The sequence below is a fragment of the Nipponia nippon genome, unplaced genomic scaffold (assembly GCF_047370975.1).
Source record: "Nipponia nippon isolate SJK-2023a ecotype South Korea unplaced genomic scaffold, ASM4737097v1 scaffold_5, whole genome shotgun sequence".
Taxonomy (NCBI): Eukaryota; Metazoa; Chordata; class Aves; order Pelecaniformes; family Threskiornithidae; genus Nipponia; species Nipponia nippon.
Genome location: NW_028262369.1, coordinates 63158560 through 63298572, shown reverse-complemented (window position 1 = coordinate 63298572; position 140013 = coordinate 63158560). Strand labels below are relative to the sequence as shown.

Genomic DNA, 140013 nt, shown 5'->3' with positions numbered 1-140013 from the left:
TCTCCTTAACTCATCACTTCTGGCTCTTGGAGCTAAATTTGTGTAACTTACTCAGAAATGGAGTAAAAGAGAACATAGAAGAAGCATCTGCTGCAAGGGATTTAAGCCTCTGTAGAGCTCTACAACTTCTCTTGATTCCTCAGTATGCATTTTTTTAACATCACAGCCTCTCTGAAGTTTTGACAAACTGGTGGGCACATTTTAAGAGAATCACAGAAAGAAAACTAATCCATATCGTCTTTGCACTGCTCTCTTACCAAGATTTTTCTGTTACTATGATTTCTGCTAATTGTGTGTATAGACACACACACACACATATATATAGAGGCAGGGATTTTTTCATTTGTTTGGGGGTTTTTGAGTGAGAGTTGTAAAGAGACCCGTGATGTGATCAACTCTGTTCATAACCAGAAGTGATATCTCAGGCTATTCTGGAGAAAGTTGGTCAACAGCATTTTGGCCTGCCATTTCCAGCACCAAATTAACCCTGCTGAAGGGCAGCATCAAGAACAAATAGGCAGACCATTTATCTATCTGTGCAAAAAGCAGTCTTCTAATCAATTGCAATTAATTAAGTGGAAATATAGAGATGTCTTGTCTGGCACTGATTATTAACATCAGAAAATTACTGTTTGGGGTAGAAAGTAACTGGTTTTAAACCACCAACTGGTTTTAAACTGCAGACATACTATACTAGGAACTGACTTACTCTCCGATGGACACAGCTTTAAGAAACTCTTGTTTCTTCTTTCAGGAGGCAAATGTGCTAAACGCCACTTTGTCAGATGCTGTGATAGTCATGGGTGACAAAGACTGCACTTCTTCATTTACAGGGATTAAGCAAAGTCATGGCTTCCCTAAAAATTCAGTTCTGTTTTCAGAAGTGTTTGTAAGGACAGGGAAGGTATTACAGAAATGCGTATCAAATTCAACTGATTTCTTTAGCAAAAAAAAAAAAAATACAGAACCTGTATATTCTTATTTCTAAAATTGAATTTTTTTAAAATGTTAGCTTCAGATCAGAGCATATAGAATTACTTCATTTCATTTCAACCCAAAGGAAACTAAGCATTTCTGTAGCTAAAAAAAGCACATTGCACCATCTGCTGGACACTTTTTAAACCAAGTTCTGAAAAAGAAACCACTGTCCACAGGTACAGGCTGCTTATTTTACACCCTGAACCCAGGCAGAAGCACCATGTCAAAATGCAGTAATTGCAAGCATGTAAAATCATTCTGAGATTCAAGATTTCTGCTAAAAGTGAAGCTGGAGTTTACCAACATGAAGTGTAACACTTCTCAGCACTTTCTGTTTTGATATGACAGCCTGGTAAAAAGAAGGATGAGCAAGCTCTCCAAACCACATTCAGCCATGCATCTGCAAAGCAGAAGACTGGAAGACTGGCTTGCAGCAGGCTTTTTTTTTTTTTTTCCTTTCTTTTTTTTGGGGGGAAAAGGCAATTGCCATACTTCCCACTGCTGCAAACATTTCCCCACCTCTGAGAGGTTTGTATATGCAGCTCGTACCAACTGGCACTGTATCTAGTAGATGGCAGATGTAAACAATTTTTGCATAGGTTTTAAAATTGGAAATTGTTAAAATCTAGAGGCTTAGGAAATCAATTTTACAAGTTCACCGGAAGGTCTAGAAGAATTTACATAAACTTTTAGAATGATTGTGTCAAAAAATCCTGGCTCCTAAAAAAAAAAATACCCTCAAGCCTTGCAGATAACGTGAATCCTGACTGTGAATCCTGAACAGGTTATTTGACTGTACAGCCTAACTCCAGGATTAAAACCACAACTGTCGTGGAGATTATTTTGATTTTGCCAGATAAAAATTCAGCTGATTTCTAGTCCATATTTTGATGTTGGTTTTAATCAGAAAAACCCTACATGGCTTGAAACTCCCAGTCCTGGCAGTGATACACTACATCAAACCATCCAAAATGCCCAAACATCTTATTTTAAAAAGGACAGAAGAGAAGAAGGGGAGGAGAAGTAGTTCTATACTTTTACATTTGAATTTATCTGGCTGTTCCATTTTGGTTAGCAGTTTATTTCAGACACAACTTTTCAGCTGACAGAAGCAATGAACGCACTTTGAATTCCATAAAAATGTGCCTATCACCTGCTTGTTCATTTTATGCCTTTTCTGTCCCTGAATGCTTTCTCAGCAAGCCTGAAAAGACATGAAGAAAGTTTAGTTACTATATCCACAGGTTTTACATTTAAATTTGGACTTCTGAGAAGCAGGTATTAAAAGTTAACACAATTAATGAGCATGAGGAGCAGAAAAACCTGCTTAAGAACTCCCAAAGACCACAGAATAAAGACTGAATTTCCCTGTAAAACAGTTTAGGCATCACAGAGGTTGATGTTACAGATAAAGCAGAGATAGTTGGCATATTTGGAATTTCACAGAATCATAGAATCATTTAGGTTGGAAAAGACCCTTAAGATCATTGAGTCCAACCATTAACCTAGCACTGCCAAGTCCACACTAAACCATGTCCCTAAGCACCACATCTACCCATCTTTTAAATACCTCCAGGGACGGAGACTCAATCACTTCCCTGGGCAGCCTGTTTCAGTGCCTGACTACCCTTTCGGTGAAGAAGTTTTTCCTAATATCCAACCTAAACCTCCCTGGCGCAGCTTGAGGCCATTTCCTCTCGTCCTATCGCTTGTTACTTGGGAGAAGAGACCAACCCCCACCTCGCTACAACCTCCTTTCAGGTAGTTGTAGAGAGCAATAAGGTCTCTCCTCAGCCTCCTCTTCTCCAGACTAAACAACCCCACCTCCCTCTGCTGCTCCTCATAAGACTTGTGCTCCAGACTCTTCACCAGCTTCATTGCCCTTCTTTAGACACGCTCCAGCATCTCAATGTCCTTCTTGTAGTGAGGGGCCCAAAACTGAACACAGTACTCGAGGTGTGGCCTCACCAGTGCTGAGTACAGGGGGACGATCAACTTCCCTAGCCCTGCTGGCCACACTATTCCTGATACAAGCCAGGATGCTATTGGCCTTCTTGGCCACCTGAGCACACTGCTGGCTCATAGTCAGCCAGCTGTCGAACCAACACCCCCAGGTCCTTTTCTCCCAGGCAGCTCTCCAGCCACTCTTCCCTAAGCCTGTAGCATTGCATGGAGTTGTTGTGACCCAAGTGCAGGACCCAGCACTGAGCCTTGTTGAACCTCATACAATTGGCCTCGGCCCATGGATCCAGCCTGTCCAGATCCCGCTGTAGGGCCTTCCTACCCTCCAGCAGATCAACACTCCCATCCAACTTGGTGTCGTCTGCAAACTTATTGAGGGTGCACTCGATCCCCTCATCCAGACCACTGGTAAAGTGGTTAAACAGAACTGGCCCCAGTGCTGAGCCCTGGGGGACTCCACTTGTGACCGGCCACCAGCTGGATTTAACTCCATTCACCACAACTCTCTGGGCCCAGCCATCCAGCCAGTCTTTTAACCAGCGAAGAGTACACCCCTCCAAGCCATCAGCAGCCAGTTTCTCCAGGAGAATGCTGTGGGAAATGGTGCCAAAGGCTTTACTAAAGTCCAGATAGACAACGTCCACAGCCTTTCCCTCATCCACTAAGCGGGTCACCTCCTTGTCATAGAAGGAGATCAGGTTAGTCAAGCAGGACCTGCTGCCTTTCATAAACCCATGCTGACTGGGCCTGATCCCCTGGTTGTCCCGTACATGCCATGTGATGGCACTCAGATTGATCTGCTCCATAATCTTCCCCAGCACCAAGGTCAGGCTGACAGGCCTGTAGTTCCCCGGATCCTCCTTCCGGCCCTTCCTGTAACATTTCTTCCTGCAACATTTCTTCCTTGTATTTGTCTTTCTTGTCCCTAACCTGGTGGTGAGGGACTCAAAGTCAGTTTCTGCTCAAGCACCCTGTTTTTTTCCTTCTAGACTATGTAGAAGTCACATTTTCATCAAAACTACAGGCATAAAACTCAATAGCTCTGTATACTACTGGCCAAATAAATAATTGAACAGTGCTAAGTAATACCTTACACCGTTTTTCAGTGACAGTAGTACCCAAAAGTTACATATGCTTTGTTCTTGGCGAGAGGGGCTCTGAATGGGGAGAAGAGCATCCTCCCTGGCAATCCCAGGCTATTCTAGAAGATATCACTGAAAATATCTTCCAGCACCAGCCTGCAATTTTACTCACCTACAATTCAGCTGACACCATTGCCCTGGATTGCTCCTCCTTGTTAGAGATTAAAATGGTTGAAGTCAAACATGACATACTATGCTATTTCAAAAATCTGTTTGGGAATTCAAAACCCAGGGACAACTGGACTCTGCAATAGCTCTTATGCCCTACTGACACTTTAAAATCCTTTCCTCCCTCCAGTCTCAGCAGTAACACCAGCTTTAAAACATTTCTGTATTTTTAATGTAGTTGACTGATTTCTGCTGAGTGTCTTTGCCCTCTCCTCCTCCAGTCGCAGCAAGTTCACAGACAGAGAAAGAAGTTAAAGCAAGAAACATCCAGGAAAAACTGAAATCCTAGCTCACTCTGCCTCATGCAGACAAGGCAGGCATGAAAATCATCCTGAAAATTCAGATTTCCATAATTTTTCAAGTGCCCCCTTGAGAAACTCCCTAGTAATCAAATTGTTCCTAGATCTGCTGGAGCTTATTAAGAAACACCTCTGTAAGCAGAAACAAGACCTCTCTGCCAACTGTTTTATCTCAGTGGAGAATTTGTTGGGTACGGGTCCTAATTGGCTTCTCCATAATCTAGTCCTGACACCGGCTGCATATATGGAGAGGTCTTCAGAGGCTGAAAAACTCTACTGCTGTTGCAAGCACAAAACAGCTTCCAGGGTTTGCAAGGCTGAGGGCACTCAGAAGGGATTTAGACATCCAACCGAAATTGTACAGCAATGAATCAGCAGTAAGTGCAGGACCTCTAGAAAATTAACTGGATAGAAATATGAATGATTATCATTTCAAGCATCTTTTATCCTGACATCCCTTATGTGTATATCAGAATACATGGGTACAGCTTAGACACTAATATGATCCAGGTAGAAATCATAGCCAGACAGGATAAAATACGAAGTAGTTTTGGCTTCTGTGAGCTGACAAAGCATTGGTTTGGGCTTATTAGGTAAGTACTCAGCTGGGAGGCTGGAGAACTGGGCTCCCCATTCTCACTAATGACTTCATGCCCTAAAACAAAAGTATTAAGTACACAATGTATTTCATTAGAACAGACATCATTGCGGATATGGGTGTAAAAAGCCCCACTTGACTCTCAGCATGCAGCGCTGTTGCAGCAAACAAATTTAGAGCTAACGATAATGGGGGAATACACAGAATTACAGCTCTACTGCACATAAGTGCATCCCTAACTGCCCAGGAGAGACCCAAGTACCAAACACTGCCCATCTACCTGGAAAAAAAGATATTCATTTTCTCTCACATTTGCTCTGGCTGCTTGCCAAGAGTTTGCATGCAATTTCCCCATGGATTTCCAGACTTTTCAGTCTTCCTATGTTTATATAGATGTATCTCTAGTCTCAGTGCACTCAGTAAGGTGATTGGAGTGCGATCAACGCAGACCTGGAGGGGAGCCAACTTCCAGAGGTCACAATACATGCAAAGGTGTTTAAAGATGAAGGATATATACACACACACACACCACACAGAACTGGTATTCTCAGCAGCGGAAGAAAAATTGCTTGTAAGCTGAATTCTTCTTCCAAAGAAAAATTATACTCAAAGGCATCCAAAGACCATTGAAATAATGAAAAAAATCTCAAAGTGATTCCAGAAGGAGATGTACCAAGTGCTCAGTCCCTGTGAAGGAACAGCAGGTTTGGACCCTGTTTCATCGCCAGGGCATGTGTGCATTGCCGCACTCTTGACAGATGGCCAACAACCAGAGCCATTGTTTGAACCCTTTCAGTCATGCTTTGGTTGTCTCTAACCTAGGGGAAGCGGACCCATAAACATACTATTACAATAAATCATCTACTGTTTTCATGAGGGAATCTCTACACACAAATAGGCTGACGAATGATGCAGACAGAAGGTCATATCACTAGAGCAACATAACTGATGCAATTCCATTTTCCACGCACCAAATGGTAGCTATTTTTTTTGCCAACTCATAGACAATTGGATAAGACACTTTATTCTGTCTTGTGATATAAAGCCATTCCTAATCGCTTATCCACTAAAGTATGGTAAAACAATCAATGCAATTAAGATTAATTATTCTGTTAGTGTGAAAAACAGTGTCCCAGAACTTTATATTATAGCTTAGAGAACACCAAAGATAAAAAGCTACTCAAGACTCCCGTCCAGAGGACAAAAACTTCCCTTTTCTCATCCAGCAAAACAAAACAAAAAAAAAAAAAAAAAAAACAAAACACCAACTGACTTTCTTCCAGAAACGGCTTCCCATACTGCCATTATTTAATCTTCAAGGTGACCCAATTTAGGCTGAAAGTACCAAGAGATTACCAGGAGGAAGGAATAAAAATAGCACAGAAATGGTACGTGCTGTTCTCCTGAGACTCACTGTCGTGGTTTAACCCCAGCCAGCAACTAAGCACCACACAGCCACTCACTCACTCCCCCACAGTGAGACAGGAGAGAGAATCAGAAGAGTAAAAGTGAGAAAACTCATGGGTTGAGATAAAGACAGTTTAATAGGTAAAGCAAAAGCCGCACATGCCAGTGAAGTAAAACAAGGAATTCATTCGCTACTTCCCGTTGGCAGGCGGGTGTTCAGCCATCTCCAGGAAAGCAGGGCTCCATCACGCGTAACGGTTACTTGGGAAGACAAAGGCCATCACTCCGAACATGACCCCCTTCCTCCCCCAGCTTTGTATGCTGGGCATGACGTCATATGGTGTGGAATAGCCCCTTGGTCAGCTGGAGCCAGCTGTCCCGGCTGTGTCCCCTCCCAGCTTCTTGCACACCCCCAGCCTACTCGCTGGTGGGGTGGTGTGAGAAGCAGAAAAGGCCTTGACTCTGTGTAAGCACTGCTCAGCGGTAACTAAATCATCCCTGTATGATCAACACTGTTTCCAGTACAAATCCAAAACATAGGCCCATACTAGCTACTATGAAGAAAATTAACTCTATCCGAGCCAAAAGCAGCACACTCACAAACATGAAGGACAAGGACAGAATCTTGCTGTCGGCTGAAGCAAAAAGAAGGAATACAGTAGCAGAATCCAACCCCCCTCCACACTTCAAATTATAAATTTCACAAGACCTGGCTTTTTGGGAGGATGGAACAGACAGATTTTGCTTTCTTTAACAGAAACTCAAGCAGGATTTTAAATTAACCTACAGATTTAAGAAAGTGCAATTTTCTATAGTTTTGCTGAAGCATGGGAAGGAATTATGAATCATTTCAGAAAATTATTAGCATGGTCTGAATCCTTTGTATTCAGATCAGGAAACTAACATACTAAGAAATGGCCCGAAGAAATCCCTGCCCCAGAAACCCTTTCTGTTGAAGCTTACCATTTTTTCTATTTAGAATATCCACCACAGTTTGCACATAACACATTTTAAATATACATTAGTGGCGTGGTGTTTTTTTCCCCCCAAGCATTTTATTTGTGTTCCCAAGGAACACAACCGCCATAGTGGAAATCACTTGTTGAAAGTCTCTTTTCTACCAGAACCACTGATGTCAGGAAGTAGCAACAACTGTGACTTCATCAGTAGTTTAATATCTGGTTTGTTTTGATTTCCAGAAGACTGCCCCTCCTCTAGTATCACAGAGAAGGAGAGGACAGAATAGGAAGCCCAAGAGAGAGCAGCTGAAAACAGACCCTTTGTGCTCCTCAAATGTAAGGCATTTAGTAATTAAAGAAACAAATTTTTTTGCTGCTATACATCCAAAAAGGTAGATCAGAGTACAAAGGCAATATGGCAAGATCTGGATTTTACTCTCATTTTTCACCAGCAGCAGCTTGCCTCACCCTGCTGTGCACAACGAGCTCCAGGAAAGGCATATTTGACTCAACCCCCAGCAGTGAAAGAGAGTACGTGTCGTAAGCTATTGCTCCCACAGATCACCTTAAATTATATAATAAGCATAGCAGAATGTGATGATGTCTGTAGTACTTTCATGCACGTGTAGAGGAGTCTCAGTGTTCGGGGGAGCTCTACGTAAATCCCCCAGGGAAAGCCCGATAGAGAATTACAGCCAAACCCAGCCCTGCCTTATGCAGCTGGGCTTTGTCCTTCATCTTTAAGCACCGCAAGTTTCCTGACCTTGTAGTAGGACCTTGGGAAACCGGTTCCCCTGCAAAACAAGTCTGTGCTGATCACACTCCCACCACCTTAGTGAGCACCCTGCTATGCCCCACATCTAATGGTGTATCCCTGTTGGTGATAGTGCTTCCAGTGCAGGAAAGGTACTGACAGATGGCAGGTTTCTGTATAGGTACAGTGCTCTGCCCACTCGTCGTTTGAACTTCATTTAAAAAAATACAGGGGAAAAAAATGAATACTTGCCATAGCTACGCCAACAAATTGAGATTTACAAAATGCAGAAAAATGTATGTACGTACCTGCATCTGATTGCACTGAAAAGCACTTTGTTTTCTGTGTTAAATGCATTAAAAGATTACAGGCTTGCATTTAGGCATATTGCAGAACTTGCTAGCCAGCATAATCATTCAAGGAGGAGCTTGGAAGGAAACAGGAGGAAATTCTTTCTTTTTGCAGTATTTTTACAAAACAGAAAACAATCCTTTGAGAACATCCTGAAATCCAAGAACAGACATAGCTTCCCTAAGGATCAAATCAGCCTTTAGATACGTACACACCATTCACTGACTGCTTTTCAGAAATATCTGGGAGAATAACAGCCCTTAGTGAGAGGTTTTAACCATGTTGAGACCAGATTTTGCAAAATAGAGTACAAGTTCAGAGTAAAACCTATTCTGAGATCTAATTCTCCAGATAGTGGGTTTGATTCTTGACTTATTTGCAGCAATAATTCCACAAAAGCCACTTTGCTCCACCGATTTGTGAAACAAGTTCAGAGACTTCAGAACAGGTTTTCAAATAAAGGAACGTAAATCCTGCACACTGCCCTCATGTATACACGGAGTGGAGGATTACAAGAAAGCTTGGTAAGTCAAAGCAGATGAAAGTTCTGCTATTAAGGAAATTACATTTGCATGAAGCTTTTCATTTGTTTGTGGAATTTCACAGCTATCTCGATCCCAAATATTTTTAATACTGATAGATAATGCACATTGAGGGTAGGAAGGCTGAGGTTCAAGGATGTGTTCACAGCTGGCACACACTGACGCTTCCATCCTCCTGTGGTCTTCTACCCCACTTGCTTAAATCATCAACATTAGAAGACAAAAATAGCAGTACATAAAACAGAACGCTTCCAAATTGCCACTTTTAGAACAACTGCTGTTGATGAAGCCTGACCCAAATGACCACTTAAAATTAAAATCTGAGTAAGTTGAGTGTAACAGATTGTATTGGGTTCGCATGGCAAGATTTTGGTAGTGGGGGGGCTACAGGGGTGGCTTCTGTGAGAAGCTGCTAGAAGCTTCCCCAATGTCCTATAGAGCCAATGCCAGCCAGCTCCAAGTCAGACTCACCACTGGCCAAGGCCGAGCCCATCAGCAACAGTGGTAGCACCTCTGGGATAACATACTTAAGAAGGGGGTGCAGGGAACCTGTGCAACTGCAGCGAGAGAAAGGAGTGAGAATGTGCAAGAGAAACAGCCCTGCAGACACCAAGGTCAGAGAAGAAGGAGAAGGAGGTGCTCCAGACACCAGAGTAGAGATTCTCCTACAGCCCCTGGTGAAGACCATGGTGAGGCAGGCTGTCCCCCTGCAGCCCATGGAGGTTAGTGGTGGAGCAGATATCCACCTGCAGCCCGTGGAGGACCCCACACCAGAGCAGGTGGATGCCCAAATGAGGCTGTGACCCCACAGGAAGCCTGTGCTGGAGCAGGCTCCTGGCAGGACCTGTGGACCCGTGGAGAGAGGAGCCCATGCTGGAGCAGGTTTGCTGGCAGGACTTGCGACCCCGCAGGGGACCCAGGCTGGAGCAGTCTGTTCCTGAAGGACTGCACCCCGTGGGAAGGGACCCACACTGAAGCAGTTCCTGAGAACTGCAGCCTGTGGGAAGGACTCCCGATGGAGAAGTTCATGGAGGACTGTCTCCCATGGGAGGGACCCCACGCTGGAGCAGGGGAAGAGTGTGAGGAGTCCTCCCCCTGAGGAGGAAGGAGCAGCAGAGACAACATGTGATGAACTGACCGCAACCCCCATTCCCCATCCACCTGCACAGCTGGGGCAGGGAGGAGGTACAGAAAACCAGGAGTGAAGTTGAGCCTGGGAAGAAAGGAGGGGTGGGGGGAAGGTGTTTTAAGATTTAGGTTTTATTTTCTCATTACCTTACTCTGATTTGATTGGCAATAAATTAAGCTAATTTCCCCAAGTCAAGTCTGTTTTGCCTGTGATGGTAATTGGTGAGTGATCTCTCCCTGTCCTTATCTCAACCCACTATCCTTTCATTATATTTCTCTCCCCTGTCTAGCTGAGGAGGGGAGTGACAGAGCAGCTTTGGTGGGCACCTGGCATCCAGCCAGGGTCAACCCACCACACAGATCAACCTCTGCATACTACAGGTAAAATACACGCATGTCCCTTTCACTTTTTCATTTATCATTATGTACCCCTTCAGTTTACCATAAGAACCACAGCATGTATCACCACCATGTTCCCATCAGGAAAATTAAGTATACACTCAGGAGAGAAAAAAAAAAATGTGGTCAAATGACAGACTTCAGCAAGGCAAGCTGTGGTGAACACTGCTGTAGGTCGAGCTGATAGAGCTCTGGCTACCCACCCTGCAGGCTGCAGTGCCACTGGGGCAAAAAGGATGTGCAATCCCTTTCACAGGGCAGAGCTTTTGCTCATCTCCGATGAAGCAGTTCACATCGAGATGCAGGAGTATGCATGTCTGCTGCGGGGACAGAAACACTCTGCTGAGGGCAGTAACATCCTGAACTGCTACAGCTGTTCATTCAGTGAGCATCAGCCCTAAATCTTTACTCTATCGCGAGGATTAGTCCAGCTTCACCACCATATTGTCCGAGACAGGTTAATTCAGCTCTTTACATCTTCCCCCCCACACACCCCATCCCTACTGTTCCTCTCATGCATTTTGATTTTTGCCATTGGCGGAGGGATGGTGGATCCCTCAAGCCTGTTTTAGCCTATAGCCCCTACTATAACAAAAAAATTAATTCTTAACAAGTTATCACAAAAGCAAATATGCAGGCAGCAAAATGACTGATTCTCCCAACATGAATATTTGTTTGTTTGCGTCTTGGTGCTTTTAAGTGGAAAAGGACTGCTTAGAAATTACAATAGTCACAACCAGAAATCAGGAAGTATATATATTTGTAATCTAGTTGCCATGATTGCTACTCAGTAAGAGTCAGTAGCCATTAAGTTCTCCTCACAGCTCCTCTGTTTAGGTTACCTCCTGGCATCAGTGGGTTTGCACCACAAGAAGCTTCCTGAAAGCAGAAACAGGCTGCTCAGCCAGCTTTTTTTTTTTTTTTTCCTGTTCCAAGAGTTACTAAAAAATTTAGAGTTTAATGCCTTCTTAGTCATTGCTCTATTACCCCACATGAATTGTATCTACTTCTTTTACTTGCAGGCTTCTTTGTAGAAGGGCGGAAAATTTGGTCAAAAAAAATAACCTATGTATGAATTTCTGCTGTTTGGTATGCAGCTGAGTCCCTGAGTGTGCTAGAGAAAAAGCTAAGAGAAATTCAACCATGAATCTGTTATTTCATGGAGTTATATATACCCAATTCCTTAGCAGTTACTGAAGTTTGTATTTTATTTTAACTGGAAGGGCAACAAAATTCAGAACAGCATCCTTAAAATATCCCCATGGGTATTTGTTCTCTGAATCAGGAGCTGGGGGGGAATCTATAGTGAACTACTCATTTTGATCCAGGCAATAGCTACTGTGTTTCTTTTTCCTTAAGCATACAGAAACAAAAATAAATGGCCCCACTGGCCAGTAATTTTCCTTCTTCTCTAAGGAACTCCGAGACTAATATGTCACTTTCAGACAAAAAGAGACTTGGGCTGCAGGCTTTTTCAACACACAGAAAATGACTCCATTACTTCTGGGATTTTGTTAAGAAGGCAGCCTGCCTCTTTCTATTTCTCTCTTCATTTTGTTGTTTCAAAACACTCAAACAAGCAAACAATTAGCTCAATGGGCTACTACTGACTACAGTCTCTTTGGAAGGAGTAAAGCATGAGCTCTTCAGTTGCAGAACGACAGACCTGAAACCTCTGATAAATACCAAAAAGGAAAGGGGAATACTGTTTCACCACCAACAGCCCTCTCCTGAGGTCTTTCTGTAGCTGGTGTCTCTATCTCAAAAAGGCTGACAAACAAAATCCTGGTGGCAAGTCTCTCCTTCACAGATAAGTATTTCTAACCACAATGAAACTAAACAGCAAAATGCCTTTTTGCCTCCACCACCATGCCCGCCTCAGTACTTTCTTTGCTAATTTTAACCAGCTAGCAAAAAGGTTTTCAAAGCTTATTTTTTAAGCTTTTTTTTCTTAAAGACTCCATCATTGCTATTGGAAAAATTACTCTTGCCAGATTGCTGTGCTGCTTCAGGGCTCTCCGCTCCTGTTTGACAGAGGGCTGAAGCTATAGACCAAGTGCTCGCTCTCTGCCACTGGCTTCAGGACTCCAACAAGCTCTTGGTTTTACAGTGTGACCAGAGATGCGGGCAGTGCCATACTCCTGAATGCTGTTTGGAAAATACAAGTCGTAACACTAAGATTTAATCCACTGTCTCTCAGTTCAAAGGATCCCCAGAACAACCACCACCTATAGATCCAGTGATAGCATTTTTGTAAAACAGCAAGTACAAAACACATTACATCATGTCACGGAGAAGAGTATATTTTGTAGATGAAATTGGTATAGATCCCTGATATATATACACATACATATATAAATATATAGATACACACAGATACACACTCATATATATTAAAAATATATGAAAATATTAAGATATATATATAAAATAAAAGACTGATAAGCCTTCAGTCAGCCCAAGAAACAAGCAACACCCAAGTTCTTATTTAACTGCTTTGCCTGGAGAAAAAAAGTGAGCTATAACTGCTGGATTTTGAATTTATGGTTCTTAAGAATTTAGGGATTAAGTTATACTGTGATGAAGAAACTCAGTAATCTCAAAGCTTAAATCTGAGGAAGGTTCTACCTTCTCCAGGGTGGTTTCTGACAAAATATTGATTTCTGCCAAAATATTGAAAGTTCTAAAATCTGAACACTGTGTTTTGCTGTGGATTAGTACAGTGAAAAATGCTGAAGGAAAGATGCCCACCACCGGTGCTTTAATCTCTTTCTCAAACTGCTATCCCTATACATGACTAATCCTGCCATCCCTACACATGCCCAATACCCTCCCAGCCCCCAGTTCCCGTATAGACTGGTGGGAAAGTATCCATGGAAAGGGAGTTCACTCAATCTTCGCACACTACACAGAGTCCTTACTAAGCAAATTAACACCACAAACCATTTGGCCAGTTTAGCTAATGGGAAAGCTACAGATGTTATAGAGCGAAAAAAAATGAGTCTAGTGCATCTACATGGTGACAGGTCACAGCAGTTTCAATTGCAGTAATAGCAAGAGTATTTTAGACTTAGATTAAGAGGCTTTCATAGCCTCTATACGTGCAGCACAGAACATGGGGTGAATTGATTAATCTTCATCAAACAGTAGGTAGTACAGCGAATGAAAGACTAGATACCCTCAATTTTAAAGCTGATTGTTTTTCCTGGCCTTATTATAAACTAGTTACTCCTAACCTGGAAATATCAGGAGATCACTTGATGTCAAACTGTAAAAAGAATGCCTTATAGTACTCATCTATTTAAAAATTTAATAAAGTTTAATTAAAATCTGTCTGCCTGTTTTCTGCACCCATGCTTCTGCAGAACAAGCATTTAGATGTTTGTTCACATAAGATGGGAAAATGAGCTTTGAAAAGAATGGCTACGGGATTGCTTCTACCACCACTCCAAATAAATTCCAAGTTTGCTGTAGCTGGAGTTTGTTATTATCCTCCAGATTAACTGGACAGAAACTACACAGTGTGAGTTGCATCTTTATTGTGAAAAACATCTATACAGCTTTGCCATTCTTGTTAACCCTTGATATTCTGACACAACACTGACTGAACTGGTTATATGGACCATATCCTCTGCTCTTTACTAGTGATCCAAGACTAAAGGCACTTCACCATGACAAGCTCAGTTTTGTTGCTCATATTGCCACAAAATGAGAATTTTACTCTATAAGCAATAGTCACACAAGTATGACTTTACTTCTATCAGTTTAGCACCTCATAATTCCTGGCATCTATCACTGCAAGGTTTTGGTCTTCTCAAACATGTGAGTGCTTACAGCTGTTGAGCTCAGATACTCTGTTGTAACTTGATTGTTTTGTGTTCACAGCTCTTCAGGGTACAGTATTCGTAAAAACAGGCAAACACATTATACACAAAGATCAGGTGAGTTCGGCAGCACACTGACTAATCTTTAGCAATGCTCAATATCTTTGGTCTGCTACACAGCAAATGCTTATTTCATGACAGGGTCAAGGAAAAGCATCCTGAAGGTCATTAGCACTACATTTCTGAAGTTTAAGTATCCTATCATTGGCAAACACAGCAGCAAAAGAGTAATCACAGTGCAGTGCAAGGATCAGTAACATTCATAAGAACCCAGCTAAACCTTTAATTCCTTCTCAAACACAAGGAGGAAGGAGGCTGATTATTTTAGGATTCAGAGCAAAAGCTGCTGAACTATTTCTGGAAATTCTCAAAAGGCGATTCAGACACAGACTTCATGCAGGAGATAAGTTTTGTTAGCACTACTAGAAGTTACTCTGAATTTTACAGAATCAGACCCTAAAGCAAAGTCCTAGGGCAAAAGCTAAGGGACTTCTTTCCTCCATTGTAAATAAATCCATATTGTTCACTGGGCCCCTGCAGAGGTGCTGTAGCCAGCCATGTTTAGTTCCTATTTCTAGTTTTCACACTTCTCCCTACAGCTTTTCTGACAAGCTCGTCACATTTTCAAGAAGCACCTCAAAGGTAAGCATTATTTATTTTAAGTTATCATAATTCCATCCAATGCAATGGAGCTGCCTTGAGCAGCACAGATGAAAATATTAATTTCATCTGGTCTGCTTTCCCATTATCCTATACTATATTTATACTATAATATTATACTATTATCTTTAGCATGCCTGTTGTAGTTTAACCCCAGCCAGCAACCAAGCACCACACAGCCGCTTACTCACTCCCCACCCATGGGATGGGGGAGAGAATTGGAAGAGTATAAGTGAGAAAACTCGTGGGTTGAAATAAAGACAGTTTAACAGGTAAAACAAAAGCCGTGTGCACAAGCAAAGCAAAGAATTCATTCACTACTTCCCATCGGCAGGCGGGTATTCAGCCATCCCCAGGAAAGCAGGGCTCCATCACAGATTAGGGTTACTTGGGAAGACAAACGCCATCACACCAAACATCCCACCCTTCCTTCTTCTTCCCCCAGTTTATATACTGAGCCTGATGTCATATGGTATGGAACAGCCCTGTGGCCAGTCTGGGTCAGCTGTCCTGGCTGTGCTCCCTCCCAGCTTCTTGTGCACCTGGCAGAGCATGGGAAGCTGAAAAGTCCTTGACTGGTGTAAGCACTACTTAGCAACAACTGAAACATCAGCGTGTTATCAACATTATTCTCATACTAAATCCAAAACAGAGCACTATACCAGCTACTAGGAAGAAAATTAACTCTATCCTAGCTGAAACCAGGACAATGCCATATGTAAAAGCATACGGATAGGTTGTCTTTTATACAGTTTCTTTGATCCTTTTCTACCAAAGCAGAAAATTAACTCCTCTAAAAAACTGTATTGCTCTATAACTTTCTCAAGCCTACAATGCATACAAGTTTCTTTCACCTATAACAGCAAGAAACTTAGGAACTACATAACCAATTTACTACTGTTAGTGCCATACAAAATAGTGACACAAACTCCAATCTGAGAGTGAACAGTTCTGCAAGGTCATCCCTACCAAATACATCTCAAAATGCAACAGAGGTACCCTGACAGAGGTATTCTGACTAGGAGACAGAATAATGTATTTATTCATCTTGGAATTCACTTTTTTCCCCCCAAGACAGAGTTAAAGTACCAAAACTACAACTATAAACATCTGAATACAGCTGTTCTTATAGCTGTGACAACAGCCTCTGCTCACCCAGTTGCCTTACTTTCTACTGTAATCCGCATGTTCTTTAACATGATTTTCTATTCACTTGTGCATTTATTATGTTTCTGTACATAATTAAGCCATTTTTAGTCAAGCTGACAGTAGAAGTGGGATGTGAGGTAAATTGGTTTTCAAAGCCACTATGACACCCCAAAAATAGTAGGGGGAAAAGAGGTAGGAAAGTGCAGCCCTGTAAGATTTTGCTTCATTAGAGATAAAGAAAAACAGTGGCTGTTAATAAAAATGCCAAGTGAATCGATGTTTCATTAAAGCCAAAAATTCCAGTGGCACAAAAGACTAATTTAGGTCTTAACATACCACATATTAACTGTTTACTGTTACCATAGATAAAGGCTAAAATATGTCTGCAGTCTGGTTGTGTGTGTATATATATATTCATTAAACCTAAGACAGCTACTCTGGGATGTCAATGTCCTTTAGAAAACAACTACAACAAAAACAATTACCCTTTTTTAAAACAAAGTTACTCAAAAGCAAAGAAGCACATAAATAACATTCTTCATAGCCCACAATCTCGACCTAAAGACAAGTCATTTTGGAAATTAAAGACATTTACCTCTTGAATATCAGCTTACCTACAATATATTTTTGCATTGTTTGAAAGACCCTGGAAAATGGAATAGTTGTTTCAGAAGCAGACACCAAACCTAAGAAAGAAAAAAAGGCATGGGATAGGATAAAAGATGTTACACTGCTGTAATTCTGGGCTACATGCTAGCATAAAGAAGTGCTGAAGGGCAGTATTTTAATATGGTTGAAAACAACAGCTATAGCTTTCTTTGACCTGTTTCCAGGCTGCTAAGTATGGTCCATTTTTATTCATGAAGTAGGTCACCTTTTTCTCCAGTTTAATAAAGGCTTACAGGACAATTTATGGAGTTCCATGAAAGTTTTATATCAGTAGTGTTTCTAGTTGAGTCTAGAAACTTCCAGGATAGGAACACCCTTACAGAGCCATAAGACAAGACCTTTTGATTTCACGGATTTATGTATGTGGTTGGTAAACTGTTAACCCTAAACTACTATTACAGCAATCAGGAATGACATCATTGAGTTTTCGCAAATAAATGAGAAAAAAGAAAATCAAGTAAACCCCATTGTGCTAGGAAGATAAGATATATGGTAAGATGTACCATATAGACAGAACACTTCAAATTCTTTCGCTACATAGTCCATAATACTTCCACTCTAGCTTTCAGGTTTCTTCTCAAAACAGAGTTTTGGGTTACGACTAACCCTTCCACAAGAAACAGGCTCATAAAATAGCAACAATTAATATGAAAAGGGAAAGTATGAAATTAGAATTTGCAGTCATCTCTCACATCTTGATAGCTCACATCTCAATTTTTAAGTCCTACTTCCCTAGTAAAGGGATTTTTCCCCCCCTTGTCTACACATAAATTATACACATATTGTGCGTGTAATTATGCACATAAATTATAATGATTAAATAATTTTAATTGCTCTATCTGCTTCAAGAAGACAGATACTCTATTAAGCATGCATGCTCTCCCTCCATTTAAGCGAAGTATTTCTCTGCTCTGGAATTAGCTATAAAAAGCTTGAAGTTGTATTGTTGAGTAAAAGAATAGCAAGAGAAAAAAATTGAATAGGTTTGAGGCTGATTTCACCTACACATAGCAAACAGGTATACATTAAAGCACATGGATAAAAGTTTGTTCAAGTAATCCTTTTTCATGCTTAAACTTTTACCAAAAAAATTACTTATGTCTAGGAAATACTGAGCTCCTTGCAGTTGCACATACATAACTAAGAGGTGGCTGCTGTTACAGAAAGAGGGAGACACACACAGAGGCTATGTTCTTCATGAATAGGCTGCCTGTTAACTTGCTTTGAGTCACAACTACTTATTTTATATGCTTTCCAACTATGGAAGCACGATTGTCACACAGCATGATTTTCTCTGTATGTTTCCCAAATAAAGCTTCATATCACATACTCTGGAAACAGATCCATTCACTTCCCCCCTGCCCCATTTTACTGAACACTATGATCTTGAATCCATCCTGGATTTAGGTAGTTATTCACAAAGCTATTTAGCAAGAACAATGGCAAATCTCTACTTTTAGAGTCTGCAGATTCTATTTCCCCATAGAGCACAGTCAGCAGTGTATGAGGACTCTAAGGGTCAAATCCTGATCTCATAGGAGTCTGTTTTACCAATTATCAGCTCCGGTGGTGGCAGAATTTCTTGCTCTATTTAAAAAACATGCAAGAGTTTGAGAAAAGCCAGTATTCCAGGAAATAAATATTGCTGGAACTGCTGGAAATGAAAACCCCTTTTATTTTTTCTCTTTCTCTTCATTTTACATTTGACATATTTTACTGTCTATAATGCTATTGCCTTTACCCCATATCATGACTACTTTTGTGAAACAGTATTATAACCACTAGGAATTGTGTGGGGCCATAACTTTGCCGATAAGCACAAGAAAAAGTTGGTCTTCCAAAGATAAATTGAAAAAATGCTAACATTGTATTCCATATTGATCTGTTATAGATCACAAATTATTCTTTGAATTGGTTTCAACCTCACAGAATACATTTTAGAGATATCACTTTATATTTTAAGAAACACATGAGACTTTTCTTGAGAGATCATTTTCGTTACAGCATCACAAATGAAGACTGCCACTTTTCTAAATGGGTAAATGTTGACAAGAGCCATTTAAGCTGTCACACATGCTAATAAATAGCCATGCACTCTGTAGGTATTTGGAAAAGAAAAAATAGATAAAAATGCTTTTAAGCTATAGAAGAAACTGAGCTGCCTAAGTGGGAATAGCTTGTTTCCAAGAGCAGGGCAGTGCTCTAAGAGTACTGCCAGCCCACAAACACAGCGGGACAATTACACACTGCAGTGAAAGCAAGGAGTTCAAAGTTGGTATCAAGCTCTCAAGGACAATTGGAACTCTGCTGATGCAACTGTCTTAGCTTTAAAGCATATTCTGAAAAACTGACCTCCAAGAGTTCTTGAAGCAGCTACTGGTACTGAAAATTTCTATCCATTTTTATTGTCTGCTGCTGCCAAGGAGTGCATCAACTCAAAATAAAAGTGCCACACAATACGTCCTTCAGCATAAAAATCAGCAATTGTTACTAATAACAAGGACCTTTATTATTCACAGGAATTTTCATTCTGATGCTTTTAAACTGAAGAGGGTTAACTTGCCAAATGCTGTTCTCAGTTTCTTTTTTTAAATTGTGATTCTTAAAGCTCACAGTGTTTCCAGCTGATGAATATACAGTAACAGTTTTCATTTTCAGAACCAACATTAGTTTGCTGCACCATTGGTTGAAATCCAAGCATTTAGTCAAGCTTGTTTCCCTCGCTGCCTGGCTTAGCACATGTAATGAGAATTATGTCTTTCACGTTCATGCCAACTTGAATACATTAGATGCAAGAATAACAGAGTCAGCAGTATATCAAGATAGACAGCACTGCAGAAAATAATCCAATGCATTCTTACCCAGGTGGCACTCCAAATCCAAAATTTAAAACTAATGAACCATAAAGAGCTAATGATAGAATAGAGTTTACTTCCAGTCTAACCTTGCTTCGTTTAAACTGTTGCAGGATGCATTTTAAGAAGTATTACCTTGAGAACATATCCTGTTCTATACAGGTTAGGTATTGTCATAACATTGCTTAAGTAACAACAAAAACAGGTTTTGGTCTTTGTCACCTCACATTCAGATTGCAAAAAGAAAACCCTTGAATTTCAACTTAAAACACTATCTTTCTGCTAATTTTCACTAAAGGCTGCAATCAGATCTCCGCTTTGTGTACATTATTTTGCAAACATACTTTCACACCTGAAAACTACAAAACAGGTAAGTTTTGCACAAATGCATGTAAGTACAAATGAAAGAATTAGAAAATATTTGTATGTATTTTCTTCTTACCAAACAATTATATTTCAGTTTTTAACATATTTCTGATTTTCATTGTTTTTTTCTATTCAGCAAGGTACTGATGCAAAACCTAAGCACTAGGCTTCCTGTGAAGCCTATGCTTAAGGCAACACTATTTAAGTACATGGCTTGTGGATGGAATATATCCCTGAATAATTTGCTAAATGGAGATATCATAAGAACTTACATATTCCTTCCTTGAATTGGGACCTCATCCTCAGACTAGCTGAAGATTAACCTGAACTGATCATTGCCAAGGAACAGCATTATCCAGGACTGTTGTGAGGCTGTTCTACAGTATATATTTAAACAGGAAATAAAGAAACAGTTGAGCAGTACTCAACATTTCATTTCAACAGTATTAGGGTATAAAATACCCCAAACATTTTATTAATAAAGAATATATTAGAAGAAAACCCTCAATGAATTTACATAGCAAGACACAAGAACACTCCCTTTTAATAACCAGAAACAATCAGTGGACATAACTGAAACAGTGCTGGGTGGACAGTTTGCTGTCTCCCCATGACAGACTTCCTTGTGAATCACAATGGTTCCAGTGCCACCTTCTTCCTCTTTTATAACTTTCTCTTCCATTTGCTTTGGTTCTTTTGCTCTAAGTTTTCTTAGGACATAAAGCAGGGCATAAACACCTACATGTGGATGAATGACAATTTCATATCTATTCTATCAATCCTTTCCTTTCCTATCCTATCAATCCTTTCTTTTAAGTCAGCTTGACATAGAATTTGTAAACCAACATAAAATAACCTCTCTGTTGCTCTGCTTTCGGGTTTTTTGTTTACTGTAACACACTTACCCAAGGAGTTACCATGTGAAAGTACTCAGTCCATTGAAGAACTAGGTACCGTGTGCCCTCATGGTGATACAGAAGCAAAACAAGAGCTTACACTGCCAACATCTGATGAAAGGAAATATAAATCTAAATGACATCACTAAACTGATCACACTATAGATGTAGATAGGGTAGATGCACAAACAGTTTAGATAACTCAATTTTGTAAAAAGTTAGTTTGTTTCAACACAACAGCAGATATCCTAATTATCATTCCCACAGCAATCTATTTCCAATTTTTAAATTTTTTTTTAAACACGAGAGTTTCAGTTATTTGATTCAATTCTTTATCTCTTCTAAATGATATAGGACCTGCAGTCCAAAAATCAATCTGATGTCACTGCTATTAATAGGTCCTAAATCTTGAACTCAATACAGTAATTTTAGAGTACAGTGAATCAGACTTTTTTGAAGTCACTGTCAGACACAAAGTAACATCCTTTTCTCCCTCGTATTTCTAGCGGGTAGGAGCAAGACTAATGTGTCTGACCAGAAAATGCCAAGGGGAAAATGCGCAAGTGTAGGCGCTCAGCTGGCCACACTACCCCAAACAGCAGTGGTGCCTCAAGCCTTAGTGTCCTTTTTATATTTCACAAAGTTCTTGCTCATCTGGGAATCTTCTGCAGGAGTCTTTGCCCAAAACCAAGCTGCCAGTAGGGAGATCAACATGAAATCTAGCAAAAGTCTTAGCTGCAGCAGTCACTTTTAAGATCGCAATTAGACACATTTGGATCAATACCTGAGACAGTCTCTTGCACTGCTTCAAAACATCAGGTCGTGAGCTCTCTACTGTTTGCAATCTTCTCTGCCAACTTCCAAATCCATGTGGCCTCTCCAGAGGTCAAGGCCTGCAAAGCCTGTGATACACACATACGCTTTTGTACAGGCTATACAGAAGATACATTCTTTCCTACTGCCAAGATGCTAATTTTAAGCTTACGCTCCTTACCATTGGGAAGAAAATACACGCAGTAATTCATACAGATTATTAAAAACTGAGGAAAAAAGGAAGAATGGAAAACTTGATGTATCACTCCTATTTGTCACCGAAATCTCAATCCACCAAAACACTCCTACCAAACTTATGCTTTCAAAAAATTAATAAATCTTTTATGCAAATATTGGGATATATATCAGTTTTGTAGGGTAGCTTGGGCATTTAAATCTCAAGGTGACAGGGCCTCTGCTGGCAGAAGAAAACCCAAGCCTTCGTTCCCCTCACTTACAGGGGCTGTATTATGCAGTTAATACTTCAGATATGGGAGTATTTTCTCCTCTCTCCTTTATGTAACACAAGACTTCTTTGTTCTCTGTTATTGAGAGATTTCTATTGTTTCTACACGAGAGTAGGACTTAACCTTCACGTACGTAATATTTGATACTTCTCTGTGACACAGCAGCCCCCCCTTTGCTATTTCTATTCTCTTCTTCGCTATTATTCCACAAAAACAGCTGCATTGCAGTGGCAACACTTCTGCACCGCTCTTGATTTTTAGCTGATAAAAGGTGCTATAGCATTTTAAGATGACAAGGTAAAGTAGTACATGAGGGCATTATTTCTACCCCTCTCAACAAACTTGGCTTCCTGTTTGCAAACACAGAGCAAACACAAAAGCAGGGGAGGGGGAGAAGCAGGCATTTCCATCTCTGTATGTTTATGCAGCAAAAGAAAAGGTGCACTAATACCGCCTTAACCAGTTTTCTAGGAGAAGCTACCAACACTAAGTTTTCTTAAAAAAAGAATTTGCTAGCCTCACAGTGACATTAGGAGGAAGTGAAGAATTCTTCTAACACAGTGCAAAACCAGACTCTGGTCTACACGTGTTCTGCTGCTCCACATCTACTGTGTAACCCTGGAATCAGGCATTTAATCTTTCAGTTCATCAGTTTCCTTATCTATAAAATGAAGATCCCAATTTCCATCAATCTCACATTTCCAGGTTTTAAGTTCCGTAGAGCAGTACCTACTTCTTCCAAAGTGTCTATGTAGTACTTGCAAAAGGCACTATGACAAGAATGGGAGTCTAAAACCAGTACAAGAGCACAGGTGCCAGAACAAGTAGTTCTGTGTTCCAGGTCCCAGACATCCATGCAGGATTTGAGACATTTAAGCTACCAGAAGATTCTGGGTATTTTGGTAAAGACAATCTTCAGCAAATAAGAGAGGAGATCCCTGGGTTCTAGACAGAGATCCTCCTGCAAGATCAAGATCCTTTCCACATAACAGTAAAAGTCTGGAAACATATGCTTTTATACTAAACTAAAGCTTCTAGGCCATAGTGTTTTAAATGATTTACTACTCCCATACCTTTTCTCCCTGAACGGTAAATATCATGCAACTTTTCCCCTGCCTAGAATTTTGGCAGTTAAAAACATATAAAAAGAATTCACTGGTTTATCATACAATTTGCCAGGTATTGATGGCTCCTTATATTGAGAAAGGCTTTTCCTGCTGTGCCAAGGTCAACCTAAGATATAATGAGAAAAGATATGATCTCTGAATACTGACACAACACAAAAGGAAAAGGCTTTATATGCCCACTGAAGTACCCTTAAGAAAGGGATAAAGGCAGTGCAATGGTGGGCAACGTTTTCCACTGCAGAACATTTATTTGTATCCCACAGAAAACAAAACTATTTCTTTTGAACTTGAGCATGCAATAAATTGGGAAGAAAACTGTTGGATAAAAATAATGGATAAGATAGAAAATTGTGATCAAGAGGGAATAATGATCAACCATTCACAATAACAACATGCAGGTTAATAACAGACACTCTTCTATTTTGCAACTAGCTGTAGGAAAAGGTGTTCATATTTAATCCCAATATATGTGAAACTAAATCCTGTCTAGGCACTCTGACCTAATATGTCAGATCAGGCTGCTGTTGAATTTGCTGCAGTGAGCCATATTAGTTTCTTTTCCTCTTCGAAAGAGATTTTATATTCTCTTTGTCTTACTGAACACAAAGAAAATGTACACCATTAGCTCTAAGAGTGCTGGGCTACTGTTGCAAAAAAGAAACAACAAACAAAACACAAAAACCAAAAAACAACATTTCATGCAAATGTTAAGATAACTTAAGAGGTAGTGCTGAAAATTTGAGACCTTCTGTTAGCTTGTGAGCTGCACAAAAAGTTTACCCTGCTTTTACTGAATTTTCTTTGATGTCATTAGTACATTTGTTTGTATGAGGTTATTAAAGTAATAAAAAATCCCCACAATTCATTTAACACACTGTCAAACTCACCAGCTATTTAAGTTCTGTCATTGCACAGCTGGAGATTTCAACTTTAAGATTCCCACTGACTTTAGGAGACAAAAGTTTGAGAAAACATTCTTAGTATTAAAAACACAGAATATGAAATATAATATTGTAAGACTTCAGAAAAGAATAATTAGATTTAGAGTTGAAGTAAAATGATTTTTTGGCTCTTAGTGGCTTCAGAGAACAATTACAATATACTCTGTGACTGGAATTTCAAATGCAGTTAACAGTAAACGATGTGGTCAATGATCAGTACTATGCAAAAATCAAAGTCTATATACACTACTTGCAATAAATAAGTTTTGGGGTTTGGTGGGGTTTTTTGGGTTTGGGCTTTTTAAGTTGGTGTTTGGTTTTTTGTTTTGGGTTTTGTTTTTTTTTTTTTTAAAGAATAACAGTTTTCTACTCCTATTGACTAATTTTTGTGGTACTGTTCCTCAGGTTTTTAATAATATCTTCAAGAACTCCTTCCTACCATCAAACTACATCTTCAGTTTTTTCTGCCTTGCACGTATTATAAAAAAAAATCTTTTAAATTACATCCATAAATTATTGTACAAGTTTACCACAATATAGCATTTATACATATAGAATTACAGGAAAAACCCATAATCTTATGGGGAGCACCATCATGTTCAGTAATATTTGACCTGAAGCTAACATAGTAACTGCCAGATGTTATTTACACTGGTAGCTCAAATTTCAGTATGCTAAAATACTGGTGCAGCAATACTGCTGCAAGGAAGCTTGTAGAGCTTCGGTGTATCTCTTTAGGAGAGAAATAGTGTTTTTATGTCTAAACAACAGCTGGCATGATCTCATTTCTTTCTGTTATATAACAAAGCTAGCACATCTTTCAGTGGAACCAACCTCTCCCAATTCACAATGCAGAATTTTTGAGAGAGGAGACAGAAAAGTGTAACGGAACCCAACACAGAGATTGTGGAATCAAGTCCCTACACAGAATTTTTTTCCAGCCCAAAGAGTTCATACAAACTATGTGCATAGTTGTTCCCAGTCCATCCTACAGGGACTCAAATGTCAGCAATTCCAGATGGTCATAGAATGATACCCACAAAACCATTACTAGTTGTTAAAAAGCAATCTTTCATCCAGCAAATAAAGACCTGGCACAGAATGCCAATCAAAAACATGCTAGGTAGAGGAAACACTGCGTTTCTTTCACTACAAGCATTTACAGCATTGCTATGTCGACTATATTTCATGTGCTTCCCACTTAACACAGTGCAGAGGTGGCAGTTTTTTTCAGAAACAGAGGTGGCAATTTTGTCATGCTACTTTAATTGCACAAAAAAAAGGGCAGACGAATAATACTGAGAAAACGCTACTAAACCGTATTTCTTACTCTATGTTGTGGTAAGTCTGAAAGCAAATGACATTTATGTAACCTCAGTTTTTTCATGCAAGGTGTTAGGGTTCAGAGATAAATGCACCATTGTTATAGTTGTGTGTCAAAGTTAAATTTAAGTCAGAGTTTTAAGCTTTTCAAACATCTGTAATGGCAGAAGATATCAGAATATAAGCTTCCAATACTTGTTGAATTTTACAGTAGTTTGATAGTAAATATTTGTACAATAGAAAAGTTTCCCAGTCATTTTTTCAGACTATTGTTCATGCCTTACAAATTTTGTTACTCGTTTTTAAATAATTATATTTGCCCTGGTCTTTGTCACGTTATGTATTCCATCGATGATACCCTGAATATCTGGTATACACACATAACATTTCTCAAGGTTCACTATACACCTAGAGTCAGACACCACAAAAGTCTTCCAGAAATAAAGCAGCTATGCAGCCGCTCCTATATCACATTTTGATATGCTATTACAGCTTTAATTCATCCAAATAAACTTGTTTTCATCTCCTGAGGCACAGAATGCCAGCTGCCACCACAGTACTGTGACTAGTAATAAGTTATTACATGTATTAGTGCCATAGTTGTAGTGCCGGGAGTTGGTCTCTATGATCCTTATGGGTCACTTCCAACTCGAGATATTCTATGATTGTATATCTTTCAGGACCTTTTCCAGTGGCAACTCTATATAGAGCTGGAAAAAAATATTTCAAGACTTGACTAGTAAGCAGCTCAGTAAGGACTAAATGGTCAAAGCTGAAAATAGTCATTGCCATCACCTGCTCCATTAAAATACTAATCATAGAATCATAGAATCGTTAAGGTTGGAAAAGACCCGTAGGATCATCGAGTCCAACCTTTAACCTATCGCTGCCAGGTCCACCACTAAACCATGTCCTCAAGAGTACTGTGTTCAGTTTTGGGCCCCTCACTACAAGAAGGACATGGAGGGGCTGGAGCGTGTCCAAAGAAGGGCAATGAAGCTGGTGAAGGGTCTGGAGCACAAGTCTTATGAGGAGCAGCTGAGGGAGCTGGGGTTGTTTAGCCTGGAGAAGAGGAGGCTAAGGAGAGACCTTATTGCTCTCTACAACTACCTGAAAGGAGGTTGTACCAAGGTGGGGGTCTGTCTCTTCCCCCTAGTAACAAGCGATAGGATGAGAGGAAACGGCCTCAAGCTGCACCAGGGGAGGTTTAGGTTGGATATTAGGAAAGACTTCTTCACCAAGAGGGTGGTCAAGCATTGGAACAGGCTGCCCAGGGAAGTGGTTGAGTCTTCATCCCTGGAGGTATTTAAAAGACACATCATTGTATATCTATTAGGCTAGCTGTCTCCATAACAAAATAATTAAAAGTACCTTTTAAATTCTTAATTATGCAAGTATCATGAACAACATTAGATTAATTTTTAGGAAGATGCTTTAAGCCTTTAAGACGTACATTCATCCTATTCCATTCCTGCCATTTACAGGGAAAGCTGTTTGATACTTCTCATTCTAAAGAACCATTGCATTTGCTAGAAACTGGAAAGCTGGCAAGTCTAAGCGCATAGGAATAACAATGTCTTTTTTTTTCTCCAATTTACCATTAGCAAGAACAAAACCTATACTATTGAATAGTATATGCAAGCTCCACTGTTAATGTAGTCATCTGGAAAAAATAATGTAATTAATATTAAACTGTTCTCTAGACTGTATATAAGGTTGACCTCTATGCAATTTTTACTTTATGACCTTCAATCTGCAAACGAACATTTTCATATGTTCACGAGCACAATTCAATTACAAAGAAGAGAAACTGTGGCACCTAAAAATCCATAGTCCATTATAGTATCCTATGATGGACAATTTTAACTGTATTTCATCTATTGAAATGTGATACTACATGCTATTATATTGCATGCTTGGCAAATATTCCAGGTCTTCACTCAACTTCAAAGTCAGCAGCATGATCTTATCCACTGATACAATCCTACAAAGTAAACAAATTAAACTTGCAAACTTCGAAAAGAGAGCTAAGAGCACTCAGTGAGAAAGCCCAGTAAGTCAAAGTACTTGCCAGTTGAGAAAGCACGTTGTGCAAGAAAAGTTGGTGACTTTGCAGCAAAGACTTTTTTTTTTAAATAAAGAGGAAGTTTCATTACAGTTTTATGACTTTATGGAAGCAAGGTCTGACTTCTGTTGCAGTATGGATTGCTGAGCATTTTTGAGCTGGAAACTAACACTAGTTGAATTAATAATGTATGTTATTACTGTATTAAAAGATCTAAACAGCTTAATAAACTCATTTTACAGTGCTTTAGGTCATGACAGCCAGTGTTGCAACCATGATTCTTTCAAGCCAGCTATACGTTTAGTTGCCAGGAGGAAACAGGAGCTTTGGCAAAAGAACAACCACCAGTTAGCATACTAGCACTCAAAAAAACTCCCCCAGTCAGGGTTCCAACTAAAATATTCAGCTACAGCACTTTATCTGATAACCAATTTTGGACCATCTTCATGTTTCAAAACAAATAGTCTATTAATAACAACTGGATAATCCACACTACAGAACTATAATTTCCAAGATCTCCACAGACATCCATTTGTCAGGTTATCCTTGCTTCATGTATTCAAGGTTACCTTCTTAACACCAGGGGGTTGGAAAGATCCTTGAAAAAGAAAACAGCATTTTTTGGAACTTAATTCTGCAACAAGGGACAGATTCTCACAGAACACAGGGCTCCAAAGGCAGCTAAACAAGATGCTAATTAGGTGGCTGACATACACAATAGAAAGGAAAAAAAAATCATTGAAAATTTCTCTATTCTTCATACTGAAAATTCAATTCATCCCTACAACGAAAGATAATGTTCATAGACTGATTTCTGCAGTAAACTATACCAAAATCTGATGCAATAAACAATTGAGCAAAATAAGACAACTGTTCAAAACAATTCCTTACTTTCATGCTGTTTCTAATCAGAATAGAGTCTCCAACTTCACACACAAAAGGACTGTAATGAACAAAAAACAGCATTTCATCTATAGAGACCAGAATTTTGGTCTCACTTTAACTGCACCTGTTTGCATCAGCAATAAACTCTTTATTTAAGCTGAAAGTTCACTTACAAAACTGAAGAACTTGAAGAATCAAGATATTTGATGACATTATGTAGGACATAAGAATTTACACCTTCTCAGACATGCTCTTGATTTCAACAGGAGTTTTACTTCCAGAAAAGTTGAAAATATGACTTTGGTGATAGAAGCACAGTTTATATGCATTACACAAACATACTTGAGTCAAAGGATTCCTTAATAGGAGATCAAAAACATTTTACAAAGTTATTAATTATGCATTAATTTTTAAAGGTAACTTCCCCAGCTGAAGTCTCATTTATAAACACCAACAGATGTTTGACAGTCAGTTCTGTTTGCACTTTGATACTTATCGAGAGACACACCACATCAAAAGAACACCTTTTATTCCTGTGCAAGCAATTAAAAAAGGCAGCGTTACCAAAAGCCATGAAGCTGCCTGAGGACTGATGTTTTTACTAGAGGTCTAGAATGTTTTTTCCAAAGCCTTCTCACCTGAAGTCTGCAATTCAGTAAACCAACTTCTGATTCCAAGTTGTTTGTAAGCCAGTTTATTTTGTTTTCACTCACTTAACAACTGAGCAGCTTACTATTTCTAAACATAGTTAAGCAGTACATTTTTGCAGACTCATCTGTGGTCTAGTCACCTACAGTCAAATTGAACAAAACTGATGCAAGTCTTGTATTTTTCCACATGTACTCAGACTATCAGAAAAAAGGCCAATTATGTTCATATAAAATGGATTTTGTGGTATATTCTGCTAAAATATCATTTGGTCAATTTATCCATCTCAAAATGGAGACGAGTGAACGCTGGTAAGATTTTAAATAAAGTTTAAGAACTATTTCATTAAAGCAATATTTAGAAATCTGAATTACTCCCAAATCAAGATATTTAGTAAACTCATCTTTGTCCTTTCTTCTTTTATTACTAAAGCACTTCAACTAAGACATTTCAGCACTGCTATTTTCTCACAGTACTGTTTATGCACTTCCTAACTAAAGTAAACTAAGATATCATATTCCGTTCAATATCAGTTAAACCTCTCATTAAAGTTCTTCAGAACTGCCACACAGTGGAGGTAGATGCCTACAACTTGAAATGAGAGGCAGACATGGTGTATTCTAACATTTGGTCTCCATTTTATGTTAGTGTGCATGGATTATCCAAATAAATATCACTCACTTTGAAAGTTACTAGAAAGCTAAATTGAGGAGGGGTGGGAGGGAAAGAGGACAAAAATAAACATTATCTCCAAGTTATAAAAGTCTTTACAAAAAAAAAAATCTGTTAAAATTGTAGTGAAATTACCATTGAAACAATATAACAAATCCTTCTAGAATTTAAAACTGTGCCGATCTACATACTAAGAGAAGTGAATTAGATCCCTGAGTAACATGCTTGTGATTGAGGCAGACAACAGAAAATAAGTATTCATGACAGTTTTATTTTAAACTGAAGCCATAATCCTATGAAAAATGTAGTTGGCAGTCTTACAAGAAACCCCATACAACTGAAACCAGAACTGAGTTTCATTCGTATGTTACACATCACTAGCTGAAGTCTGTAACTTTGGTTTTAATGTAAATCAAATCTAGCTACAGCTAAAAAAGAATCCTTCCTTATTGCAAAGCAGCAAGTACATTGTTAACAAACAGGAAGAATTGGATTTTTAAATGCCATGCTACCTAACAACAGTTGCTAGCCTTGAAAAAGTTTACTTGAAGACCTTCCAAGTGTTTCAGAGATTCTTCACAAATGTACTTCTCAATACCCTCTGCCCTTTCACACGTGGCCCCTGTACACTCATATAATTCATAACAATATTATCAGGAACATGTTGCAACAAAGCTGTGCCATGGTTTATTCAGAGTGGGACTGTAACGTTCTCATACTTAGTAAGCCCAGATCATTGATACCAGGGTTTAACTAGCGCACAACACTAAGACAATATATTAAGTCTTACCAGAAGTCTTTACCAGCAGAAGCCATATGAAGATAATTTCTTAATGATACTGTCCAGAAGTACAGATTTATATGTTCTAAACTGTCTTTTCCTCCTATTTACTACCTCCAGAGCAAAGTAAACAATATCTGCTACTCCCAAGTGCTTTTACTCTACAGGAAGCTGCAATGACCTATTAGTAAAATCATTCCTAATGCTATGAGAAACAAGAGAGTAAGGTAAACAACTGGGACCGCCCCCCCCCCCCAACTTAGCACAGTCTTAAATCTGGTACTTATTGGTAAAATAGGTCAGCCAAACTATTGACTTTGGCTCCAACTCCTTCCTTATGTATTCAGCTTCAGACTTACTTGATCCGAGTTCAATCTTATTCTTCATCACTTCACTAAACTAAATCCTATATACATCATTACAAGTCTGAAGCGCACCAGAAGTGTATTTTGCAAAGCAAATAGTAAAACAAGAATTTAGCTGAATTACCTATTTTCTTTCTGAAGTCATCTGCATGACAAACATTTTTCACCAAGAAAAAGCCGTATGTGTTCTGAGAAAACACACGCAGGTATTAATTAGGTTTGAGCAGCTCCCTTTGATCAAAAGCAAATGGATGATTAGCATCAGCCAGCAAATACAGTAAAATGCATCTCAAAAAAAATCTCTCAATCTGCCTGCAGGTAGGTTACTTCTAAAGCATACAATGAAGCACAAAGTGCCCTGAGTTAGAAACTTGACTTCTCACTAAGTGCTTTGGAGATTTTACTCAGGACTATCTCTAGCTTAATCCTGTAAACTGGATGTCCATTAGCATCTAAGGGACATTAGGCATGCCCCTAGACTAACCTTTCCATCTAATTTCATCAGAGAAGTACATTTGAAAAACTTTGAGACCACACTGCAGTGTGAAGCAAGGCATGGAAATGGGTATGACTGGACATTCACCTGACCAACACACTATTGACCCAGACTAAAATGCTGATGTTGACCCACACTAACAGCCACAAAATCAAAAAAGTAATAGTTGCATATAGTTTCCCAAGTATTGAAGAAAAAATTGCTTTCTTCCCAGATGAAAGAGACCTTTACCTCAAAGACTATGAGCTTACATGACACACATGATTACTTGAGAGGCTCACCTCCAACAGAAAACTTCAAAAGGGGGGGGAAGTTCAATTTAAAAAAAAAATCATCATTCAGCCAATACCTTAGAGAATTTCTTAGAAGAGTCTTGAAACGAAAGCAGCTATGGTCACTGACACATCGCATTTTTCTATTCAGCTATTTCAACTCAACATTTGATAGCTTAGAATGCTGCAGTTTGTTACCTGTTAAGTGCACACTGCTGTAAAATACCCATGGAGACGACATTTAAACATTAGCTAGTTTTAACGCCAGTTGGTACTACCTTCAGTAAAAATCAGCAGCATTTGCTCTGCTGATAACACTAATAAACATTAGGCAGCATCATACTTAACAGTTAAGAGTACTGCAAATAGTTTTTCCTAACAGAACTCATACTTGTTTAAAATACAACCGAAGAAAAAAACCCTTAACTTAGCTTTATTAATAAAACAAAGAGTTAAAAGGTTGCTATGACATTTAGAACATGATATCAGAGATAACTCTAAAACAGCAATGAATCCTAATAAAAAGATTAAAACCGCATATACTAAGAATAGTCCCTGTCCCTGGGAGCCAGCTGTGCATAGTGTTCTTCCAGCAAGTAGCCCAACATCTTTCCAGAAAAAAAACCAATAAAATTAGAGGCATCAGTAAATAAAGCTGCCATTTTAAACATTTCCAACTTACTGGGAAGTAATTCACAGAAAGTAATTACACAGGGGGGGAAAAAAAAAAAAAGTCAGTGCTGATATTTTTTCTACAATCATGCAATCAGAGCACAAATGGGGAAAAAGCACTTATATTTACACTTACTCAGTTTTTCAAACCATGTGTACATTGCCGCTACTTAAAGTGCAAGCTACATGTCTGCTGAATTAACTGAAGGCATAACAGGTGAGATGTTAAAATACTGCCACCAGTAGTTATACAACTAACCACAGATGCCAGTAGCATATTTCAAACCCTGACCAACTTAGTGTGTTACTTCCTCTTGCATATTACCAGCCGAACACATATTCCATTGCTTTAGATACAATACTTTCATCTTTCCTAGGAGTTTGTCTGTCAGAAACCACCTAGAAGGCAGGGGGAAGAGGAAGAGAGAAAATAAAGAGAATCAGTCAACATATAGTTAATTCTTTTTATAGTAACCAGGTTTTTTTCTTTTCTTTTCTTAAGTGCTACTATATTTTGACAAAATACGTTTGAAAGATTTTCAAAACAAGCCCTTAAGCTCTGGAAAAGTGACAAGTCATTAATTTATTATTTTTTATTATTACTATTTTAGAGACTGAACAGACTGAGTTTGTACTTGAACCACATCTTTAAGGAAATGACAGGAGAAGATAAAGGCTAAAGTCACACTGAAGTTAATGTGTATACAGCCTCACACAACTAAGGGGAGACAGCACAAAAACATATGCTTTTGTTTCCCTTAAAATACCTGATAGTCACTAGTGGAAGCTTTATATGCTGTTGCAAGAGGTCTCATCGTAGAAATCCTTGTAGTATTATTTGCAGGTTGTACTGGTGTGCCGACTGATTTCATAGGTGGAGTGAAAACTGAAGACATTGAGGACGTAGAGCTTCTTTCAAAGTTTTCCATCACACTCTTAAAAAGAGGGTTAATACAATGTAAACGAATACCAAAAAGCAGCGTTTCAACCTTTATTATCTAGAATTATCTATTATCTAGAATTGTTTGATAAAATACATTCACATCTCAAAGTAAGCAAAGACCACAGGTAAATTGCCTGTCAGTATAGAGCACACAAGTACACCTCACCACCAAGCATTTTCCTCACTGCAGTTGTTTATATGTTGGATTATGCCATTTCAACGTAGTGGAAGCATGTCATCTGTTCACTGTATGTACTAAATGTCAGCCAAGTTTGAAACAGTATAGAGAAGATAAATTGTAAAACTTGCAACAAACTTCAAGTAGTAACTTTTTCAGGCCCAGTTGAACTAAGTAGCATAACATCCTCTTTCTGAATACATCTAAAATATTTTACCTGATCCGTACAGGACAGTCTCCAAGCCTTTACCAACTTGCAGCTTTTTGCTCAGATTCAACTTGCCAAGGAGTTTCACTCAGTCCCCTTAGGAAATGCTAGAAAAGGAGTCCAAAGGCTCCGTTTTGTAAGCTTGTTTAGAAAGGAATGCATGTAGAATGGAAGAGGAAGCAAGTGACTTGATGGGAACGACAAGTTCCACAAGAACCCAAAGAAAACAAGATGGGAAATGACAACCAGCCTGGTTTGTTGGATTTAGACTCAGTGGAGCACAGCATTCAACCAGCCTCAAGACAGCAGAAATTCAGAAGCACATCTGGCCAGAGACAGCTATCCAAAATCCAGGATAGGATTCGTGTCCAGTGTGGGTGGCAGCTGACACTCTGCTCAGAGAAGAGAGCCCATGGAACTAACTGCTACATTTAAATTAGAAGCCTAAGCACTGATGTGCAATTCATCATATCTAGTTTTCAATTGCAAGGAAGAGGTTTACAGGCTAATGCTAAACCCTCAATGGATTAGTCTCCAGAAATCTCTCTTGCCTCCAGAAATCTCTCTTGCCTCCAGAAATACAGGTTGATGATTATGGGTTTATTTATTGATATTTGAAAGTGGACACTATCCACAAAAGACATAACGGGAAATCAAAAGCAACAAAGATCAGATGCCTGACAATTACATGTCTTAGATCATTAGAGTTTCAGCTTATAGGCAATTCAGTCATTGCCACAAACTGGACACCAAAATAGTAAATAAGGTAAGAAGAGACTGGAAGCCCTATCATCAGAAACCCACAGAGGAAAGGGACACTGAAGTACATTTGTTTCTGAATTTTAATCAGTATAAGGAATGCTTTGAACTGAAAAATTCAAGTAATTGCAAGCTCAATTTCTAGGGCTGCCTTCTCAGAATGGTTTACATTTGAAAACTTACATTACTCTTTAGCATCACTTATCCTTAGAGGAGACCAAAAAAATAATCTGTGAACTATAAAAGAATGACTGTCATTCGCTTAAGCTAATGTACAGTACCCAATGCAAAGTGCTGCAAGAATTAATGGTCAGGGCATTGTCAATGCCTAGAAACTAATAGCTCATGATAAAATTAGACTGAAATACAGCCATGCCTACCCCAACCACTACTTACAAGAAAGGAACATGTTTTTGTAGGGGCAGGTGGGAGAATAGGATCAGGACTGTCTTGCGAACGAATTTTCAGTCTGATGTACTAAGATTATCTGATTCTGGCTTTTCAGTTTAACAGGCACATAAAAAGGACAATTAGGAGCAATAACAGTCTTAATCTCCCATCAGATATCTGTCACAGCCCCTAAACGCTACAAATTCCAGTCTGAGAAACTTTTATCTCAATTGTCTCTTATGTTATGGTTTCACTTTGTATCTTGTACAGCAATATAATTCTGTGCATTGTACCTTCCAAGGAGCACAGAGATTGCCCATAATATTCCTTCTCAGCAGGAAATTTTGTCAAATACTTAAGAAAAACTCATGTAAGGTATAATAGACTATACCTATATAACTGAACTACCTATGCTTTGCAATTCAAAAGCAAAAATTAATGAAGTCGGGGAAAATGAAAAGGAAGCCCAAAAGCAGAGTGCCTTATATTTAAATAAAATCAGGTTAACTTACTTTATCTATACATGGCTTGACGCCAATCATGATAGATTCACCAAAAATTCTTCCATCTTTGCTTAAGGCTTTCCGGGCTTGAAGCTTAGACTGATATCGAACATGCATCCAGTTTCCTGTGTTGGACATCTGTATGAGATTAAGATAAAATTGTGAAATTTAACCTTTTAAAGAATGAGCCAGAATGTTTTCAGAAATAAGTCTCAAACTAAGACATACCACATGCTTTAATATGTTTCCATACTGAGCGAACTGTAGAAGAATATACGAAGCTGATGCTTGAGGAAATCTGAAAGACAAAAAATACCCCCAAAATTATAATGAGTAGTTTAAGTATTACGGTGCTAAAATACAAACCTATGAATAGCTTTTAGAAATTCAAGAGAGATCAGTGTGTTCATGCCATTTTAGAAGCAGTGACTTGAGGAATATTATCTTCTAGGCATTTTTACTTCACCATACAACTCAATGGTAGACTGCTGCCTTTTTAACTTAAAAATTAACATGTAGCTTAAGTTAAGGTGATTCACTAAAATATATGCATTTGCTGGCTTTAACAACAGTTGTATTTCCGGCAGAACCTAGGAATGCCAGACAACAGCAACGTCCAAGTACTTCTTTCCATATGCTGCAAAGACTTCACCCATGTTTTTTCTAATACTTTCGAAATCAACTTACCCAAATACAGTTACCCATGTGTCATCAAGCTGATCTTCTGAAGTCAGGGAATCACCCTGAGTATAAAAAGGATCTAGCTGAGCAGGAGACAGGGTAGTCTTCCTAGGCTGCCCAATACTTGCAGGACTGAACATACTTGAAGCTGTTAAATTGAAATGGCATTGTTTAACAAATTACTTCTGCAGGACAGATAAGTTTAAGAGCCTTAAGAGCCTCTAGTAAAAGAATAAATTCAGTACCAAGCATTTCACTTGTATATGGAAGAGTTTGATGGCGATCTATTTGCAGGCACAGACAAACAGTAAGTCAACCCCAACTTCACGCCTGTAAGCATGCTAGTAAGTTTTATGACTAGCAACCTAGCTTTCTCCTTGACCTCTAAACACCAGCAGCTTAATACAGAAGCCAAATAGGAACAAGACAGCAGAATTAAGCTTAGCAAGAAGCCACAGGTTCATAGATAAGATAAGAAACCTTACAAAGATGGAAGGCAACCCATCAATCTCAGATGCTTCACTCAAGTACAACCACCTCTGTGCTCAGTTCAACAACAAATTTTTAATAAGTTGATTGAAATTCAGTCAGTCTCAGAGTGGAAAAGTATTTCCTATTCACAACCACATACCTTTTGAAAAGCTAGTAAAGAAAGACACAATTCCTTTGCAAATTAGCAAGGAGTTGATGTACCTTGAACAGCGATGATTTTTGTGTATCAAGGAAAGCAGCAAGAAAGTAGATTATATATTTTGACAGGACACCTACCTGTTCCAGGAGTTGATGGCATAGTTCCAACCAATGGGCTCTGTGTTAGGGAAAAGCTGGCCTGCATTAAAATACAGAAAGTAACAGATCATTCTTACAGGCACACTTCTCAGATCAGAAGAGATCATTTTCTTAAGTTAAGCATCAGGCAAGAATATTAACTGTCTGCCTTAAGTTACTCCTAACTTTTAAGAGTAAGAGCAGACATTTACATGTATATTTAATACAAGATTATTGAAAGTTATTAATGAAAAGTTACTTGTCAATGTTTTTACATTCTAGCACACAGTCTAGCAGATAGCCTGAACATCCAGTAACCCTCAACTATTACATTCTGGAATTTCCAGCTGATTACTAAGCCTTAGAAGAGAATGCAGTTAACTTTCCTGATCAGAGGCTTAAATGGAAGTATCAGAGAGAGTATGGGAATGTAGAGCAAACTACAGAAGGGAAGCAGCACAGGCAACAGGATTCAGGGTCTGTCTACAATATTTTATCATCATCTAATAAGAAAGAGCTACTGGTATACAAGAAGAAAGCTTATTTAGGCCTAGGGTGAGCTTTAGGTAACAGGAACTGAAAAATCTGTCACCTAACACTAATCACATATGCTTTGTGAAACCAAGTAGCTTTAGGTATCAATACTCAGAAACCTTATAGTTTAACTTTTTCAAAATAGGCATCTCACTATTGCTGTAGTAAAGTAATTCACGTGCCTCCTGATGGAAAGGATGTCAGTATAAGTTACCAGCATCTGATTTTCACTTTCTAAAGGGCTTAGAAATCACGGGAGCATAACCCCTACTTGTATTCCTCATCACTAGACTTACTTTCCCTCTCAACTACTTAGTGCAGCTGCACTGTAGGAAAGTATACTTCAATATTTAGCTGCTAGCAGTTATTTTCTTTTTAACATAGAAGGATTTCAATATCCAAAACAATTTTAGTTATTTTTAGCCTGAATCATGGCATTTCTTAGATACAAGATCAAACTGGAGCACCTGTAGACATAGCAACATGCATTCTGATAGCTGCCCATTATTTTTTTTTTAATTATCCAGTCCTTTAAGACAGTATTGGATTCTGTCCTTCATAGAGAACTTGAACTTTCAGAATAAACTTTTCAGAAGGCAATACTCAATAAAAAGACTGCTCATTCAGTGAAAGGCCTTCTCCTTGCATCAAGAGAATCACGTTCACCGAGAAAGAACCTACTAACACACGACTGCTCAGTAGAGGTAAGTAGCAGAGCTTATTATTAGAATGACCTTGCAGAAATTTTACTGTTACTCTTTCAAAATTAACCCCACCTCCCTGCCCAAATTTGGTTAGGTGTTTTACTGAAATAGAAGGAATTTTGTGTGGAGTAAGTGCCTCTATTGCCCACTAAAAGAAAAGATAATGCATATTTGGACCCTTATGGCAATCAGCAGCCCAAGACATTTGCAAGAAGGTGAAAAGCTGCAACAAGTCTACATTTGTCATGTACAAAGCATAGAAGAGGCATGATTTGCGTTTTTCATTCCCTACAGTATCAAAAATCACAACTACAGCTCTCATTTAGACTACACAGGAACAGGCACTCCAAACACCCAGACTAAGCAACAGCATGGTCTGAGGACTCACCAGTCATTTTGCTACAGCAGTTTATACAACTGACTTAAAGAATTCACTGAAGCAGTAAGCTACCTCACATCTTCTTCTAAGAAGAGGCCAGTACCTAAGCCACTTACTGGTCTTCTGGAGGTTAGAGGCGTTGATCCAAGTCCAGGACTAGATAATTCATCATATATGCTTCTAACTGGTGGAGCACCACTTTTATCTTTATGCGTAGGGACAACTGGTTGTGGGGGAGATCCTCCTGCAATTAAAAGGAACAAATGACGAGCATAAGAAAACTTGTAATTTTACTCCACTGCTACTTGTTCTTGAAACTTCAGCAGTAAATTCAGCCATAAAAGACTGTTGATTGTTTCACTGGGGGTTTGCAAAACTATCTGGCCCACCAAACTGTTCAGGTTTGAACGTTCTACATAGAAGTATCACATACATGTCAGAAACTGCCTCCTAACACACGTATCACCTAGAACTCTTATTAACCCAGTATATTCATTACTTACATGCACTTTGGTACAGTGTATTATATAAAGCACTCTCCCATCAAGGTTTTCAGTTTAAGCGATATACTTAATCACTCATTTTGGGAAGCCTGTGTTAGTAAGTTACTGGTTCCCTCTTTTCTAGAATTGATACTCTGAGGCTGTAATAAACCCTTTTAAAAACAATTACGTGAAATTCACATGACTATTTTCAATTTCATAAATATTTTCTTAAGAGGCTTGTATGTGGGGGGGACAGACAAGAGCAAGAAGCAAGAGACCAACAGACCACCAATCACGGAATATGTCAAGTTGGAAGGGACCCATAAGGATCATCGAGTCCAATTCTGCTTGAAATTGGAAAAAAAAAAGTATCTAAAATTATCCCGCAGTACTTTAATCCTCAGTTTCTCCTTCAAAATCACTAGCTCACTAACACCACCAGATATTTAGATTATGCCAACTGATTTAATACAAACGCCAAGATCACCCATGACATGAAATAAATCAATGAAGCTCTTCACAACTCACTCATACTTCTCAGACAAGAAAACACACATATAATACCACCACCACCTTAGAAACATGGGTGAGGACTTTTTCCAGTCAGATCAACTAGGTGGTTGGAAAGAGATGAGCATCTATAGCTAGGAAGAGTCATTACTACAGCCCAATTACAGCAGACATCAATACTGTAAATATAACCACTAGATAGTAATTAAGAAGTATTTTTTAGTTTTTCTCCACCCAGTTTTTAGAAGTCTGACAATCTGTAAGTGACTTTCTGGAATTCATTGCAAAGAAATCAGCAACTTGCACAAGTTGCATTTAGTTTGCCAGCAGACATCTCTGTTTTAAACAAAGAGAAAACATTGATGGCTGTATGTGTAACTGACTTGTAAAGAGCTGTATAAATTTATTTTATATTAGTAGTTCATATTACCTTCCCTGTAAAAGCAACCTTTCCTAGTACCAAAACTGCCATATTTAAAACATTTATTAAACTTCAGTCTGCTTTGAAGAGTTTAGGCCAACTCCATCAAATACACTTGAGTTCACCATTTATTCAATGGGTTGAGCTCATTTATAACAAGTTATAAAACTACAAGAATTCAAGTCTGCAGCAGTCATGTAGAGCAATAAGACAAACCAAACTTTGACTTTCACGACAATTTTTCAGCATGACTTCTGACCTGCAAGTAGCGGAGACCTCATTTCCATTACACCAACTGAAGGGCCACTTAAAGCACGTGGTTGCGGAGTCACTGGCGCAGGTAAATCACCCATCAAGAATCCAGGAAGAAACTGAGCACTAGCTCCTGGTTTTGGAGATGTTGGGGAGCCAAGAGTCATTGGCTCAGCTCCTGTGTTAATAAGAACAAAATTTTAAAAGATGGAAGAAGCCAAGTGATCTAGTCTTTTCCATTGCTTAAATAGTGGTTCTATTAAAAAAATGTAAAACAATATACAGTAAGTGATTAAGCCAGTTCTAATCATTTATTTTCCAAGTAAGCAAAATTTATTACAGTCTTGCATTTTTTGCAACTGCAAGAATGGCCACGCTGAGACTTCGTTCTTAAAAATATACTACTTTGGTTACGGCTGGATTTCTGGTTTTGAGGGTAATTATGGGATTTGGGTTGTTTTAAAGGTGTTTCTTATGTAAAAGCAATCACGCCAAGGATGGATTCTCCTCCCCTGACGGCCGGTTCCGCGCCCCAGCCCGCAGAACGTGCTCCGACAGAGCACCGCGGGCTCACGCCAGCCACATCGCGGCTTCCCCGCGGCCCTCCCGCCACAGCCGGGCTCCCGCCACGCCCCTGAGCTGCCCTGGGGTTTCGGGATGCTTCAGGTACAGATCTTACCTCACGGAGCACCGGCGCGGCGGCTGCTTAGTTGAACCCCACGCCCCCTTTCGCTGTCCCCCAGCGGAAGGCGCTCATCCTGGCGCGGTCTCCCATCACCCGCTTCAGCCCGGCGGCGTCCGGACTCCCCCAACGCGTCCCCCCGCCTGGAGCAGGGGACCGGCCCCGGCCCCAGTCCCCTCACCAGGACAGAGGAGCGGGGGCAGCGCCGGGGGGAAGAGCCGGGCAGCCTGGGCCAGGCAGCAGCGACCTGAGGCGCCTCGCGCCGCCCAACAGTCCTGCACGCGCCCAACGGCCGCACGGAACGGCGCGCGCAGGGCGAAGCGGCGCCCGGAAAAGCCGACGGGGGCACGACGCCGGGAAGGGGTGGGCGGCCCCGCGGCCCGACTCACCTGCGGGCGGCGGCTCCATGGCGAAGGCGGCCATGTCGGCCCAGGCGGCGGGAAAGGACCGCCAGCAGCTCCACCGGCTGCTTTCAAACGGGATGGAACTTCCTCCCGCCGTCACTTCCGACCCGCCCTCCCGCCATCTTGTGAGCGGCCACGGCCGGGGGGTGTTACCTCACAGCGGGGAGAGGCCCGGCCGCCGGGAGGGGCGGGAGGGCGGCCGGGCCTCTCCCCCAAGGCGCCGATCTCCGCCAGGGCTGGGCCGCAGTACCGGCAGAGGAAGCTGCTCAGGAGAGGTCCGGGGTTTCGCCGGCTTTCCTCGCGTCCTGGCGCCGCTACCGGCAAGCTGCATCCGGGCCCGCGCCTCACGGCCCCCTGACAAACTGCCGCCTCCGCCGCAGCGCGCCGGCCCGGCTCTCGGACTGAGGGACAGGTGTCGTGAACTGCGATCGTTACGCACACGACGTGGAGAACCGTATTTATCGTTACAAATGCTTGTCCTGGATTTATTTCCGTGGGCTAAGAACTCATACACCTGCCACTGAAATGAAGCGGGAAAGCTTACTCACCAGGGAGGAGACGGTCTGTCATTTCCAAGGCTGACAGCACACACAGCCCTCCACAGCTGAAATGGAAATGCAGTGACGAGTTCCCCCATGGAAATGGGGAAATGATGACCACAGAATAGCAATCATATGCGGGGGGGGGGGGTAACCTGAACCTTGCATTAGCCTTTAGCATGAGCAATACCGAGAACAAGACACAGTGTAGTTCATACACAATGACATGCTGTAGTTCAAGCTAGTGGTATGTATGGAGAGAATACTGTATCATTTCTTGAAACCAATCACTTTAGCACAAAATTTATCCAAACACAGTGTTCTTTTTATTTTATTGTATATGAATATATCAAACCATTTAGAACTGGCATGAAGGCCACAAAAAATACTGTTAAAATTTTTCACAGATTTTTTTTTTTTAAATGCCATCTTAAGACAGTAATTCCAGCCCGAGATCTGTCAGGAGGGTCAAAGTTACCTATCGTATGAAACCTGTTCTTTATACATGATGTGGAATGGAGTGAGGGGACAGCAAATGAGGACTGAATGCAAAGAAAAGGCAGCAGCGAGTCAGAGAGGGCTTGTTACATTTTTTGTATCTCCACCGAAATGATCCAAAAAACCCCAATAGCTTGGTTCCAGCACTTCGAAAACATCATGTTAGTGCACTTCAAATCACTACTTCATGAGAAACAGACATGAAGCATTAAAGCATCCTATGCATTTTGAGCACGCTCAAAAGACCACCTATTTTAATTTCCAAAAATATTTAATGGCTGGCTAGCCCACAAAATTCAATAAAATCCTCTTTAGTTGCAATATTAATTTAAAATCCAATCTCAAGGTACTTTATTACATGAACATTTTATTACCTAGATTTTACAACCAACTAGAACACATAGATTTGGTTTAGTATTAAAGTAAACAGGGCAACTTATCTCAGTTACTTTATTTCCTTTCTCTATTGCCTGCATTTTCTGATGGTTCAATAAAAAACCATCATTCTGGTTTTTTCTAATATTTCAAGGAAAATTGAACTTTATCTTTGTATTAACGCCATAGGAAGAGCTTGTTCTTGGGCAAAATCATCTCTGAAGTCAGTGGAATACCATTTGGCCTTTAGACTACATGCTAAAAAAAAAAAGGGGTCAAAGAGGGGTAACAAAAAAAAATATGTGAAGACTTCAAAATGCACATGTGAAAGGGGACTGCAAAATGACAGATTAAAGTACATCCAACATCTGTTGCTGTATAGTCAAAACAGATTGTTTCACTTCTCCCCTTTGATCAGTCGTGATCATTTATGCTTCCATTTGCCTTTATATTCTGTTCTTGGTACTTGTGAAGCTGCTCCATGAAGCCAGGATTTGGACAAGCCACAGGCCTTGCGTTTTTCACCAAGGAAAAGGCCGTAGCAAAACTCAGTCTTTCTGAATTCATTAGAAAACCGATGACTACTGCCGCTGCACGGGAGACTCCTGCATTACAGTGGACCAGTACCACGCCATCCTTCAAGAAACAAATGAAACGTAAGTTGGGATATTCATTAAGTAGATAGCAACAAGTATTAGAAACTTTACATAAAAATCTATTAAGGCTTGTTAAAAGCTCCTTGCTGAGCTCAAAGCAAATATTTACACATATAAGTAACTCCAAACATAGATATATAAGCCCAAACCTAAATATTTTTCTAACCAAAGCCACTTGATAATTATCAAATACTTCAAAGCTCATTCATACCTTAGAACTAAAAACCATTCCTCTGTCCCTTTCCCCAAGACCTTGCAGCAGCCCCGTCATGTAAAAAACAAATCACAGACATCTGGGATACTAAGGGATGTGATCTAATTGGGTGCCAATTTTAAAATAGATTTGCAATATGGAAAAGAACTTGACTGTATCTTGTTACCAGGTTAAAAACATAGCAAGGCAGCAAACAGCTAGGCACAGAGGCAGATTTTAGAACATCTTGTAGTTTCAGTCGCACGCTTCTTGCGTACTCTGGAGTTCTTCAGCGAAGATTCTGGGTAAGCAGGATCATGCATAGGAACAGAAAAATCAGAAAAGATATCGTGTGATTTGCAACAAATCTCTACCTCCCCATCACACCGCTGGTACAACTGCAGTGGCTGGTACAGCTGGTACAACTAAGGTCCCTTAACTGGGGGACTAAGGTGCAAAATCCAAAACTACTGATCCTCCCATAAATTCACAAATGTTTCTCCTGGGGTTTAAATTCAGGCTTATCCTGAACTATCTATAAAATTAATGTTTTTATCCTACTTAAACATTTCCCACACAATCTTTGAGACACCTGAATGACTCTTTAAAAACACACTGCAAGTTTTGTTAAGAAATAATGGGTGTGAGTCAACACAAAGACAACTAGACAATCTAGTGTGGCTTAGGCGACATTTGCAAGGCCCAGGCTTTGTGATGATGTCATGTTTGTATGTCAGACTATGACCTGGAAAAGACTTGGTCCAAACTGTCTGCCAAATGCCGCTTTCACAAAAAAGAAAACCCCAAACCCCTAGCATCTCCATATGCTGAATAAAGGTACTGAAACACGACACAAAGTGCTCAGATACTTGAGGCTAAACAAATATATTCTAGATATAAACAGCCTGCTCTGTCTGCCCTTAACAGGCACAAATTATTCAATGGGCATTTTACCTAGAGGAAAAAAAGACCTTATAACCACCAGGGTTCCTTTCCAGGAACTTGATGGCTTATGTTACAGATGTGGGCGTTGCAATTATCTGGTATATTAATAAACACACAGAGCAGAAAATGGTTCCTGCTCCAGAAATCTTCCCGTTTAAATAATAAGACAAAGACGTATGAAATTGAGTGTTATTATCCTTGTTGAAGAAATGCCAAGCTGAGACTAGAAGAATGACTTGCTCGAGTTAACACAACAAGATTATGGCAGAGCTAGGAACTGAACCTAAGCTCCTGCATCCCAGCACAATGAACCGCAGTACCACCCTTTTTTGCCATGGAAATCACATCCCCTTTGCATTGTCTGCTGGAAATTGTAATCTTCATTCCCTTCCTCACATTCGCAGGGACATGCTTTCTCATCACACAGCCTGCAGCAGAGTGCAAAGCAGACTTGTACGTGTATTTCAGGTACCTGAGGAAGTGCCAGTGGTCACCTGTAAATCCACTATCTCCTTTATAATAATGACATTAAAATTACGACATTAAAAATTATATTTATGCCCCTGCTAATGAAACAATTGCTGAAGCTTATCCACTGTAGACCTGGAGTAGCTTTTACTGATTTAGTGGGATATATTTCAGAGAGAACATATCATAATCAAGATCAATATCTAGCAGTGGCACCGAGGGCAAAAAATAAGCATTGGAAGTGATCCTTTATTTTTTCCCATTGTACAGTTCATGCTTTATTTTTCTCTTTCACATTTATTTTAAGTGTTTGTTTGTTTGTTTTAATGACTGTTCTGTTGTACATTGCCAAAAATTATATAGTGATATCCACAGAACAGACCTGAAAATTACTGAACATGAATGAACATGGGCAATAACATTAAACCAAATTCAATACTGTGAACATTTTTCTTTCCTTGCTAAACCCCATTGTTTCTTTATACAAAGATGAATTTGGCCTGTAATTCTGAACTAATTTTGTATTAGATATGAATACAGAATAAAAGTGAGAAACAGATTGCAGATACGAAATTAGTCTCTGTTTACCAAGAACTCCTTGCTCTAATCCTGATAGCCTAACCTTCGCCTACCCAGAAATGGTCCATGGTCTTGCAAGAACCTCTTAAGATTCAAGACCAAGTTGGTTTTTTTAAATTTTTATATAGAGGGAAGCAAAATCACCTTCCACCAAGAGAAAAGGTGACTATACAGTGGTTATACACAGTGCGTAAAAAGCCTCACTGAGAAAAGAAATTAAAAAGAAGCATAAAGCTTTTGGGTGAAGAGCCATGGGCTAATGTAGTTCCTTAGGGATCCACTTTGCAGTGGTGCCAGGGCTTTTTCTTTAGGAGGGACAGAGGGAGCAATAAGGAGAGATGTTCATGAATGAGCTAAGATTTCCTCCCTGGAAAGACAAGACTTTAGAGGTTTTATAATTAGATATTAAACAGAAAGATTAAAAAAAAAAATCCCTCATTCATAGCACTATGATCTGACATGGGTCATCTAACATGTCATGGAAAATCTGCCTGCCAATTTGGAGCCTAGAAGAAAAGGTGAGCTCTGATCAGTATCAGAATTTGTACCATGGCGTCTACAGACTTGAGCAGTTACAGTTTTAGAAAAGTCAATCCTGTTACAAGTACCAGCTGGCAGTGACTTACTGAACAGTGCAGGCTTTACTTGCATTCTCAAATTCAAGTGCTCTCATACTACTTCATTAAGTTAACCACTTTCTAGTAATAATTTCTTATATATCATGCTCTCTCACCAGTGAACATCTCTCCCTCCCCCACGGTAGGAGATGAAACAGTAGTATCTCTTTGCAATTACTTAAACAGAAGAGCACTTCATGATACAATTTATCACAAGATGTTTTAACAGTATTTTGACAAAGCAAATAAAGTGATTCAAACCATCCAGAGATCTGTCTCCACATACTACTATCACACACTTCATGAACTGATCCTGGAGAACATTTATTCCATCAATTACCTGCTCTTTTACCCAACTCTCCCATTAAAAAACTATTAATATTGCTGTAGAAGTTTTCAGGAAAACTCCTTAGCTTACAAAATAGTAACTGGAACATAAACACCGGAGGCAGAAAGCAAGACTGCAGTTATGAACGGCAAGTCTCATTTAGAAATGAAGTGGAAACCGTAACTAGAAACCTTGAAAAGCTCATTAGGTGACAACGCATATCACATAGCTCATAAATGATAAATGAGAGAAGGAAAGAACATTGTGTGACACAAAGAAAGCCTGGGCAAGATTATCTTCTTTTATCCCAATCTACGTAAATAATGAATATGGTAGATATGGTGGAATAACATGCAATAAGGTTTGGTTGTCAAGTCGTAGTGTTGAGATCAAAGCAATGGTTGTCATAAATGACACGCTAAGCCTGAATTTAACAAATCGGAGTCAGGGATGGTCTTCGTTACAGACAGGGCTGCCAAGCAACCCCAGAAGGAGTCCCTTCACCCTACTTCCTATGTTATGTCTTTTTCAGGATTTTGTTAGCAGTTAAAATCACTGGTTGGCTCCAAGACTACTAACACGTTCTCTGACAGTCTTGGTACATAGTTGTATGTGAACTCATAGCTCAATGTGTTGCATCTTCAATGGGTGGTCAAGAAAAAGCACAAGGATGGTGGACAGCTGCTGACAAACCACACAGATCTGTAAAAGCCCTGTTAGGCTTCCTCCTAATCCAAAACAACATCCCCGATGAATAAACTAAAGTAAAGTTTCTCCTTTTCCCTCTGTCAGATGTAGCGACTTGTTCATACGATGGGATTTCTTTATCTAAAGTCAGCCACTGGTCCAACTGTATTGAAGAAGCGTTTCTCTAAAACATGCAAGACAGTCATTCTGAAAAAACAATACTGGAGGGAATGCAGATTAACAGCAGTGCCCTGTCTCTACGAATGCTTAGAAATTGCTTTGATTCTCGATTTAAAATTTAAAAAGGCAATGGCAAAACTATTCATTTGGTACTATACTTTCTTTTGACAAAAGAAGCTGGTTTAGATTTTAAATAGTGCAATAAATAATCTAAACAGGATAACTACTAACATTAATTAGTGCTATACCATACCTGGATCTTGGCTTTCTCAATAAACTCAAAACATTCTGGGAAATAGGAGGTAATATCAGTTTCTGGGAGGTCCAGAATAGAAATGGTCTTGTATATAAAGTCATTGAGAAAGGCATTTTGGACTCCATATGCCACATTTAGAACGTGAGTAACCTAAGTCAACAAAAAAAAAAAGAAAAAGAGAAAAAGGCATTTTCTGAAGACAGCAAGCAAAATGAGCAGTAGCAAAGGTAAATTATTCTTTAGGCATACATAGACTGTACCTTACACAGCTGCAATGTTCAGTTTTACATACACACAGTGTCTACGGTATGTTTTCTCCAAGCAAAGTTTTAATGCGTGTTAAAATATATATATATATATATATAAATTTCAGTTTCCTTGGTTTTTTGAGAGGAAAGGAAAAGATCCGTGCTCAACCAAACACCGACTACAGTAAGGATTGTCAACAGAGAAGGGAGCTGTCAGCGCACAGATGGAAAATAAAAGAGAAAGCAATAGGAATGAGAGGACAGACCACTCAACAGTCCCCTAAATTTCAAGCCTGCCCTAACCCATCAGCGTTAAGGAACGTTAAGTTCCTCCTGATGAGTTACCAGCACCATTTACTGGAGCAGAAGGATTTCAGAGTAAACTATACCTGTACTTGGCAGGCGAGACCACCTCTGGCCTCCTGCCATCTTTGCTCTGCTCAGGCTACGGCCAGGTTGTGTGTTCTTTTAACTTACAGTGAAGTGACATTTAGATGGCATCAGATGCCAGACTGGTGCACTCCCTGTCCCGTAGAAGCACCACTGTCCGAAGGCCTTATCACCCCATTACTGTAACAGAGAAGAGTAAAAAGACCAAAGTTCGGGACAGACTTAGAGCTGCTGCTGCTGCTGCTTGTTTTTTCTTGTTTCATCAGCCCCCATAAGGCAAGGAGGCCTGATGCTGCTCAGTGTCTGAAACCGAAACGCATACGGCAATGCGGGAATCTGTTCCAGAAAACAGCTGTAAACAATCATTAGCCTTGCAGCAAAGTATTTCAGCTTCTTGTGAAGCTCAAAGGCTTCCACCCATCTGCAAATGGAGCAGCCTTTTAAACGTGCGAATGTAATATGTTCTTTCTTAAAGTTACTTGAGAATATTTTAGACTTCTTAACTTAAGAAAGAAATCCACTAGCAAGCACTACGCGAGATGCATTTTTATTTCCCTGTCACGTTACCTTATACTTTTTCATCGTCTCCAGGTCGTGAGCAGCATCCTGCGACCCTGAAGAGAAAGGGAGCCGGTTGCCACGCTAGGCCCCTTCCCGGCCGGCAGCTCTGCCGCTTCGGGAAGCCCCCGGCCCCGCTCCCCCCCGGCAGGCGCTTGCTTGGCGGGACGAACCGCGGGCTCTCGGGCCCGCCGCCCCCCGCCGCCCCCGGCCCCACTCACCCAGCAGCAACCAGGGCTTCACCACGCCGACCTGGAGGTCGGCGCTGAGGTCCTGCACGTAGCCGCCGCCGCCGCCGGGCGCCGCCTCCTCCTCCTCCACCTGCAGGCAGGCGCCGCGCCACGTCTCGATGATCCTCCGGCCGGTCAGCGTCGTCACGCGGGTGCGCTGCTTCCGCAGGTTGGCCCTGGAGAAGCTGCGGATCTCCTGGGCGAGGGAGTGCATGGCCCGGGCACCGCCGCTGCTCGCCCCGCGACTGACGGCCCGGCCCGGCCCGGCCCGGCCCCGCCCGCTCGCCCGCCCGACGCCCCGCGCCTGCCCCCGGCCGCTGCGCCAGGCCGAGCGCGGGCGGCCCCCATTGGCTACCGGCCCCTCGGGGGCGGTGCCTCGGCGCGCAGAGCGCGATAAAGGTTCCCCTGCGCCGTGAGGAGGAGTGAGGCGGCGGGGGGTGCGGCCGAGGCTGAGGGGCCCCGCCCCGCCCCGCCCCGCCCCGCCCCGCCCCGCCCCGCCCCGCCCCGCCCCGCCCCGCCCGGTTTCGCCGTGGGAAGGTGGGTTCGGGCCGGCCGTTACCGGGGCTGGACCCTGCGGCCTCCCCCTGCCCGCTGCGTTGAGCTCTCGGAGCGACGGGAGTGGGAAATAACTCCCCGCGAGGCCTTCGGGTCGCCCTGGAGAGCGGAGCCTGGTCCGGTCTCTGGTGGGGCCAGCCACAGGAGATCTTTCGGTACTAACAAGCCTGGGAGAAAGTTTTGGGTTCACCTAAAGCTTTGGGGGTTTAATTATTTTTATTCCCGTTAAAATAAATCATGCAGCAGTGCCTGTCTGACTGTAATTGGGGCTTGCCTCATGGGAAAATATTGTAAGCAGTTAAATGGAAAATATTAGAATTAAATACTTCCCCCCCCCCCCAAGTCTTTGGGCTTGTGACCAAAGACTAAATCAAATCAGCTTCTTATGTTTGCAAAAGAGGCAAAATAGGAAGAAAAGGGAGGCAAGGTGAGGCTGGTTTTCCCTTATTCCCAAACCACTTAATGCCCATGTTTTCATGTATTCTCTATAGAGTACTATCTGTAGTGTTACACGGCTAGTATGTAAGTGTGTGAAATTTTTGTCTGTGAAGTTAAATGGTAATACTGTTAACTTAAATTGTGCCAGAAATGCATTTCAGTTTTTTAACAATCCTCTACACTGGTTTGTAGAATAAGGATGTATTACTACAGTACTTCCCCACTGATGTTATAATATGCCTCAAACCTATGCTGGCAGGATACGATGACTCTGAACACATCCTTCTGACAGTTCCCAACAATGCGGTACAGAATGGCAACTTTCGTTCCACGTAAAGTGGTCTGCAAATGCCTTGTCAATTCAAGAAGCAGAGAACAGTGTTAGGAATTGCAAGAGCATAAGTTATTTCTAGGAGTGCCAGAGGCAATCTTCTCACAGGAATTAGACATAAAATCGAGTTCATCTGAGAAAGGCGGAATACCCCACACACTGTCTGGAAAAGCAAGAGTCTAAACCAAGAGAGAAAATCAAGGAGGATGCTTAGGACAAGGAGAGGAACAGGACAGAGATCTGGGCTGGATCAGAGATCAAGGTAACAAAGGCGCCAAACGGAAGGCTCCAGGACAAAACATAATTCTCAGCAATCACTTTCTGCAACAAAAAATAAATTAGAAATACAAGTAGGAGGTTTTACAACATTCTGCGTGGTAGATGTGTATTCAGTAGCCTCTCTGAAAGTGAACTGTGGCTTATAGCAGTTAACTTAAAACAATAGTGGTATAGAAGTTGATTAATTCATTTTTCTAAGGTCTACTCAATACTTTTGATGTAATTGATCAGAAGAAAGCAATGGAGAGCTTTAGGTCTGTGGGTTAAGCCAGCAATTGCATAGTATTTCATGGCTGTTTTTCAAGCTGCATTGGCTTGCTACAGCTGCCCCTGTGAAAGACCAAGAACAGTGGGGTACCCTGCAAGAATGTGGGGAGGCTCATGTGTCAGGCAATTGGCAAGGCCTGAGCAAAATTTACTTGCAGTCCAGACCCAGAAGCCTGCCATTTGAGTAGCAAGGCTGTAGGATGTGCTTTGTAACCAACTTCTGCCCCGTACAAGTATGGGACACACTGTGTAAGCATTTGCAAGGCTAAGATGTGGCAGATCTGCAATTAAACTTAATAATACAACTACATATTGTTCCTTAACCTCTGAGGAAGAGTCTGCAATATGTGTGGACAGTGAAAGGCAGCTGATTCCAAAGTAGTCGATTCATTTTCTGCTAGGAATGTTTTATCATTGTTATAACTACCTTAAACACCAGGGGTCACTACCGGACATAAAATCTATACTATTATTCTCTCTCTGAAATCCAAATATTCTGCAGATGTTTATACGCAGAATTAGTATATTATTATTTAATTAGTGTGTTCATATCATAAGCATTAGATCTAGCCTGAATATTCATAGGCACTATTTTTTGTGATGCAGGCATTTACATACTGTTGTCAAGTTGTTCATACTTTCCATTACAAGATAGAAGAGAAGTTAATCATGAGATTAGAGTTTAAAATTGGGATCTCAGTTCACAGATGATCACTGCCTCTTGCATGCTTTGCTGAGGGTAGAAGAATTCTCTAAAGATATGGCAGGAGCTGGATGCTGTCTCCGCTTCATTGGTTGAATGCATTTACGGTATTTCTGGATCTTTAGGTTTTTAATAAGCTACCTACCAATGCAAATGCAGTAGAGTTTTAAGTCATTTTTAAGTTTATGGTTCTTCTGTTTTGTCTGTCAAGAAATTCAGCAGAACCTGTTCTAGTGGGTATAAACTAAGAAATGTGTAACATAGACACTAATCATTACAGAAAGCAGCTTGTACACATTCAGAAAGCTCATATGATGATACGTCATCTCTCTGTTGTATTTGTTTCCTTCTGCTATTCATTTTGGTCTACGTACTGCCTGTACTTATCAATGCAAAAGAGCTATCTTCTATCAAAGAAATGATAAGCAGACATTCTGGATAGCTGACTTTGAGAAACCAGCCTTGCACCCTGAAGAATGCATATGTTAGAGGGTTGAACTTGATTGTAAAATGCACCAAAAATTGAGAATCAAGTGCTTATGTCAGTAATTGAACTGAGGTCGAGAATCAAACCCTAATTAGTACACTAATTACATCACATTTCAAACTGCAATAACCAGATGAATTTGAGGAGTAAGAGAAATAGGGCAAAAATCAGAATATTGTCAGCTAATATCTAACTAATAATACAAGCCTCTGCTGCAGACTATACGTTCATTAGTTGAAAATAACTGAGAAGTTGAAAATAACTGTGTGCGCCAGTTGGTCACAGGATGACTGTGAATCATGAATGTAGTGTGGTGATGAGAAAGGCAAGCGTGACCGTAGAATGCATCAGGAGATATTTAAAATAGAGAGAGGGAAATAATAATGCTATTGTATAAAGTTCTAGTAAGCCTTTTCGAAAGTGCATTGTGCTATTCAGGGATGACCATATTCAAGAAAGATGATCTCATACTTGAAACAAGTGCAGAGAATAGCTTCAAGCTTAAATTGCACTATATGGGTTAGACTCTCATCCAAGCACTCCGTGGTACCTGGACCCCTTGGGACAGGCAGCCCCTGTCCGTACTGACTTGAGCGGGAGTTGCCCCCTGGCATAGTAACTATTTCACCACCATTTGTACCAACGCACATATAAACACTTCTAGCAGTGACTTGTCTGCCTCATACGCTCCAGAATGATGTGCCCCACACAGCGTGGAGGCCCTTACCTGACACAGAGTCTCAGTTTCAGCTTTGCAAAATTGTCAAGACATGATGCCTGCTCCTGCTGTCTTTCCTATTTCCGAAAAAGCGAGCAATTTGGAAGCACAAGCTCAGGGTCATTCACACCCTAAGCAACAGGGCAAGATGGTACATGGGAGGATGGCTGGAGCGTGACATGCTAGAGGGGGGAAAAAAATCACATTTCCCTTCAGAGGCATTTGCTTTGGCACGTGTCTGGGCTCCATGCCCTTTCCCTCACGTAGAGAGGTTTTGGCTGAGACACAGCCACTCATTTGCTCTCACCCATTTGTTTTCCATCCTTCAGACTTGTCTACATGTGGTAGGCATGGAAGGAATATACTGGAAGAAAACTAGAGTCCCAGCAAAGTGAGAGTGGGGTTGACGGAGAATGACTTGTCCTCTTCTCCAGCCTGGTTGTGTACCTTTGTCCCATATTCTGAATGAGGATGCAGATGCTACCTCTTTTGTCCTGGTATGCAGTAACGTGCCTGGAAAATCTATATAGAGTCAGATCCTGACTGGGAAGTGAAACTTATGACCTTAAAAAGCTACTGAAGTGTAGACAAAATCTTGAAATGTCATTTTTGGGGAAGAATGAATTTGTAGCAAGGCCTCTTCTGGAACTGAATATAGTGAAGAGTGAAAAGTCTGCAAGGATTGTCAGTTTTGTGTAATGAGATCACTACATTGCTGAGGTGAGCCATATAGGCCTAAGAAATTAAAAGTCTGTCAATTATTGTAGTTGGTTTTTTTTTTTTCTTTGAGGGTGGCAGGAAGAAGGGGTGAAGGCAGGGGCAGATTGTTAAGTATATGCCATTTTAAAAGTGTCGCCATAGTACTTGGTCCAAATAGGGGAAGTTCTGGGAAGCAGGACTACGCTGAAGGCTGCGTACAGAAAGTTATCAAAACAAAAATTTGACAGGGCATTGCTGCGCGTATTGGTGCAGTTACACGTGCTGTGACCTAGTTGGTAGTGAGCCAAGCTCCAGTGTAAGGTGTTAGTTTGTTTCTGGATTTCTGCCTCTGCCAGCCTGTAGCACATGAGAAGCACTACACCCTCTTGGCTAAACAACGGGCCGTTGCTTGTGGGTGGGAATGGGGTGAGGCCAGAGGTGGTGGGAGTCATCTTGAAATTTTTTTGTGCTTTGGTTCTACATAATTGTGGTGCTCATCTACTGCTGCAGAGGGTTTCCCATTGTAGGGGCTAGTATATATCCTAAGCACACATTTACATATCCTCACTTCCTATACCCCTTTAACATACAAATCAAAACATACATTAAAGCTATGCTTCTAATGTATGCTACATCATTCTTGACCAGCTTCACCTATGTAATGTTTCTCTGGGTGAGAGCCGAGGATCCATCTTGGTCAAGCCCTGAAACAGAGCCAGTTCCTCAAGTCTTTGAGTCTGTAGCCTGGGAGACTGAGTGGGTGATCTGACGCTGACAACGTGCATATAAAAGCCCAGTCCATGCTGCAAAAGACTGTGAACAATCAGAGTCCAAGTGGTCGCTCCTAATAATATTAGTAAGTCTGTGGACCTCCTCCAAACACTACCTTCTATCCCTGGCCTGAAGGGTAGGCAGCTTCTCTTTATTCTATTTATTTATTTCAAGCAGCATTGTTTGCTAGTTCTTATAAAGCTAGCCTGAGCCAGTGGTGTTTCCCCTGGCTTATCTCCTCATATTGCTGCAGGGAAACTTCCCCAGAAGCAAAGCCAGGCTCATAACGAAAGGCATGGCTCTACAAACACTTATCAGGGCATTCCTCTCTGCTCTCACCACACTTTGTGAGCAATCCATGCAAAGGAGCTGGCTGATTCACTGATCTAAAGATGTATATTTTTACAGTGTGTCACGGATTATGCTGAATAATGAGCGCTGAGGAACAGGGTAGAATGCAAAGCTGAAATGTTTAATAGCCATAGGGAGTATCCTTGGAGACTTGTTGGTGTGAGGAAGATCTGACATACCTCATGTCTGTGTTACATAAATAGGATCTGAATTCCACTCCCATTTGTCCTCAGGTTTCTCTTCTCCAGGAGCACTTTGACTTGCTTCAGTGCAGTCATGTGTGAACAAAGATAGATCTATATAAAGAGAGAGAGACAGACAGAGAGAGAGATGTATAAAATGTTCATGTGTTCATGAACCTTGGTGTAAAACTGGATATGTCAGCTCAGTAGTAGAGACACAGGTAAAGTTAATCAGGGAAAGGAACAGCTATTAAGAGACTATAAAAACGTGACCCATTTTAACAAAAATGTACACATACAAAACACCTTCCATTCAGGCTAGCTGCTCTGCAAAGGAGTGATAGTTAACTATACAGTTAGCACAGACCATCAGTCACCAAGGCAGTTGTTCTCCACCATTTGTGTGTTATTTCATTTCAAGAATACCTTCACTTCAGAAAAAACGACTTAAGAGAAGTTGACTTTGCAGTAAGGCCTGAAAAGAACCTGTAAGGGTCAAGACCTTCAAAAAGAGAAGAACAGATCTGAGCTTTTCAAGAGAAATGATGCTAGCATAGGTGAGCTTCTGTAATGTTTTCAAGTCCTTTGAAACCTGAAGCATGGTTTTCTTTCTCCATTTTAGCGGGCAGGGGTGAAGTAAAAGGTAAAATTACGGTTTTTGAATGGCTGACCATTGTGACTACTCACAATTTGTTTTTTTATCAGGACACTTAAAAGAACAATTTCCATTCTGCACTTCAGCCTCTAGCAGCCTACTTCTGCATAAATGCAATTAATCTGTCTCCCAACCTTCCTGTTTCTCTATGGGTTTATTTCAGTGGTCATTCAAAGACACGAGAGCTACTTTAGAACAGAAGTCCCTGAAAGTTTCTCTTGCAGCAAAGACCAAGCCTACAGCCTGGAAAGTTAAAATGAAAGAAGGTAAAATCAAAGTTTATTTCAGAGTTCTTGTAGCATCTTATATGTAGCTTTTGCTTATATGTAGCTTCCACAAGCGTAATAAAATATTGTTGTTACAATTTGTACCAGGATGCATGGCAAGTTTTTCTAGCTTCACAGAGATCAAGAAGGAAACCACTATAGCTTCTAGTCAGGATCATAAACTGAATGCAGTAGGAGAATTATTCTGTAGATTAGCTTAGTCAGATGTGGAAGCAGGCCCTGTTCTTACTGTTTACCATGCAGAGATGCCTTCTGAAAGTAGGGGTTAAGGTGAAGTGGAACATGCATAAGCATAGCATCTCACTTCCTGAAAAAAAAAAAAAATAAAATTGGAGAATATGATTCCTCTGCATGCCCTTTTCTTGCCTTAGCATATTGCTAATATTGCATTGTGCTTGCATGCTTGCGTGTGGGAAGAAGTTCCCTGCAGGCAGGGAAGGAAAATGAAGCTATCTGTGCCCTATCTCATTCTACGTCTACAGCTTGATCCAGCCAGCCCAGAGCTTCCTAATTAACAACTTCCGTCCCACTAACAAGGAGAGATCTAATTTTCCTTTCCTTCTCCAAATGCAAATATATTCAGACAGGAGCTGGCCTGTGTTATTTCTTCAAATTCCTATATACAAGACACAGTTAAGTGAGCTTTGCTACAGAATCCTAAAAGTTTGCATGGGTTCAGAAGGCGATGGACACATTCATAGAAGAGATCAACAGGTATTGAATGCAAGACAGTGCCTCTGGCTCACGAAGTCCCTGAGCCACAAACTGTTGGAGTCTGGGAGTGCATTCTGCAGAGGCAGTGGTACGTGCTTCGTCTGTGCTCACACTCTTCCTTAGTGCTCCATTCTTTGGCCATGGGATAGAGACAGGGTACTGAGCTGGATGGGCTTTTGCTCTGACCAAGTTCTTATGTTTTTATTTTCTTTCTGGTCAAGTGAATAAAAAAAATGCGTAAGCTTAGCATTATAAAGTTTAAAAATTCCATAAAATCACTTCATATTTTAATTACAAAAAATCCCTGACCCCAGAGGCTGTATCTGCAAACTGTGAGAGAGTACAAATTGCAGGTGATAAAGCCTTACTAGTCAATAGTGTTGAGGGGATAAAAACTACCATTATAACTAAGTTTGTAATGTGATATTGCATGTGTCGGCAAAGAAAGCGATACTGCTGGGATTTATTTTTTCTGTGAGGACTGAGATAGATGCATCTATCAGTATTTGGGGGATAGCTGAAAGTATTTGAAAACCAGGGCTTCAAAAAGAAGAAAATTGATAACTTAAAGGAAAGACATTTCTAGAAAAAGAGGTGACATCCTGGAATATACGCATACGCACACACACAGTTAGAAAAAACTAATCATTTTTGGTATACTACAGAGTCAAAGAATGACCCAGATTGACCTAAACTGTCTCTTAGTGTTTAATATTTTTCTCTTATTCTTCAGTAAGCAGACAGACTGAAAGGTCAGGGTTTTTTAACTATGTCTTCTCTCTGAGTATTTCAGTAAAGAGAAAGTACAGAATCATTTTGCTTCAACCCAGAAGTAACTCTTAACTTCACCTTATTTAATAATTATTTTTAAAGTAGTCAAAACTTCCATTCTGTTTGCTTATTAAAATAATTGATTAATTATTTGATTTTTTTAATATGGAATTCAGTTTTACATGTAGACCGTAAATGAAGTTCAAGATGATGTAGCAATGTTTTCTGATTTACTTTAGAAAAAACATGTAATTCATTTAGACTTAGACTAATGCTAGAAAATTACAAAGGGATGTCAATATGAATACATTTGATGTAATTCATTTACTACTTTGATAACATCTTAATTAGGGAGATTTCTTACCTTTAGGACTACCTTGTTAAAACACGTCATGACCAGCATTTCCCTTTCTTCCTTTTCCCCCCACATGTTTTAACCACACTTTCAAAATCACCAAAAGCTTACTGAATAACACTGTCCTTGAATGTGAAAGATTTCCATTCAAGTTTGATTGTGAGGACAAATGTCCTACCAAAAAGGATGTTTAGTATTTAGAGTACCAGTCAATGACTTTTTGTGAGCAGCACTGAGAGTTCTTGGCCTCACCTTAATTTTAAAACGTCACAATTTTTCATAAGATGGAATAGCTGTTTTCTGTCCAACCCTAAACAATGAGCTTCATTAATTCAAGCTGATGAAATCTCTGATGCTACTTTGCTAATGGCATCCCTTGTTACCGGAACATAATTCAGCAAGTTGAACAAGAGACTATTTCTGACATGAGCGCTGTCTATGTAGGGAAAACGTTTTCCTGGATTAGAGATGATTATTTTTTGTGAGTAGCACATACTAGATCATTAACAGTTTCATCATCAACGTCACAAAATATTGCAGGGAAAGCAAAACCAAAACTCAACCCTGGAAGATATATAGCATGAGTTATACCTATAAGCCAAACTTTTTTCAAACATGTTAAAAGGTATTTAGGGGAACATCCTTTAAAAAAAAAAACCAACAAAAAAAAAAAACCAAAACAAACACTACAACAACAAAAAACCTGAAAATTTTATCACCAAAGAAGAAATGTATGTGAAAAGCCCTAAATGCAGTAGAACTAATCTATCTAAGGAGATCTACTAGGAATAATTGGTGTGGATCTTATAATTAATTATTTTATCACCTTTTAGACATCCTTAAAATTTTGTTTGTATTATTTCACATTCTACTTTATGACTCTTAAAAGGATTACTTAAATGGAAAAAATATTTTAAAATACACAAAGCATTAGTTGTTCAACTAATCTATACAAGCAAATTCTTTGATACCTAGTTCTCTACTTCAGTGAAGGCAATCATGCAGCATTTCCCTAGAGAACAAATCATTAGGAAATAAGTATTTTTGAAGTACTTATGCTCCCTGTAGTAAAATTGCCATACCTGGTTTCCCCACAAGCAAAATTTTCTGCATCTTATTTCAAAGAAGAGCTCAACAAACTAGGCTATTTGAATGGCAAATGTTAAGATCAGAGTAATCCCGTCTGTTTGTTTAAGTGATGTAAATTTGAAGAGATGGCCACATATAATTTTTATTGCAGCAATCTTAATAACTACTGAACTTTAGTTCTGAGCTACAATTATTTGAAGTATAAGCACTCCTCAGTGTTCACAGCCTTATCCTGTCCTGCTACCCTTCTCCACACATAGGGATTCACACTGCATACCAGAGAGAGACTTTTGTCGTATCACAGTATTGTTTCCATTTCTGTTTTAAGTTGTATATTTCTGTGCTGTGTGTAACAACTGTTTTGGTTTTTTATACCCTCAAATGATTCATATTTCTTTGTCAAATGGAGAAAACATTACAGATGGAAATGTCAAATAACTGTAGTAGTTTTTCACATTTTTTTTTCCCAGTTTGATGATAGCTCATGGGTGTGACAATTTGGGTGATGCTTGTGTCATCCTTCTCCACTAGCTTGCTTTTCTCCACACATATTTTCTCTACAAAAATCTACAGTTGGACTGTTCTGTCATATGTAAACCTCAAACTTTTAAAGGGAACATTTTAGCTTGATTTTTGCTATAATCAGTATTCAAGATCCCCACTGACTGGTAAATGTGATTCCTAGAAACACTGAGGGAAAACCCTTCATTTTTTGGGTGTTCCTTGGCTAAAATTTTCCTCCCCTAAATGTAGGGTAAATTTAAGGCAAAGGGCTTCTTAGTCTTTGCTGGATGGACCATAAAAGCTATTGTATTTAAGAGGTACGTGCTACTCCCCGTGATTCTCATGAGAGAGCGGGAGAGGAAGGGAGGAGACAAAGAAATCTCTGATAGGTTATTTTTGTACATATATAACTGTAGCCACACATTAGTCCCTGGAGTTACCCCATTTATCTAGGACAGAAGGAGAAGTGCAACAGAGGCTAAAGAAAGTAGGTCAGAGCACATGAGCTTGTATGTGTCTGCCGAAGAAGGCTCTGTAGGTGGACAAAGATACTGAAAAATGTGGGGCCAACAGAAGCCCCCCATTTTTTCTGTGTGCAGGACCACCTTGACGGGTCCTGTTTGACTAGCTGGCACCTGTATTCCAGCATCAACGCACAACTTTCTGACCACATCCCAGTTTCAAAGAGGACAGAGATCATTCTTTGCAAACTGATCACCCATGATTTTTTCTGGTCCCGATTTATTAGCATAGGCTAACTCATCCTTATGATATAGATTTGCAAGCCTGTTAGGCATTCCATCTCTATTTAGTGGCCTCACAGGCATCTCGGAGATCGCTGTTAGTTCTTCTTGACTCTTCAGCCTGTAGGGAAACTGTAGATAAAATGCCCTTTTTAATCTAGGTGGACTCCTAATCCAGTGCCCTTTCTGATTTCAGTATTTATCAGGATGTTTTTAAAGCTGGTGATGTAACCCCTGCCTAGAAACCTAATTTAAGGTCTACACCTATATCAGTTCAAGACCTAAATTGGTGGGTGACTCATTCTGACAGCCCTCCTAAGCTTTGTTTGATACCCAGTGAGAAAACTCTTTAATCCATTTGCTCAATGGTTTCTGCAAGAGTTAACTGTAATCCTAACTCTGAAACTATACAATTGGATCTAACCTACCATCTTGATTCCACCTCTGTTCTAAAAGTAATCAGTGCTTCAGGCTGAAACAAGCCACATCTTAGCCCAATACTTTCTAAGCTCATTCTCTTTAGCCATGCTGATAGCTCACACGTAACCAATTTTCTTCCTGCTGTCACAAACTTCCATAGCCACCAGGGTGACATTTGATTTGCCAGTTAAGCATTACTGGTTAGTCACGGACCTGGGACACACTGAGAAAGCTAGCTCTCAAATGTTGATAACAACCTGCTTCCCTGCTGATTAAGGCTCATTCGCATAGTGTTGGACTAGAAGTTCTGGAGCAGGCTCATCATACTTGTCCCTCCAGTATGAGCAGAAGTGCTCATGCATTCTCAAACCAGCAGGTTTCTGCAGCGCATGAGAGAATAGCTGCTCTAATATTCATCGTCTGTTCCAAACTGGCTTTGCACACCTCTTTTATGTCTTCCCTATCCAATGTTCATGCTCTTTTCTTTTAAGTTCAAAGGCTTAGTATCTCTGAACAGCTGCTGTATGTCATACACAACCTTGGCTAGAAGGACTTAGAGACATGCACAAAACTGAACAGGGAGCTGGTACACATATGAGCTTGCATGTTAATGACAGAATAGATTAAAATAATGCCCAAACACCTTTAAAGAGAGGAGAAAAAGAGAACGTGGGAAACTGCGGACATGTTGGCTTCATGACAGATTAAATAATGAAAAAGGTTTGGATTCATCAAGAAAGTTGTAGATTAAGATACAATGAATCATCAGCTTGGTTTAGTGAGGATGATAGGTCTTTTGAATGTGTTGCTCCTTCAGATAAGATTAAAAGTCTGTCTGATAAAGGCAACCATATTTGTTCAATGTTATTTATTATTTTTATAGGTGATCTGAAAAATGGCATAGCCATTTTCAGCTCGTGTGCCTTTACATGCAAGTTTAATGATGATCGCTCATGGAGAGTGCAGCTCCTGATGGCTGCCATTTCACTGAAACTACTGGTCATGGAGTTTTGAATAGTCCCCAAGTCAGAAGAAGTTAAACCAAGGAAAAAAATGCAGACAGGAAAGGAAACATATACATAGAAATACTTCTACAGAAATGTAAGTTAGAAGTGTAGCAAAGACTTAGGTGGCAATACAGTCTACTCTGCGGTAGGAAATTGTCCATTACATGTTTTAAAGTACCAATGCTAGAAAAGTATATGTACAGTTTACATGCTTCACTGAACACCAGGTGGAGTTGATATATGTGGAGCTACTTGGTGATTATTCTTTTGAAGCATCTCAAACAATATTTTCATTACTGTCTGAAAGCCCCATAGTGAATAGCACAACTAAACCCTGAACTGAACAGAAAGTTGACTTTAAAAGGACCAGAGCTGAGCTCAAGCCAAATCTAAAGTGCTGTTTGAAACTTGCCCTAAATTTGTACTTTTGGAATAAATATAGAAAGCTGTTTGAATGTTAACCATTAATAATCATCAAGCAAATAGTAGTTGTGTGTTTTAAAAATAATGATTAGCTTTATTCTTCCCTTCATTTAATTTTGCCACACCTGTAAGAGCCATGCTCTTACTGACAAAGCTTGTATTTCCACTTTATTGTTATGCTTGCAGCTAGACTGGTGAACCCAGATTGTACAATGCAGCTATTTTTATAGTCTAATATGCAGTAAATCTTCCTGCCAAAAACCTGTACATATTCTTGCAGTTTCTACACAGAGTTGCAGCAAAAGTAGTACGACAACATGGGCTTTACCCTGCCACCATTAAAAGTGATGACAAAACTGTTGACTGCTTAGGGACATGCATTCACATTAACCCAGTTTGATCTCGGTGACATCTGCTTTCTGTTACTGTGATTTCATTCACATATAGCAAAGGTTTCCAAGTTTTTCTGATGTGGTTTCTGTGAAACCTAACTTTTCAGCTATACCGTATCTTCCCTAGATGTGCACATTTTCTCATTCTAATAAACAGTAAGTGTTTAAAAGCAAGAGGAAAAAAAATGCATGCTTTGTAGTTCCAAACTTGACACCAGTCCTGACACTCAGATTAGCAAGATGCTGCCAATTATGTGATCAGCAGCATCTTGTGTCTGCGTGGGCAGTAACATCTTCTGTCACTGAGTTTTGAACTCGCCTTTCATGTCTTTCTCTGAGTTGAGGTATGGTACACCTTCTTTTCCTAATCAGGTCTTGGCACCTCGCTGATACCTTTGCTGAAAAACCCTCATTTCGTGGAAGGTGGTAAGGGACACTCTGTACTTGAAAACATCTGGTCTACTTTGTCAGGCTCTACTTAAAGAGGAGATTATTTTTCATTTTCATGTATCTGCTTGCATGTTAGAAGAATATTGTTAAAAGTCTGTGACTAACCCCGTTACAGTGACAATTCAGATAATCTAGTATTAGGTCTGTATGGCTGCATGGTGGTAAAAATTCCTTGTATCAGAAATTCTTGTTTACTGATACTGATCCTTTGCCTATTCCGGTATTCAGTATGTTTTCAAGAAATGCAGGAAACTCAGCACCATTTGCATTAAAAAAAATTATAGAAACCAGAGATGCTCCTTATAATAGGATCTTGTAAACAGCCTCGTGAATAGCGTGGGAGTTTAAAAACAGGATGCTCTGCCATTACTACAAAGGAGAAAGAGTCAGTCATTTCTCCCTTCTGTGCCTCAACCTGTTATCTGTGCAGTGTGGAGAGCGACTGTGATTCCTTTCACGTTGAAAACTACATTAGTAGTTACAGAGAGCTTGGAAGTTCTCCAGCAAGCTCGATAAGCACAAACTTTATCAAAACCAAGTGGCTTTGACTCCATTGTAAGTTTTTCTACTAATAGTTAGTTTTTATACGAATTCCGGAGGAAGAAAGATTGGGATATTAGATCATAGATGATTCAATATGACGCACAAAAACTCCCAATGAACTGTCATGATGTTTATCTCATTCCGCTGCTTGGCTATATATAAATCACAAATTCTGTGATTGTTAATATTTGAAACTTCCAGAAGACTCAATATGGCTGAAAAATAATTTAATATGGAATTAAAAATTGGCTGCTATTGTTTAGCTGTAGGTGAGAAACAAAAAAATTGCTCTCAGCAATAGTATTTGTTCTTATTTTGCAGTGCAACTACATGGGAAACATCTTTATTGCAACTAGAAATATTTTATTTGATATTTTTAGAAAATTAATAATAGAAGGAAGATGCTTTGTGTAAAAATATTACTATAGATATTATTCATTAAATACTTTGAAATTACATAGCATTTTATGCTTTATAAATTTAAATACTGATTTGAATGTTTCTGATGTTTTCCGTAGACTCCAGTAGTGAAAGGTCAGGTCTAAGCTAATTAATCATTACAACATTGTTGCTAGGTATTCCTGACTCTTGGACACAAAGCTGAAGCAGAAAATCATCTGATAAAGGCCAAAGAATGAGTCAATAGCAGACTTAAGATTGGAACTCTAAGTTCTTGCTTCCCGGTTTCATTCTGAATCATAAATTATCTTGTAACTGCTGAAGAAGGAGGTCAGTAACAATTTAATTACATTTAGGCTTCTCACATTCATCTCTATGCTTTCTAAAATCTATTAGCTTACAACCGCTAAAAGACTGAGATCGTCTGATTCTGATTTCTGATGCAAAAATGCAAACTGAAAATTAAATAGGAGTATTAATATGCAAAAAAGGCGCAGATGGTGGTGCCATTATAAAAAAAAAATGAGATTAGAAGGTTAATTCTTAAGCCTCTCTCCCATTAACAAGACCTGAGAGCCCTGCATCCCAGCTGGTTGCGCTGGCCGCTCAGCAGTGCAGCCGTCCCAGTAACAGGTTGCAGTAAGGGATAGCTCTGGTGGAAGCCTCTCGTTGACATTCACGGCATGGAAATCTCACCATTCTTAAAAATATATGCTTTTCATTCCCGGGGCTTCAAGAGAAAAAAAAAAATAGCAGTGATGTGACTCATCTAACTGGCGAAATGGTTATTTCTCTGAACGTGCTGTACATCGGCCTGTAGCAGCGGCTCGGGGGAATGGTGAGAGCCGCCTCCGTGGCGGGGAGTCGCCGGCTGCCTCGCAGCCCCCGCCCCGTGGGCGCCCCCCGCCCCGTGGGCGCCCCCCGCTTCTCTCTGCTTCCCGGGCCCCGCCGCCGGCGGGGCTCTGCGGTGCCGGCAGAAGCGCCCTCGGAAAATTAGGGTCACCGGCGATGATAGTTGTGTCAATACACGCCGTGCAATGCCTTTCTGAGCTTCAGTTCTTGATTTCAGTCGATTAAGTGAAAAAATCGGGTTTTGTTTTAAACCTTGAAGAAAAATGAACGTTCTCCATGGTTTTGAAGCACGCCTTGGGCTTCTACCTAAAAGACAGCCTAACGGCTCTGCTATAAACAAGGAGGAGACACCAGCCAGGAAGGCCCAGCGCCACGGGTAAGCGAGCCTTAGGCGCTCAGCCCGCGGCTGGCGGCGGGGCGGCCCCTCCGCTCCCCGCCGCCGCCGCCCCGAGCCCGCCCGCGCCGCCGCCCGCCCGCAGGGGGCGGCCGAGAGCCGCGCCACGTGACGCGCGCCGCGCCGCCGTGGCCACGCCCCGCGGAGGCAGCAGCGAGCGAGGCCGGCGGCGGCGGGGGGAGAGGCAGCGCCGGGCCGGCGGCCGCGCCACGGCGGGGCTGCGAGCGGCGGGGCCCGGGCCGGGGGCGAGGAGCGCAGCGCGGCAGGATGTCGCGGTCGGTGCTGCAGCCGAGCCAGCAGAAGCTGGCGGAGAAGCTCACCATCCTGAACGACCGGGGCGTCGGCATGCTCACCCGGCTCTACAACATCAAGAAGGTGCGGGGGCCCCGGCGGGGAGGCGGGGGGAGGAACCGCCCCGGCGCGATCCCCACCGCCGCCGACCGACCGGGCCCCGGCCGGCCCGGCGCTCCGCCGCCGCGCGGCTTGCGGCTCGGCCGCCCGCGCTGCGGCCTAGCTGCGGGGCCCGAGCGGCAGGGCGGGGAGGCGGCGGGAGCCGCGCCGCCGCCGCCGCGGTCAGGCGCTCCGGCCCGGCCCGCCGCTGCGCCGCCTGCGGGCCCGGGGGCGGCGGCGGGGGGCGGGCCGGGGCTTCCCGGGCGGCCGCCGCCTCGCTACCTGGCCGGAGGGAGGGAGGCCCGGTGCTGCGCGGCGGCCGCAGGCCCGGCGCCCCCCGCCGCGGGGCCTAGGCCCGGCGCGGCCCCCGCGCCCGCGGCAGCCGGTGGCGCCCGGAGCCGCTCCCGCCCCGCCGTGCGTGAGTCACGGGAGCCGGGAGTGGGCTGCTCAGCCCGTGCTTTCCCACGCCGAGTTGCGAAACCTGTCGCTACCGAAGGGAAGGGCTTGGGGTAAAATTAGTAAGTTTAATTTCAATAAGTTCGAGGCGCGCGTTGCTTAGCAGCTCCCGGCGTGAGATGGAGCAGATGTTTGAAGCTGCCGTGGGTGCTAGCGCTGCTCCCCGCCTTCCCGACGTGAAATAAATCGGTGTTCGCATAGGTGAGTGGGGTGGTTCGGCGGCGCAGGAAGCTGCGGGCCTGGGTATTGACGGAAAGGAAGGGTTGCGCCTCCCTGCGTAGTTAATTCCTCTTCTGGAGGAAATCGTTGTGCTTTCCTATGTGGAAGAACGTAGTTCACGGCCATCCCCTGCTCCGGGTGCTTCGTGTATCCTTGCCAGCTTCGTTTTCCTGACGTGCGATGCATCATCTGAATGTGTACGGCTGCTCGATCCACTTCGAGTAACGAATATTCGTTAGGATTTTATTGCTTTGCCTTGAACGCAATTATTTCTGAGAGGTTTTTCTTATTTCAAAGAAAATGTTAGTTATTACCTTCAAGCAGCGAGCGTACCTTTGAAGGTTTAGCGCGTTAAAATTTCTGTGCCGTTCGCATGCTGCGTTCAACTGGCCTGTACCGCAGCAATAGCGGAGGGAGTTTGAGAGTTTTAGGTGCTTACTTGGTCGCTCTGTCTTCTGAACCCAGGTTGCTGTCAGGAGTGATCCTGCCTAACAGATCTGAGCTAAAGGATGTGTTTTGTCAAATTGCTTTGCTCGTATGGGAGACTTGTACTCCAGAAGTAATAAGGGCTACTTGGCTATACCAAGAGCGATGTCGTTTTTGCTTAACGTGTTGTTTCCAGGAGAGAAAAACAAACAAACAAACAAACAAAAAAACCCCCAAAAAACAAATGATTGAAGTATTCAGAATTCAGTGTTGAACCAAAGCAGTGTCAGTAGTTGATGTGTACTTGAGTGTTTCTGTAAATCTTCACTGACATAAATAAAGCGTTTGAACTAAATTATTGCAAATTCCTATCTCTCTGAAATAGAAGTGAGGTTCCTTTTAGTTTGCAATTTTGTACGTTGGAAAATTGCTTCAACTTAATAATTATAACAATGTACACACTTTTAACACAAAACAGAAATTCCCTATTTATGGGGAAAAGCATCAAAATGGGGAAGACATTCATGTGTGCGCTTGTTATGCTTTAAGAGAAATCTACCAGGTGAAAAACAGGCTAGGGGAACTTTGCCTGAGCATAGCTGTGCTTTGGAGGGAGAAGGCAGGAAACGAGACAGGAAAAATGAAACTTCATCTTGACATACAGCTATACCTTAACCTTTGTGAGCGCAGACTCTGTTTTCATTACCAGTGTTATGATTTGGGGACACTTACTCACGTTAAGCGGTCCAGTGCCTGCAGACATGTTTCTGCTGGCATGTTCAGATGGCAGAGTCCTGAGCATGTTTGCCCATATGGTGGTAGCTTCTGCTGTTACTTGTGTTAGTGAAGTGATGCGAATGGATAGGTTCTCTGTAGGGGAGCATCAGCACTAGAGGTGACACCAGTTTCTCCTGGAAATGCCATGAACTGAGTCCAAAATTGTATAGGTCTTACATGCAGGGAGAGAGGAGGCATGGCCAAGTGGTTTGATTATTGCGGGACGTGTAGTTTTGCAAATCTGGAGATTTCCCAGACACAACTCTGTGTATTCATATGGTGATTTGTGATTCAAATAGTTCTTTTCTTAAGCTGCAGTCAGTACTGCTTGACAGTGGTAACTGGTTAGCTCTGATGGTGAGCCCCAGAAGTCTCGGGATTGATTGCTGTATTGTGTTGGGGATCTCTCTTCAGCCCAGCTGCAGCATAGCTGGCTGCTTGGAACGCTTTATTTTTCTTTATTTCTTTCTTTCCCCCCCTCCTTACTTTTTCCATCTCTGAAAACAGTCGATTCCAAAACTGCTGTTTAAGATTCTCATAGCTTCCTCCATTGAAGATATCGAAACTCGAGTTACTAGAGATAACCACACACTATGTGGTATTGCGGTTAAAGGAAATGGTTAAGGCTTTTTTTAATAAGAGGAAGTGAGAGGTGAAGTATTCATAGCTGCCTTACAGATTGCTGTAGATGCTGTCTAGGGAGTAGAGATTTTAAAGGATTAAGAATTTTCTCAACTGTTAGAAACAAAGCAGGAAAATTTTACTTCCCAAGGAATTACAGAAGTTGTTAAAAGCAGTTAGAAACTTGATATTTATACTTCATCTTCCTATATAAATTTCAGTTCTGATGTCATTCTGCTTATAGCTGTTAATTGTTCATCGTTTCCTATTTACTGCCCTTCTGTACTGTTGTTGTCTTCTGAGATAGTTTAAAGTTTGTTGTTTTTAAGATGAGCGTATCTGAATGTATGGGTTTTTGCCTCTGAGAGTGACATGGAAAATATGAAAAGTGGAGTTACTAAGGTAATAGTGGACGATGAGACAAAACTAACATCTGATCTGCATGGAGGTAGATTTTTTTTGATGCTGCTGTTATTTTGAAGCATGACCCTTTGCTTGCTGCTTTCAGCTGTCTTCTGTGCTGGGACCAGTATTAGTCCTGAACTTGGAAATCTTACCGTTGTGGCTTCTCTCCTGGTTTGTTCCTTCTACTTTTTAAGAACTTATCCTCAATTATCCAGGCCAGCAACTGTATTATTGTTTTCCATGTAACTCTTTTGTCATTACTTGCCTACAACTAAACCTCTGTAAATCAAAGACAGCAGGGTTTTTTTCATGCCATCCTGGCTCAGGTGAAGCTTGGATTTTGTGGTTACCTTTCAGAGCAGACTGAGACTGTGTTGGTAAGCTTTGTGTAACGCTGCCAGTACTGTCAAATAAGTGTATTGTTCAAGAGTGGTGGCAGAGAAATAATCTTGTTTTCTGTGGGCCTGTCTTTTGTTTGTTTATAAAGCCCTTGGAAACTGGGAAGTATTTGCAGTAAGAGATTTCATCTTAAAATACCTGAAGTATAGATTTAGCCAGAGCAAATCAAGAGAGTGTGATTTTGATGAATGTCAAAGCGGTGCTACCATTGACAGAACCGCTAGGGATAAAATGTAAAGTTTTGAATTATTTAGAGTATATGTTATGCAAACGTGATGAGTCTGTTATTTAGCATTAATTGCTTTGCTAGCAAGGTTCTCTTGTTATTCGCGGTACAGGTTTCATGTTCGTGTGCAAAATTTTTTCTTAAAATGTCATTAACAAAACAAATTCTTTTGACTTTCACAACTGCGATGATTACATAGTATCTGAAAAATGAGAATCTTAAACCAATTCTTAGATATGCATAACCAAACTGAAGTCATAGATAAGGAACAGAATAAATATTTCCAGGGGCTTTAGCTGACTTTATTTTTACTGTTCCAAACTAAAAATGTGGTCCCAATCCTGTTGTGAGCACCACATAGCTGAGTATGAAGCCAGATTTAAATCATTTAGCAAGTGATTAATTGCCAGTTAGTTCTTTAAGGATGTAATAGTGGGAATATTGGAATTTTACCTGTATTGAGCACATTACTTGTTAGCCACTTTAAAGACTGAGTACTTTTTTATTTTCCCTATTTATTTTCTCTTCTGCAGCAGTTGAAGTACATACTCTTTTGAAAAAAGAGCAAGAGAAGGCACATGCTGTGAGGGAAAGAGGAGGACTGTATCAAGTCTCCCGTGGTAGAACAATGACAAGTTGACCAGATCAGCCAAGGCTGAATAGAGGTCAAATCTTACTTCACCAGCCTTTTACGCTGCTTATGAGATTGCGGTGAGGAAAAAGATCCCAAAAGCTCCAAAACTGGACTGGAGAGGACTTGACAAAGTCTAAACATTGCAGGGGACAGTTGTAAAAGCCAGTTGATAAACTGTACTGTTTTGCTCAGGCACTAGAGCAGTTCTTCAGGAAAAAGTAGGAGAGATTTTAGGTGACTGGGAGAACATGGAGAAGCTTCCAATCTGCAGTTTGGAAGGGTGTAGGATTAGATCACCCTTTTGACACTGAGCTCTGTGCTGGAGTGCAGAGCTTGGAGCTGAGAGGAAAAGCTCACAACTAATCTTGTTTTGAATTGTAAGTCTGGTATTGGAAAGAACAGATGATGTCTTCAGGTCATCAGGAAGTGTCTTAGGGTGGGGCAGTATTGCTTCTAGTGCTTGATAGATGTCAGCAGTTCTTTAAAGGTTAAGATGACAGTATATGTTGGTCTATTTGTGTTTGTGATCTTGGAGGACTGGCTCAGAATAGTGTCCCACTGATGATAAGAAGAGGAGGAAACCTCAAACCAAACTTACAGTCAGTGCTGGCAATAAAAAAAAAAATAAAAGAAAATTCCTTTGCTCAGGAGCAAACACAAGCCGATGATACCATGTCACGTTATTTTTTTTTTTAAACTCAGAAAAGCAACTAATTTTGTAAAGAAACAATGAGACTTTCTAATACAAGGTAAAAATATCCCTTGGTATCTTCTAAAATATACAGAGAGAAAGCCAGGTGGATTTTTCCTTTTGCATCAAGTGTAGATGCCTGGAATTATCTTGCATTGTTTCTTTGTTTACAAATATGAATTACCTGCCCCCTCCCCCCCGCCCCGTTCCTGTTTGTTTGCCCTGCCGTGTGTTGACACATAAAGAAATGCAGTTTTAATTGCAAGAGATTTTTAAGATTGTGTGCAGAGGAGATGCAGCTAAAAAGTCGTAACAGTTCACGTTTTAGATTCAGAATAGACAGGGCATTCCCATTGCCTTGCTTTCTTTTATTAAGATGTTACTTTATAAATCACATTTAGGGAAAGTTTTGTGGCAGTGAAACTTCTTATTTTTGTGCTTTGTGTTTCACCTGCCCCATATTTGATTAATAGAACCAAGTGCTTACTTAAACAGGTGCTACAAACACAAGAGGACAATGTGAATTAATCACTGTTACAGATAGTGTCAAACTAAGTGTATTTCTTTCATTGGCAAGGTGACAGGTCACTCTAGTATGGATAACTTAGCAGAAATTTTACACATTGACCTTAGCAAGGCTGCTGACGTTACCTCGTCTGATTGTTCTCACGAACAATCGAAGGAAGTACAGTCTGGATGAAATTGTAATGATGAAAGCAGATGGATAACCATCTTAGGGAATGGTTATAAAGATCTTACTGTCAGATCATGGTTCAGCAGGGGTGTGTCTTATCTCTGGTTCCAGTCACTCTTTGTATTAACAACCTAGATAGTGACTACAGTGTACTTAATAAATTTGTAGGTAGGAAACTGGGAGAAGCTGCAGAAACAATGAAGAACCTAATTGGAATTCAGTTTGAGATTAACAAGTTGTAGGTGTGGTCTAACAAACTTGGAGGTGGCTGAGCAAGTATGATTGTAAGCTATTCTGTGCTTAGTGACATTTAAAATACAAAATGAAAATTAATGAGATAGGTCCCCAGAAAATAGCTGGGAGACGTTAGGGACATGCCAGGGCAAATGTGAGCCAACTAAGTTTCACTGCAAAAAATCAGGGACAACATGAGCAAGGTAGTCTGAAAACAAAGGAAGTAATCCTTTTGCTCTACATGGCATGCATTGAGACTCATCTGAGATGTATCTGATGCAACACACTTTTCAAGAAAGATGTGGACAAAATGGATAAAGTCCAGAGCAGAATAATAAGAAAGACCAGTGGTGCAGAAAATTTCACCCATTAAGAAAACGGGGAGATTTTTTTTTAAAAGTAAATTAATAAGTGATACAAATTTTTAAGTATTTAGGACTGCTGTAGAGAGAAGGGGAGTAGTTTGTGCAATTCAGCATGGCCACAGAGATCAAGAAGTGATTGATTAAATTGTAGCGAGGAAAGTTCAGTTTAGATCGTAGAACTTTCTAATGAAAAAGATCATTAAATATTGAAAAAGACTGTGAGAATGTTTTTGAACGTAGCCTGTTGGAGACCTGTAAGTAAAGATTTGGCAGACATCTCCCAGGAGCAACGTAGATACAGTTGATCCTGCTTTGGAACAGGAAAGTAGGGTAGGCAATTTCTCAAGGTGCTTTCTAGCCTTTTCTTCTGATTTCACATGAGTTTACATTTTAATGGGTTGGATCTCTGAGTAGAGATACACAAGGATATAAAAGTATGTATTTTGGGGTTCAAGACACACTAAATAATGAATAATGGTGGGGAAGATGTCTTGCTTAGCTCTAGAAAACATTAGACTGACTTTTAACACCTTTAATTGTAATTTTCAATTAATATGAAAGTGCATTATCTTTCAAACTTTTGAACCTTCGTGCATGAAAAGTGCAATAGCTGTTAAATTTATAATAATTTTGAGCCATATTTTGGATATGTCCAAGGCCTATAGAGACTGTCCCAAAATGAGCTAACTAGAGACTTTCTTCTGATTCCAGATCCTGATTGATCATGGAAACAATACAGTTCTGGTTGAATCTGTTAGCATAGTTTATATATAAAAAATATAGGTTTACCTTTTGTACAAGTATCATTTATGTAACTGGAAGCATTAGTAATGTTATTTACTTGGTACAGGATTACCCAAGTGATACTGGTGTAGGACAGTTAAATTTTAGCCATCAAAAGCATTAAACTATACTGTAATAATTTGTCCATGTGGGACTGACTAATTCTTGCATCTGCTTGCATTGCTGTTGAGAGGGACAAGGCTTCATTCGCAAAGCTTGTCTAGGACCAGCCTGTCTATTATTAAACTTAGGCTTCCACAAAAGCTAAAATACAGCAAAGCAGTTGTGGTAGGCTTCATCAGAGATGTTAAGGCAAACATAGTGTGAACTGTTTCCTTACGTATTCACCATTCAAAGCAGCTCTTTATTGATTATTCACCTCTCTCCTTCTCAGGAGTTCTGCTTTTTCAAAATTACAGATTGTCAGTTTGTAATCTCATTATTTTAAATGCATGACAGAAACAAAGAATAAATAATACGTTTCATCCTACTGAAATCCGGAGTTAATGATGAACCTGTCTCTTTGAATGTTTCTTTGCCATGTATTATTTAGTATGATTTATAGGATGCATAGCCGCAAACCAGGCATTCAAACTTATAGATACATTTTAGGGTGAAGTCTTTAATGTCAGCAGCTATTACAAGGGAAAAATAGTTTTACTGTGCATGCCTTTCTTGCGTGTCAAGAGAACGTGCTGTAGTAAACTGTAAATGGTACATACAGGAGGTTTTTCCCCATTTTTTTAATACGAGAAATCTTAGTGTATTTCCATTTACTAATGAAAGTTGCTAGTTCAGGGGATGGCTTATTTTTTTGCTGTTGTTGAAATTCCATCCATTTGCTGGTTAAATTCACAGAGCTTTTTAGTGCAGATTCATTTGTAAATGAAAGTTGAAGGTGAGGTGATTTGTTGACTAAGATTTATTTCAGTATATTTTGTCACAGTCCAGTCGAACTGTGCTCAGTAGTGTTTTATCTCAAGTCTGCAGTAACAGTAAATCAAGAGCTCTTGAAGTAATAAAAGCACGTTAAATTGCTGCAAAATATGACTTGTTTTATAACCATCTTCTGATGTAGGAGGTTTGGGGGATGAAAATAGGAAATTATTGATTCAAATGGCCCAGTTTCTCTTTTATTGGGAAACAGCCCTGCTAATCATTTGGAATAGAATAATTTAGGTTGGAAGACCTTTAAGATCATCAAGTCCAACTGTTAGGTTGGGCTTAGCATCACAAAGAAGGATATAAAAGGTATTTCCATAACTCATTAACATATTTAGGCTTTTTTTTTAATCATCCTACACTGTAACTCAAGTAATACTTCATAACGTTCTTACTCAAGGGCACGTGGCAGGTTTAGGTAAAAAGCATGAGTGAAGTTTAGGTTTTCTAAATGCTGGTTCGCACCCTGTGTATACTATGCCGTGGCACTGGCTTTTGACAATCGTAGAATCATAGAATCGTTAAGGTTGGAAAAGATCCTGAAGATCATCGAGTCCAACCATTAACCTAGCACTGCCAAGTCCACCACTAAACCATGTCCTCAAGCACCACGTCTACCCTTATTTTAAATACCTCCAGGGATGGAGACTCAACCACTTCCCTGGGTAGCCTGTTCCAGTGCCTGACTACCCTTTCAGTGAAGAAGTTTTTCCTCATATCCAATCTAAACTTCCCCTGGCGCAGCTTGAGGCCGTTTCCTCTCGTCCTATCCCTTGTTACTTGGGAGAAGAGACCGACCCCCACCTCGCTACAACCTCCTTTCAGGTAGTTGTAGAGAGCAATAAGGTCAGGTACAATGATTGTACCTGAACATAAACTTCCCTTTATTCATGTCACATCAACTGGATATATGTAGTTATTTTGCTGATGGATGGTTTTTTTGTTCTCATCCAACATCCACTGTCCTCAAGTAGGAAATCAAATGTTAGGCTTTGATTGTTGCAGTGATAGCTGTAACTGTATTGGGGCAAAAGGTTTCTTTGCTGTACCTCTTAATGTTGGTGTACTCTGGGCCAAAGGCAGTTGTACTGGATTCTGTGTTCTTCGTTAGAGGCTACTTATCTTAAATGTAGACCTTAAGCAGGTTTTTGTTGTTGGGTATTTTCTTGTTGGCTGCTTCTGAATGAGTACAACCTAGAAAGTGAAGCTATGTAGTATTCTTCATCTTCAAAGTGGAAATAGTATAGAAGAACCTAATAGCATCAAGTGAAGAATAGAGTCTGAATTTTGTTTAATAACAATAATCTAGTTATCTAGATTATTAGGCTAGGTAGGAAAACGCTGCTTTAATTCAAAACGTGTGGCATAGTGAAGCATCTCTAAGCAGTACACGTAGTCTGATGTGTCTTATCTGAAGTTTGATGGCCTATGCGTATGATAGCAAAGATGTATTCTGAATAATGAGTCTCTTAGGTATAGAAATCATGTTGTTCTCTTAGGTATAGCAATCATGTTGTTCTTGTTAGAGCTGGATGCACAGAATCAGATCAGGGAAATACGTTCACTTAGTTGAGAGCTTATCGTACCATTCTAAAGTGCTGTGGAAAGAAATACTGTGTAACTTGATAGAAATCCAGTGTCCGAGTCCTTTTTAGTTTTGGGTTTTTTCATTACTTAGATTAGTCTCTGATGGTAGCTTTGCATCATCTTTTTCAGCGTAACTGCTTGACAGCTGTTTAGTAATGTACAAAGGAATTTACAGAGGACTGCTGGGAGATTCTTTCAGTATAATATTTTGGGGCTGAAGCAGCTGGAATCCCATAGCTTCAGAGCTGTATTCCATGAATGCTGCACTACTAAGAACATTTTTAATTCTCGAATTTCTTTTTAATGCTCAAAAAATGTAGCCATTCTGTTGTTTGTTTGTCTTTTTTTTTTAAAGATAAGAAATGAAAAAAGGTTATTTCAGCCCACTTAGGGGAAAAAGTGATATCTAAGGCTGATTGAGAAAGGGCTACTGCATTTGGCTAATTCTCAAAATTCTGTTTGAATGCTGGAGAGCTGTATATGGCAAAGTGATCTTTGTATGCTGTACCAGGATGTTCCTGCCTATTACAGTACTGACAAGGGATTTTGTATTGACTAATACAGCTCTTAAAAGCTACCTTTCTTATCTATATTCTAAGACCATTGCCTTCAATGTCTTTGTTCTTTCTACAGTGCAAAATTGTGGTTATGTGCCTTACCACACTTTAACACTTGTGTGAAAGTGCTAGGATTGAGGTTTGTGTTTTCATTTTTTTATGCTTTCTCAAGTAAACTGTAGTGAGCTTGAGCTTCATAGGTCTGTTTGCCATTTTAGGAGAGGTTTAGCTTATGTAGACTGTTTTACATGGGATGCTGAATGCAGGTAACAGTATGAATGAAAACTGTATTGACGCAGCAACGCTAGTAATCAAATAATAGCAGTTCTTAGAAAGGAGCTGAGCTGCTGTGGGGCATGGGAGAAGGAAGGAAAAGGCATTGACCCACTGGTTCGGTGGTGTCTGTTGTCTTCTTTCTATTCAGTCCACACAGGTAGGCTTGTACAGCTTTTTAGAAGCTGGAATTTTGGAACTGTATGAAGGATACCTTTTATATCTTGCAGCAGTTTTCTTTCTTATCTATGGATGAATCTTGTGTAGTTTATTAGTAGAAAAAATTACAGTTGCTTTAAGTGTGATGTTAGCAAACAACGGGAAGGAGCAAAGCTCTCTTGCATGTTCAGGCATATCGAGGGGATTGCCAGTTAAACTGAGGATACTATTTGTCACCTCTGGGAATGGAGTTCCTGAAGCCATGCCAAGATGTGCATGTTAGCATTTTCAGACGTCTGTTTCCATGTGAATGATCTGTGTGTAAGGGCTTGGGTAGAACATAAATTTTAGTAAATATTTTGGAAAGCTGATTTATAGGAGGAAAAACATCTGTTGCTAGGAAAAATAAGGAGTGTATGTGGAAGTAATGTTTCAATTCAGACTGAAAACATTAGGAAGGCAATAGTGGCAGATACCTCATCTCCTATATAAGAGCAACCATATTGGATTTTAACAGCTGTTTTCTTAGCTTGTAGTCCTTCTTTTAGTAGAGAAAGTGATATAATGTATGGCAAGGACAGAAAATGGAAACAATCTGACGCAGATTCTGACAAACCCATGGCATCTAGTTAATTAAGACTTTGTAAATTTGAAGCGCGCATTGTTTGCTTTTTTGATGTTGATTTACAGTATAATTTTTACTTCTGAAATTATGTAAAGACTTCAAAGTGTGTACAGAATAGATCTTCTGTGGCACGCGTTGTTTGCTGCTGTAAGAATATCAAAGCAACTATTTAATATCTAATTGATAACATGGATGTTGCTGAATTTATTTTCATTATATATTCCTCTTGGAGTATTATAGATGTGACGTTTTAATAAAACTTAGTATTTTTGTGGAAAAAATCAGTGAATGTGAGAGTTTTGGTATTAGAGTAGTATGTTAGCATACGTCATGATGGTCATGTACTGCTGGTAGGAGTTTTAGAAACTTACAATAATGACTCTTTTGTTTTTTTTCTTGGCTACCGTTTCTTTTTCAGGTATGTAAAACTTCACTGAGTTTCTCTCCTTTTCCCCCCTGTAGTTGCATGTGATGTTTGTTAACTCCTTTTTTTCCTCTCCCTACCTGAACTTAGTTTGGAAATACTATTAGAAGTTACATGTTTCAGCATATAAGCAGCACTTTGCACAATAGTAAAATTCTAATAAGTACATGTAAAGTTGTTTGTGCGTATTAGAATAATCACCATTGAGTAGAAAGTATGCTGCCTAGAGTAACAGATGATCGTAATGTTCTCTTGGACGTAGGTAATAGTGTATTAGTTCACTTAAATGTAACGTATTTTAGAATTTAAGAGTAATTTGTTTATATGTAATTTTTCTCTCTTTTTATTACACTGCTTTCCCAGCAAGGACAAGTTTGGAAGGTTTGCAAAGCTTTTCACCTTCCCTTTGCCCGCTTGCCCGCTTTCAGAATCGGTCTCATACTCCATGACTTCTGTCTCTACAGTCCACAACTCGGTCATAGAAATCAATGTGGAAAAGTTTTTAAATGAGCTGTCATTCGAGTTCACTATGTTGCGTAGAAACGCCTAGCATGTAATTTAGTTTTGCATGAGACACAAAACTCCTTTGCAAACCCCTATGAGGACTATAAAACTAAGTGAATATTTGAGAGAAAACACAATTTGAGCACAAATTTTGTCATGTAAGTAACGCTGCTTTTAGTATGTTTCTCCAAACTAAATGGCATAGCATGGCTTGCTAGTCAGAGTAGTTGAGAAGTGTGTCTGACAGCATGCACTGTAGCTGGCAAAAGTAGGTGCTTCGTCAGTCGTTTGTCCATAGAAGCTGTTCTGATATGTCTGTAAGTTATTTAAGAGACTTAACACTTAGTTGCGACTTCTGTTCAGATCAAAATTTAATGACATTTCTTGATTGCTGCTTTTAAAGCATAGCCTATGCTACTGTCGGAGTAAAGAAAATGAGCAAAACTTGAGTTCTTAATTAAGGAAATAGGATACTGTAGGCAAGTACTGGTGGTTTTATTGTGGGATGGAAAATTGTCTTGCAGTTAACAATTTAAAGAAAAATTAAATGCAGATTGGTGGTGGGGCTTTTAATTCTGTTTCACAAAAGATAGTTTAATCATTTAATGTGCCCAGCACTGTCCTCCACAGATGATGACATGATTGAATTTTCTAACAGTTATTAACTCCAGATGAATACAACACTACCTCAAACCAGGAATAGTATTAAAAGGAAACCATTTTTTTTTTCCTCCTTCTTTTAGGATTGAGTTTTTTCCCTCACTGCTGTTCTGCACTAACTGCTTTGATACTTCCATGCATCTTTTTCAGTAGAAGAGCATCTCTGTACTGTTTCCCATTGCATATTTCAGCTGTGACAGTCCCTGCACTTTGCCTTTCATTTTATCACCTGCTCACTAAAAACAAACAAACAAAAAAAGTATCTTTCTAGTTTGTCTTCAGATTTGCACCTATCACAGCTTTAGACGAGTGATTGTGTTTTTACTTCATTTTTTATTGTATTTTTTTATAGGCATGTGGTGACCCCAAAGCCAAACCATCCTATCTTATTGACAAAAACCTGGAATCTGCTGTCAAATTCATAGTCAGGAAGTTTCCGGCAGTAGAAACGCGCAACAACAATGTAAGTAACTAAATGGCTATATAAGTATTTTTCTCAATACCCTTCAGCACTTGTTGCTCAAATATGTGAGGTTTTGTGTATTCTTATAAAGCATCTGATGCTGACAGTTGCAGTTGGAATACAGTTGTTGATTCAGATGTCTGACAATACTTTAGAAAGAACTGTCTCCAATGAGAGACTATTACACTGTAATTCTGGATTGGTTTTGTTAGGGTAGGACACTTTCTGGTTTTCCTTTTGCCTACTCTCTTCTGTTCCATTTCAAAGAATTGTCAACGGGAAGTAGTCCTTGAAAAAATCACGCCCTATTTTGATAGCAGAAATTCTTGGTGACCAGCCTGATTGCAGAAGATGGAAGTTGCATAACTTTATTTGTGATGAGACCTGACCAGCAGATCAATAAAAGGCACCTGACTGCAAAGTGTGAAAATGTGTTTGTACTTTACAGATGCTCGTACCTTACAGGTGCCCTTGCCTATGAGGTCAGTCCCTGTGGGAGTAAAGAATGCTTTAGTACGTCAGGAGAAACCTTGTGAAGTACAAAAATACAGAAATGTAATTGTTTCCTCCTCAGATGTAGTGAGTTCAGTTGCAGTAGGAAATTATTTTTCACCCTTCTAAGTGATCCAGTATTGCTGAATTTGACTTTGTAGCCTTTTAGAGATAATTAAGGTTGTTACATTAAGGGTAGGCTTTTTCACAGGTGATGTACACTTGTTTCTCTGTTTCAATTTGAAAGTCAAGGGAAAGATTTTTGTTTTACCTGCTTATATTTCTTTCCAAAGGTGGAAGTGGAGGTAGGTGTTGGGTTTGCATGTTCCCTGCATGCAACTACTTGCATGTGTGCTTGAGAGGTTTAGGCTTGCTTTAAGCATTCAGGTTTCTGCAGAACGCTAGTGGTAATAGCAGTGGGAATAATTAGTTTCTTTTACAATGCCATTTAGAATTTCTATGTAATGTCTCCAGTAATACCAATGGAAAAAAAAAAATCAGAAAAACTTTCCCTTATGGAGGAAACTATTTCAGTAACATTGCTTTCTCACTTTAAAATTTGTACATGTTCTGCACTGTTTAATATCGCTCATCTTTGTATTGAAGTTGATTGTGTTAGTAACAAATACGGCAAATTCTTTATCGAAGTTATGTAAAAACAGTAAACCCTTTAAACCATGTTTGGTCAATGTTTCTGTATTCTCTAAACTTCAGTGGCAGCTCTACTATTAAAAGTGAAAGATTATGCACACAGAATTTGTTTAATGCAGTTGCGTGTATGGTCTACATGTCTTCTGGTTGTTGACCATGAATTTGGAGCTTAACTAAGGATAGATATTTAAGGATTTGGTACTGTGAAGTTTATGGAAAGAGATCAAAGCTAACTTGATATATTTTGACAATCACAATTTCTAAAATAGGACACGCTCATAATGTTTTGTCATTGCCTTGTGTTTATTTACCATGAGCCAGCCAGGCCTGTGTTTATTAAGCAGTTATCAAAAAGCCTACCCTCTTGATGTATGAGCACAGTTTAAAGTAGGGATTTTGAGTTCTAGCAGTAGGCAGCTGAGGTTTCCCTCCCTGAGGTCAGAGCTGACGGCAGTTTGCTTGTCTTAGTTATTTACAGATGTTTTCCTGTAGTGTGTTGTGTGTCCCAAAAGAAACCTTTACCCATAACAGATACCTGATGAGACAAAAGCCATGTCATGTGCAGAGAAAGTTCTAGTTTGATGTAAGATAAATTTTTGTTTGTAAACCTTAGCTTCAAAAAGGCAGAAGCATCTAGTTCCTGGTCAGGAAGATGTTCCCCTCCTCGCTCTTCCTTTGTCTCCCTCCTTCCACTGGCCACCAACCAGCTCACTGTATGTTAGGAGGGCATACCAGTGAGTTCCTTCAGTAGGGAAATGGGTGATCAGAGATTTGAAAGGGCAGGAAGCTTATTGAAACAAGGACACATCAATTAATGAAATATTACGAAGGATTATTGTAGGGGAAATAGTTGAGAAGTCATAACCTGTGCTTCCGCCTTGCAGTGAAAATTCCAGGACAGCCTTTCAGGGAGGCATTTTGGATTTTGTATGTTCAATTGCAGCGGTTGCCATAGCTAACCATTGTGCATCTATACAGTTAGTAATACCTATTGACTTCTCAGTAGGTGATGTTGCTAAACAAGCTTCCATTTGGTGAGAGAAGCAGTGGTGCCTGCTTTTTTTGATTTTTTTTTTTTTTGACCTATTCTTAGCTGCTAGTTTGTTTTTCTTGGGTGCCATCATTTACAGTGTTTCATGTCTCAGAGATGAACAACACACTTTATTGAAGAGTGAATCAGATAAATGCCCGATCTCGAAAAGCCTGCATTTTTAGTCTGTTGAAACAAGTGATTCTGTTATGTTTGCTGTTGATAGCTTTCACATCTTTATTCACAAACAATACAGCTCCTGGTTATGTTCCTCCTTCAGTGTTTGACATGCTGAGTCAGACTGGAGTGATGTCTGACAATTGCTGATTTTCAGTATTGTAGCAAGAGTGAAAGTTTATGAGCAGTTCAAACAAAAATGAAATGCCCGATGAATCCTTGCTGACCAGGCTAAAAATTAAAATGGAATAGTTCATCTTCCAGAGGATCGATTACAGATGAACTCAGTTCATAACTCACTCTCTCCTGTTGTCCTCGGGCAGTCCCTGTGATCTCTTACACTTGCCCTTTCTTCTCCAGTCACCATCGTGAGCCACATAACCTTGCAAATGTGCAGTTTGAAGACTGAGCTCTTAAATCAACTGTTAATGATGTTGGCCAGCAATGTAGTACTGCTTAATAGTGTATGAAATACCTGCAAAGGAGGGAGTGTATGTAAACAAAAAAATTAAAGGAGTGACAAAGTGAGAAACAAACATTTTCAGAGTCCTATTTGAAAAGGAAGCTGTATAATAATAAAGAGTATCTATCTTCTGTGTTTGGGAAACCTTAGTATTTATATTTATTTTAAATTGACTAAAGCTTTGCTTTGAAAAAGCCTTCTAAATTGGAGAAGCCTTCCAAAAAGCTTTATAGCACCATCGTTCTTGGTCAGCTCAGTGATCTGATTGTGCTAGTATTGACTCAGGGTAACGTTTATTTTTACTGAATTTCCTTGACTGGCTTCAGAAGAAAAGTTCCAAAGTAAGCGATGCAGAAGCAGCCTGATTTTTCTGAAGGTTTTTTAGACCTCATGCTCTTATAAGGTGTACAGGCAAAGTTCTCACCACAGAGAAATCAAAAGGGAATATACAGAACTCCAAAAAAATGTAGTAGGACCTAAAAATTGCTCTTCTCAGCCAATGCTAACATTTAATGCCTTTGTAAAACCAGAAGAAAATACTTCACAATGGGGAACTGAAGATGCAGGGAGAAAAGATGTAGGTTTTCTGTAGATTGTGTGTGGGGTCTGAAAAATCTGCTGCCTGCACAGGTAAAGCTGTGTCTTAGTGTGATGGAGCTAGCTTCCTTTCTGCTTTCCAAAGCACCACATATGGGAAGTAGTGGGAATATCAGCCTTCTTGAACATATGTTTTTCTGTTATTCAGATTGCTCCGCAGCAATTTCCCTGTAGAAAAATGTCCTATATTTTTAAATGTCTACTGGAGACGTTAAGGCTTAGTCATTGCTTAGCAGTAAGCAGACCAGGGAAACATTACTCGGAAGTTTGTAAGTGAATGGTTAGTGGGAGAAACATCCATGTTTTCTGCATACTGCTAATCTTCATCTTTTAGTAGCTATCTTCCCAGTATTGTTCGTATCAATTCCATTGTGTTTTATATTGACTACACATTCAGTTTCTTAGGAGATAGTATTTTGGGGCGTTATTTCCCAGATTAAATTGTAATAATTTTCTGCTGTATTATGCCAGCAGGGACTGAAAATAAGATCATATGAGAGTAGAGTACAAGCAATGCGAGCATTTCCAGCCTGCCTGGGTTAAGATCTGTAGATATAAATCAGTTCACTTTACATTTTATTTACTTTTTGTTCATGGGTGTGTTGGCTTTTTCCTTTTAGATCCCAGTATGTATGTTTGGTCTGCTTACTCTGTCTTTCATGGTTTCACTTTATAGTGAGCTGGTTGCGTAGCAAATTAGCTGGATGTGGGAGAGGTGGTGTGGGCACAGCGTGGCTGGACCTCCTTGGCCAAAGCTTATTAGAAGACATGTTAATGCATGCTTTTATTAAATGCTTTTTTTCTATAATAAAATTATTGAAATATGCTCTTTATAACCAATCTTGCTTTTTAAGTTGTGATAGGTGCTTCCAATAATTAGTCTTTTTCAAAACACTTAACTTTTTGAAATACTCCTTTCAGCCCCTGCAAGGAGTACAGTGTCAAAAGGAAGATGTAATTTGTTTGTCTGCTTGTTTCTAAGGAAGCTTTTAATATTGTAATTTGCACAATGCTAGTGAAGATAACTTTAAATAGATAAAATTAGATAAAATTTAAATAGATGAAATTAGATAAAATTCTCTTCCAAGGAAAAATCGGGGTCTCAGCCGTGCTGCCTCATGTATTGGTAATTCTTTTTCTCTAAAAAACTTTTGAGGAAACGGTAGGGTAATTAACACCCGTGGCAGCTGATTTCTTAAGATTAGCTTAAGCAAAGTAACTTAAATCCCCAAATTCAGTAAACTTAAATATTTTTCCCCAGCTTTCTGGAGTTCTATATCTGTCTGTCGAGTCTGGGAGACTCGATTTCTCAGACACCTTATTGCTTACTTAAGCAATAAAAACCCAACTCCCTGTATTCTACCACAAAACTAACTGGGTTCCTGGCCATGAAGACTGAAATCTTTTCCAGGTAAGAGGATGCCGTGCTTTCCTTGCACGGCTGCCTGTTCAACTCTGCTCACTGCTGCTCAAGGAACATACATTGCTGAAGGGACTGCAAATGAGATTGGTTGTCCAAAACTCACCAGGGCAGTAGTTTAGTTTACAGGAGATCTCCCTGCATGAGTAAAGCCAGACAACGAGTAACTAGTCTCTGTTCAGCTTTGTACAAGCAGTTGAGATTTCTTGTGCTTGAGAATAGGATGTACTAAGTTTATTTCGGAAGAAACAGCAAAATATCTGCAACAAATAAAATTTTATCTACATTTAACTAAAAATCATTCAGAATTGAAATTGCTCTGCTCATGCCTTGCTCTGATCCAACCATACCTGCTGTTCTGATTTTGTACGCAGTATCATGTCTGATATCTTCAGTTGTTGCCTGCATAAGACTGACTTCGCAGCTTAAAATGACTTATGCTATAATATAATCGGAGAATAGTATGTAAAATTTTTCAGCCTGTCATTTGAAAGTGAGCATTTTTTCCTAGCGATTCCAAAAGGTAATGTGAAATCTTAAAGTCTCTTTAAAATGTTTCACCAAACAGAACTGTCATAATGTAACTTATCTTTTTTCAAAATCGTAAGTGCTATCAGCAGCGATGTTTATATTCATGGCTCAACCCCTGATTGTGCATGAATTTGAGATGGAGTAGCATCCAAAACCAATTTATTTTTTATCAATTTTTGTAATAAATCATTGTAGTACACTGCTGTAAGTCAAATCAGTCCATATGAGTCACTTGCCAAGCTAAACCAACTAGTCATGTGCTCACTCTTGTTGCTTAATAGTGTATGCAATACCAGCAAAGGAGTGAATGTTTGTAATACTTAACCTGTTTTCTTCATCCATTAAAACTGAAATCCTCTTTGATTTGATGATTGACAATTTAAGAGCTTGGGTATTAGGAAAAAAGAGAAACAAAAAAACCTCATTAATACCTAAACAGTATTTTAGTTAAGCAGTGTTACTGAGATGGCATTCCAAAATTAGTTTTCATGCATTTCCAATGAAGTCTTTCATGATTTCATGACATAAATGTAAGGATGCAGGCATCTAGAGACGTATGTCCAAAACGTTTTTATCTATAGAATAGCACAGACGGGACTTCTATTCTGTAAACAGTTGCCTCGGAAATGTCAAGACCTGTGGGCAAAGCTTGTACAATACAATAATATGTAATAAGCCTAATGTAGGAATTACTGTATGAATTTATGTAAAAGAAAGTGAGAGAATGGGGAAACTGTTCCTTATGACTGACAGGTAGATCAGTTTTTAAAGAGGAGCCTCGCTGCTCCAGTTGTCTGCCATTGTTAATAATATGGTCAATCCTGGGGCCAGTGACAGTTGTGGAGGGTCATGGGTGACTATTTTCTTTTCAAAAGAGTTAACTTAGTGCTAGAAACTTGAAAACAAACCAAAAATAGATCTTGCAGTAGAAACATTAGTTAGTAAACATGTTAAATATTCCATTATCTCTTTTTATATGCAGCCTGTCACTTCAGAGGCTGCTTTTAATTGGAAATAACAAAACCAAGGACACATCCATCGTTCTACAGTTAGTTTACAGAATTTAAACCTCATTTTCTTCATTTGATTAGATCCTTCTCTCTCCCCACCGTTCTGCTATGGATTTTGCAGATGCAGAACTTTGTTCACATGAGTTGAATTTTTAAAATCTTTATCTGAAGACTCTACAGGTGGCAAGCGTAGTGAGTACAATAAATGACAGTAAGAATACTGACAGTGATGATTTACCCCTGTCCCCAGAATTTTACCAGTCAGAATTTGTAATACTGCTTTTTGAGGCTTGTATTCCAGCTAGTAAGATTAAGTTGATGGTGTTTTCTCTGAGGAGATTGTAATATCTATGGTGTCAGTTTGTAGAAAACAAATACAAGTTTTTAATGATCATACTTGCAGGAAAAATATTACACTGGTATAAGAAGGAGAAAATTCCCGTACCTACTGTCTATTCACGGATTGTAAAATAGGACATTTATTCACATACTACTGCTACCAGTCAATTAAATGTGATAAAATAGTTACAGAACTACAGTTATCCTCTGGTTTTCCACACATAAAACTCTCTGAACAACCCTTTCTAGTTGTCTCGTATTTTTCCTGTGCCTTCATATTAAATTGTATTTATTCACATTGTTAGTACGCCAGCATCTGTGTCATTACTTTGTTGTCTCTGAGCCATTGTGTTCATGTAAGCTTTAAGTGAGTCTGTCTTCCACTTTCTGATTTGTTTTTTGCTTCCTTTAATGCGCTTTTTTTAATGTACTTGCTCTGTGTACATAATCAGTTGTGTAAAGATTTTGGGGGTTTAGTATGAAGAAGGAAAGGCACAAGACAACTTGGTAAAGATCAGTTTCTTCTCTTGTAGATAACGTACTTGATAAAGTGTCAGCTTCACCCTCTGGTATAATCTTTTGATGCTAGTAACGTTTTAAGAGTTATTTCTTCAGCTTATCCTATTTTAAAACTTTTGTTGAATATTGGAAACAGAAATGTTTGCTGATAAACGGAAATGCAGGCTAAGGAAAAAAGCCTCAAACCAAATATATAGCACCAGCTATTTCTTAACAGCTGTTAAGAAATCAGTAATGGAAAGTTTTGTTGCAGTGGGTGTGAAAAGAGCTACACCCACATTCCTGAGTGATAAAAATGCAAATAAACAACCAAGACCCTACATGCTGTAAGCTGTATTTTTAAACATCACTGGTCAGGCTGTGCTGTATGAATTGAACTGTTTGCATCATACTGATTTAACGGTGATTACAGTTGACGTGTTGCTTTACTTTGATACTAATATTTTAAAAAAAGTTTTCTTACACCCTCAACACTCGAGTTCAAAGAATGATCACCTTAACTCTGTATGAAAGTTTTAGCATCATTTAAGTATCAGTATTTCTGGGAATACAGGTAACTAGTTAACAGTGCACAGCAGTGATTCCTTAGTTCTTGGTTGAGTGTAACGAATCCCCCCCCTATATTCTCTTGTTTAATGTACAGCTTCACAGAATTTCTGAAAAAAGATTATTTATTTTGCAGGCATAGTTCCCAGCACTGTCTCTCTATTTGCCATATCTCCCCACTTCATGGATTGTGGCCCAAATGTGTTGTGGCTTTGAAACTGTCACGTCCTCAGTTGCTACTTGTTATACCAAACATAGATGTTGTGCACAACAACCTATAATCTTGATAGTCTCCCTTAGCATTGCACCTCGTTTAGTGTGAGTTAGGATTGCAGTAGGAAAAAGTTGTTAAAGCATATGTGCAGTCGTAATGCAAGTTTTGGTTCCGTCATCTTTCTGCGCTAGAATTATTCTTATTTCTGAACAATAGCATATGGTCTGTTTCTGAAAAATCATGCAACATCTCCTCAAATTCATCCAATTCACACTTGTGTTAGTTGCACAGAAGCAAATCCTATTTCTGCTTGGTCTTTTAAAAACAAATCACTTGCAATAAATAGATTAAACGACAGGGGCAGGATGAAGATTAAAACCAAGCATCTTAAGTGACGAATGTTCATCGTAACAACTGTTGACTGATGAAGCAGCCCTGAAAGTACAAAGCGCTCTTTCCTCTGGGGAGGTCCTGAGTAGAGACGCAAGTTGGCCTGGAGGTTTGCTGGAGCTGTGCAGACCTGCAGGAGCTCCAGGCTTTGAGTATGATGATGCTGGATGCTTCGTTCTCTGAGCACGAGGCAGTTAAAGTTTAAGGTACACACTGGGAAAGGTAGCAGCAAATACATACTGAGGATCAAAATGCAAGTCATAGGACTTATATTTGAAAACAGGTTTTGTACAGCAGCAGTTTAAATGGAAATAACCTAGTGCATGAGAGGTTACAGAATAAGCATGTGTACTTGCACCCATTTTTCATTTAAGTCCCAGCTAATGACTGTGTGAAAGAAACTTAAGTATTATATAGGGCAGGCATTCAAAATTGGACCTTCAAAGTTAAATCCTTTGCTGTGGTTTAAAAGTAGGCAGGAGTATTTTATAATGTACCCATTCCAGTTTGCTTGTAACTCTGTATATGCCTGTCTTTCTTGGCTATAATGGAAGTCTTAGAGCTCAAGGCTTCTAAAAATCATAATCACTTCTAAAAATTAAGAGGAAAGAAGCAAAAATTATCTTACATATGATACAGTGGTCCAGGTAGTCTGTTTTTTGAATTTAGAGGAATTTTCATGCTTTACATAAAACTGAGAACACAGAGCACAGCTTTATAAAGAGAGGGAGATGAAGAAGCGTATTCAGTTCTAACCTTTCGTGACAATAAGCTAACCAATTTGAAACAATTTATTTAATCTTTCTTTATAATTGATTGCTCTTGCTGAGAAGAAAATCCTATTTAACTTTGTCAGTCTTTAATTTAAAATCTTGCAGCTTTTTGGAGGGCGCTTTTTCATATTGAGTATTATGACTGCTTTAACTCAATTCATATATCGGGAAAGAGACTTAATTAGTAGCTGGATATTGCAAGTTAAATAATTAGATTCTTGCAGTGCTGTGAGACTGTAATACATAGATAAACAGTATGGCAGTTCAGTAACAGCTGCTTCTTTTGTGTGTGTGCTTAATTGTAATTAAGTGATCTGTCTGGTTCCTCCAGAAAATTTTGAAAAATATGGAAATTAAATGATATTTCATTGTCTGTTTAAAAGAAAAATCCATGTGAACTATTTTATGCCTTTGTATTCACATTTGCCTCTTCCATTTTATCCACCAGTGTCTAATGCTAGTGTTTTGCTTCTTTTTTGTTTCTTTATTTTGTTGCTTTTGTTTGAATGTATTATTGTGTTTATATGGAACTGGTCAAAGAACCGTTACTGTATTTTATGTTTGTATCTACATTTTATTTTGCATGCTTAACGTGGCTTTGCCTGGATATTCTTTTTGGTAAGTTCAGAATTTAAAAGCATAATGTTTTTCTGTAGTAAAGTTTGTAACCTGCCACCTTCTTTTCTCCCACTTCAAGTAACGTCATTGGGTTTTTTTTTTTTTTTTGGTCATACTGATTTGTGCTCACGTACTGTTCTGCTTTTGCTAATTATACATATGATAACACTGTTTTCCTAACTACCCATTTTCATCTCTAGCTGAGCTAAACAATATGACTTTGGTACTAATGTGTACTAATTTGACTTTTATCTTCAAAGTGTAGTCAGCAGCTGTTAAAATGATCTGTTCTGAGAACTCTTGTGTGTATTTGAGACACGCAGAACCTCAGTCTTAGAAAACCATGTTAAGGCTTCTTTGCGTAGCCTGGTGGTTACTCTGCACTTCACAGGGATTATTTTTCAGCGGTCTTCTCAAGTTCTTCTAAGAACAGTGTGCATGTTTATGTTTCTCTTTTAGCAACAGCTTGCTCAGCTCCAGAAAGAAAAATCGGAGATTCTGAAAAACCTGGCATTATACTACTTCACTTTTGTTGATGTTATGGAATTTAAGGTAAGGTATTGCAAATATGCCAGTTGTTCTGTCACATCAGGTTTCTGTCTTTCTATTTATGAAATAACACTATATAATGAAATAGCTGGACTTGTAGCTCTGTTCTTTAAAAAAAAAAAATAAAATCAGTCTCCATCACTAAGCATCGTAAAGTGATTTACTGAGGTTTTTTTTAAACTAAAGTTGTTCCTTTGTTTTTCAAGGACCATGTTTGTGAGCTGCTGAACACTATTGATGCTTGCCAAGTCTTCTTTGATATTGTAAGTTTCTGGGTTTAAACTTTCAAATGCCACTTTCAAATGTTTTTAATCAGAGTCCTGTGTGGAGAATTAGAAGGACATGTTTATGTTAGTCCAAGGAACATGACATCTCTGGTTATAAATGCAATAGAAATAAAAATACTGTAATCTTCAGATCTCTAACTTTTATAAGACCATTTTAAACATGGACAGCAGTAACAGGATTGTCTGTTACCAGGCGTACAAATCTTTCTGTAATTTTTCCTTTATTGTATCTGCAAGTTTATTCTGTCATCTACATGCTTAAGCCACGTAGGCTTACAAAACAGGAATGTAACTGCTGTCCACCTAGGAGATCTGTGAGGAGGTCACTTCTGGTGTTGGCTAAAGCAAGTACAACAGCAGCTAAAGGTGTTACATTTTAAAAAATCCAACAAAAAACAAACAAACAAACAAAAAACCAACCAACCAAACAAAAACAAACAAAAAAACCCCACCAAACACCAAAAAAACCCCTAACAAAACATCAAACACCTTTTCTTTTTGGTGTCAACTTTCTTTCCTGATGTTCATAATGTCACCTTGCTAGTTTTAGTCATTATTATAAATTTTGGCTGACTTAGTTTCATACTATGAAAGAAGAGCAGGTATATATCCTATGGAATGATCTTACCAGGCCAGTGGAATATGCACTAGTGTTTTTACATTACAGAGTCTTATTAAAATATAATTCACAGGCCAAGGCACTTGCTGACTGGTTAGTAACATCCAAGAAAAGTTTTCATATCTGTCAGCCAACCTATGACACTTGAGCCCGGAAAGATTTATTTGCATGCTTGGTTTCATGAATACAAACAGTTCTGGGGATCTGAGTGAATAAATTAAGATTATACAAAGTCTGTATGCAACCAGAACAAAAACTTTGATCAAGACAGTCCATCGTATCTAAAAAATGGTGAAAATTGGTGGAAAGGTAAGGAAGAAGTTTTATACTTGTTTCTGAAAGTTTTAGAGTGATAATTTACTGTTTTTTATCTCTAGACTGTAAACTTCGATTTAACAAAGAACTACCTAGATTTGATTATAACCTACACAACTCTAATGATATTGCTGTCTCGAATTGAAGAAAGGAAGGCTATCATTGGATTGTATAACTATGCCCATGAAATGACACATGGAGCAAGGTAAAAATCTGTTGTGTAAGAAGTGTGTTTAATAATAATACTACTAATATTAACTACACCTGAGTGAATTGTTTGTTGTTGCTTTTAGTGACAGAGAATATCCACGCCTTGGCCAGATGATTGTGGATTATGAAAATCCTTTAAAGAAAATGATGGAGGAATTTGTACCTCACAGTAAAGTATGTAACTACTTTTCACAGGAGCACAGTAACCTTAATTGAGAGAAGCAGAGATAAAAAAGTAAATATGCGGGAGTTCGTTTTGTCAAAAGCCATTAGGTATAAATTTTACAGGAGAGTTTACTTATAATGGATGTCTGGGGCTGGGGATTGATATCCTATTAAATAACAACCTACAGAAATACAGGAATGCTAAGACCCGTTGGTAAGGTTCCATTTTATTCACTAAGGATTTGAAATTGATTAAAAATCAGTTGTGGATCATCTGATAATAGCTACATCTGTGTTTTGGTTTGTAGCTTGAAATTAAGGAGATTCCTCATGTTTCTACAAAACCATTTTTTTCCTGGTTTACCATCCTAGATGAATGTGTTTTTCTGTTTTGAAACCTGAGGGTTTTTGCTTTCGATTGCCCTTAAACTAGGGATGCTGGAGATCACCGCTGCCTCTTTAATGATATCCCCTATGCTCAAAAGCTGACATTGTGTACCCTGCTCGGTTGACTTCACTAAGTTAAATGAACCCAATTCCTTTAGCCTTTTCTGTACAAATGTTTTTAAGCTTTTATTCTTACACAGCTGGTTGTGCTGCAATTCTGTGATGATTTATCTGGGCTGTATTTTCATATGAGAATCCCTTGGAAAAGTGACAGAAGCCTCCCCAAAGTCAATGTATATCCTGTTTATCACTTCCTGTTTGTCCACTAAGCTTGCTCCTCTGTCAAAGGAAACAAGATTTGTTTGATCGGTGCTGACAGACTGTAATTTATAAAGGTGTTATTTTCTGGGTGTTTGGAAATTGATTGCCTAACAACTTATTTTGGAATCTTTGGGAGGAGTTTAAGTTAAATGCTAAGTTATTGCCTGAAGTTTTTAAGGTTTGCGGTCCGTCCCCCTCTGCCCCCGGTTTTGAAGTCTAGGTACAAGATGTGTTTTCCTTCTCTAGTCCTCTTGAGATTTGTCTTAATTTCCTTAAACTTTTCAAGATAGTCACTAGAAGTTCAGAGAGTTTTTCACCGACTTCTCTAAGTGCTTTGAAGTGAAATAGTTTTGAATACTTCTCATTTGTCTAAATAAGCTGTAATCTTATTTTTGTTATACTTTCTTCTGCATGATTCCTGTCTTGTTAAGACTTATTTAGCTAAGGATCTCATTTGCAATTAATCTTTTCTTGTATACATTTTAGCAAAGATGCTTCACTTTTCACTATTATTTTTGTTTATGCTTTCGTATTTAATAATGGACCAATCTTTTCCTTTGAAACATTTTGTAAAGCCATTTTTCAGTCTGATTTTTGCTCTTCTGCTTATTCTGTGCCAAAGGTATAAATTGGGGTCAGTGATCCCCTCAGGCACCATGCTATAGAAACAAATCCTTGGGTTACACTCTCATGGAAACTGCACACTGAAGTTATCCTTCCGTCATCTCACTACTTTGCAGTAAACCTGACAGTTGTTTAGTCCTTTAAATTAGCTTCAGCAGATGACTTTTTTGTTTTGTTTTTGTTTGCCTGAGTGACCGTCTTTGCTGCCGTAATGCTTAGACCTGGCTCCCTGAGGACTCATACAAGCACCAGTGTTGATGAAAAAAAACAGGGAGAAGGTGTGGGACAGCACTTACTTGGATAAGCTTAATCTGCTATGCAGATGCTCCTGTAGACAGTATCTGCTCAAAATAATTATAATTTGCTAGCAAAGAAGGAAGGACATACTAAATGAAGTGTCAGAGAAGGGAATAACACAATAATTGGGATGCTTGAATAAATAATGAGCAACTTTCAGTTATACGTGACAGATTTGTTGTCCCCTATTGATTTTTTTCATGTCCTCTGATTCTGAACTCAGAGTTTTAGAACTCTTAATTAAAAAATAATAAAAAAAATCAAAACCTTCTGCTTCTCTTCATCCCTCCCTTAGCCTGGAATAGTCTTTTATATGTGAAATAAACTAGATGCAATGGGTTTTAACCTCAGGTTTAATTTCGGAACTAGTTCAATAAAATGTTTTGATTATTGTTAGTAATAATGCTGAGAAAGCAGCACTACTGATAAAATAGTGTCTCTTGTTCTTGGAGCATAGCAGTGTCAATACACAGTTCACAACACGAAGTAAAGAACTTGGATATTTATTCAAGACTGAGCCGTGAGGACATCTTCAAACTAATCATTGCTCTCCTTTTTAGTCCCTTTCAGATGCTCTGATTTCACTCCAGATGGTCTATCCTCGAAGAAATCTCTCAGCTGACCAGTGGAGAAACGCACAACTACTGAGCCTCATCAGTGCCCCCAGTACAATGCTTAATCCTGCACAGTCTGACACAGTATGGCCTTTTAATTTGCATTATATGATAAAGTTAAGCAAGGTTTCCCATAAAATAATGTAGAGATGTTTTGTTTTCTATTTAATTACCTTCATGTGGCTTTTAATAAGAGATGTAAATAGGTTAGTTGGGAGAGCTGAATACTTCAGTATGGGAGAGAAGTTTTCTCACATCAATTAAAGCTTCTGTTGGTTACCTCATGCCTTCATTTCCAGTATTTGATAGTCAAAAGATGAAAGGAAGCAATGTTAACTTCTGCAGTGTAGAAGGAAGGAATCCTGTGTACTGTCTCAGATGTTTGTGGGGCAACAGACTGAGAGTCAGACCTGATACTTCCTCTAAAATTTTTACCCTTTGCTTTTGCTCCCTCAGTTGCGATATGAGTGGTCATATTTCTAAAAAATTCAAGCATTAACAGCTGTCACGTTGTGATTAACATACATCAAAAGCCTTTAGTTCTTTGATATTCTTAAATATAATGTTTGTTTGAAGCTAAACATTTGTCAAAAATCGTTCACTGTTTTGTTCAAGGTATTGAACAAAATATATGGAGGGTATGGAAGCTCGTTTCATGTTCAAACCCTCAGTTTCTAGAGGGATGAAACAATGCCCTGTTAGTAATTATAAGCTGTCTTCCATGATTCATCAGCGTTTAAGGCTTTATTTGTACCTTTTTTTCTAAAAAGTACTTCTTATGAAATATATTGTCTTTTATATAATTAGTTTGATACAAATTACTGTTTTTTCAACAGATGCCATGTGAATACCTCTCTCTGGATGCAATGGAAAAATGGATCATTTGTGAGTAAAATCTACCGAAACAGCTCGTGGTTGTATTAAAAAAATAGTTAACATTTAAAAGACTGCTTGCTTTTCTGTACTGTAGAAAAGCTGTTGTATTCAAATTAGATTCTAAAGAACTTGACTAAATCTCATTTGTATGTATCATACTTTTGCATACAGTGAAGTTAGAATTCAGCATATGCCAGAATGGAGTTGTATCATCAGTTTATTCCAGACTGACTAAAAATGAAGGGTTTAGTAATTCTGATGAAAATAGCTGAGTAGTATCAGGATTAAGGAATTCATGTTACGAAAATATTACAAAAATACTTCCACTAGAACAGTGTGGGGTATTTTTTCATGTATAAAACTATATTATCCATGAAACAGTTTATCGATGAACTATTGAAGAGAAAATGCGTAATAATCTTACTGTTCTCTTACTGTCTTTGTGCTTCTGGTTTGTGACACGCATCAATATAAACTTTTGAAGTTGGATTTATTTTGTGCCATGGAATCCTAAATAGTGATGCTACAGCTTTGAACCTTTGGAAACTTGCACTTCAAAGCAGCTCTTGCTTGGCTCTCTTTCGAGATGAAGTATTCCATATTCACAAAGCTGCAGAAGACTTGTTTGTAAACATACGAGGGTAAGTTGTTTTTTTTTTTTTGTGCTCTTTTTCTCCTTTCAGAACCTCTCTTAAAGCGTCATTTCTTGAAGAACTGTTTTGAAAATGTTACTTCTACTTCATGTAAGTTTTGCTTGAGGATAGTCAGTACACAAACATTTTTGCTTAGTATCTTGACTGTTTCTTTAATGCATAACTTCCAGGAGCCTGATTTCATAACCATCATGCCTTTTTTTATCTCAGTTCTGAAAAAGTCTGGTGAATCAGTCTCTAAAATGGCAAAAGTTAAAATTAATGATCTCGCCCACTAAATCTTAACCTAGTGAAAAGTAATGATGTCATGAATGCAGAGTTTGGTTGAAAAATTGCATCTTGTCTGCCACTGTTCTTGCAATATATCATATGAAAACGCAGACAGAAACAAAGTTGAGATCTCTACCAGCGAACACCAGGAGCACTTCAGTGGAGATTAGTTTTGGTTTGGGTATCCAGTTTTAGCGTTTAGCTCTGATCAGGGAATTAAGTCTTCTGTGAGCTTTTTGCTGTATCCTGCTTGCTATGGCATTGCAGCTCCTCTCAAGTACCATTCAGCTCCTGCTAAATTGTGCTACTTATTACCGTATTGCATTGTTTTTTACTTGCAGCTACAACAAGCGTATTAATGACATCAGAGAGTGCAAAGAAGCTGCTGTTTCACATGCGTAAGTGTCCTGCAAAGTTTTCCTGACAGATTTTAGTGTTGATTTTCTTAACAAAGTTATAAAGAATGTATAAACAGGATTCGTTGAATTCTGAATCAGTTGTGCACATTCAAATGTGATCATGTACTGATTTTTCTTCTAAGTCTGGGTTTGCTTAATGCCATTATCAATTTAACATCCCAAGTTTTTTTCAAATTTACAGGATGGAAGCATTTAGTTTACTCTCCAGTTTCTTTTTGTCTAATTACTTAATGTGAATACAAATTAAATATAAATGTTTTAGTGGAGTCAAATGCAAATCACAGAGCAGGGGCAGAGAAATCGGGTTTTAAATTTAACTGTACTTCAGGAATATATAGCATTGGTGATGGGGATGCCAATTTTAATTGAACCACATCCTTCAAGATACTGAAGTTGGTATGATATGAGCTGCCTACGCTTGGACTTACGCATTTGGTAAAATCAAATGTTCTGTGGTTAGCACAGTGGATGATGTTTCAGTTTGTTCTTTTGATGCAGTGGTTCAATGCATAGAGAGAGACGCAAGTTTTTACGTTCTGCACTCAAAGAACTGGCTACTGTCCTGTCTGATCAGCCAGGCCTGTTGGGTCCCAAGGTAATTACAGTTCTTATGTTTTGCATTTATTCAATCTTACTTTTTGTTTCTCAGTGATAATATGACATTTAGTTTGTTTGGGGGGAAAAAAGCCCACACTTTGAGAGAAAACCTACTTAGGTTTAAAGATTCTTTTGGTTTTAGAGACCAGTTGCCTCTTAGTGTGCAGAAGGTGTCCAGCTGTTGTGTATATCTATAAGCTTGTGAACAACTTTTCTTTTTCAGGCACTTTTTGTATTTATGGCGTTATCCTTTGCTCGTGATGAAATTATTTGGCTTCTTCGTCATGCAGATAATATGCCAAAGAAGAGCGCAGATGATTTCATAGATAAGTATGTTAACAATTTTTAGAGTGATACCTTAAATATCTGTGAGAATTTCACAGATGAATTGCATTTGAAGGCAAGGGAATCTTGGGAAAGGATGGCTATATGGAAGAGTTGGGACTGTTCAGAAAATCTTTACTTGGGAATCCCAGGAACTGAAGCGCATTGGTGAAAGTTTGTTTTCTCTTGAAAATGTATTTATAAAATAAAAATATTTTATAAAAACTTCAGGTATTTTTTCCTTTGAGAAAGCAAAACAAAAAAAAAGCTTTATCAATGTGTTTTCAGTGTTACTGATTTGTATTGAAGAAATTGGGGGGGGGGGAACTGTCAAAAAGCTTGATTTGTTGATTTGTAGAATGTCTCCTGTATTGCAGCAACACTGTCTTTTAAATCAGACAAGATTAATTTATATGATACAGCATTAGCGTCATCATAAACGGAAGGGAAAAATGAGAAATGGGTTTAAGATATTTATGAATATGGATAGGCAGAAGGGCACTAGTTGTCTTTGAGTTGTTCTCAAGATTATTAAACACAAGATTGAACTGTAAGTGTGTGCATTGACTGCAGGAGTTCAAACAACAAGTGACAATCACAAGGCTAGATATAATCTACAGCTGGAGTAGGAAAACCTTGGGTTTTCTTCACTGGGCTAGGTGCTAGGGATGGAGGTCCCACAGCCTCTCTGAAACAACCTGTGCAAGAATTTAACCATCCTCATGGTTTTAAAAAAACAAACAAACAAACCAAAACCAACCCAACAGAAAAGCAGTTATTAAAATTGTATTTTTCAGATTTAACCACTTTTTGAGATTTTTTTTTTTTCAAATTGAGCATTATGGAAGGGCTTCTTCAAAAAAAATAAGTATATAGTTATACAAACCATTGAGGATTAGGATGAGGGCATCCTATTAATTTATCTCCTGTTGAGTGGATTTTACCTTGCAGAGAAAATTACCTGTGTAAACTCATTTTCCAATGTGAACAAATACTTTCATACAGAAATTGCCTATTAATAGTTTTAAGAGCAAGGTATAGGAGGAAATCCCCTTGAGAAGCATTCCACTGATAGAAATTGGTTTTAATATTGTGGGTATTTCATATTTGTAAGCTTTTCCTTGTCTTCTTGCCTAGACACATAGCTGAGCTAATATTTTACATGGAGGAGCTCAGAGCACATGTGCGAAAATATGGACCTGTGATGCAGAGATACTATGTACAGTATCTCTCCGGCTTTGATGCAGTGGTCTTAAATGAGCTTGTTCAGGTATGGCAAGGCTGTGGTTTTGGGTTCTCAAATGCAAACTTTAAAAAGTGCTTTTTGTCCAAAATTACTTTATGAAATGCATCCTGGTTTATGGATTTTGATTAACATGATGGAATAAGGCAAATTAACTTGCTGTTTTAGTTCTGGGACTTAGAGCTGTACTTTTGGTTACTATATGAATACTTAAATGTTACTAAACAATGTTATGTTTAGAGACAATGAAATGGGTACTGCCAGTGAAGGAGCATTGCAGAAATTATTTTTCTTATTTAGGCTGACAAAGAAATGATAGACTTTCTGAACTGTTTTGATTTTATTCCCTAGTGACCACTAGATGGAGCCCAAACTTTGTACTAGTTAACTACTCAAACTGGACAAGTTTGTATTGCAAGCTTTTTTGTTTTCAAAAATTAATCTCACACTTCAAGCATTACATCAATTACCCGCAGGTGGAACTGACATTCTTTACTGCTTATTTAAATGAACTATTTGCATTGTGATAACTCTATATACTTATATGTCAACAGATTTATTAGTGTGACAGTGAAATATTTTTGAGATTTGTCATCGATTCCTGGGAGATGATTTCCTAGATTTAGTGAACGACTTCTAAATGCTGTACAAGTGGCACAAATGTTCTGTGTTCAGATAGGATAATCCTTAGGATCAAACTGAAATGAGGGGAAAAAAGATTGGCTTGAATTTCAGTTGTAATTAATTCATAACAGGTATCAAGCACAAGACTAGACAAATGACTGAGTGCTAATTTGGATTTTTTCAGCCTTGAGGTTAAAATGTATGTCAGTCATAGCTAGAATTATGAGAAACTTGTGTATTGGATTATTTAATAGAAACATGATCTTATCAGTTGCTGAAACTGCTTTTTCATGAATGGTTGCATTTTGTAAAATTTGAAAACTTGATAGCCCATCTGTCAGGTGGCATAAATCATTCAAATCAATGTTAGTAAAAAAAGTGTTGAGAGAGGGTTTTGTGGGAAGCAAAATGATGCTGACGTGGGCTCCGTTTGGCCAAACTTTCTATGCAGACAGATGAGGTGCCTGTAGAGATCAGTAAAATGTTCAATGTCTGTTGTATAACAGGAAAATGTTTGGTGTCCATTTTGTAAATGAGTACAGCCTGAAAATGCGTGGGCACATTTACTGACAGATTTTTCCATTTTGAGCAGATGTTGGTTTGGAAGCAGGCTTTTCTAGGTATCTGTCATCAACGAATGAATTAAAAAGTGAAAGTTGTTAAATAGCAGTATTTGAAATATACCATCGATTAAGTTACCTTCTTTAAATTTTTGTACATTTCAGAGTATAGCTGATAAATTGGGCATGAGTATTGACATTGTTTCTTAAACCAAGTTTGAAATAATAATAGCAACAACATTTATTTTAGAATCTTTCAGTGTGCCCAGAGGATGAATCAATCATCATGTCCTCTTTTGTAAACACAATGACTTCACTAAGCGTGAAACAAGGTAAGTTTAAATAAACTTGGGAAAATTGTAACAGAATGGTGGGTTCCTCTGGAAAGTTTCATCACTTTTTGTTTCATGCAATCAGTAGAAGCAGATAACTTGCATAAATGGAATTTGTTCCCTTGTTTCTCTTTTGTTACAGTATCTGCTTCTTGTTGTGTGTCCCTTTTTCAGGGCAGCTCTATACAAATAGAGCTTTTGAAGAATGTTATATGGAAGTAATCCTACCTTTTAATTTAGAAAGCGTATTACACATGTTTTCATCTAGATATTTCAATTCCTGTTAGTGTCACTGTGCTGAATTGCAATTCTTAGGTAAAAGCATGAGTAATTTAAAAAGTACTTTTACTTACTAGAAAGTACCTAAGTAATTCTTGAGTACTTTGGGGTTTTTTAGAAGGTCTGATATAGTGTATCTGAATTTGTAGTTGTTTTCCTAAAGGTTTTATGTTCTGTATTTTTCCCTGATGCAGTTGAAGATGGAGAGGTATTTGACTTCAGAGGAATGAGATTAGATTGGTTTAGGTTGCAGGTAAGACTTTGTAAATATGCATGATGCTTTACTAACTTAAAACTGAAACGTTTAATAAATTACTGCTCTTCTAGGTTACTCTCATACTGCAAGTGGATGACAGACTATCTAAGAACAACCTACTATCTTAAAATCAAACAAATACTTAAGCAGATAATGTGCTACATTTTGATGTAACTCTGCTTTGCATACTTTTTGCAAAACATTCTTTGGAGCGTTTATAACAGTTTGGAAATAGAATGTGTTGAGGATGAGCAGTTTGGCAGCTGTGCACTGTTCGGAGTGTGATTCAGCCTGCCCAGCCAAGGGAAGGTAGAGACTTTTCAGAGGGAAAATATTATTCAGCGAGATCACTTCTGTGCATTGCAATAATAGTATCTTCAATTGACTTACTAAAGAGGGGAGTACTGATTAGACTGTAAATAAATTGTCTCAAGATTAGAGACATGTTATATTTATATTTTCAAAATATGCATTCTTTACTTGCTTTCCAAAACCTGACTGTTAAAGGGGGGGCTCACAACTGTGTGTTTTGTCAATACATTTGTTCTACAGTTTATCTGTGAATCAGCGTCATATTCAAATGACATTTGGAGACTTCATTGAAAGGCAGTTTGCTCCTCTTAAGCTATAGTGGAAAGATAAAATAGTCTATCCACGATCTTTAAGTACACAGGTGTCCTACGCATACCATAATCAGCATTTAATGTTTATATTGGGCAATAGCAATGGACTTGGCAAAAAAGCAGCTGTAGATATAACATAAAATTTTTCTTGTGTCTTTCCAGGCCTACACCAGTGTTTCTAAAGCTTCACTTAGTCTTGCAGACCATAGAGAACTAGGAAAAATGATGAACACAATCATTTTCCACACAAAAATGGTAGATTCTTTGGTGGAGATGTTGGTTGAAACCTCGGATCTGTCTATATTTTGGTATGTTACTAACCTGACTGTAGAAGCTTTTTATTATTTATTGTTTGGTTTGTCCTTGCAAGTGTAATTTTTAAATAGCAAACTTTGTAGGAAGATAGGCCAGTGGGAGAATCAATTAGAATTTCTGGTTTCCATCTGAATTAGTTTGGTAAAGGTATTTCTGAAGATCTGTTGGAGAGATTCTTCAAGCAGTCACATAATTGATCTGGGGTCATTTGCAGATTCTTCCTTAGTACATTTGTGCAAAAGGTGCAAGTTTTTGCAGTGCCTGTGTGGCAAACATCAGAATAAAAATATGCTAATAATAGATGCAAATAAAATGCATAAGAAGTCAACACAAAACAAATTACTTTGAAAACATGATGCAATTTTTCGTATAAGTTATGACTACAAATCTAACACTAATAGCATATTTGATTTGTGTGAAGTAGACTTTATTTGCAGCAAAATGATGTATGTGTTCCATTTAAATGTCTTTTTCTGATCAGTTTTTATAGTCGTGCTTTTGAGAAGATGTTTCAGCAGTGTTTGGAGCTTCCCTCTCAGTCAAGATACTCAATTGCATTCCCACTGCTTTGTACTCATTTTATGAGCTGCACCCATGAACTATGCCCAGAAGAGGTAATTTTAAAATATAAGTTATTTTCATCTCTTGTTTAAAGTAGAGAGGACTAGAGCTGAACACTGCAAGATGATGTTTGTTATAGCAATATAAGATTCGAGGGAGGAGAGTGGTAAAAAGGGAAGTAACGCAAGTAGATACCTTCTATGTGATTCTTCACCCACAGATCCCAAAATCCTTTTCTGAAGTGAGTAAGTAGTATTACCTTTGCTTTAATGAGAGATTAAACTAAGGTACAAAGATTAGATGACTTTTCAGGGGTCATTCAGGCTGAGATGCTAATGAATCCTGTATGCCTATTAAAATTTACAAGCAACAGTGTTTATACGCTCATAGTTAGAAAAAGGAAATAGGGAGTTCTGTGTGGCTTGTTATAAATAGTGCCTCTGCAGTAAGACTAAAAAAAAAAAAAAATCCTAAGTGATATACAGTATGATGCAAGCATTTGTTTCGGTCAGAACTGGGTAATGCAAACCCTCTTTGGTTAGAATTAGAAATGAAAAAATGCAGAATGTTGCTTAAAGAAATGGACCCTTTCTTAAAGGAAGTAGTTTGATTCTGAGGAAATTTTTTCTATTTTTGTTGTAATGAAATAGATCCTTTAGTACATTTCCTGTATGTCTGTTGACCTTGGAATTACTCTGGGGGTTAACTTGGCCAATTTTGTGCAGTGCTCATGAAGGTGTATTTTCATTCTTAACAGTGCTCATCTGAAACAATTTGATTAATAGTATCTATTGTAATATGAACGATGCGGGTTTTTCTTATTTAAACTTCAAATCCTCTTCTGCTGAACTTCATCTCAATAAATGTCTATATCATTATTTTCCCTGTATACTTTGCTTTAAACAGCTGCAAACTCTATTTATACTAGACAACCACTAAAAAGTTTCTAGGAAAGCTTCCCTTCAGGACAAGAGATGTCTTTCAGAACAATTACAGTAACAGTAAGGAATTGGTAGCCAAAGTCCACTGTATGCTAGTTAGTCTGAATTCAGCTGCAGCAAGCACATTTTGCCACAGCCAACAGAACTTTTAATTCAATATCTGAATTGTATGACTTGGTAACTCTTATCATTTTTGAAAAATAATCGTTGCTGTACTGTGTACAATATGTGGTAGTGTGGCTTTTAGAAAGTAAACATTAGTGGTGAAAGAAGGATTTCATTGAGACAGAAGGCTATGCTTGTGCAGATCCAGTGACAAAGGAACTGAATCCAGAAATTAATGCGGTAGAGCTTCACTATTGACTTTCTCAGTGGTGTGAATGACACTGTGCTTTCTCTATAGCTTGAGTTGCATGCTTTTTTCTCTTAGATTTAGTACTGGTACAAATTAATGAAGAGGAGATTCACAGAAACCTTGAGTATTGGACACTTTGAAGTAGATTAATTCCAAAATGAAACATGAAAACCTACTTTTTAAAATGTATTTTGCCTCCTTTTACAGAAAATGTTTTGCAAAATATAGTAAGCAAAATATTTTTAATGATAATATGCCACTTTGACTTTGAACATTTCATGGTTCGAGTTGCTTCCAAAAAAATAAAATCCCAGGGCTGAGACTATTAAGGACTAATGAATTCATTATTTCTCATACCCCAGTTCTATGATTTAGTGAACCATTAACTGCAGTACAGTGTGTGTGTTGTCTGAATATTGCAGGACTAACAGGAAACTGAAAATAAGACTTCCTTTTTTTTTCCCTCTTTAACAGCGACATCATATTGGAGATCGTAGTCTTTCCTTGTGTAACATGTTCTTGGATGAAATGGCTAAGCAAGCTCGCAATCTTATCACAGACATTTGCACAGAACAATGTACACTGAGTGATCAGGTGAGTGTGGTTGTGTCTATTCTTTTAATTCTCCTTTGGGATTTTCTAGGTTGTTCAACTTTCTGAATTTTTATTGTTCTATTTCCTGTTCACCTTTTTTCTCTGTTTTGAGGAAGTGTTCTGTTTGTAAAATGGAAAGTGGTTTGAGGAAAAGTTTTTCTATTAGAATTGTGTAGCTAGTAGGCAAAGGGAGAATGTGTTACTTGTGTGATGAAGTCTCCACCTGGACCATAAACTTATTTTGTATCTCATGGCTGCTGAGAAGTTGGATTTTAATTTGGGGGGCTATTTTTTTCCTCTACTAGTTGCTGCCAAAGCATTGTGCCAAAACCATCAGTCAAGCAGTGAACAAAAAGTCAAAAAAACAGACTGGAAAGAAGGGAGAACCTGAAAGGGAGAAACCAGGAGTAGAAAGCATGAGGAAAAACAGATTGGTCGTGACAAAGTAAGCCTCTTCTATTCCTTTCACCTAGAATCCCAAGTCAAAACATGTGTTTTACATATTGAATGCTTCTTGCTTAATTTATCAGAGTAAGTTTAATTGACTGTAAATATAACAACTTTGTAGTCTGCGAGCATATGATGCTTCTGTAGCTTGTATAGAGACTGAATTCTGTTGCGTAAAGCAATAGGAATGTGTATCTCGAATTTATCTTCTCGGATGTTTCCTTTCCTGAGCAGAAGGGATCCCTGTGCTGTAGCTAGGTTTCCTGTATAGTCATAGTAATTGTTGTGGAAGTGGGAGTCCAAGGAGTGGATGGCATCTTCGATTCTGCCTTGCTTAACACTCTGAACTAGGTAAAGTACAGGCTGGGCTGGAAGTTCTTGCTGCCGAAAGGCTGTTTGCTGCCTCCAGCTGCTGGGATGGAGTTGAGGCTCCAGTGCCTGTACCATCTGGGGAAGGTTTCCTTGTTAGTGGCTGTAGAAAAATGGAAAGTGCCAGCAGATAAAAAACCAAAAACCCACCTGAAAGAGCTAACAAAGATTAATAAATACAGTTTGGGGTATAAGAGATGATGGGGGGGAAAAGGGAGAAGATAATTGTTAGGAAAGATCCTAGGACTAGATGGTAGCGTGATAAAAGTATGAAGAGGAAGGAAGCTAAGAAAAAAGAAACAAATGTTTAGTGTTGTGGCTGGGAGTGGCTAAACAGGGATGCTGCTGAAAGGAAAGTGGTTTTGCTACAGTTGCAACAACCAAACATCAGAGAACTGTAAAGATTAGAGAAGTAGAGGGAAGAGAACTTACTTGTAGCTTAAGATTCCCTCCCCCAATATTTTCAGGCTTTTAGTACTGGCTAGGAGCAAACATGACTTGTGTTGCTTAGTTGTTAGGAAAAAAACACTTTAAGACTGTTCTTTTCAAGGGGAAAAAAAAATGTATATGTATAAATAAGTATATCTCTCACATCACTGTATTTGATGCAGATCAGTATGCAGTTGTAGGATGTGTTCTTACCCAAAATACTTTTTTAAAAATAAGCTAGAAGAGTGTCTCAAAGAAGAAAAAGATAATGAAAGGGTTAGAGCTGTACCTGCTCTTGAGGCATCTTCCATCCAGTACGTGCTTTCCATGATAATACATACTTATGTTCCATTAAATATTTTTCTTAATTTCTTGTTGTCTGTTCTTAAAGCCTGGACAAACTGCACACTGCACTTTCTGAGCTCTGCTTCTCAATCAATTATGTACCAAACATGGTGGTTTGGGAACACACGTTTACCCCAAGAGAATATTTAACGTCTCACCTGGAAATCCGCTTTACCAAGTAAGAAATATTGTAAAGTTACAAGTATTCATACACAAGATAAGTCTTTGCTGATTTGACATTGGAAGTATTATTATGGAAAACTAGATTTTAAAAGGGTGGATTGCAAAACTCGTAAGTCAAATTCTGACTGAAATGACAATTAAGTTATATGTGCAGACATACACAATTGTTAATTCCTACTTTAAAACAAAATATATTGGAAATTAATATCACCTATATAATAGCCTGATCCTGCATTCCTAGTCCTATGTATTTTGTAGGAGTTCATGACATCTATTTTTAGGCATTTATAAAGACTGTCTTCCCACCGTTCTTTTGCACAGTGCTGGATTGTTTCAAGTGTTTGAGTTTACTGGCTTGCTGAAAGGGAAATGTAAAGATCAGAACTCAAGACCTGACAAAGTCAATTGAAAAGATATTTTAATTGCCTTTTTTCTTAAAATAAAAAGTATTGCCACTTGATATTCCTGTCTGTTCCTACCTTGATCTTCCCCTCGTTGTTTACAGAAATAGGCACATGGCAACTTCTGGAGAGGACTTCATATTAAAACAGCCAGCTATCCTGGTTGCATTTTATGCCAAAGATTACTAATTATATATTCCATACAAGGTATAAAGACTTAAAACTTTTACTCATCAAGACATAATGTTAGGTCTCTGGAGCCCTCCATCTTTAAAGTAAGACAAGGTGGCATAAAAGTAAAGACAACTTCATGACTTTATAAGAAGTCAGCTGTACTCTTCAGGTCTATAAATCTAGACCAGTGAAGGTCATATTTGCCTAATTCTGGGGAGGGTTGGCTTGTGGATTGGGGCTGAAGCCACAGGCAGATGGCTTTCAGAGTCTGCTTTCCTTTTTATTGCCTTATGGAAGAAATGAGACTTGTTAGCCAAACAGAATGAATGTTCAGTGTATAATTATCTTTCAGATATTTAAGTGGCATTTCTTCAGAGGTTTGCAGTTTACCTTTAAATAAAGTGTTAGTATTTCAGTGTTAGGAGTTTTTTTGTTTACTGTTTTAACCTACTGTTTCATGTATGATTGGACTAGAGCTTATTATTATGCCACTTAATCTTGTAATAACACCAATTTTTAATTGGTTTTAAAACAAAAGAGAGACTCAGAAGTAAACCTGTGATAATAGGCTTATTTGCACGTTTCCAAGCAACAACAAAAATGTTACTTAAGCTGATGTTCTCCTCCAGAATAACTCATCCTGTTCACCTGTGATGAAGGTAGTAACCTACTGATTTCTTTCCCTCTTTTTTTTTTTTTGTTGCTGTTCTCCCTTTGAAAAGTACATGTCACTCAAAAGCTTAGCTCTGAAAGTCTGAGACCATTATTAAGCCTAAAATGAATACTACAACAAGCATTTGTTTACTAAGAACACTTCGTTTGCATTAAGAACCCACTGATACAGTTTGCTTCAGGGCCTGGTTTCAGTGAGATACTGGGTAAAGTTCATGTCCATTTATGTTAAAAGGGAGTACAGAGTCCTTTGTGCAGTTCTGATCTAGCTTGAAAGCTAGCCTGATGTATAGGGTATCTGTTATTAGAAGCCTGGTTTTATTTATAGTGAGAATTTGGACAAATCAAAGTATTTCCTGCAATTTCTTGACTTTTTGATTAAAGATAGAAATCACTGTGTGAGCTAAAGGGAGATTTGTTTTTCATTAATAAAATTCCTATTTATTTACTTAACATATACCCAAATTTTTAAAATTGTATATACAAATATAACTGAAGCTTACCTACCAAATGATGTAAAAATGTTTCCTTTTACCTACTTACAAGATAATTGCTGAGAGGCATTAGCTGTTGAACACAGAGCTTCTGATAACTTTCTTGAAAAGTTATTTAAAACAGTTAAAGTGTAATTTAAAATAAATATGCTCTAGGAGAGCTATCTGTAGTGCAGAAGAGATGAGATCCTTCAAGATAACTGAGGTTTTTTTTTTTTTTAATACTGCGTGAGCTGAGGCAAAAAGAGATTAAATGGTATGGTCTGTGTCTTGCAAAAGTTATGCACTCAGAATACAGTAGGCATAGTTAATATCACAAGATAATCAGATGTGCCTTTAAATACTTATGCAAAGCAACACAAGATAGAAGTTTTGCTTTGAATATTTTCAATTCATACTTAATTATGGCTATATGGTTTTTTTACAGATATTTCAAACTAAAACTATGACAGCAACTTTGGTCAAAGAATTTTTGCCTTAGTTAATACGCTTTAAGCACCTTAATACATCATTGCTCTTGCATTTCCCAGAAGTTTTGCATTTTAAAAGACTTTAACAATTTATTTACCGAAGTAGGTGTAATATGTCTTCCACATTGTGGATTGCCCTTATATATGGGCGGGGGGGAAGCTTTATTTTAAAAATACTCAGTGAGTATTCTTACAGTCTCATGAAATTTTTGCTGGAACCATGAATACAGTTGTTGTTATTTAGAACTATTTTTAAAAGTGCTGGTATAGTATATTCATTGATTAGAGTTTTATACTTGCAGATTGGAAAAGTATTCGGAGAAAAGCTTTGAATATAAAATAATTTTATAGCTGCATCTTTGTCTCTGTTTAATTTTACTAATAAATGCAATTTATTTGTTTCCAATTTTTTTTTGTTTCTAAAAGGTCAATTGTTGGAATGACTATGTATAATCAAGCAACACAAGAGATTGCAAAGCCTTCAGAGCTGTTAACCAGTGTAAGAGCCTATATGACAGTTCTCCAGTCAATAGAAAATTATGTACAGATCGATATTACACGAGTATTTAACAATGTTCTGCTTCAGCAAACCCAGCATTTAGATAGTCACGGTGAGCCAACCATTACCAGTCTGTACACAAATTGGTAAGTAATTATATGAACACTTGTTAGAAGTTTTTTATATTATTTTTATTTAATTAAAAACCTGGAACTGGAGAAGTGGAGTTTGACATTTTCTTAAGTTTCTGACTTCACAAGTTTACTTCTCCCAGTACCTGTTAAAAGCACTTTAGAAGTTTGTGTATCGTGAAATTCACTTTTTATAAGGGGAGATGCAGAGTAAGATACAGATATCAGTTGAACTATGAAAGTAAAACTTTAGTCTATAGGCTTTGCTGTCCCTTGTCACACAAGTATACTTCATCTATATAGAGTATCTATGACCATGTGTCTTTTCATCTAAAACTTTTTCCGTTTCTGATAAGGTATTTGGAAACTTTACTACGGCAAGTCAGCAATGGTCACATAGCCTATTTTCCAGCCATGAAGGCATTTGTGAATTTGCCTACAGAAAATGAATTGACATTTAATGCTGAGGAGTACTCTGACATATCAGGTAAACTTTGATGTTTCTAGTGAATGTTTGTGAGGGATAGTTATGTGTGCCTGAGTGATTGGAATAACAGCAACTCATAGAATGTTCTATTATAGGCAGCATTTGTTAACTTTCAGTAGTATTCTAAGTACTTTTTATTCATGCTGCCTCTATGCCTTGAGAGAGTTCGCCTTTCCTATTTTTGGTCAAACAGAGTTGTTGCATTTAAGCTACAAGAGATAGGAGAATAGTGTGTTGGTGACTGCTGCTTCAGTTCTATTACAATACAAGTTCTCATATCTAAATTTCTATTTTGTGGTAACATATTTTTGCAATTAGAACATTATTGCTAGATATATGATGGGCATCAAATAACTGAAGAAGGAATCTTTGAAGTAAAACGGTTTGTTTTATTTCTCAGAAATGAGAGCCCTTTCTGAACTTCTGGGACCATATGGTATGAAGTTCCTAAGTGAAAGTCTGATGTGGCACATTTCTTCACAGGTTGCTGAGCTAAAGGTAACCTTGGGAAACTGGTGGGTGGGAAGGCAGGTTGTTTTCTGTTTAAGCTTTCTTTAGGATATTTAATAGCTATGCGTCTGCTTGCTATCTTTTTGAAATGACTGCATCAAACAGACTGTCAAAGCTGTGAATTTTACTCTTATTTTGTAGTACGTTTGCACATGTAGTATGTGTGTATCCCACATTCTTCAACAGCTGAATGGGCAGGACTTCATGCAGGCTCTGTTGATGTCTATGCTAGGTACCCTAAGTTAGGAGTCAAGTCTCTTTTTATTATCAATGGGAGAAATGTTTTTCAAGATCTCCAGGTGCTTGCAAAGCACTTATCCAAGTCTGTTGACTCTCAAAACTTAGCATGAAAATCTCAAATGTGTTTTAGTCATCTATAAGGACTTACTTTCCTCACCCTGTATGTTAGCCTCTATTGTTCAGTTTACATGGGTGGGAGACTTCAGGTCTTTTTTCTTTGTTTGTTTTCCTTGGTTTTAGACATATTCTTCTCCTTGGCTGAACAGTATCCATTTATTATAAATGTCTGTATTCTGATAAATCTGATACCTACAGCAACACAAACAGTAAAGTTGGTGCCATGAAAAAAGATGAAAATATGGGCATTTCAAGGAAGCTAGTTGCGTGTATATTCAGAATAACGAACAATGACGGGGAAGCTCTTGGTGCCTATGTAATTAACTCTTTCTGGAAAGAGTTTTTAACATTTAATAACGTGTACTACTTTCCCAGGATAGTCATGCTATTAAAATGCCACTAATTGGCATATATTTGTTTTTCATGTGACTTACTCTTTTCGTGTCACTTCCAAATTTAATTCCAAGTTGTTATTATATCTCATCATCTTCAATTTATTTAACTACTAATTACAATAAGGGTTTTTTTGTAACTATTCATGCATGCTGTGTTTTTAAAAATGCACATGAATACTTAAGAAATCTAAGGAACTTTAATTTTTTCCTTCAACAACAATTTATTATTATTAGCATACCAGGCCTTTAAAAGTGTATGTTTTTAATATATCCCATGTTACAATTTTGAAGATCTTGTTCTCCCTGTAAACATTGTGAATTTTGGCACTGCTGAGTTGCTAGGATGTATGATCACCTAAAAGATGTGAAGCCTTTTATTCAATGTCACAGCTTAAGGAGAGGGGCTGCTTGTGCTTTCCCAGCTACCGCAAGAGCATGCAGCAACCCTGTCCTGAGTGACCAGCCAGACAGGGTAGTTGATTACTTACGCCCATTTCAATTTTTGAGTTTTGGGATGAGACTTTCCGGGTGAGAATGGTGTGGTTTTAAGGTTAAATTGTGTAACTTCTGGCTATGCACAAAGTGACATCTGTCACATTTCAAGTAAAACGCAAAGCTGTCGGGCAGATGTTTGTTGGTCACTGTTGTCTTTGTCCACTTACTATGGAGTTGTCATACTTTCTCAAAATCAGCATGATTGATACTGTAGCTCTGTGTATTTTTTTAAAAAGCAATTTTAAATTGTCTCTGAGCTTTGTTGTTTTCTGATACTGCTAAGGGTAAGCAGAACATAATGTAGATGCACAGGCACATGACCACATATTTGGAGGGAAAAAATAAAGTAATAAAATGTTCATCTCTTTGGCTGAGATGCAGTTGGCTTAGCAAGAGAGCACTGAGAAACATCTGTGTTTGGGGGAAGGAAGCAACAAGAGGGATAGAATGGGGAATTTTTTAAGAATAGGGTTCAACATGCTTGCTTTTCTTCCCGCAGTGGGACCAGGTGTTGGTTTTATATCTGACGTTTAAGGCTGGGGTGAGGAGTGGAAGTTTGCCTCATTGAAGTAACTATTTGAACTGTATTCCAGCCTGTTCCTTTTAAATCTTAAACTAATGTGCTGGTTATTTTTTGTAAAGCTGAAAGCTTGACTCAGTAACAATGTGCGTGGGCTATTGCCTTCAATCTTGAGTTCTGGAGAGCTTTGAGGGATTTAAATTAAAATGTCACACATCTGCCAAGTTCTGATACATCGGTTGGTTTAAAATCGCCCTTCTTGATTTCAGTGCAAACCGGTCTTGCTTTGGCTTTCAGCGTAGAAGTAAATCTTGTGTGTCTATGTGCGTGCACATGTGCACACATTCTTGGAGGTGGTCAGTTTGCTACATCTTGTACAGCTTATTTCTTTCCTTGCTCCTCACTGAAAATAAGAATGAAAGTGAGAAGACTGAGTGGATTATGAATAGACTTGAGGTTATGGAAATAGCATGACCATGACACAATGTAGTTGAATCTGAGAGGCCTAAGCTGTTGGACCGATTTGCTTTGCACAGGCTACTTGACTGGGTGGGAGTAAATACAGGCCACTATTTATTTCATAGCAGCATTATAGTTTAAGTTGTGTTATTTTTTTCTCCTGTGGTCACAGGAATATTTACTCTGAAACTTAATTTCCCTGCTTGCTAGTTGCTATGTTTTGCCCTGTTTTCAGTGTGGGTTGAAGGAAAGTAAAATAAAACTATTAAAGCAGTAGGTTCCTGCAGGTACATCTCTTCTTAGATTTTATATGATATATCTTAAATTATGTTTCAGGCTTATAATGGCCTACATGTTTGATGAATAGTAGTTTTTCCTGCTCTCTCCTCATTGCTCCTTTTGTTTCTGCTGCCTAGTACATAAGGGGGATTGGAATGCACTCACTTGAAAAAGAAAACTATTAATAATCACTTTGGAAGACCACCCCCAATCCAGAATATCTTGTTTACTTCCTCCATCTTTCAGTTCTTTTCTACCTTGATATTAGTATACAAGTATATATTTGTTTAGTATACAAAGCACTAAATTAAGTCGCCTTTAAAAGAAGGGAAATGCTTTCTTCATTTAATGTTGGGAAGCACACAAGATATCTAAATTTTCTTAGCTGCTGGTTGTCCTCTACCTAAAGAGAGATAATCATACTTTCCATTTCTGAAACAGGGAACTTTGCATTCAAACTGCAAAAATATTTTTTGTAAGAATAAAGTACCTATTCCTTGCTTGAAGAGAGTTTAAAAATACTACTTGGCACAACGTAAGTTCCTCAGCTAGCAAGAAACCCTTTTTGGATCTGACATTTTATAGATGTGATTATGCAATCTCTGTAACTTAAATTTAAATCTGATACATATTTGGAGAATGATTTCAAGAAAGATATTACATTTACCCTAATGCTACAAGTTGCGTGTATGAGAGCTGTCACAAATTAGAAACAGACACACATTTTCTTTTCTTTTGGTCAAACTGACATGAAAAATATTGCACTTGAGTTTAACTGTTTCAGGCTGAGGTGTTGGGACTTGAATGAATATTTTTATTTCATATTATAATGGAAGAAAATGTCAAGTAAATGCACCAAGATTTAAGATTGACTCTTACGCTCTTCATTCCATTTTTCAATTTTACCAACATTAAATTTCTAATCCTTACAGCATAACTAGTGAAAGTAGCAACCCAAAAGAATGGATTACTTTGTGAATCTGCATTTTCATTGATAGATGTATTATTTTTCTTATAAAAAGCATGAGGAGCTGTTGTCTGGTTTTACTGAGTTTAGTTCCATTGTTTTAAGAAGTTGTACACATTGCTGAGTATAAAAATCATGTTCCTGGGGGTATCTAATCCTCTGCTTTTTGATTCAGAGCTTGCTTTTGTGTAGAGTAGTGCCTGATGATAATACTGATATTGTAGTCCCATTAAGAACACAGTGGGTACATCTGTGTTCCATGAGTTTAGTTGCGTCTCTGCCAGACTGAAATATCCTAAACCATGCATTTATCCTGTTAACATAGTGAAATCTATAGCTGACCTGAATCCTTGCTTCTTTTTAGAAACTTGTGGTGGAGAATGTTGAAGTTCTAACACAAATGAGGACCAGCTTTGACAAGCCAGACCAGATGGCAGCGCTCTTTAAAAGATTATCATGTGGGTAACTAGCAAGGTCCTACTAAAGATATAGAATTGTTTTTTATCTTTGTCTTTGTAAAGAAAATGAGAAAAATTAATTTCTCTGTATTAAGTATACAGAAGCAGCAATATGTATGTATGTGAGCTCATGTCAACTGATGCATCTTTTCAAAAGTTTCCAGTCTTCTCATGTACAGACCAAATGAGATTTCAGTGTTAATTAGTGCATAGGCACTATAGTAGTGATGAGCTTTGAGCATCTTTTCTCTTCAGGGATAACACATAGCTATAACAACTGGGTGTAGCCGTATAAAAGAAAACACAGGCTTTTTTGACATGCGTTTCTGATTTGATTCCATCACAGTGTAAGCTATTGCATTCTTTAGAAGGATTTTTACATGTAATTAACATAAGAAGTAATTATTTTTTAACAAAAATAATTATTATAAAGAGACATTTATGGCCTCAGGAAAACACAGAACTAGTGTTAGCATCCAATATTATCAGCTGCGTGTACTGAAAATCCCACTCTCAACTCAGCTATAAAAACCTGCTTAAGCACTGTTTATTTTGGCTCTTTTAAGCAATGCCATTGTTTCAGTACCTTGCGTTTTTCAGTATTTTGTTAAATGTTATCTTTCTCTTTTTTGAAGAATTGAGTTTGTAAACATCAACAGGTTCTTGTTCACTGTTGCTCTCGTTTCTCTTCAGCTGTTGACAGTGTTTTGAAGAGAATGACGATTATTGGTGTTATCTTGTCTTTTCGGTCGTTGGCACAGGAAGCACTTAGAGATGTAAGAAATAACTGAATATCTTCTGATGATTTTCATTTTATTTAATTTAATGGAATTATAAGGTATTTGAAGCTTCACTGTTTAGAAATGCTACCTCTTAAAAGGCTGGCATGTGGGTAAAATGGCAATATTAAGTCATAACTGAACTTTGAATTGCAAGCTGGGGGGGGAATCTACTTTCTGAGTACTGTTCAGAGAAATGTTACATTAAAACATACAGGTTTTACTTTGAGCATGCCTCTCAATGTTTTCTGTGTTTAGTATATTTTAAAAGCTTTCATTTCATTTTTTGCAAACAGCTTCATTTTTGAATTTATTAGGCTTTAATGGCTTAAATCTGCAAACAAATTCATATGCATAAAATAAAAACTCATTTTAAAAAATTAGTAAGTCCAGTAAAATTATGGTAATGTCTAACTGATCATTGACATGGGAAGTATTTTTTCTCATTTTGTATGTGTTTGTGTCTTTTAGGTCTTATCCTACCACATTCCTTTCCTTGTAAGTTCCATCGAGGACTTCAAAGATCACATTCCAAGAGAGACTGACATGAAGGTAATGTTTGGCCCAAAGGGTGATGGAGTCATTTTTGGAGCTTACTGAAAATATGTAGGGGGCAAGACTTTCATGCTTAGTGTGAAAAATCCAGAAACAAAAAACATCCTTTTTTTTTCCAAAGAGCTAAGCAGTTGTGCATCTGCAGCATCCTAATGTTCTAGGAAAAACAAACAAACAAACAACTGATAGGATAAGCACAAGTCTATCTGCCCGTGATCACATTTGAGAGCTTTCATGGAAAGAATTAAGAACAAAATTTGTCAAGTGTTAAAACATGACTAAGTGATAAAGGGAAGAATATTGAGCTGCTTCATAGTGTGAGCAGTATAACTGGTAAAACTAAATGTTTCAAAGACACAGTGTACATGATTGGAGCACTAATGCACGTAATAGCTACAAGTCTGATTTTGGCCTTAAATTGAAAATTCTTGTGAACCCACCAGCTGAAATGCTTGAAAAAAGTTAGCAGCTTAAATGAGGTGCCTTGCTTCTGAATAGTAGTATGTTTCTATCCAAAAACCCTTGTCAGTACATCACGTGGCTTCTGGGCGCATGTGCACAGCAGCTGCAGCCTAGATGGTTTTTTAATCTCATATTGCAGCTTGGAGCCTATGAAGGTTTGCAAGCTTCTTAATGGTATTGTGGCAATTTGATTTGCAGAAAATGTGTAGCAGGATATACATTGCACAACTCTTGATTCCGTTTTACGGAAACAATTTTTAGAAATCTGCTCTTGAGCAAAATATGGTTTTTGAGGGACGGAATATGTTGTTGTTCCTGAACTTGAAGTTTACATTTTGCCGTTTATTCTTGAGGAAAGAAACTTAAGTTCTGTTGTGTATAAAGATTCACTAAATGAAAAAAAAAAAAAAAAAAAAAACAAAAAACAAAACACCTTCTCCTTTTTAAAAGTACATTACAAGAACCTTTCAGAGTCCATTATGGTGGGCCTCATGAGTTCAGAAGACATCATTTAGCAGTCTGTCTGAAAATGAGTCAGAGGTTGCATGAAGAATATAAGTTACTCAGATTTCACGTGTGCTATTTCACTCCAAAATATAATCACGTGCTCTCTGAAACTCGCAATGCTGATAAACCAGCCATGAATGTTTGATGTCTCAGAAAACATGGAAATTCATACCACGATAGAGGATTTCTGTGAAAATGCTATGGAAAATTACCTTCAAGGATACTGGCTCATGATAAAAATTATATCAAAATGCTGCAAGTTGACTTTGTACGTCTCAAAAAGCCTTTCTGAAATTCTCACCTAGCATTACAGAGAAAATCATTGATCACCAAAGCATCATGTTCCATTATTGGACTTGAGGAAGCAGCATGCGGAAGAGATGAGAAGGGAAGTTCACTGCTTACTTTGCATGATCTTTTCAGAAAGCGTCTTACGGCCTCTGGTATCAAAGGGGTCCTGAAAAATATGGTAGGATGAAGGCTGCAACAGTAATGATTGGAGACAGTATTTTACCATTGATATTTTTAAGCTCATCTTAACAGATCATTTTAAACATCTCAGTGGATCTCTAAAGACATCACTGAACTCATTTGTGGCAGCAGATAGAAGAAAGCATAGTACTTGCTGCTTCTCTCCTGGAGTCACTGGAATAACTGGATGGCAAAAAAAGCCAGCTACTACTGCTAAATAAAACCATGCTGAGGACTGTTCTCTGGCACATGCCATGTAGCACCACCTAGTTGCCTCTGCTTCACGTAATATTTGGCTGTTGGCCTTCACTGGGCCTGCTGTAGTTCCGCTGTGATTCTTAAATATACCTATTCTGTGTGTGGTTTTTTTTCTAGTTCATAGTGTCTGAAATAAGGTCTAAGTGCTGTGGTACAGTCCACCATGCTGGTGTTTGCATGATACCAACTGTAGAGATGACGTTTTGTGGTGTGGCATGATGCCACGTAGGCTTGTTTGAGACTACATAGCTTGCCTGGATAATGTTGGAGGACTGTGCATGGAGGAGCCAAACCTGTGTAGTCTTGCCCATAGTGCCTACTGGGAACTCTGATGTGTGCTACACCGCAACTCTGCCAGAGCTTTGTCTTGAAAACAACTTGTTGGAAGGGCCAGAACTGAGCTACGAGCCTGCTAACAATTAAGCCCTGTGGACAATCTGCAGCTCCTTGGCTGAGCTTTCCCCTGGCCTTGTCACATGCAGCAGTGCAATTGTACGCAAGAAAGGCTTGTTTGGGAACAATAAGGCAGACTACTTTTTCCTAAATGAAGGCACGTCAGCAGACAGATCTTTACAAGGCTTTGTACAATGGGTTGGGACAATTGTCCAAGTGTGCTTATTCTAGGACATAATATCATAATAATTTCCTATGAACTGAATTTACCAAGCAAAGCATAAATAGCTTTAAAGCTGTTGATGAAATAAATAATTGTTATGAAATGTTATTTTTATTTTAGTATCCCTGAAACTTATGATTTGGGGTGACGGGCAAAATGGGGGTTTGTTCTCCTTTTATTTGGTTATTTTTTTAATATTAAATAATAAAATATTTTAATTTTAATATTAAATAATAAAAAAATTAAATTGTTGGGATGCGTATACAGGCTTTTAGAAGCAGGCTTGCATTTGTTCCACTGTTGCACCTTAACCAGTTTGTTGTGAACCAGCTCCCATCCAGATGCTCTGTAATTCTTCTAATGCAGGACTGTACTCAAGGTAATATCATATGTCCTGCTGACAGCATAGCACTGTGCAAGCAAAACTGTATGCTTTTCCTATCAAAACTTGCCCTTGGGTAGCCAAGCTGGAGCACACGAATAAGGATGATCTGTACAATATCCCCGACATGCAGCTGACCAACTATATGTGAGAATTTATGGGCAAAGTGTAAAACTTCTCAAATGTTAATGGCAATAAGACACATTTGCCGTAGTCCTTTGTATTTCATGTAAACCTGCTTCTGCAGGGGTGCATCTGAACTACAGCTTCAGATGCTTTGTCCAAAATGTAAACTGGGGAAAGAGAAGAACTGTGTTGAAAGTTTGTTAATGGCAATAAAAGATACAGCCTGGGACAGGCTGGAAAATGGAATACATTTAAAGATAGATGTTCTTAGTTCCTCCCAGTGTTAGGGCCACTTAGAGTCTAATTCTTGGCACTTGGAATCACTGGACACTGAATCTGTATCAAATTTGACTGTTGTAAGATTTCTGTCCTGCCTTACTCTAATACTTCACCAGATTGTGACTTTTGGCTTTTGTCTAAAAATGCTATATTTGCAGATGTTAGCTGATACTTTAGATCTGGTAGAGAAAATGTGTTAGTTTTCTTTTGAACAGTAAAGAAAAATGTAGAAACAGCTAATTGGAAGTCAGGATGTTTGCTTTGGAGGTAATGTAGAAAAGTAGACAAGCTTTGTTTGGCTTGACAGAAAGAAATTATAATCTAGCACACAAAGTACTGGCCCAGCTGTTCAACGTAGGTTAGAAACAAACAAAAATCTTGAGTCTCTTTATCTCGTTTTAGCCAAGTCTCTGAAATTCCTTAGTGCCTCAGACTCTAATATGCACATTTTAAACATGACGGCAAAACTGTGCTCCATCACGTTTACACAGAAAGCATTCAGTGTTGTCTTTTTTTTGTAATTATCTTTCTTCTGCTCCTCAGGTGGCAATGAATGTATATGAACTGTCATCAGCTGCTGGATTGCCTTGTGAGATTGATCCTGCCCTGGTTGTAGCACTGTCTTCCCAAAAATCAGGTAAGAAGTTACAACTTGAACAATACAAATGCAAAAAAGCAGAAGCGGGGGGGGGGGGGGAGGGGCAAAAAAAAAATAATGCACCCAGGCATGGAAGTGTCTAAATTGCTAGGAAGAGACTTTTATATCTTGGGTCCTTGGTGTTCCTTCGATGAACTTCATAAATGGCATAAGAACATGAATTACTTGTGCCTGCTGCCTACTGATGTATTAGCTTGAGAGTCTTTTCAACCACATACGAATTAACTTGTTGACCTAGAAAAGGATAACAAGTAGATGTCGAAGGAGTTTAATAGCTAATGGTGAAAGCTACTGTAATTTAAGGACAATGAAAATAGAACTCTCTTGTGAACAGCTACGGACATGATCAGTTCTGTTGTACAGATCTGTAACAAATCTGTGTCACGTAAGTAGGCATTAGGAGCTGAAATGCCAGCTGAATGCGCTTCATGAATTTCACAACATGGTGTTACCAGTATGTTACACAAGTGTTAACATGGAGCTTACAAGGGGAAACATGGTAAAATAAACATGGTAATGTTCTAACATGTATAGTGCTTCCTCTTACTTGCTTTTAAGCATCACTGTCTAAGCTTTTCAGTTTTGTTTACTCTGGCAGGTTTGAAGGCATGAATTAAGACTCTTAAGTGCTTTTTGACAGTCTTGAGCTTTTTTTCCATATCTTCCTTACTGAGCACTTTATTGCTTTTTTTTCCCCCTGTGTGTAATGGATAGTTAATGTTATAATCAGATCGTGAATATTTTAAATGCTACCCAAGTTGTTTTTTCTTGCTTTAATAGTAGTTATTTTGGGAGAGGAAAATACAGCTAATTCCAAGGGGCATTTTAATATTCAAATGTCAGTGTCAAGCACAATTTCTTTGTATACCTTAAAAAAAAAGTCTATTTGTTTTATATACATTATATGTATAATATAAGTTTAGGTCTGTCTCTGGAAGATAGCTAGTATCTGAAATGGCATATTAAATAGATTATTTTCATTTTGCTGCAGCTGTGAAATGTTTAAGCTGGGTGAACAAGACAGGGAATTTCTGTATGTTTTCATGATGGGTTAGGATCTTGTATTTTGATTCTTACCTTTGCAGTTTGAAGTATTTTGCTTTTCATAATTCAATTTGTACAGATATAAGTACTGTATTTCACCAACTGTTGACTTTTTTAAACTAATCTTACGCTAATATGGGGTGATGCTGCTGTTTTTGAAAACTCAAGGTTTTAGCATGAATTGAGGTGAGTGCACATCACCTTCTGCTTGTTTACCAAAGGGAGAGTGCAAGAGAAACTCTCCTCGCCTCAGAGCAATAACTGGATTTACACCATCATGTAAAAATACTATTCTGCTCAGCATATTAAAGTCTTAGTAACTAAATGGTTAGAAGTGATAGGGTGGCAGCAGCTTGCCTTCATTCTTGTAGATAACAAACTGGACGTTTTGAAGCTCTAACGTGTGTCTTTTGGCAAGACTGACATTACACTCCTCCTTTCACAACACGAACATCGAGTTTATTGTTGTTGGGTTTAAATTGCAGTTTGGTCCAACATTTTATATTCTAAACTACCTGCAGTTGAAAGGAAATATTTTAAGATTACTTCTTTTACTTAAAGAACTTTATTTTTGTTTTTAGAAAACATTAGTCCAGAAGAAGAATATAAAATTGCGTGCCTCCTCATGGTCTTCGTGGCAGTCTCCTTGCCGACTTTGGCTAGTAATGTGATGTCTCAGTATAGCCCCGCCATTGAAGGTAACGTAGAGTCAGCTAAATATTTGCTGGGAATGCTTTCTTCATAATAGTCCTGGTAGTTTCTTGAATACTTTTGCTTTAAATAGTTACTTACATTTTGTAGTGAACAAAATTTAAAAATCAGTTAGCCCTAATCTAGGAAGATTCTTCTGAAAGTTGCTTTAAAAAGCATGTACCTTAACTCTTATTTGAGATAACTTTCTATGAAAAATGAGTCTTCTATCTGAGATTTTAAAAGCAGTTCAGATACTGTAGGGGGCAATCTTGTCCTAATATGTGGAATTGCTAGAGCATACATTCTACATTAGTGTAAGACTTATTATGTAATAGTATAGATGTTTTAGTAATCTTTACATTGGCTTCGGGCCACTCATACAAGGTGTCTTTTCTATATTTAATATGCTGTTCATATTACTAAGCATAAAATTTTGAAAACAGAATCTGGAAGGTGTAAGCTGTGAACAGAATCCTATCTTACGCAGTAGTTCAACTTTCTTATTTAAAAAAATAAAAATCTTTGCCTCAAGGAAATTCTTTGCATGTAATCCACAAAAAAAAAAAAAAGTTCTCTTTCAGAGAAAAAAGTTGGGGGGTGGGGGGGGAGACTGACAGAACTGTTCCAACACATACAAAAGTCACCTTTCAGCTGTTCAAGCTATTTCCTTTGTTATGTGTAGCATGGCTTACATAAAAGATCATGTTTATTCTGTATCCATTTGCTGGGTACAGAGTGTTTTTTCTATTTTTCTTTTTTTAAAGTTGCATTATTTTCAATCCAGTCAAAATTTAACTCTCAAAGAATGTCTAAACTGACTTCTGAAAATTTAAAGTACCAGGAAAAGACCAAAAATTCTGAAAGCCTTCTGTATCACTTAAGGTGGTATGCAAATCACATTTTTTGAGAGACCTGAGATTGTTGTTTTAAATGGGGTTAATTAACGTTTTCTTCAGTTTTGAGAGATTAGGGATTTGTTAACTCTAGTTTCATTTTAAACATAGTGTAGCCTTTTACCAATTGTGAAAAAGTTGGATAAATCTCTGATGCAATGAGTAGAACTTGAACATTGATTTTAAAAGTTACAAATTTTAAAGTTAACAGTTTTTTCTGATGAATAGGGAGAACAACCTGTAACCCACAGAGTTGTTACATGTTATCTGTACTCTCATAGTATTTCTACTGCTTTTTGCGAGCTTTTTCAAAGTTACGATGGCTGAATGAAAATCTCGGACTATAGGCAAGAGCAGGGAATATCAAATGTGACTGGTGAGGGGCATGAGTAGAAACTTGCTTGTTAAAGGACAATCAGGTTGGTTCTCTTAACTCAGTCCAAATGAACTTGCTTATGTGTGTTTAAGACCACAGGTCTTAATTATTACTTGTTTATATTTTCGTAAAAGAAGCCCTCTGGAAGCACTTTCTGCTACCAGTTTCTCCTTCGAAAGCTTCTTACCTGTTGTAGAGTCTCAAAACTTACACTACTTGCCAAGGGGACGGTAGTAAAAGTTTCTAACGGTGATTATATTTTCACATTCACCCCTCTGCAAATTTATTTTGAAGAACGTGAGTCAGGCTAGCTAGAGGTTCTCCAGCAGGTTAGAGCTCGTGCAGGTTTGCCTTCCTCCATTCCCCTTTCTTCCAAGGACTCTCTTAGTCCTCAGGGTCTTAGCAGGCTGAAAAAAACCAGATAATTCTATCTTCTGCCTGTTTTATATCACGTAGCTTAAATATTCCAGTTTCTGTGATTTCATTTACGTTCAGTAACTCTTAACATGAAGTCAGACAAAGCCTGTTTCAAAGTGGGTTCTTAAAGTACAGTTAATAAGATCTCATAAAACTGTGACTGGAGAGAAGTTAAATCTAGAACTCAAATAAGCCCGTATTAGGAGTTGCTACTGATTTTATGAGATGTGGCCTCTGTATTAGTAATTCTTTACTGAGTGGGCTCTTTTTTTATTGAGAGAAAAAGTCTGGGAAAAGGAATATATAAAATATGTTCACTCTACAAAAATAACTGAACAAACAGAATAGACCTTGTCAGTCCTGCCTTCCTTGCATAATATTACTTTTTCCTGTGTTCTGCCCTCATTGTAGAACATCTGGCTTTAGACACTTAATATAGATGCTATTTCCAGAATGAGAACTTAATAAATGCTGCTTTTTATGAAGCAAATTCCCTGGACAAATCCTGAATTTATCCATCAAGTCACAGATCTGAAGGAGTTTCAGCTTTCTAATATGGCAAGACATACCTCCCAAACACAGACAGTTCTTGGACAGCTTTAGCAATGTCTGGGTTCTCTCTGCCTACTTCAAGATCAAGCCGGTTTCTTCCACTACCTCTAGATAAAGGCTCAGACTCTAACAGACACTTACTTTTGTTCCCAGTAAGAAATCTGAACTGCTAGTCAAATATCAGGCTAATTTGTTGTCTAAAGGCTAGAATAGAACACTAGTCTGCAAGAGACATAGCCTTTTCTAAATACTTGAAACCCGTCGCAGGTTGGAAGACAACAATTCATCAGCTGAATTCCCTTGCTGATGCTTTTTCTGCAGGCTCTGAGACATAAAAACGAAGGCACTTCAAAAAAAGCAAGCCACTTCAAAAATAAATATAAACTTAAATCAGCAGAATTAAGCAGAACAGATGTTCTTGACTGATGTTCAAGGAAAGTAGTGATCTGTTCTTTTTTTTGGACTAGCATATTCATGCAGTGATGTTTAATTAAAAAATAGGAGATGGAGTAGGAGGCTCTGGGGGCCTGCTGGTGGAGATCCACAGGGATCTTTGCTGGGACCTGCTAGTCATCATATTCATAGACCACCCAGAAGGAGAGTGAAGAGTGAGGTGAGAAAATGTTCATATCATGAAGTTACTGAGGACATTAGAGAAGTAAAGAGCTGCAGGTAGATATTATGACACTGAGTAAATTGTGCAATAAAATGACAGATAAAATTAATTGTCAGTAAGAACAGTAATATGCATGGGGAAAAAATTAATTTTCTGATGTGGAGTGATGCGGTCTAGCTGACCTTGCTATTCAGGCATGATCTTGGAGTTATGATAAATGACTGAGTGAAAAAAAGAGCTCAGTGCTCAGCAATGGTCAAAAAGAATTGGTAGGAATCAGTAGTATTTGCATGCTTGTATGCTTCTTAACTCCTTCGAAGACCCCGTCCTTTTCATATGCTAGCACTTCCCCAAGATATTTGCCCAGGTGTCTATTAATTTTGTTTTGAAGTGGTAGATTTGACTTAATTTGCCTAGAAGAGATGTCAGGCTTACTAAGGAGCGGTTCTGCTCTGTTTGAAAACTGGTGTCATTTAGTCAGCTTCCAGGCCTCTGAAGCCTGGGAGAATTTTAGGCAAGATGTTATGTACAGCAATTAGCAATTCAACAGTTTTGTTCTTGAGTTCCTGTAGATCTCTTGGGTGAATGCTGTCTGGGTATGATGAATTGTTCATTTACACAGAGGGGAGAAAAACAGCCAATTAGCTTGAAAAAAAATCCTGCTTGCACATGTCTTTTTTGCCTAGTCGAGTGGTAATACTCTCAAGTTTTGTAGAAGCCAAATAAACTTCCAATATGTTATTCTTCCTTATTTCTAAAAGCCACAGGGACCTTTGTCAGGTTGTTGTGGCTATTACAGCATTCAAAAGGGAGATCTGGACTTCTGGTGGCTTTCCTGATACCAAGTTCAGAGTACCAGTACTTCGCTCTTGTTGTTTATGATGCTGAAAGTTGATCTTTCATTGTGACAAGTCTGTTTACTCTTTGGTGATATTTTCCAGAGGATACTGTCATTTTCTAACATGATGCTGAGGTAATTTGTATATGTTTTTGTTTAGGGCATTGCAACAACATTCATTGCTTGGCCAAAGCTATCAACCAGATTGCTGCAGCTTTATTTACCATTCACAAGGGGAGCATTGAAGACCGTCTTAAAGAATTTTTGGCCGTATGTATAACTTCATTTCTAGAGCCAGCTCCTCTAAAAAGAGGGGAACTCTCACCCCCTAATGCCCCTCAATCCATCTTTATACATAGTCTAGCTTGCACAGTGCTGTTATTAAATTATCAATGTGTTTGTCATTGCAAGTGTTAGCTTTACAGTGGCAATCAGCCATGAGTAATCTTAATCACAAGGACATACTATAAAGATTTAGATTAGTATGGATGAGTATTGATTAACCAACATTTATTCCAATAGCAATATTGCTTCATAATGTTTGTGATGTTAGTTATTTTCCTGTAGTTACACGTTGCAGAGAAACGAAAGTTACTGTATAATACGATGTTGATTTTGATTAGGAGAAAATCAGGTGTGAAAAGGTTACTTTTTGAAGTCTAGCAATAGGTTAAAATTTGTATCTTAGCAAGAAAAATATCTATTGACTTCAGGAAGTGTTTTCAAATTCAGGTGGAAAATGCAATATTAATTTAAGATGCAGTGCAATTGATTTTCTATAAATCTGGTTTTGGTGCACAAGAGAGAAAAGCATACTGCTAATACAAGTTTATATGTAGATTGAATTTAGTAGGAGTCCTTTAGCAATAGCCAGCTGTGTGTGATGTTGGAAAGTAACAGTAGCAAATCAGTACAAGTGTCTCTCTTTTTCAGTATAATCTTTAGTATTTTAGCACATACCATCTCTTACATTGTGTGGCCCATGACTGGAAAAAGAAATGTGCGATGCATATAGAATCAAGATTCTGTCTAGCAGACTTTCTCCCATGATGTGTTGGACTCTTTAGTTCACTTTACTTTTTTGAAGAAGGTAACTCCACAGTGGCTTTCGAGTTGTGCCTTCTGACACGTCTGCCTTTCTTAAACACAGTGACTGTCTGATTGCAGTATGTTACAGGGATATTTGGGAAGAGGGATTTTTATGCTTCGGAGTAGGTTTTGAAGATCAAAGCTTTTGAGATCCTTAGTGATGCTTAGAAAAAAATCAAAAGCCCTTAGGTGGTGGTGATGCATTTTTTTTAATACATTTTGGTGTGCTGCCCAAGTAGAAATAGAATTTTTAAAGTGGCTCTTAATTAGCCGATACTTGAAGGGAAACTACAGGCTAAAACAGCAGCTTCACTTTAATTTTTAAAAATTACTACTGATTTTGAGTGAATCTTGGGGTTTTTTGGGGTTTTTTTGGGGTTTTTTTTTGCTGTTTGGCCTTGAAATATGAACAAATATTTCTTACCCCTTATTTTAGGTGCCTTGGACACTTACGGGGGTGGGATAATGGTAACTTTCTGTAACTAGAAGTCCACAGAAACAATTGTTCGTTTGTTTTTTGTTTTTTCCTCCCCCCCCCCCCCCCCCTTTTTTTTTTCCCCTTAAAAAGATCTTTCATTCCTGGAAGTTCATTGCATTTTGTAAAACAGAAAAAATCTTTGGCTTTGACCTTGTCTAATGCAACTGCTGGCTGTAAAAGATGAAAGAGAAATGGTTGTGTCAAGTTGCATACATTTGACAAGTGAAGGAAACCAGTATAGTTTCATGTGATAAAAACAGTTTTGGTATGAGGTTTGCATTTTTTCAGTGTTTACGAACTGGTTTCAGACCACTGCTTTTACTGCACAGACCATGACTTGATGGTTCAGATATTTTGATAATCTTTCTTTTCTAACACCTTTTATGTATCACATACTGTTAGTCTGAAAGAAAAACATTTCTCTCAAGAAGAAAATGTACTGCTGGGGATGACATCCTTTCCTGTCAAAGTTAATTAAATACGGAAAAAACTTACTAGGTTATTTAATACTGATGAGTATGTGCTAAGGTTATTTTGAAGTATGCGCATTCACTTTATATTACAAATTGATTAATGACAGAATTTGTTCAAGAGGAATCTTGATTTAGATTTTAAAGTTAACATTTTAAGTTAAAATCCATTTCTGGTAAACATGTGGTTTAGGCATATTGCCATTGCTTGGTGTGAGCGCAATGTATAATGATGATTATACATCTGAAAGTTGAAAAGTTTTTTCAAATTTCTGTAAGGCATGAAAACATGGCTTATCAATGCATCTGCAAATTAAGTATTTTACTGTATTCTGTTATCCTGAGCTTGTAAATTACAAGTTTCTAGGATATCTTTTACAACTAGTATTGTAGGATTGCTCATGGTCTGATAAAACATTCGTTTGCATTTAGGATGACATTTCTTCAATTAAAAATATAGTTTAGGAAGTAAAACTTAATTTGTCCTTCTATTGCAAAATGGGTATAACTTCAAACAATAAAAACTCCAATCACTTTAAATCTTACCAAAACGCAATAAGTTTTATTTGCGGTTTGGGAAGGACAGAGAAAATGACATCTTGATCCCGTGGAAGTTCTGTCATTAATTTCAGTAGACTTTATAATGGTCAACCAGTGATTACTACCAAAAGTTCTTTGCAATAAATTAATTCACTTTTTCTATTAAAATAGCACATATTGCTTATTAAACACTGCTAGAAATAAACCAAAATGGCTCACTGAGACTAAAGCCCAGTGATGGTTTGTATGTTCAGGATTACTTCACTTTCCTTTGTAGTTATTAGTACACCACAGCGTCTGTTGGCTAGGATATTGATTTCTCCAGAAAGGTGGTGTGTGTGTGTGTGTGTAGCAAAATAGCAGAAGTCAATCAATGCATTGTTTTATTTATTGCTTTGAAATACTCATTTTTATGTAGCTTGCATCATCTAGTCTACTGAAGATTGGCCAGGAGACGGACAAAACTACTACAAGGAACAGAGAATCTGTTTACCTACTACTAGACATGGTAAGCTTTTGTCTGTTTTATGGAATAGGCTCCCCAGTGAATCATTCAAGAAGGGGGTTTTGAGTGTCACCTTGTGTGTTGTAGCTCATCAACCAGCAGAAACAATTTATGTCATTCTTTCTGGCATTTTAATGTCGGAAGTTAATTTTTTTCATTCCCCCAACACACACACACACATATTTTTACCATAGTGCTTTGTTGCCTAGAGCATTGTATCACATTGTTCAGATCATTTTCATGGATCATTTAATACTTACTATATTAAAATGAAATTTCACATTAAAGAAGCACTGTTCAGAGTGTGTGGGGGAAAATCCTCCTCGATCAGAGGTTTTCTTTCAGTATTCTGTATCTTTTGGAAGTGGCAGGAGTCCTATATGACTATATATATAGGAAAGCTAAATGACTAGCATTGAGAAGTGGTGAGTTTGTAGCAATGAGTTTCTCCCCAACATTTAAATTTTGTATTATTTCTTTTTGCTATGAAATACGTGAGTGGTGTGGTGCAGACCGGAAGTATTTCTGTGAAATAGATTAGCAGCAGCAGGCAATAGAAGGTGTTCTGCAAAACCTTGTGTTTCTGGTATTTTTCAGATTGTGCAGGAGTCTCCATTCCTGACAATGGATCTCTTGGAGTCTTGTTTCCCTTATGTCTTGCTGAGAAATGCATACCATGCTGTCTACAAACAAAGTGTCACATCCTCTGCCTAAGTATCTACTTACTGGAGATAAGACATAGCACGCATCTATGTGCCCTCAGTTTTTTATCTGTAAACTGTGGAGCTATTTTACTTTATGGCCTGATGAACAGTTTTGTGGATTATAAACTTTTTCCATAAAGTTGTATTTCTGATCAGTGGTTTCTTAATATGGTTGTACTACAATATAAGCTTGGTTGATTTTAGGTTGCACATTCATGGAAAATCTTTTTTCTCATTTCTTCCCCTTTTTTTTTTTTTTTTACACTTTAGAGCATCGGTTATGTTTCAAAAATACTACTTCTGCTATATGTTTTTGATATTGATCATGCAGAACAAAAATTGCTTGTTTATTTCCCAGAAAAAAAAAATGTATTTAGTGATTATTTTAGATAGTGTAGCTTTCATCTGTGTGTAAATTATTTCATATAGGGAGAGTTATAATCTTGTACCTATTGTTCTTATTGAAAACAAATATTGGATGTGCATTTCTGTGAAGTAATTACAGCATTTCTAGTTTTATTTTGAAACATTCACCAATCTACGTACTATGACACTATCTAACATTAAAAATGTTATAGGACTGCTTATCCTTCAGACAGAGATCCTCTCCCGATACTCTTAAACAACAGCAAGTGGTGTTGTTTGTATAAAGCATAGTGGAAATTTTTTTTAAACTAACTTCTGTGGTGCCCTGTTGGCATTAACACTACCATTGTACCCTGCTGTATAATAAACATTCTTACACATTTATCACATGTTGATAAAATGTTAGCCCTTAACCACTTTTTATATGTTTTAAATTTTTGAAATTCAAGTGTACCTTCCATAACATACAATAAACACTAGACTGTATTATCTGTAGGTGAATTATTTTTAATATAAATGTTATCCTGGTATTTTAAGCTTAAACTGTGCTGTTGTGCATTGATTTACATCTCACAGTTCATTAAATATCAATCCTTAGAGCTTTTATGTGAAGACTTCTTTTAATCCTTCACCTTTTGGCTTCTGCGATAGTGAATCTTGTAAAAAGTTGGAAGAAGGAATTAAAAACAATGGAAAAAGTGTCAGTTTAGCGCCATTATCCTTTGAGTCTTAATTTTACATAATAAAGCGAGAAAAGCATTTATGTAGTACGTAGCAATGCCAGTTGTACCCATAGAAATAAGTTTATTGTTAAAGTATAAAACTTGAAATAATCATAAAACAGGAGAGTGTTGCTAAAACCGTAACATCAGACATTACTGAGACAGATGTATAATAGGCCTTTTTTTATCAATTGTGCAAATTGGCATGCAGGATAGCATTGGCTCATTCAGCCTGAAAGCTGACCAGATGGTTGTGCTCTTTAATCCACAGCATATAAAAGCTATGTGTTTCTCAACAGGCTCTGGACATTGTATAGAGCCCCTGTTCTTGATGCAACTTACGTGCATGCTGGTAACTTTTTCTATTATGAAAGAGCTGTTGTGTGCTCAGTTACAATAGCTTCCTCTGTCCAGAGGAAAAACGTACTGGAATAAAATTGTCCTAAGGAAGTAAGACAGTACATCTATATTTTTCCTGATTATGCATTTTATGTTACAACCATGGAACTGTTTTTAAATTGATAATTTAGTACCATAACGAATAAGTTTGTTCATAAAGAAGTTAGGTTGAATGCGAGACTTAAGAGTTCTGTTCTGTAATATTTATAATCTAATACGTTCAAATGTCTTGATTTTAATCATGATTTTGATTGTAATGTAGCCTTTTGTGGAGGAATAATGCCTGTCTTCAAGACTGACTCTTCAAAAACTCAAGTTTAAGAAATAACGTATTTTGTGTCTTTAATCTTTTGAAGTACAAAGCAATTGTATTTGGTTGTTGACCTCAGATCCCTGTCAGCTTTCCACTGTCTGAGGTGTTACTGAATTAGGCCTAGAAAACAGGTAATCTCTGACAAACAGATAACGAGTGCAGTATCTCTGCAAGAAGCTACTTCTGACGCAGTCGGATTAGATTTAGTCCTGAACCTTTTAGACTCAGTAGTTTCTGTGGGAGCCCTCACACGATTGCGCTGTGCTGTCTGGCACGCAAATGCCTGAGTTGATGCCTTTTTAACTACCCTTCCTGCAAGAACTCGGAGCAAGCTCAGAACCAAACCAAAAAAATGGGGAATTTGGGAAAGAATTATGTGGACTCATCCACGTATTGGTTGGGTTTTGGAGTGTTTTTTGGAGGGGTTTTGGGTGGGGGTGGGAGGGTGTCCTTGCTTGCTGTATTTCTATTCTTCCTGGTTTCAGCTGAGCTACCACAAAGCTATTTAGGGTTCAGCCTGCTTCTGGAAGGCAGAGCACATCAAGCATAGTCCTCAAGGCAACCTGTGTCCATGCACAACACAAACCGTAAGCCTGTCGAACCAAGTTTGTTGGGGAAGAAGGTAGAGAAAGAATTCTTCCTCTGGAGCCAGCAACGCCATGTCCACAACTTAGTAAGTTCAACTGTCGACATTGTATATTGAGTCATCTCAGGTGGCCTTTTGTGCATTTCCAGAAGTGTTTGTAATTCCTGAAGCATGAAGCACAGGCGGCTGAGCTGGTCCCATATGGAGCCAGTTTGGATCAAATGTCTAATTCGCGGGGGAGGGCTCTGCCTCATGTGAGAGAGAGCATGGAAGAAGAATGTCTTGTTGCTGCCCAGAAAACTATTTTTATAATTTAAAAAGATGTGTCCATCAGGAAAAAAGATTACCATTAAAAACAAGGGCAACTGTTAAACCTCTTTTGCTGTAGCAATTTGTTTTCTAGATAGGAAAAGGAATTGGTAACCAAACTTGACACTTGGAGTATACTAGTTCTAATGCGCTGGAGAATGGCATTCTCCCCAGAAAATGTTGAAATGAGGCCCGTGATTTGAGGAAAGATATGAGCCTTCTTCAGCAGGTCATCATGGGCTTATATGACTTCAGAGCTTATTCATTCCAGATTCAAGAATTCTCAACCATAAGTAAATACGCCTTGCCTCTAAATTGTATTTTTGCCAAAAGTTTCCCTGGTCCTGGGATTCAGCATTGTGATTCATACTAAAGAGTGAACTCTCAGTTACTTACCAGTAACTATTGTAAATTCTATAAGTACGGGTATGTCTGAACTAACGCTGTAACATTTTTTAGATTAATTGCTCCGTCAGGCTGAACCAACTCAAAGCTAGGTTTATAGGTGCAGCCAATTATCCTGTTGAATGAATAAAAGAGTGTTTTAGACGTAGGCTTCAGATTGTTTTCATATTCAAATTCAAGCATCTTTAAACTCTATAATACATTTTGGATACTATAGAAGTAATTTATTGTGGTTGTATTCACTACTAAAGTTGGCTGATAAATTAAGGATTGAATGAATACAGGGAAACCGCTTTCATTTCAATCCTTGTGGCTGGCTGTGCAAAGCAAGGTAATTTAAATTACAGATATACACATTTGATTTGGTTTCATGGATGAGGACCGCTGTTTTCAGTGTTGTCAAATAACCAGTCTTCAAAAAACCTAAAGTTCTGCCTATTTTTTTCTTTAAGGACAATTTTTGAATCATTTTTATGATAAAGGTAAATCTTCCCCTGAAATGACAAAAGTTTTGTACTTGAATTGGACACTCCTTGTCTGCTGCTGCTATTTGTTATGTTATAAAGTCTGTAAATATTTGTACTAACACATAACAAAATCAAAATGGCCCCCGACCTGTGTCCAAAACTATATCTAATTTGCTATTAGTCATGCTGTTTCTAGTACTACTAGGTCAAAACGACCTGCTCACTGGATATAATGTCAGTGTGTTTTACACAATTCAGTAATAGAAAATGTTGGTATTAAAATCAGAATGAAAAGCGTATGTTGAGCTTAGCGTAAAGCAAGGGGATTTGAATAGTTTCTTGTGTAGACTTTCAGACTATTGCCTTGTTCATGATAACAGTAATCTTAGAGTGCATCCTCACAAATAATGAAGGTAAATAATAAAAATTATACTGACACCTGTGTGAGTACAGGTACGAGCTGCAAAGCTATTACAGCTGAATATTTAAAACTGTGATGCTAGTAAATCCAGTTTATTGTCCATTAAAAACATAATTTCATATCTTGTCAGTACTCACTGCAGGTTGCGACTGGAAGATGGGGAAGGCATTACCACAGGTTACCTGCAAACTCGTCTGCTCTTGCCCTCCCTGCCCTTGCCGTTAGCCTTTGAGTTTGGCTAAATTTGAGGTAAACTCGATGGGCAGCCAGTGCAGAGAACAGAAGACTTGCGTTTGGCAAGAGCAGTATTATTTCTAAATACAAATTAAATGATAATCTGTTTAATAATAGCAAGGACACAATAGCAACAACAATGAAACCATTCCTTGCATAGGCATACAAAGGAAAGAGAAGTAAAACGAAGAATGCACTGTAAATTAACCTTATGCTAATTATGATGATACAAAAGAGGAGTGAAAAGAAAAGTGAGGTAAGAGAGGAATTGAAAGTGGTTATCACAGAGTGCTCAGAGAAGCTGGGAAAGACGTTGCTCGGTTACTCTGAGTCCATTTTGTAACTCTGAAGTCTTATGTGACACTTCATGGATTAAATTGTAGATTTAATTGCATCTCTAGATTGTATCTCACAGACTTCAGAACTGCATTTAAAAATCTCAACTGAGGTGTCATCTCTTTTCCACTCTGTGCATGAAGCAAACTTGTCCAGCTTTAGGATCATTTGTAAGTAAAGGATGCCTGAAAGTGTAAAACTTGGAGGCATCTTAGTATGAGCACGTGTTTGTCAAGACTGAGCCAGCAGAACTGGATAGGAACAGCTCGTACGCCTGTTAACAGTGAAACACTAAAGACAGTCTGTGCTGTTGGGATTTCGTTCCATTTATGACTTTAAAGTGGAAGATGTCAGGAATGATGTTCAGTGTTACAATGAGATCAGGTAAGTGAAAGAGTTCATCTCAGCAGTTTATTGTTTTGGATAACAAAGCACTTCAAAGGGCCAAAAAGCAGCTGAGAAAATAGGCTGAGGCTGTGACACTTGCTTTAGAAGTGACTTTATTAGGGAAATCATTGCACCACTATTTTAGTAACAATTTTTGCTTGAATGCCAAGAAAATATGTGAACTTTTATCTAGTAAAAGCTCAGAGGGAAACCATAGTGACAAGACAGTAAAGTGCATTTGAATTTTATCATATCATGCTAATTGTTTGCTGGCTAATCCGTGGTGGCACAGGCGACGGTTGAAAGTGGTCACAGTCATTTGCTAAGGGGTGTGTGGAATCAGAGTTCATTTGGTTTTAAGTATGTCTCTTCAGCTGGTGGAAATGGACACCGTCCCGTGGATTTTGTTGGCTGAGCTGACACTTAGCATAGTTGCAATAGGTATCGCATGCTTTTAAAGAAGGATCCTGGAACATTTCAAACCAACATCACCTTGGAGCTTCTCAAAATCCCAGTTACTGGAAGAAGATCCAAGCAGTAAAAAAGAGTAGTTGTGTATCAATATTGTAATTTTGCAGGTAGGTGATGGGGGCAGAGAACAGCAAGTAAGGGCATAGCCTCTGGCATAACGTTGAGGTGCCTGGACCTCAACTTCTAGGTCTATGTGCTGTTAAGCGCTCAGTGACCCTAGCGTGAAGGGGGAGAATGAAATTAAAGCCAGCGATGACCACTGAGGACCACTTTAAAACCACCATATACGCTGCTTGAATCAAGTGGCATGGGGCTGTGGGAGCATGGGTGGTTTGCAAAAGCATTGGAGCTGAGATGGAAAGCAGGCGCCACCCCTGCTGCCTTCTCCCTAAGGAAAGCTACCAATAAAAAAAATCCTGTGGTATTGGAAAATGTCTTTTTCTAAACTTGTATTCTAATGATTCCAGCATGGTGACCGACAGCCCTGCGAATAGAGGACAGGCTCATCGGGTATTTAATTAGTCCTTAGTGAGCAAGTAAAATACGCAAGCTTTTCTAAGTCACAAAACCTTGATCAAGTTTATTCCTGCCCAGTTAAACTGGCAAACATTTGTGTGTATGCTTGTGAGCTATACTGCTAAAAAAGGATTAGTGTTTCCAATTTTAGTAAGCAAGCCTGTGGCTTTGGGGAGAGGAAAAAAGCAGCATTGTTGTATGAACAGTCTATAAATGTGGGGGGGAAAAAAAAACCCTAGCCTTGAGAAAAGCTTGTTGGGAGGTTAGTTTTATGGATCTTGTTAAAGAAATACTAGAGGAGGGATAGCGAAATGGCCACACTTAAAATCTGTAAATATTTTCTGGAAAAATGCCACTAGCTTTTTCTGTTGGTATTAGTTGAGCTATGGAAGTTTGTTGAGTAGAGAAGTAAAGCAACTTTAAAACAGTTAGTAATCAACACTGTCATCCCATTATTTCACCTTTTTTATTACTATGTTTTAGTTAAAAAACATTCTTAATATCAGGGAACTGGAGGAAGATAAACATGTTAATAAATTCCTGGGCATGATTTTTATTCTGCCACCACGAAAGTATGTGTGGGATTAAGAACTATGATCTGAAAGTCCCGAAGTTCCCAAAATATCCAAATCACTTTTTTTTTTTTTTTTTTTGCGGGTGAGCTTTAGCATGTGCCCAGTGCATACTTTGTCCAGTGATTTACAATCACTTCATACTGAATGCTGTGGGCTGCTGCAAAGGGCTAAAAGATCTGGTGAGCAAGGAAAGGGTTCTGCAAAAAACCCAAGATTTTCGAAGGGACAGGGCACTCACTTTAGGCTAGGCTGTGGATTATGTTATTGTGCAATTGCTTCACACTTAAATGACATTGTGGTATTTGTGCTTCTAAACCACCAGCTCTTCCTTAATTTTTGTGAATCTTTCTATACCTATTTTCTGCCTTCGTTACTCTCTCACAGAGAGAAAAAATAAATCGGCAAAACATGAACACCCTCCTGAAGTCACAGCAGCGGCTGCAGCCTCAGCAACTGCCCAGTTTTAAAACTTTTCAGTAAATCAGAAAAGGGACAAGAAACTGAGTTGTGAAGTTAAAAATAAGCATCGAGGAGCTACTCATCTGGAAGGCATCGTCGGCTGTGCATGCTTACTGCTGTAAGGGGTCTGATGGAGCAAGGGTGCAATCGAGGCGTACACGTAAGGCAACTGGGAATCTTAACCTGGCAGAGTTAAAAAGTTCTGTGAGCGCGGGTTGACTTCTTAAAATGAAATTGTTTTTATAGGATTAGATTTCGTAGTTTTCGGCTTTCTAGACCATCTGCTGTTTGTGTGGCTCGCAAGTGTGTTAGTAAAAGCTCTCAGGAAAGGCAATGTTTCTTTTCCTAAACTTGCTGAGGTTGCCATACAGAGCCCTTTGTGATCCCACCAGTAATTCCTAAAAACACGAGTAAAATACACACAAACTGTGGTGGCTTCTATTTATAGGTAATACTTGATCCTAGGGCACGTCAAACTCAATGAGCTCCCACTGAAATCAGTGGTGAGTCTGAGTTTCAGCACCTGGTGATATTAGGCTGTTACTGTAAAACTCAACTGTTTGTGCAGGGCCTATTTTTAGGCACAGGTGTGATTTTGGTACTTAATACTGCTGGGTGCTGCTAATAAATCTGGGTAAGCAGGAGCAGAGGCAGACTTGGGCCGTGCAAACGGGGAGGCTGTAAATCTGAAATAGTAAATTTATGGTTTAACAAAATTAAATTCTGAGTGGTTATGGCCTTTGAGCTAGGCATCTCAAATTATTTCTGCAGGGGCCAGACTAGAAATGCTGTGTAATGTATATGGTATTATAGAGCTTTGCAAGTTTTTTTTTTGTCTTAAACGCTCTGTCTGGAGGCGATTATAACTCAGAGAGCGTTCAGTGGATTCTGTTGTGTATGGCCCACAGTGGGAGGGAAGGATGTATTTTTTCATTATCTGCACGATCATCGTAATAGAGTATAGCAATTTGTTGCATTAGAATAATGAACTGAATGCATATTTAAATTGAACATCTGTACATAATACTACCACAGAGGCTATCTAGCATTCATAAATACTTGAGCAATAGTTTAAAACAAAAATTGTACGCTGGGACGTGAAGCAGAGGAGCATCCTCCCTGGTGTCCCCTCTGGTGCAGCAGCAGGTTTCCAAAGAACTGCCTAGGACACGAACTGTTTCAATCAGTACAGTTAAGAGGCTGTAGATGGTTGTTCTTCATCTTTGCGCTGGGGAATTACTGTATTAACACAGGCTGATGAGGAACAGTGGAACGAAATGAAACTGGAGCTACTTTGCTCTGAAACGCAGGCAAATGCTTTCCCAGTCTTAAGTCTACAAGCCCGAGTGCTATCGAAGCTGACTGTGCTTTGAGTGTGTGATCAGCTCAGCTCCCTTTTGCTGTTTTCTTAATATTTTCCAGAATGTAAATTGATTTTGCAAGTATTTAGACAAACACATTAGTCTTGCAGCGCTCGCAGTACTGTTATCGGAAGGGGGACCTTTATGGAAAAAGTTTCTGTTCTTCATGCCTCTGAAAAATAGGCTCTTCTCACATTTCTCAGTTTGAAGTACCCGTTGGATGCTTTTGCCTTATTTTCCTATGCTTTTGGTGATAAACTTGCATGACCGTGAAAACATTCCGATTATCTTCATATGAGCTCTTCAGTGGAAACAGAGCGCTGTATATATGGTGATATATCAGAACAAGTACTTCTGCTTTTCTGTATTTTGAAATGTGAAAACATCATTCTGAATGTGATCACAGGCTTTAGGCAATTCATTTACAAAGAAGAGAGAATTACAGTGGACATGATGTTTAGATGATTTTAAAGATTTGGAACAATAAAAAGCTCTCCGATATTAATTTTGAATTTTGTGCAGTGGTCACAAATTTGAGCAGCTATAGATTATAGATAGAAAGCATTTATTGCCTCTGAATTTAAAATGTGCTCTCCCAAAGGAAAAGATGGAAGTTCCATCCATTGCTTTACTTGAATGTGCAGTTAACGCGTGCACAACCCAGGGAAGAGGAAAGTTGCGGACATCAGAGTTCCAGCTAAGCAAGAAACAGGAGCAGATCTCTTTCCACTGGCATCTCTTGTGCTCAGATTTGCACAATATATCCACTACTGCACTTAAAAATGAACTGGGAGGATTGTCAGAGGAGTATTGCAAAGACGGTTCCAAAGAACGTTCAGCTTTTTGTCTTCTGCTCTAAGTCTCTTCAGCAAGGCTGTTTTGAAAAGCAATAAATCGTTTGCAATAAATCTGGCTGTGCTTTTCTGCAGAAACACAATACAAGTTCCAACATCCAGGTGGAAAAGCAGCATCGCGGGTAGCAAAATTCAGTATCGAGAAGCTGTAAGCCCTGACATGGCCACAAAAATCTGGGAAAATCCCAAGCAGCAAGCAAATTCACCCTGCAAAATGAGACTTCTATGGGAGATGTATATGAGTGCATGTCTATGTTGATAGACTGAAAGCCTACAACAGGCAATATTAAACAGAATTGCTATTAGCATCATTTTGTCTCTGAAATGTGTGTTAGTTGGGCTTCTTGCTGTTTAAAGATAAAGCAGCATATTTTCCTAGCCGTACGATTAATTTTACCAGTAACCTAGGATGCAAAACATTGGGTGAATAGGTTTTTTTGCTGGGATCTCAAGAAGACAGGGAATGTGAGCAAATATTAATATGAAAAAATTTATTCTAGGAGGCATGCAGACCCCGAGGGCACAGGATAGTTAATAATGAGCTCTCTAATAAAAAACAGTCCCAAAAATTACAAGTCTGAAAGAGACTGCATTAAAAGAACCTTTTCTTCTTCCTTGCTACTTCCAAGTCATCTATGTAGAGGCTTGAAAGATTATTAAAATAAGTTAATAGTCCCCTGTGTTTTGTCTACCTGAGGAAGCTGAAACAAGACCCTGGCTGAACAGGAAATGTACAATAAATCCCATTTTTATGACTCTGTAAGTCAATGATTTTATGGTTTTAGTACCAGCAGTGTAAGAAGTATTTTAGGGGTTTGGTTTTGGCGAGTTTCTTGGTTCTTTCTGGTTTGTGATTTTGTGTCTGTTTTTTTAAGGCAGTGTACATAAGCGAATTAAATTGTATGCAATCCTGAGATTGCTATAGAAAGGTTCAGGAAAGCGAAAACCTGTTCTTCAGAAGTATTTTTATCGCAGCTAGTTTTCTTCTTAGGAACAGTCTGAATAGATATGGGCATGCTTGCACTTTTTTTCAGTTGGAATGGGCAGGAGCAGACCATAAAACATAGTACCTGGTTTATAAACAGCAGCCCACTGGGCACTTGGGCAGCCTGAACCAGTAAGATGATGGGAAGCCCACCAAGCAGAGGACGGGCTTGTGTCTTCTCTGAACACTGTCGCAGGTTGCTGGTCTGAAGGGTCTGGCAGAACATGCAAACTGAAGGGGAAAAGGTGACTTATAATAGTGTCACCTAGAGCTTTCAGCCTAACGCCAGCTGTTCCCTACGAGTGCCAGTGGGGTTTATGGTATCTAAAATATAAATGTGCCATACAACATGGGCCCTTTATCATCAGAGTAGTTGTTAGACCGGGAAAAATGACACATCTGTTCTGCATTTTATTTCCTGATCTTTCCTCTAACTTTCCCTTTCTGAATTTCACCTCTTCCGTGTTAGTTTTAGGCATGTACTCATTTCTCAACAGGTTGTAACGGACTATGGAGTTACACACATCCACAGTATCTACTTACTGTCATTTCTCTTAGAAATGTAAATACAGATTCGTTGATCTGCTGAACTCTGCCCCAAGCCAGAGTAGATGCTACCTGGTTTGAGCTGGGCTCTCGTCCTCCCTGTGCCTCCTCTGGCCTATAAACACCCTCTGCCTCATAGAGGTAAGCTGCTGGGATGTCTATATGGGGATGCTTTATGTACCTAAAGCACTCCAGGATAGAACTGATGCTAACAAATGCACTCAGGAGTGCCTTGGCTACAACCCATTCGTCTTGGCCAAACCCCTATGCATTGCTTACTGTTGCAAAGAAGGCTTCAAATGTCAATTTTATTTTTAATAAGGTAAATTTCTATTCAGTAATTTACTTCTTCCAGCTTAAACTTTAAAATATATACATTTACATATTTTAAGCCACAAAGTTTTGCTAGTGTGCAGTTCAAACAGCTGAGCTGGACATCAGAGCATCTCAGAAAGCCCCCTCTTGCTCCTTAAGCCCGTTGCTGTTTATCTGACTCCCACAAGAGAAAAACAAGCAGAGACGGGGGAAAAATAGACACTATGTAAGGAAAGAACCAACAAAGGAATAAATTAATGCCAGCCGTCTGGAAGCAGTTCCTTCTTTAGCTTCCTTTTGGGGAAGCGTGCAGGAACAAAGCCCTCAATCCCTTTTCATGTTCTCTGCAGCCCTCCTCATGCTGCTACACTTCTGTACCCAAATAAAGTCACTCCGCCATCCGCAGAGCTGTGAGGGTCATCCAGCCACCTCCCACTGAAATCCATCCTCATGGCACCACAAGGCCACTGAGTTGTTTGGTTTTGGGTTTTTTTGTTTTGGTTTGGTTTTTTTGTTGTTTGTTTGTTTTTTTTTAATGGGGTTGTAGATAAGTAACTGAGGGCAGTTTGGCCTCAGGCTGTGTTTTGCTCTGTTGTGGCTTACCGTGGTTCTTGCAGGATGTAATAACAATAATAAACTTTTTCTGTAATTTTCGTATGAGCTACTCTGGGGGGCAAATCCTTGCCTTAGGCCTCAGCCCCACTGAGGGCTTACTTATTCTAGGAAATGACTTTGTGTGATACTATGGGCTGTAGTACTATTCTTTAAACTTCTAGGTCTGTACCACCCCCTCAAAGCCCACCATGAAACTCACAGGCAGGCAGTGCTGATCCCAGCCCGCTGCCTGGGCACGCTTTTATTAAGAAATTCCTGCTAGTCATACATAACATCGAGCTGATGTAATGATAATACAATAATTTGACTAGCCCCTTTTGGAGTTGTACAAGATTAGAAATCCGATTATTGTCACCACCCACCCCCAAAGGTTTAACATTGCCCCTGTTGATGCAAGCTGTAGAAAGAAATTTTGTTTTCTTCCTAAATCTTAAGAAGGTGCAGTAGAGAAAGCAATGAAATTCCCAGCAGTGATGCGGTGGCACCCAAAGTAAAAAATACTTTCCTGCCAAACCTTTTTGATTACATACGAGCTTTGGGTGAAAATCCGTGCATCGTTTGTGCGGTCATCTGGAAAGCGTGCACCCTCGGGGCCGCGTGGCGCAAGCACAGACAGCCTGGGGAGGGGCGAGCAAATCTCGTCACCTCTCCCATACCAGTCCTCCCTCTGCAAAATGGGGGTGGTCGTTTTGACCTCTCTCATACGGTATTTTGAGACTAGTGGCAAATTCTGGAAAACGCAGCACTTGGTTTGTTCAGCTAACATATGAACTCCACCTTCATCATTTTAAGTACGTATGTGTATTTTAGTTTCAATTAGCAATTTTGGTGTTTTGCAGCAACTGCGTGGGAAGACAGAGAGCAGCTTGTTACTTTGCTCTCTTCTTCCAACCATTTGATATTCCCTCTAGCGTAACCTCTCCTCGTGCAGGGCAAAGCACTGTGACCACGCTTGTTGTAACACAGATTGCCTTTGCCAAGTTTCAGCCAGAGGTGACTTTTTTGCCACCAGATATAAGCCGATTTATACTGGAAACGCCGAGGGGTAATTAACGCTGTCAGTTCCACTGGCCGGCAGCCCCCCATCCCGCTGGCAGCCGCTGCTCGCCTGGGCGCTGGCACCGGCTGCCTCCCCCGGTGCAATGGCAGGAAGGGCTCGCCAGCGCAGCAGGATGGCGGGCGATGCTCTGCCAGCTAAACGCATAGGAGGTACCTTCACACCCACGCTGGAAGATTTAAAGCCAGATCTCATGGGGACGTATGTTAGTGCTTGTAAGGTTGTGGGGATGTCAGCATTTGCTGTGCTGAGAAAGTAGCTGCAGTATTTTTACTGTTTAAAAAAAGAAGTGCGAGGTCATCTCATGTAGATCACGACTTGGGGTTAAAAAATTAAACGTATTTAAGTGATAGCCTTATAGCACGCATGGGAATATTCAACACATCGATGCTTTTTTTTTTTTCTACAAAGCACAGGAAATTATTTTAAAGCAGTTCTGTGTAATTATCAATTCTAAAACAGATTGGAGGTGATCTGAAAAATTATTCCCAGAAATAAAACACAGAAAAGTTCATGTTGAAGAGGAAAAGTAGGAACTAGAGGTCATTCGTGTTGCTGGTTCTTGCATCGCTCTGGCCCATCTTGCTCAACTCGGATACCCTGGGATGCGCTGCTCCCACATCCATCATCGCTGCCAGGTAAGGTCCTGCAGAGAAAGTCAGCGTATTCAGTTCCCAACCCAGCTGGGTGAGGTTTTTATTACACCGCATACTTTTTCAACATGTATTTTACACTACAAGAGGAAATTCAAGCCTTGGACTTTGCTATGACTTAATTTGAGGAGCTGAGAGGGTGAGTCAAACCAGATCTCTCTCTAATTCCCCCTGCAGATGAAGGAGCTCCCCTTTGCTTACCCTCATTGCTATTTTGCAAGCCTGGGGGCAGGCTCAGGGGCATGGGCAGCCTGACTGACAGCTCCTGAGGCTGTCACACGTGTATGGACGTTTCTAC

At 38.8% G+C, this 140013-nt stretch overlaps 3 protein-coding genes across 8 annotated transcripts; 1 reads left to right on the top strand and 2 right to left on the bottom strand.

The window, feature by feature from the left end:
- Nucleotides 1-30358: 30358 nt before the first annotated feature.
- Nucleotides 30359-41631, bottom strand: NUP35 (nucleoporin 35). Of its 2 annotated transcripts, none has more exons than XM_087733204.1 (9): nucleotides 41480-41631; nucleotides 40416-40586; nucleotides 38857-38984; nucleotides 37124-37184; nucleotides 36362-36503; nucleotides 35903-35972; nucleotides 35684-35812; nucleotides 33461-33628; nucleotides 30359-33092 (listed from the first exon to the last, which is right to left on the bottom strand). In XM_087733204.1, the coding sequence occupies exons 1-9, from the start codon at nucleotides 41511-41513 to the stop codon at nucleotides 33015-33017; spliced, it is 981 nt and encodes a 326-aa protein (XP_087589330.1). In that variant the 5' UTR covers nucleotides 41514-41631; the 3' UTR covers nucleotides 30359-33014. The 2 variants fall into 2 exon arrangements, with proteins under 2 accessions (XP_087589330.1, XP_087589331.1); XM_087733205.1 differs by lacking the exon at nucleotides 41480-41631 and adding an exon at nucleotides 41088-41453.
- A 560-nt stretch (nucleotides 41632-42191) lies between these two features.
- Nucleotides 42192-49535, bottom strand: DUSP19 (dual specificity phosphatase 19). Its single transcript, XM_087733206.1, has 4 exons — nucleotides 49233-49535; nucleotides 49021-49067; nucleotides 47813-47965; nucleotides 42192-43542 (listed from the first exon to the last, which is right to left on the bottom strand). The coding sequence occupies exons 1-4, from the start codon at nucleotides 49453-49455 to the stop codon at nucleotides 43321-43323; spliced, it is 645 nt and encodes a 214-aa protein (XP_087589332.1). The 5' UTR covers nucleotides 49456-49535; the 3' UTR covers nucleotides 42192-43320.
- A 15631-nt stretch (nucleotides 49536-65166) lies between these two features.
- On the top strand, nucleotides 65167-127328 carry NCKAP1 (NCK associated protein 1). 5 transcript variants are annotated; one of them, XM_087732391.1, is made up of 32 exons: nucleotides 65167-65395; nucleotides 78424-78534; nucleotides 88764-88856; nucleotides 89060-89116; nucleotides 90137-90279; nucleotides 90368-90458; nucleotides 92639-92776; nucleotides 93529-93577; nucleotides 94053-94209; nucleotides 94833-94889; nucleotides 95409-95505; nucleotides 95731-95837; nucleotides 96969-97101; nucleotides 98509-98590; nucleotides 99064-99122; nucleotides 99911-100056; nucleotides 100545-100677; nucleotides 102395-102514; nucleotides 102820-102959; nucleotides 104151-104282; nucleotides 106925-107143; nucleotides 107485-107615; nucleotides 108016-108113; nucleotides 111962-112055; nucleotides 112749-112831; nucleotides 113306-113386; nucleotides 114672-114827; nucleotides 117034-117127; nucleotides 118774-118890; nucleotides 122738-122847; nucleotides 125573-125662; nucleotides 126257-127328. In XM_087732391.1, the coding sequence occupies exons 1-32, from the start codon at nucleotides 65288-65290 to the stop codon at nucleotides 126371-126373; spliced, it is 3543 nt and encodes a 1180-aa protein (XP_087588517.1). In that variant the 5' UTR covers nucleotides 65167-65287; the 3' UTR covers nucleotides 126374-127328. The 5 variants fall into 5 exon arrangements, with proteins under 5 accessions (XP_087588517.1, XP_087588513.1, XP_087588512.1 ...); XM_087732387.1 differs by lacking the exon at nucleotides 114672-114827 and adding an exon at nucleotides 77271-77288 and having other exon boundaries at nucleotides 88770-88856; XM_087732386.1 differs by lacking the exon at nucleotides 114672-114827 and adding an exon at nucleotides 77271-77288 and having other exon boundaries at nucleotides 65168-65395.
- Nucleotides 127329-140013: the final 12685 nt, after the last annotated feature.

Excerpts from the sequence above, each read along its gene's own strand:
- NUP35 (XM_087733204.1), bottom strand. The coding sequence starts at position 41,513 with ATGGCCGCCTTCGCCATGGAGCCGCCGCCCGCAG. Across the intron at positions 38,985-40,415 it reads GAGGTCTCCGCTACTTGCAG|GAGGATCTCCCCCACAACCA; the intron begins GTCAGAAGTCAT and ends TTTTAATTGCAG. Across the intron at positions 35,813-35,902 it reads GAAACATATTAAAGCATGTG|ATGTCCAACACAGGAAACTG; the intron begins GTATGTCTTAGT and ends AATCTCATACAG.
- DUSP19 (XM_087733206.1), bottom strand. The coding sequence starts at position 49,455 with ATGCACTCCCTCGCCCAGGAGATCCGCAGCTTCTCCAGGGCCAACCTG. Across the intron at positions 47,966-49,020 it reads AGACGATGAAAAAGTATAAG|GTTACTCACGTTCTAAATGT; the intron begins GTAACGTGACAG and ends TTGTTGACTTAG. Across the intron at positions 43,543-47,812 it reads TTGAGAAAGCCAAGATCCAG|GATGGCGTGGTACTGGTCCA; the intron begins GTATGGTATAGC and ends TGTTTCTTGAAG.
- NCKAP1 (XM_087732391.1), top strand. The coding sequence starts at position 65,288 with ATGTCGCGGTCGGTGCTGCAGCCGAGCCAGCAGAAGCTGGCGGAGAAG. Across the intron at positions 95,506-95,730 it reads CAGGCCTGTTGGGTCCCAAG|GCACTTTTTGTATTTATGGC; the intron begins GTAATTACAGTT and ends TTTCTTTTTCAG. Across the intron at positions 108,114-111,961 it reads CACAGGTTGCTGAGCTAAAG|AAACTTGTGGTGGAGAATGT; the intron begins GTAACCTTGGGA and ends GCTTCTTTTTAG.